The sequence below is a fragment of the Pecten maximus genome, chromosome 11 (assembly GCF_902652985.1).
Source record: "Pecten maximus chromosome 11, xPecMax1.1, whole genome shotgun sequence".
Lineage (NCBI taxonomy): Eukaryota > Metazoa > Mollusca > Bivalvia > Pectinida > Pectinidae > Pecten > Pecten maximus.
This window is the reverse complement of record NC_047025.1, coordinates 18,303,510-18,404,777: the sequence shown is the minus strand read 5'-3', so window position 1 is coordinate 18,404,777 and position 101,268 is coordinate 18,303,510. Positions and strand designations below refer to the sequence as shown.

Genomic DNA, 101,268 nt, shown 5'->3' with positions numbered 1-101,268 from the left:
AGAACAAAGTGACATCAATAATCGTGAATTACATAATTATACAGAACATAGTGACATCAATTATCGTGGATTACATAATTATACAGAACAGTGACATCAATAATCGTGGATTATATAATTATACAGAACAGTGACATCAATAATCGTGGGTTACATAATTATACAGAACATATATATGCGTGAAGAATAGAACTACGTGTATTATACAGAATATGATTTGAGGAAAGGTATTTTCGTAACCGTAAATGTCATTGTAAAGTATGCAACCAACTATCAAAATTTGATTTAGTTTGCTAAGATTCGAAAATTTTGAATTTTCCATGATGTTGAAGAAATAATCTGCCACCCACCGTGGGAAAAAAACTTACCATAATTTTATTCATTATTAAGCATATGCTGACCTAAAATATCACAAGTATATGATAGTGCAATAGTAAAAGTCAAAACTATTTTGGACATTCATTTAAAGACTTTTCGAATAAATTGAGTTACGAAATAGTCCGAAATGGTTTCATTTACAGACTTTTGGAATAAACTTATTCATGGAAGAGTCCGAAGTCGTTTCGCGTTTTGACACTCCTTTCCCTTTTTTTCACCAGTTCAAACATCGAAAAAACACTGACGCACCATTTACCAACAATGACAACTCACCCCAAACTAGTTTTTCTCTCTTACTTTATTGAAGGGAAAAGTTAATGAAAGTTATATAATTTGTTGAAATTATGAGTGTTTTGCACTTCCCAGTCCAGATATCTTAGTTTAAACAATATTTATTTATAATCAAGACAAGTGAAGAGCTTATATTAATCCATTTCCCTCTAAGGTTCGGCATATTGGTGATTAGTATGGTGGTACAAATACTGTTTCATAATAATAAACAGAAAATAATTATTTTGACAAAAAGGTAAATTATGGTGAAAAGTGATGAACAGTGGCGGAATACAAATAAATCTATGTTATAGCAATCTAATTGGAGAATAGAATACTTGGATATATAATTATGTAAATTATTTATGTTAATTAATGATGTCGATGGGGATGTGGATAAATTACGATGAAGCTAAGTAGTTCATAAATATTTAGTCGAACCTTTTGGAATGTAATATAAAATTATGTACAGCTTCAATTATTATTTCATTTTCTTCATTTGACAAGTCTGGGTTTCCTGATAATAGAATATCAGTATTCAGATCAAAATTTAAACTAAATACAAACTGATTACGCTGATTAATAAATTTTTCACACATGAATAAAAAGTGAAAATTATCTTCAATATATCCACATGAACAGAAAGGGCTATCCGTTAGATTTCTGTTAAATAAATGTTCTTTCAAGTTACTGCAATTTAAACGAAGTCTAGTATGTAGTATTTGTAAGTTACGTGTGCCAAAATTTCTATAACATGGTGGGGTTTTAATGTCTTTATTTAGGTATTTTTTTAGGATAATCAGAGAGGGGTTGTTTCTGATGTCTGCCGGTATAGAATTCCAAAGTTCGATTGTTGAAGGTAAAAAGGATGTTTTATAATAATTTGATTTAGAATGAACAGTTAATTATTGATTGCCTTGTCTGGTTCTGTAATCATGCAAATCTGAATGTTGAGAAGGAACAAGTGGGCAGAGATATTCTGGTGTTATTTTGTGAAACATTTTGTGAAACTGAATAATTTTATGTTTTTTCCTTCTATCCGATAATTTTTCCCAGCATAGATCGTTGTATAATAATTGTATATTTACAAGTTTAGTGGCCCCCGTTACTATTCTACCGGCCTCTATTTGAACATGTTCTAGTCTCTCAATTAAATATAGTGGTAAAGAATCCCAGACGACATCCGCATATTCTAAGATTGGTCGTATAAAAGATGTATATAGAGTTTGTAAAGAGTGTCTGTCGAGAGAGAATTTTAATTTCCTGAGTATTCCTAGACGCTTGGAAGTTTTACCTAGAATATAATTAATGTGCTCAGTCCAGCTAAAATCAGCAGAAAGATATACACCAAGATGTTTATGAGAGGTTACGTTTAATACAACTGTATTGTTCATTAATACTGGAGGATGGTTTGGCCTGTTTAATTTTTTACTGACTAACAAAGACTCTCTTTTAGTAGGATTAAAGGTAACCAGCCAATTGTTAGCCCAATTATCTATTTTCGCTAAATCGTTGTTTATCAACTGATTTGTTATTATGGGATTATCTATCATCATGTAAAGAGTGGTGTCGTCCGCAAAGAGTTTAATTGTGCTGTTAATGTCGTTAACAATGTCATTAATGTAAACAAGAAATAATAGTAGTCCCAGAATGGATCCCTGGGGAACTCCTGCTGTAATTGTTTTGTAAGATGATGATTTCCCGTTTATAACAACCCTTTGATGTCTGTTTGATAGATTATTTTTGAACCAATCGATTAGCTTACCAGAAATTCCCGCCCGTTGCAATTTGTAAAGTAGCCCTTTGTGCCAAGCTCTATCGAAAGCTTTACTTATATCACAAAATATAACCTGAATTTCTTTACCATTATCAAGAGCCTTACCGATATCATTAGTGATAGAAATTAATTGATTTACAGCAGAATCTCCAGGGATAAAACCGGACTGTGACTTCGTGAAAAAATTAGTTCTGTGCAGAAAGTTATATACATATTTAAAAACACATCGTTCCATCAACTTGCCCAGAATACTGATAAGTGATATCGGCCTATAGTTGGCAGTATTACTTTTGTCACCTTTTGTAAAAATAGGGGTTACATTAGCATTTTTCCATTTGTCAGGATAGTAAGACTATTGGAGAGATTTATTAAACAGCAAACATAATGGTTCAGCAAGCTGGTTTACACCTTCAGTTAGAAACTTAGCACTTATCAAATCTGGACCAGAAGACTTAGAGGAATCTAAAACACTAATTGCATCTTTGACATCTTCGATAGTTAGTATAATATTGCGTAGAGTTTCGTTAGGATGGGTCGTTTTGTGGAGGGGGAAACAAGTTATCGTCGTCTAGATGTGTTTGTTCAATGAAGTAGTTATTAAGTAGGTTTGCTTTATCAACGTCATTAGTGTAGTAGGTGCTATTTTCGATTAAGACAGGAATACAAGATTCTTTGTTAGAAAAGTTAGTAAAGTTCTTCGCAATTTTCCACCAATCCCTAGTGTTAACTGATTTTTCTTTGAGTTTGTTAGTAAGTTTGTTATAATAGTCTATTTTAGCTTGTCTTATAGAATTTACACATGCATTACGGGTTTGCCTAAATGTAGCCCAGTGGTTTGGATTATTTGTTATTTTTGCCCCTCTGTGTGCTCTTTTTCTAGATCTAATCATCTTACGTATTCCATTGTACATCCATGGTGGGTCATTATTTCGTATCCTGATATTTTTATGGGGGATTGTGTTAGTAGCTATTTCTAGAATTTTGTTAGTTAAGTAAGTGCAACTATCATTTACATTGTTATTTTCAAAACGGTCTTGCCAATCAATAGATTCTAATATTTCCCTATAATCTGAGAAGTCACATTGTTTAAAGAGCCATATATTTCTCATCGTGTTAACAGGTACTACATTGTTTTTTAATTCATGTACATATATATTGGATTATCTATTCTGATCAGTTGCCTTCTAGTCACTTCATGTCTCTATCATCACTGACGAGTCCTAGAAGGACGAAACAGCTGTATGGTGTCCCTATCATCACTGACGAGTCCTAGAAGGACGAAACAGCTGTATGGTGTCCCTAGCATCACTGACGAGTCCTAGAATGACGAAACAGCTGTATGGTGTCCCTCGCATCACTGACGAGTCCTAGAAGGACGAAACAGCTGTATGGTGTCCCTCGCATCACTGACGAGTCGTAGAAGGACAAAACAGCTGCGTAATACAGTTTAATTAATTTTAGCTCTCATGTATATAACGCTCCTGGCTTCTTTTTTGATGTGCTAATATAGTCTACGCTTCTGTTACAGTCCTAGTTAATTATTCAACTGTTAATCGCAGAAATTAACCTTTTAATATAATTACCTGTTTTGATGGACAGTCATTGGTTGGTTTATGTGGTTACGTAGATTCTGAATGTTGCTAATTGTTTAAAAAAAAACACCCGTTCCTGGTTGTTATATTAACAACCAGAAACGGGTGTTTTTTTTAAAAGCGCTTTATAATCGATTCCAATGTTGTATCGGTTCATAAATAGACAAGAAATGATGTTACAAATCAAAATTGGACAATTCCATTATAACTTTAGTTCCTGACCCCAAGTACCTGTAGATTGATATTGCCCCTTCATGACTCTGGCCATTGACAGGATTTTAAACATCATAAAGAGATATCTCTATTTAAATACAAATATCTATTTTCAATTAAGATATCTATATATATTAAGTAATTATGGAAACAATGTATCTGTCTTAAAAAAAAATATATATATATACCTCTATTTTTAATTCAGAGTCGTCTCTAATTTAGATACAATATCTGCATTAAGTGTTTAAAAACTCAATTCAACAAATTACAAAGTTGCAAAAACGTAGACTTTCACTTAGATTAATATGTTTATCAAAACTTGTCCTAACACCGACTTCAGCTCTTTACATGGAAAGTAAAATATTGCCATTTGAAGAACGAATTCATTACCACCAGGCTTAATGGTCTACAAAGCATTATATAATACCCCTCCCATCCCACCCCCTACATAACAAGAGTTGTCAGACGACAACACTGTTCGAAGACTGGGTAAACATTAGGATTTTTTTAGAAAGGTAGGTCAAAGATCACGTTCAAAGTCAGAAGGTTTACTGTCTATCCACTAATGATATACAAAATGTAGTTAGACATTGAAAAACTACATCAATGAAATAAACGTAAATAATAACATATAGACCAAATAAGTTACTTATATAGCATGGCCAATCATTTAGAAAATCACTCTTTTTTAATCTAGATCAGCTAGCTTATAACGGTGTTGATTCAGCGAATAAATTAACATAATCTAACTAGCGGTGTACGCTGCTTTACGTTACAGGTCTTTCGGACCTTTTCCGCCTGACTGATCTAAGCGTCCGAACGCTTATTTTCCAAGCGTATAGCCGACTCAGTTAGAAAAAAGAGAAAATGGAGAATGGCAACAATGTGGAGTTCAGAACAAATTGTTGCAGATTATGGCGATCTGCAGGTAATTATTTTAAAAGGGCACAGCAAAGACAGAATTAATACACTCTTTCTGATATGTATGAATCTACAGATATATCTTACGGAAATGCAAAGTCGCAATTTTACTGAAAATTGGTCGCTACTGTACAGTACTGACAGTAATAAACAAAATAGAAAGTAAATATTTGACTGCCCCAAAAGTTAAACTCTTAGATTTGTCCTGATAAAGACTAGAAACAATGTAAACCTATAACATCTGCATATAGGCTACTACACAAACTGGCCCATACTTCGAGCCCCGTTTGCTCAAAAATTATAGAATATAAGATACCCAACAGTCTAGGCCCAAATGGCTGTAAAATCTTGTCCCGTTAGGGGAAGCTTTTTATTATAAACAAAAACTTTAACGTATATTTTAGAATTAAAACATAAATTTAAACAAAGTTGAGAGAGAACTATGCGACGAGGAGGATCTTAGGGGGGTCATGTCAAGTCATTACGCCTACCAACCCTCGAGCTGTAAGCAAATAACATTGGGACAGTGAGAACAATTGTCGTACTTCAAATGATGTAAAAGACGATCCATTGTGCCACCAGGATAGCCAATCAAAGGAAAGTCTGACTTAAGACCAAAGTTAAGGCTCACAAGTTGGGTCGTCTTATGCATACATTACTAATCCATTCAATGGGTAAAAATATTACCCCATATCAGCACGTTGGGACTGCATGTTGAAACAAAATTTTGTGTCATTTTGCTTACCTTGACCTCATTTGTAAACAAGCCCACATGGTCATAACACTGGTGGTACGTATATCAATGCCACATGTGGAATGTAACACAGGGTCGACACTCTTGTATTGTCAATTATTGTTGAAATATATATATCAGTAAATTGGCAGAGGAACCAGTGTGTGGCAGAGCCAAATCCAAAAATTGGTCCTCTCTTTGTACAACTGAATCTATCATGACTATTGCAAACATCCTTATCTTGCAAGAGTAGAATTTAATAAATCTGCATGCAATTAGCTGCAGTTTTTATGTTGATAATAAAATTGAGAAGTGGTAGTTATCGAGCCTGGATATTTTATGGAAATTGTCATGCAAACACACACACTTTTGACTAGTAATTGTCTTTGATTTCATGGCAAAACATGTAAATATGTACATTAGTATATGTGGTTCATGAGTCATGATTTTGTGTCTTGTCTTATTGAGAGTTAGAAACTGTAGCTAGTTACTTGTAAGTTATCGCAAGTATTTGAGGGTATATGTATCAAAACATTTCTATATCAGTGTTAATGTACGACTGTTTTGTATTTCCAAGGCAAGGTCTATGGCTGTCGACTGTTTGGGACTAGTGACAGTAATAGCAGGGTAAGTGTTATAATACTCCATTACTATACCATAGAGATGACATCTTTTGTAGTACTTAGTAGAGCTGTCACCATATACACAAGCCTAGCATATCAAAATAGACGAGAAATATGTTATATGGTGTGTGTTGATGATAAATGAACTGATATTGTATATAAAAGTAAAAACTCTAATGAAAGTGTTGTTTTGTATCATCCTCCTATAAAATGGCATAATTTTATCAAATTAATTATGAGTCAGTAAATATGGAATCTTGCCTACTTATAGCAATGACTTCTCAATCTATATTCTTGTGCAGAACAAACCTTAATCTTATTAAATCAACTTGGTTTTTTCTAGTCGAAAGGCACTGACCTTTGTTGACTTGACGAATCCCACAGAACCACTGGCCAGGCATCCAAGACAAAGCAAGTGGGAGAAATGGGACATCAATTGTGTCCAATGGAATCCTCACCCATCACATGCCCACAACTTTGTTACAGCAGTAAGTAGAACCCCAGCCCCTCAAGTACTGTGGAGCCCGGCCCCTCATACAAGTACTGTGGAGCCCAGCCCCTCATACAAGTACTGTATGTAGAGTCCGGCCCCTAGACTACGGGTCTAGACTATTTTAGATTATAAATATAAACATTTTCCTCATCAGTATATGCAATTTTGTTGGCGTAGGATTACGTAGTTCTGTCTCAATCCTGCCTTGAAAACGAAAGTAAAAAAATTCAGTTTTATCGTCGTGGAAATTTACATGCGTCCACAGAGATATTATCTACATGTCTTAGACTCATATGTTCATCTTGAGTTCATATGCAGGAACATTTCATATAAGCTTAAAACCAACCATGTTTACGTAGTCAAATGTTTACAATTCTATAAATAGCTTTGAAGCTAAACATTCCACAGAATAACTTCAGATGTCACGTGACTAATCACATGATCATCACTTATCGGCCAAAATGGCGGTTATGTCTAATGTAACTAAACCAGCAATCGTTCAAAGTTTCATATTTATTTGTATGTCGCTAGAATACGTAAGAAATATCAACAGGAATTAAAGGCAAGTTGTAACAAACTACATTGCCATTTTTTCATGAGGATTTTATTAAATAAGATTATTATTTGTTTATTTGAAAATAATCTAACGATTATGATCCGTGACTGATGTACTGGCGTCTTGTTGGTCAAAACTGTAGGCCTATATATGTCTCGTCCGACAGCGTGACCGACAGCACGACCACAGTTTTCTATCGGAGATAAAATATTTGCATTTTCGATGTTACTAGGGGTCATAAAATAGATGTTTGCTAGGCCTAATTAACATCTTATAATATAAAGAAAAAATCTTGGGCTGTGTACATCTAGGATTTTATCTGCATGTTGTACATGTAACTGTTGATTGACCAATTTGTCCTTCAGTTGATTTTTTTCAAAGTTTACAAGCAGCTTTACTGATTCAGAAGTATATCAATAATCTTCCACAAACATGAAAGGAAAATGTCTGGGAAAGAACTATACTCCGCTCTTGGAAAGTTTTCAATAGATAAATATGTTATACATGTTTTCTTGAATATATATAGAATAGGAATAACCAGATTAATACATTTCATCTGATACAAATGTATCTGTCTGACTATAAAATCTAATTTTAAATTTTTTTAATTTATGACCTCAAACCCTGACGTTTCTCAGGGCCTTTGGCCCTTTGATTTTTGTTTCCAAATAATAAATGTATCACCTTTTTGCTGAACGTTAATCTATCATACAAGTCTACCTTTAGTTTGCAGTCAAATACATGCATGACTGAATCTCCTGTAAAAGGCCCACTTTTGCTTGTTGTAGTGTAATGAGCGGTTGGACCTGTTTGCATGGAAGGATGGTGTCTGTACCAATCAATGTATGATGAAGGGTCATACCAGAACTGTCAGGTAAGTTTTGTAAGATCTGTATGATGAACTTAGGGCTCTTCCTGATCTGGCTGGTAAGCTTGGGGTCCCTTCAGAGGGCTCTTCCTAATAAGACTGGTAAGCTTGGGGTCCCTTCAGAGGGCTCTTCCTAATAAGACTGGTAAGTTTGGATCCTTCCAAATCTGTCTTGTAAACTTGAGGGCTCCTGATCTGTTTAGTAAGCTTGGGGCCCCCCAGATCTGTCAGGTTAGTTTGGATCCCTCCACATTGGTCTGGTAAGCTTCATTCACATGTCAGTGTAAAGTAGCGTGTAGTGTATATCCTTAAATGTCAAGGAACACTTAAAATGTCCCCATATATCGTTTAGTGTCATGGAACTCTTAAAATGTTGTAGTAAATATTGTGATTTTTATTAAGTTTAAAAATTCCAATGGTTATTGTTTGTAATAACTGTCCTCAGATGGATTTTATACGGAAAAGGTAACCTTCTACATTAGACTTTTTAGCTCACCTGGTCCGAAGGACCAAGATGACCTTATGCCATACCGTTGCGTCCGTCGTCTGTCCGTCTGTCAACAATTGACTTCTTCTTCATAACCACTGATCAGAATTTGACCAAATTTTGTTAGAAGCATCCCTATGGGGTGTGGACTCAAAATTGTACAAAAGGTGGGGCTGACCCCCCAGGGGTCTGAGGGGCAGGGCCAAAAGGGGTCAATTTGGCTCTATTAATATAAACGACTTCTTCTCTGAAACCAAGCAAAGGACATCGCTCCTATTTGCCTGGTAGCATCACTATGGGGTGAGGGTTCAAAATTGTACAAATGGTGGGGCTGACACCCTGGGGGCTTGAGGGGCGGGGCCAAAATGGGTAAATATACCTATATTGATATTAACGACTTCTTCTCTGAAACCAAGCAAAGGATATCGCTCCTATTTGCCTGGTAGCATCACTATAGGGTGGGGATTCAAAATTGTACAAATGGTGGGGCTGACACCCTGGGGGCCTGAGGGGCGGGGCCAAAATGGGTAAATATACCTATATTGATATTAACGACTTCTTCTCTGAAACCAAGCAATTGATATCGCTCATATTTGCCTGGTAGCATCACTATAGGGTGGGGATTCAAAATTGTACAAATGATGGGGCTGACCCCCTGGGGGCCTGATGGGCGGGGCCAAAATGGGTAAATATACCTATATTGATATTAACGACTTCTTCTCTGAAACCAAGCAATTGATATCGCTCATAATCATATTTGCCTGGTAGCATCACTATAGGGGTTCAAAATTGTACAAATAGTGGGGCCGACCTCCCTTGGGGCTGAGAGGCGGGGCCAAAAGGGGTCATTTTGGCAGATTTGACAAACAACTTTTTCTCTGAAACTAAGCAATGGATATCTCTCTGGTAGCATTCCCTTGGGTTAAGGATTCAAAATTGAACAAATGATGGGGCCCACCCCCTTGGGGCTGAGGGGCGGGGCCAAAAGGGGTCAATTTAGTTAAATTGATATAAACAACTTCTCTGAACCTAATCAATGGATATCACTCACATATGTATGGTAGCATGGTCATGGGTTTGGGATTCAAAATTGTACAAATTTTAGGGTTGACCCCACCAAGGGGCTGAGGGGTGGGGCCAAAAGGGGTCAATTTGGCTAAATTGATATGAACAACTTCTTCTCTGAAACAGCTCATATTTGACTGGTAGCATTCTTTTGGTTAAGGATTCAAAATTTTATAGAGGAAGGAACTGACCTCCCGGGTGCAGAGGGCGGGGTCAAAAGGGGTCAATTGGTTTCAGTGTTTTTGTTTGGCCTGTTTTACTGCCGAATATCGGCTGTTTCCCCTAGGCCAAAAATGTTGTATTTTCCCAAAATTTCAATGAAGTTTCCCAATTATCAAAGTTGAAAAAATTGTTTTTAAATGTTTCTTTTACCTTTCCTGACATTTTTTTAAATGATAACATCGCGAGTTCCGAAGCCATAAAGTATTTTCCAATCCTAACTAATATGAACGTTATCACTTCAAACATGCAACATCATCCCGTAGACCTAGAGGCGTGCGATCTTTGTTGTTTTAGATCTTGATCATTAAAACGATTTGTAATAGATGTCAGTGATTTCAAGCGCTCAAATAATGCAGACATCGTAAAACTGAATACTGACTGAAAAAATCCATGAAGGTCTTGTTAGAATTAGTGATACATTATTAAGGATACTGATAGTAATTATCCAAATCATATATTGATATAATATATAAGTATTCTACTCAAAAATATGTGTACATACAGCCGCCCTGTGCGGGGCTTGCTACATTATCAACTGTAGACTGACTAGGAGGGATTTCTTATACCCTGTCAGAGTGCAGTGCATGCAGGGTATGAATACTCATTCTTACCGGGATTTGCCACCTGAATAGGGAGCTTTCGTTGACTGATTAAGAGGAACTTGTTGATCTTTTCATAGGATTAAAACAACGAATTCAGAACTTTACTAGCAAGAATTGATATCTCACCATGCTGGCATAATATGGGCACATGATGATTTTAAACCACTCATAATGTGTTCTTTTTGTAGCAAGTGATGTTTAGTTTAATAATGCTGAAAACATGATGAACTATATATTAATAAATTTATTTGACAAAATTAGTACTTTTTTTTTTTGGCAATTTGGTATTTTCCCAAATTTCTCAAAATGTTGATGAATTTTCCCAACTCAAAAGCCACGGGAGGCTGAAAAATAATGGGAACAAAAACACTGGGTTTAAACAACTTCTTTTCTGAAACTAAACAATGGATATCACTCACATTTGTGTGGTATCATCCCTAAGGGGTTGCGCCAAAAGTCAATTTCATTTCATGAATTAATGCATTGGCATACCTCACGTACCCATATAAAATGCCTATGATATATTGACATAGCAATACCTGCAGTGACAAATATACTTAATCATCATTCTTGTTTCATATACCATGAAATCCAGGTGAGCGATACAGGCCCTCTGGGCCTCTTGTTTACAATGCCATCTTGATTGATTTGGTCTTGCTTTGTTTCAGTGACATAGACTGGTCCCCATTTGATGTCAATGTAATTGCCTCCTGCTCCGTGGATACCTTCACACACCTTTGGGATGTACGGTAAGTGGAAATATAATTCTGAAATCATATACATGTAACTTACTGTTATGTAATATACCGTGGAACGTTAAGGGAATGTTTCATTGACAATGCAACATGTCATTTTGATATTAATTCTTATTATAATGCTTGGTTTTAACATATATCTAATTATACCCCTGTTATACATAGTGGGTAGTATGTTTTCGTTGTACTTGCTATACACAGTGGGTACTATGTTTTTGTTGTACTTGCTATACATAGTGGGTAGTATGTTTTTTTTTGTGTCTGTCGACCACATCTCTTGTCATCACTCTAGCGACGGTCATAACTATTTACATGGCATTATGTGTGTTAGCATTAGACGTACCTTGGATATCTTTGACTAAATCTGGGATCAGTTTATGACCATAGTCACAGTTGCTAAAACATTTGCCATAATACTCTTTTTCAGCACTCCATCCATTGTATTTACTAGCATTCCAGCCATCGTATTTACTAGCACTTCAGCCATCGTCTTTTAGCATTCCAGCCATTGTATTTACTAGCACTTCAGCCATTTTATTTACTAGAATTCCAGCCACTGTATTTACTAGCATTCCAAACATTGTATTTACTAGCATTCCAGACATTGTATTTACTAGCACTTAAGCCATTGTATTTTAGTATTCCAAACATTGTATTTACTAGCATTCCATCCACTATATTTTAGTATTCCAACCATTGTATTTACTTGCTCTCCAGCCAATTAACTAACAGACTGTGATGAAACTTCTCCTTTCTCTTTACATTTGACAAACATTAGATAAGCTCTGATTTATACTTGATTGGTCACTTACCAAAAAGATAAATTTTTGCTGTTTTGTTAATCACTCTAGATCTAGTGTGTTTATAAATTACAGATTGTAATGGTATTGTTAGCTCTGCTAAATTTCTCTAGTTATGATCTAGAATGAATTGTACTGAAGTTGGAAAAAAATATTTTCATTTATTTATATATTTATGATTTCAGGGAACCGAGAAAGCCGCAGTCATCTTTTCAGACAGTGGGTATGTATGAATGTCTAATGCATCCTCTGTTAGTGAGCATAATCTGATCAATTCAGTCTATTCAACACAATACAATTATGACAGGAAATTTAAATCTTAAACCTTTGGATCAACAACACATAGTGCATGCATATGTGATATATTATGTTATTATTAGATAAATAACATAGTAACACAAGTGACAAATATTTAAACTTTTTAAGAATGTGGATATTGCATAGTGGTTGAATCTAAGAGTATTTCTAGTTAGGCAATTAGGTGCTGCAGATCAAGAGTTTGAGGCCAAGTCAATTAGGTGCTGCAGATCAAGAGTTTGAGGCCAAGTCATGACACGAGTCATAGATACTGGATGATTGGCTTCGGTTCATTGTAATCTTCAAGAAGGAGGACAAATGTACGGCTGGAATTTATAAACCAGTCAGTCTAACTGCTGTGCCGTGTTAAGTTTTGGAAATGCTTATAAGGGAACTCATAACAAGCTTAATGAAGGACAACAATATTATTTTTTGGTCTGAAAAATATACTGCAAAATATTGGGAACAGTTAAGCTTCCAACACTGTCCTATGGGTGAGTTAGGGGAGACTATACAAGATGCTAAATGGATTATACAACAAGGAATGCTGTAATACTGTCAAACTATGGGAGGAAGTATCACAGAGACACAGCAAATTAGGAAACTAAGAAAATATATCCCAAGTGAGCAACATTGGCATCAAGGGGGAAAACAAACTTTCTCAATAAGAATATCAAAATTCTGAAACAGTCTACCTGAAACTGTCATATCTGCATCAAGTATAAACGTTTTGGATAATCATTGGATAAAGCGAGACATCTTCTGTAACTGAACAGCTGAAAGAACCATAAAAACCAATGTAGTGTACCGGACTGATATTTAATATCAATGTATTCATACAAAATTGTGTCTTGGTATAGATGTTCTGAATGAAATATCTGCTTTTGGAGTCAAGTATAAAGGACTATAAAAGTCCTGCACCAGAAATAACCTTATATTATGTTATCTTATAAAATTATATATTTTCTTCCTTCATCATTTGTGATAATCTCCGTCTATGTACAGTTGTCATGTAATACTTGGTATCTACACACACATCACTAATGACCTGTTTGAACTCTTATGGTGACCTCTCTCTACAGCTGGAGCCTCCCAAGTTATGTGGAACAAAATCCAAACCAACCAGTTCGCCACAACTCATGAGGGTGATGTTCGTCTCTGGGACCCTCGGGTATGATTATAATCTCTCTGCTAAATTTCTTGTCTACTAGTTATGGAAATTGATGTTTAATTAGGTCTTTAATCTATTTCAAATGTCATCTTAATTGAATCAGTTAATAAAGATACACAAATGGGAAATTCTGTATTTTTTTTTTTTATTTAGTGACTAAGTCGATAAACAATTAAAAGCTTGTTAGATTGTATTTATTAGCCCACCATCATCAGAAGGTGGGCTATTTAAATCACCTTGCGTCCTTCATCTGTCCGTCTGCAAATAATCTTTGTTGTCACCATTTATGCACCCGCCATATATTCCTTTGAAATATGGTCCTTTCCATCCTGATCCATGTCTATGTGATAGTGTACATGTGTATTTATTGGTGTTTGTCTATGTGATAGTGTACATGTGTATTTATTGGTGTTTGTCTATGTGATAGTGTACATGTGTGTTTTATTGTATAGTAAGTTCCTGCAATAAACCAGTCCTCATTTATGATGTTATCAAAGTGTCACAGCGATGAGAATGCAACTGTAAAATACATTACAATGAAAACCAGCCATACTACTCCCCCTCCCTCACCTTTCATACATGCATTCCAAAACACCACATCAATCTAGGTTCCTTAGCACTTACAATCATATACTTGTAGGAATCAAAGGCACCAAATCTGTAGTAGGAAAGTTTCTGTAAATAGTATTTGGGGATTGAACCAGCAATCTCCCGTTTTGTCTGCCACACTTAACTAATTTTGGACCCCGTACCAGGTGCTTGTTCTGTCTATTAACCCTGATCTTTTTCTGTCTTTCAGAAAGGGAACTCACCACTGACATATATAGCAGCTCACTTATCTAAGATCCACGGCCTGGACTGGAGTCCCCATAATGAAAACTGTCTAGCCACTGCCAGTCAGGATGGTTCAGTCAAGGTATAGCATGCATTCTTACCTCACCCTGAAGTAAGTGCCCGTCCAGCAGTTTGGTTGTCTTGTTTGCCAGTACTTTCATTTCCAGAGATTATCTTGTAATCCAGAAGGCCAAACTTCCTGAAACATAACATGATTAGGGGAAAAAATATTTTGAAATTTGCTGGCCCTCGGGAAAGTATATTTTGAAATGGACTTACCTGAAGTGAAAATGCACTTAAGATTTATCCATAAAATAAAAAATAATTGTGTGTTTGTATTAATTTTCTTCATTACATGTATTTCATTAAGTCATTTATTTCAGAATTACCTGATATCCTCTGATATAATCAGGGAAAAAATATAATGCATTATTTATTTTGTTCATGTTTATTCATATTAGATGGACCTCTGAAAATTCTTTTTTGGATTAGGCCTAGGGTGTTGTTGCTCTTGGCAAAATATTGCACTCATCAAATTCTTCTGGTTGCGCACATGCTTGAAAGCATGCACACTTCTGTCAGGAATTGTTTCAGACATGAGATTAACCCAGATGCCTTGTAATCATGCAAATTTTGGTTGATGTTTTGACGTATAAAGCTACTTTTGGAATGTCCTATGGTTGTAATCCTGGTCAATCTACTATGGTAAAGGCTGCTTTTATCAAATTTTGGTGGTCATCATTCAATGTTAAAGAGTCAAAGGTCACACTTGACCACTTGTCAAATAAAACAAGTTTTGTTTACAGCATACCTCATAAACCCGTCAAACAATTATGTCCACCATGTTTTCATGATATCAGAATAACATGTCTGTTGTAATATCAGTAGGCTTCAGTAATCTAGTTTGTGGCATATTAACTGTAATATACCAATAAATGAAATTGGGATGGCTATTAGGGACAGTGTAACATGATACTGCCGGTAAAACTCCACTTGTAACTGTATTATCAGTCCACAAGTTTCAGAAAACAGTAGGATTATCTCCAAAATAATCATGAGCACTCACATAAGATAAAGGGCTTCATGTCTGTGGTGTGTGTACATTAATCATGTTAAATTATTCATGGCACCAAAGTTTATTGAAAACTGAGAATGCGTATGTTTGTGGAGAGTGTTGTATATGTATCACAAGGCTTTGAGTCTCTATATATCTTCTAAGAGTCTGTTATGTCAAAAGCCGATAGGTGTGTTTGTATAGATAGGCATTTTTCACGTGAAATCTTATGTAAAATAATATCTACAGAAATAATTATATTGAATCAAGTAAAACATCAAGTTTCTAAACCACAGAAAATCAACATCATTGGAAACATTGGTTTCTTTATTTATATATATAAATGTAGTCTAGTATTTATCACAATAAGTTGATGTGGTGTAGACCGCAATGATATAAATCCCTGTTATGTACACATTTTATCTCGTATTGTTTTCATTACAGTTCTGGGATATTACTAATTTCCGCCAGGCTAAAGGTTCCATGTCTGCTGGTTGTCCAGTGTGGAGGGCTCGATACACGGTACATTTAATAAAGCAGTTAAATGCATGCAACAAAACTCTATTCATTGCATTTTAATTGTTGGGGAAGAAAATGATAGATAAAAAATAATGGGAATATTAAACTAGTTAAATGTCCTAATAGAAACTTTTGGAATACTTATGAAGCGTTAGTAAAAGGCAGAATCATCCAGGATAACAAATTACTGTGAATATAAGGTGCATTGTGATGTGTAAAATCCTATGAAAACTTGTAATGCGTGTTATTTTTCAGCCATTTGGACATGGGTTAGTCACTGTGGCTGTGCCACAGATAAGGAGGGGAGACAACTCTCTATATCTTTGGACCATCGAAGACAATGTCCAACTTGTACATCAGTTTATGGGCCATCAAGATGCCATTTTGGAGTTCCAGTGGCGGAAGCAGACAGAAGATGATCGTGACTTTCAGCTAGTCACATGGGCTCGAGACCAGACCCTTCGAGTGTGGAAGGTGGACCTACAGCACCAGAAGGTTAGCAACATAGTAGCTCCTATGTATTGCCCTTTCTGACCTGCCTTTGTGTTATATTAACATAGCATCAGGATCCTAAAGTCCAGGATGACCATTGCTCAAGGTCACCCTTCCTCACTATGTAAGAACATCCTTTTCCATAATTCAAGAAGGCGACCATGGTTTCTGATCGGCTAGGGCCTGTCCGACTATTTCCTTCTTCTGGTTGGCTAAATTCAATTATCCTGAGGTTGGGTTGGGTTAGGTTGGTTTGGGTTGTTGGGTTGGGGGCGGGGGGATGCACTTGTCAGATAATAAATATTGTTAAAGCCAAGAAGCCATATTATCCCTATACTGTGATTGATCTCTGGCTTCTGGTTTGTGCTAATGGTAGACATATATATACACTTCATCACAGATTCCTTGATTTAGTGTTAGTTTTACAGCCATTATGTTGATACATTATGATTTGTGTCCTCTAGTTGTGCGGACATGATGTTGGAGACCTGCCTGAATGTGAGGAATTAGGTAGCATGCCCCTGGTCAGTAGTACCAACAGCTATGAGGGAGAAGAAGATGGAGGGGAGACAAACCGCCAACCATCGGGAAGTCCTGACAGTATCACAGCACAGCAGCCACGCACTCTGAAACAAGAATTCTCATTGGTCAATGTTGAGATACCCAATATTGTTGTGGAAGAGGTCAGTGTTGTAAAAACATATAGGTAGCAGTAGAATAGGATATTCATAACCAATTTGTTAGAAACACTCAAAATAAACTCCTACTTGTGTTATGTTTCAAACAAAGTGGGGAGTAGGGGGGGGGGGGGGGGGGCAGTAGAAGTGCGTGTACTTGTTAGCAGAAACATTTACAAAGGGTACATACAATTAATCAATTTGTTTGTTATACATTTATGTGTTATTCAATTTCTTCGTTTTTAAAAATCGCACACAAGAAACTGCGTAATACATCTAGATGATAACAAGATACTGATGTCAGTTAAGTTTCATCGCAGGCTATAGATTCACCTGTGTATTGTCAATGGCTCCCTGTTGACCAGTACAGACCACGTCGATAACATGAGAATAAAGGTACTCGGCCAGCCTGTCATGTTTTGTTGAATAGCATTCTCTCTATCTACAGGTGTCACAGTTAGCAATATGTAGCTTTACAGGTATCTTGATAGGCCTATATATAGGGTAGATACTGTCCTTTCTGATCTAGTGCCTTCATAAATACAGCAAGTTATATCACAACAAAATATGTCTGTGGATATATCAACTCCCAAATAATATAGTACTGTATTTTCTGCATATATAAAACAGAATTATTTATTATAATTATTCCAAAATTACATCCTGATCAGACAATTCAATATAACACGGTGTTTTACCACTAATTACAGTAAGCGGCCAAAAAATAACTTGACATTAATTATCAGATTAAACATGGCTAATGTGCAATTAACAATGCCATGATAAATAACAACACTCAAAGCAAGCTATAAAACTCACAATAGAAAGATAATTGTCCATCAGTAGAACTATGATATATGTACACTGTAGTTATTATTATTATACGATTAATTTAATAAATAAACCCAACCTGTATAAGGTGGACTGTGTCCAACTTGCGTATCTAAAACAGTTATCTGCTGAAAGTAAAGTATACATGACATTCTATATGAATTTAAGCTACCATTGAAGTACTATTCATAACTTTAATTTTAATCATCTTCACCATAATCCAATTCCTTAAAATTGGCATTCAGTTTTCAATTTGACCCCGTACAGCTATTACTCCCTACCATTCTGACTGCTGTTGGTAGAATTTGTGACATCACAGCCAGAGAAAGAGTGATCAAACAAAAGGCATAAATCTAAATTTAAATAAATTTTCTAACTGGGTTCACTTAATTTAAAAAAAAAAATAATTAAGTTTACAAAATTGAATTTAGGTATTTTAAGACAGACTTATCTTATTTTACCTAGAATGTTTAACTGAGGAGATAAAAGAATGCATGAAAAAACCCTTCTGTTTAAACAAAATTAATCCTACCACTAAAGATGACCACTTATGAATCAATTAAAACATGAAGTTTGTTCCCGTAGACTATTCAACAGCTCTACTCCCATACTATAATTTCAGATTGCGATGTTTTTAAATGCCAGAACTCTCATTGGAAACACAAATATTAATTTTTGCATTAAAATATCAAATGGGCCAAAAATACATAAAAATGAGATTTTATTATTTTGAGGATTTTATTATGTTATCAATTTTATTATGTCAAGGATTTTATAATGTTAGGGATTTTGTTGAAAATTAAATCACGGAAAAATGTAATTCATATTGTTGAATATTTCTATGTTGCTACTTAAAAAGATTAACTATGTGGAGTATACATATTAGAATTCTTTGAAGATTTGTAAGGTATAGTAGGCTTTATCTAACACTATGCTTCTTATCTCCACAGTTAAATCCTACCACCAGAACATGTGTTGTCTTAGCAATGGCGAACAATCACAATGTACGTCTGAAGCTTGTCTTCCCCGACAACTACCCTAACAACGACATGCCCACTCTGGATATCCTGTATGCCACCATCAACAATAAAGTACAGCAACGCCTCCACCTGGTGTGTTCTCATGCTGTTCTCAGTTTATATTTGATGTGTTCTCATGCTGTTCTCAGTTTATATTTGATGTGTTCTCATGCTGTTCTCAGTTTATATTTGACGTGTTCTCATGCTATTCTCAGTTTACATTTGACGTGTTCTCATGCTGTTCTCAGTTTATATTTGATGTGTTCTCATGCTGTTCTCAGTTTATATTTGACGTGTTCTCATGCTATTCTCAGTTTACATTTGACGTGTTCTCATGCTGTTCTCAGTTTACATTTGATGTGTTTTCATGCTGTTCTCAGTTTACTTTTGATGTGTTCTCATGCTGTTCTCAGTTTACATTTGACGTGTTCTCATGCTGTTCTCAGTTTACATTTGATGTGTTTTCATGCTGTTCTCCGTTTACTTTTGATGTGTTCTCATGCTGTTCTCAGTTTACATTTGACGTGTTCTCATTTTACGCTTGATATGTTTACAGTCTGTAAGCTATACATTCATTGTTAGAATTCTGCCATGTCTTTCTTTCGTATAAGTTAATTGAGGTCGTATTTTTACCAGCTCAGGTAGTTATGAAGTTTACTCTTGTGTTGTTACAGGGCCTGACGGATATCTGCCTGAAACACGTGACTAGGAACACCAATTGTCTGGAGCCGGTACTCCGACAGCTAGCCACATACCTAGAAAAGCTCACGGTCAGTTATACACTATTAACTATACCACAGTTGCTCATGTTTATCACCTCACAGGCTAAAGAAACACTTAGGACATTCATTTATTAATGAGATGCCAAATTGTAAATTAAAAAGTAGAAAAAAAAATGTGTCATGGTAGAGATGTTAGTTCTTGACAATTGCTAGTTTTGCTGGCTGATAAAGTAAAAATTCTTGGCTCTGAGTGCTAAAAAGAAAAAGAAAAGAAAAACAATTTAGAAAATTAGAAAGAAAGAAAGAAAGAGATGTATGTGAAGACAAATATATTTTGTCTACATCAGATACCCTTTGTAATGAGGCAATCTGCCTGGTTTGTAGAAAGTTCTAGAATTAAGAGAGTCTACATGCTCAGCATTGGCTTCGTCAAGACTAAATTCTAAATAAACATTAATGATTGACAGCATCATGTTTTAACACAACATCACGTGAGCTTTCCATAACATGAGAGGTGGATTTCTGTAAGTTTGTCTTCTGAGTCCAGTCTTTTTATCATGTAACAGGTAGATGACCGGAGAACTCCAGAATCAGAAACACCCATGCATCTACCGTTCTCTCACAAACCAACGAAACAGCTCCATGGCCACAACAAGTTTCCTCCCCACTACAGTCCGTACCATTACATGCTGGATAACAACATTCCATTCCCCCGCACCAGTGGAGCACGCTTCTGTGCTGGAGGTGACTGCTTCCTTCAATATATATCATGGGATAGATTGTAACACTGCCTTCAAATCAAAATGATTTTCTGTGTCATTCTTGAAGTTGTGTTGGTTCTACTTTACTGAAAAGTGTATAATGCTACAATGTTAAGATATTTTATAAATCCAATTGATTTTTGGTGTGATTCTTTTTCAGGGTTTCTTGTTGTATTTGGGAGGGCCAGAGAAGCCAAGAAAGCAAGGACAGGAGCAGATCACACTCCAAAGTAAGTTGGAAAAAGTGTCCCCGGTACGTCAGGCAATGTCCCCAGTAAGTCAGACAATGTCTCCAGTAAGTCAGACAATGTCTCCAGTAAGTCAGACAATGTCCCCAGTAAGTCAGACAATGTCCCCAGTAAGTCGGACAATACCCTCAGTAAGTCGTACAATGTCCCCAGTAAATCGGACAATGTCCCCAGTAAGTCAGACAATGTCCCCAGTAAGTCAGACAATGTCCCCAGTAAGTCAGACAATGTCTCCAGTAAGTCAGACAATGTCCCCAGTAAGTCGTACAATGTCCCCAGTAAATCAGACAATGTCCCCAGTAAGTCAGACAATGTCCCCAGTAAGTCAGACAATGTCCCCAGTACGTCAGACAATGTCCCCAGTAAGTCAAACAATGTCCCCAGTAAGTCAGACAATGTCTCGAGTAAGTCGGACAATGTCCCCAGTAAGTCAGACAATGTCTCCAGTAAGTCAGACAATGTCTCCAGTAAGTCAGACAATGTCCCCAGTAAGTCAGACAATGTCTCGAGTAAGTCGGACAATGTCTCCAGTAAGTCAGACAATGTCCCCAGTAAGTCAGACAATGCCCTCAGTAAGTCAGACAATGTCCCCAGTAAGTCAAACAATGTCCCCAGTAAGTCGGACAATATCCCCTGTAAGTCAGACAATGTCCCCAGTAAGTCAGACAATGTCTCCAGTAAGTCAGACAATGTCTCCAGTAAGTCAGACAATGTCCCCTGTAAGTCGGACAATGTCCCCAGTAAGTCAGACAATGTCCCCAGTAAGTCAGACAATGTCCCCAGTAAGTCAGACAATGTCCCCAGTAAGTCAGACAATGTCCCCAGTAAGTCGGACAATGTCCCCAGTAAGTCGGACAATGTCCCCAGTAAGTCAGACAATGCCCTCAGTAAGTCAGACAATGTCTTCAGTAAGACAGACAATGTCCAAAGTAAGTCCATGTCCCCAGTAAGTCAGAAAATATCCCCAGTAAATCAAGCAATGCCTCATGTAAGTCACACAATGCCTTAAGTATATCTGATCACACTTCTAACTTGTCTGACCACACCTCTAACTTGTGTGACAACACCTCTAGTATATCTGACCACACCTCTAACTTATCTGACCACACCTCTAGTATATCTGACCACACCTCTAGTATATCTGACCACACCTCTAACTTATCTGACCACACCTCTAGTATATCTTACCACACCTCTAGTATATCTGACCACACCTAGTATATCTGACCACACTCTAACTTGTCTGACCACACCTCTAGTATATCTGACCACACACCTAGTATATCTGACCACACCTCTAACTTGTCTGACCACACCTCTAACTTAATCTGACCACACCTCTAGTATATCTGACTACACTTCTAGCTTGTCTGACCACACCTCTAGTATATCTTACCACACCTCTAGTATATCTGACCACACCTCTAGTATATCTGACCACACCTCTAGTATATCTGACCACACCTCTAGTATATCTGACCACACCTCTAGCTTGTCTGACCACACCTCTAGTATATCTGACCACACTTCTAGCTTGTCTGACCACACCTCTAGTACAATGTATGTCTGACCATTCCCCTAGTGAGCGGACCATTCCCCTTCCCACATGCATTAGTTTGGATTGTGTTAAAGTACCAGGTAAATATATCACACCTTTAATAATGTATGATATACTTTGACTTTCAGAGCGTTGTCAGAGCTCACCCAGTATGGATCCCGGGCAAGAATACGAAGCAGTCACGCGACTCCTACTCCATACCAACAATATCCATTCGCTAGAAGTCCTCCCACCACCACGGATCCTTTTACTATCAAGTCCTACTACTACAAAGAACAGAAGGTATCGCTAAGAATTCTACATTGATACACATATCACAAAGATTATGGGAGTAGTGTATGTCTGTCTGTCTGTCTTTTCTCTGTTTCTTTCTTCTCATTTGTAAGTAAACTCTTTTTTATGTAGACTTTCCAACAGGATAAATTTTTCCGCCATTCTGACACATGACTGACAGTTATCTTTATTGATAGTGTGGAAGAAAATTAAGTGTGCAATTTGTGTGGCTGATCAATGCCTTAACTTCCATATACAGTTACTGACTTATAATGTGTATAGTAAATTTGAGGTTCAACTTGGGGAAAATAATTCATTACATTTTGAATTTCAAGTGGAAAAACAACTTAAGAAAAAGATCAAAGGTGATAAAGGACAAAAGTGAGGATATTGACAAACAGAAGGGTCCCAATCTAGCCCCGGTAAAAATCTACGATAGCAGTTACCTGTTACCCATCAACAAAAACCTCGGCACACATTACAGGTACAGTATGATGCTACTAAACCTCGGCACACATTACAGGTACAGTATGATGCTACTAAACCTCGGCACACATTACAGGTACAGTATGATGCTACTAAACCTCGACACACATTACAGGTACTGTATGATACTGCTAAACCTCGTCACACATTACAGGTACAGTATGATGCTACTAAACCTCGGCACACATTACAGGTACAGTATGATGCTACTAAACCTCGGCACACATTACAGGTACAGTATGATGCTACTAAACCTCGGCACACATTACAGGTACAGTATGATGCTACTAAACCTCGGCACACATTACAGGTACTGTATGATACTGCTAAACCTCGGCACATATTACAGGTACAGTATGATGCTGCTAAACCTCGCCACACATTACAGGTACAGTATGATGCTGCTAAACCTCCGCACACATTACAGGTACTGTATGATGCTACTAAACCTCGGCACACATTACAGGTACAGTATGATGCTACTAAACCTCGGCACACATTACAGGTACAGTATGATGCTGCTAAACCTTGGCACACATTACAGGTACAGTATGATGCTGCTAAACCTCGGCACACATTACAGGTACTGTATGATGCTACTAAACCTCGGCACACATTACAGGTACAGTATGATGCTGCTAAACCTCCGCACACATTACAGGTACTGTATGATACTGCTAAACCTCGGCACACATTACAGGTACAGTATGATGCTGCTAAACCTCGGCTCACATTACAGGTACAGTATGATACTGCTAAACCTCGGCACACATTACAGGTACTGTATGATACTGCTAAACCTCGGCACACATTACAGGTACAGTATGATGCTGCTCAAAACAAGTCAGTGAAAATTGTCAAAATATTGTTTGGCATCTGGTGACTTTTAGTCCTAGTTCTTTGTAGCTTATGTATTGTACATAACTTGTTTTTCACTTTGTTTAGAAAATTATACATCTAAATGCTTATGGTCAGTAAAAGAAAGAATGTGAGATAATTGGTCAAAATTTACAGCTAATTGAGATTTCAGATGTTTACTTTCACATAAATAGTTTCTATGATTATAAGATATTTGCTCAAGGTGAACACTGAATTACAGGATAGACTTGGAGGATATACCTGGAATGTGTCAACACAATGCTTCCCAGGCAGCCAGTGTGGGCAGGAAGGACCTAGTACAGGTATATCAGAGTATCACATACCCTGTTATCAGTGTTATAACACCAGTCATATAAATACCCTGTTATCAGTGTTATAACACCAGTCACATAACTACCCTGTTATCAGTGTCATAACACCCATCACAAAACTACACTGTTATCAGTGTCATAACACCAGTCACATAACTACCCTGTTATCAGTGTCATAACACCAGTCACATAACTACCCTGTTATCAGTGTCACAACACCAGTCACATAACTACCCTGTTATCAGTGTCATAACACCAGTCACATAACTACCCTGTTATCAGTGTCATAACACCCATCACATAACTACACTGTTATCAGTATCATAACACCCATCACATAACTACACTGTTATCAGTGTCATAACACCCGTCACATAACTACACTGTTATCAGTGTCATAACACCCATCACATAACTACCCTGTTATCAGTGTCATTACACCCATCACATAACTACCCTGTTATCAGTGTCATTACACCCATCACATAACTACCCTTTTATCAGTGTCATAACACCAAATGTATTCATTATGAACTTTTTTTTAAAGCTTGATTAGACTGCTGTCATTTAAAAAACACCTAGCAGAGCTATGATTGAGTATAGGTTCCCACTGTTTAACATTTGCCTAGCTGAACTTTGATAGAGTTAAAGTTTCCCCTTTAGCAGCTTGACAAGTGTATAGAATATGTATTGATGACTGGTATATACCTTAGGATATAGAATATGTATTGATGACTGGTATATACCTAAGGATATAGAATATGTATTGATGACTGGTATATACCTAAGGATATAGAATATGTATTGATGACTGGTATATACCTAAGGATATAGAATATGTATTGATGACTGGTATATACCTTAGGATATAGAATATGTATTGATGACTGGTATATACCTAAGGATATAGAATATGTATTGAGGACTGGTATATACCTAAGGATATAGAATATGTATTGATGACTGGTATATACCTAAGGATATAGAATATGTATTGAGGACTGGTATATACCTAAGGATATAGAATATGTATTGATGACTGGTATATACCTAAGGATATAGAATATGTATTGATGACTGGTATATACCTGAGGAGTATACTAAGGAGTCTATCCATTAGTACCTGTGATTCTATCTACAATACACCATACTTATGATGAATTACATGTCGGTGAATAAAAAGAAAAGGAAAATTATTGTTTTGTCACAATTATGTGATGGATAGCATGGCACAAGGGAATGATGAAAATGTGAAATATTCAAGGTAATTTTTTATGGCCCCCTCATGAAATGGGGGGAGGGGGGGGGGGGCATATAGTGTTACCCATGCCCATCCTGTCCTGACACGTCCCTTCCCATAGCATCCCATTGCGTCCCATCCTGTCCTGACACATCCCTTCCGGTAGCATCCCATTGCGTCCCATCCTGTCCTGACGCAATGTAACTAGCTAATCTCAGGAACTGCTGATGCAACCCTCACCAAACTGTGTTCAGGGTGTCAAGTGGCATTGGGGGTATTTATGTCTTACATATATTTTTTAGCTTTTTAATTTTTTTTTTGTAAATTACGCTGTAATACCCAGTCATTGAATCTTGTCTAATATAATTACAGGTACTGTAACCAATGTAACTATTCTTTTTTTTAATATCTTAACAAAATGTAAATTTCAATTGACCACCAGCTACATATATTTAATACAGATCAACATTGTACAGATACAAGATTTACATAATGTGTGATATTATATAGGCTCATTTTTTACCTGTAACCAGTAACCACATTATGTTCCCCTGAAAAAGAGTTGTATTTTTTAGCTCGTCTCTTCGAAGAAGAGTGAGAGCTTATGTTGTCACTCCGGCGTCGGTGTCGGCGTTGGTTTTTCAAATGTTTTTGGTGGAAGTGTTGAAAGGCATAGTAATTTATGGTAATATGGTCCCAGTGTGGGTTAAACGTTCTCCTGCCGGAGTTCAACTAAAAGATTTTTTGGGAAAAAAGACAGATTTTTGAATTTTTTTGCGTTAAGTTTTTGGTGCAAGTGTTGAAAGGTATTAATACATCACTTTATAATTATACTAGGGTGCTGATATTTGGCAATGGAGTCCCTATGGAGTAAGACAATCCTTTCCTGGAGTAAAACTTTAAAAAAAAAAAAGGATTTTTTCTTTTAAAATCTGTGGGTTTTTTTTTTTTTTTTTTTTTTAAATCTTTGGACTTTATGTTAAGTTTATGTGTTGAAAGCTTTTAACCCATCACTTTATGATTGTACTAGGGTGCTGATATGTGGTAAAAGAGTCCCTGTGGAGTTACACTATCCCTTCTTGGGGTGAAACTGAAAAAAAAAAACAATGTGAAAATGCTCACATTAGACAATTTATACCGGTCCACATTTTTCAAGGGAGACAACTCTCATAAGGATAATATTTTATCAAAAATTTGAAGAAATAGGTCCAAAAGCAATTACATTTGTATTTAATATATTCATGCAATCTACAACAGCATAGCTTGTCTCCCCAATGTTTGTCAATAAATAATTTATTGATATATAAATTGGTATGGTTTTGAAAATTGCATGAATTCACAAAACACAATCTGATCAAGTAAACAATATAAATATTATTGCAAAACCATAACAATTGATATATTTTAATTATTTATTGACAAACATATGCAAGACGAGCTATGCTGTTCCCCAACAGCTCTTGTTATACTTGAATGTCAATCTTTATTAGGGATATGTAAATATTTGTAATGAGTATATTAATGATAAACTAAAAGTGCTCCAGTATATCCAACATAATTCATGTATGCTATTCATGTAGACATTTTTTATACTATTTCAGTATGCAAGATAACTAACTCTTTAGGTTCCAAGAGGATTGATATAAGTGTTTTGAAAAAAAAAAAAAAATAATGAAATTTATATCACTTTCAGTGACTTATCTTGGTATCTGAATTATTTGCAGTTATGGAATCTGGTGACACTGATGTCGGACAAGAGACTAACTCCATCCTCCAACCCAGATGATGGCAGTCCCTGGGGACGACACCCATTTGCAAAACAGCTGCTGAAGCACTTGTAAATATACATTACATACAGCTGATGTAACCTGTAAATATACATCATTACGTACAGCTGATGAAACCTGTAGATATACATGATTACGTACAGCTGATGAAACCTGTAGATATACATCATTACGTACAGCTGATGAAACCTGTAGATATACATCATTACGTACAGCTGATGAAACCTGTAGATATACATGATTACGTACAGCTGATGAAACCTGTAGATATACATCATTACGTACAGCTGATGTAACCTGTAGATATACATGATTACGTACAGCTGATGAAACCTGTAGATATACATCATTACGTACAGCTGATGAAACCTGTAGATATACATCATTACGTACAGCTGATGAAACCTGTAGATATACATCATTACGTACAGCTGATGAAACCTGTAGATATACATGATTACGTACAGCTGATGAAACCTGTAAATATACATGATTACGTACAGCTGATGGCACAGGTAAATATACATCATTACATACAGCTGATGTAACCTGTAAATATACATCATTACGAACAGCTAATGGCACATGTAAATATACATGATTACGTACAGCTGATGGCACATGTAAATATACATGATTACGTACAGCTGATGAAACCTGTAGATATACATCATTACGTACAGCTGATGTAACCTGTAGATATACATCATTACGTACAGCTAATGACACATGTAAATATACATCATTACGTACAGCTGATGGCACATGTAAATATACATCATTACGTACAGCTAATGGCACATATAAATATACATCATCTGATGAAACACTTGTAATTATATGCACAGCTGATTAAATACTTGTAAATAATGCAAATGATATACATATATAAAAATAAAATATATTAATGTACATTGTTACTTTAAATGTTTACTGGACTAATAACAACCGTAACCTGTTGTTTTCACAGTATGGACTTCTACAGTGGGCTTCATGATGTACAAACATTGGCTATGTTGTGTTGTGTATTCTGGAACAAACAGGAAATACAACGGCCGCTACATCAGTCTTCGTCAGTCGAATACATCCCTCCAACCGTAAGTGTTCACTGGGGTGTATCTGCAAAAAGTTATCCCAAGCTTTCCACTCTGGGCTGAGGGCGGGGGAGTTGTCCCAAACCTATCACTGGGCTGAGAGTGGGGAAGTTATCCCCAAACTAACACTGGACTGAGGGGGGGGGGGGGGGGTCGGAGCAGTCCCGGAACTCTCACTGGGCTCAGGGTGGGGAAGTTATCCCCAGCTTACCACTGGGCTCAGGGTGGGGAAGTTATCCCCAGCTTACCACTGGGCTCAGGGTGGGAGAGTTGTCCCAAAACTAACACTGGGCTCAGGGTGGGAGAGTTGTTCCCAGACTACAGCAAATATATATATCAGGTTGTAATTAATTAATCTCTTGCAATAACTTTTCTCTATGTTTATGGTCTTACATAAATATCTTCTCTTTTCTTTCACCAGATATTATTAGATCTCATGGAAATGAACTATTTTGTCTTTTGTAGTCAGTTATATTTCATCTGTAGATTCTGGATATAGTTTTAAGTTTCAGAGAATTTGATTTAGACTGATGTCAACGCCATCATCAGGCTGTCAACAGGCTGCTCTGGCAGAAGATCATTGTTAGGAAAGTTTTTGGCTGTGATTGCAATGTGTTCACTGTTATATCCTATTGAATTATAAAAGTGTTTCTGATTTAAGGTTATAAGCGAAACTGTTGGTAGTATTGTGTTTGAGAGAGATTGTCTTTCGTATTGATGGCAGTCTGTCACCTGGTGTATGCTAATGTTTTATGTAGGATTTCTGTGTGTCCCTAGTTTGTTGCTTTGAGAATTTAAGCCACATTTTATAGACCCTTCTCAGGGTAATATCAACATAGAACAACTTTATATCTTGTTACATTTTCTGATTGAACTGAATAAACTCATAAAGGTAAAGTGTTCTGGCAGTCAAAAACATTGTAGTAAAGGGTTTATCATTGTTGATTTTTAATTGATAACCTTTGATGCTTTATCATTTGTTGTTTTATTTAATCAAAAAGTGTACAAGGTTGTGCTATGACGTTATTTGTAGTTTGGTTGAACTTGCTCGTCAAAAGTTTTCATTTCGTGTTTGACAGAACCATCTTGTGTTTGTTAGAACTGAGAACCATCTTGTGTTTTTTTTAACTATTTTGTGTTTTTTTAACTATTTTGTGTTTTGTAGAACCATCTTGTGTTTTGTAGAACCACATTCTGTTTCGTAGAGCTGTCTGTGAGACCTAATTTCTGTTTCGTAAAGCTGTCTGTGATACAGACCTTATTTCTGTTTCGTAGAGCTGTCTGTGATATAGACCTTATTCCTGTTTATTTAGAGCTGTCTGTGATGAAGACCTTATTTCTGTTTCGTAGAGCTGTCTGTAATAAAGACCTTATTTCTGTTTCGTAGAGTTGTCTGTGATAAAGACCTTATTTCTGTTTCGTAGAGCTGTCTGTGATATAGACCTTATTTCCTAGAGTAGACCTTATTTCTGTTTCGTAGAGCTGTCTGTGATATAGACCTTATTTCCGTTTCGTAGAGCTGTCTGTGATGTAGACCTTATTTCTGTTTCGTAGAGCTGTCTGTGAGACCTTATTCCTGTTTCGTAGAGCTGTCTGTGATATATATAGACCTTATTTCTGTTTCGTACAGCTGTCTGTGATATAGACCTTATTTCTGTTTCGTAGAGCTGTCTGTAATAAAGACCTTATTTCTGTTTCGTAGAGCTGTCTGTGATAAAGACCTTATTTCTGTTTCGTAAAGCTGTCTGTGATACAGACCTTATTTCTGTTTCGTAGAGCTGTCTTTGATACAGACCTTATTTCTGTTTCGTAGAGCTGTCTGTGAGACCTTATTCCTGTTTCGTAGAGCTGTCTGTGATATATATAGACCTTATTTCTGTCTCGTACAGCTGTCTGTGATATAGACCTTATTTCTGTTTCGTAGAGCTGTCTGTGATAAAGACCTTATTTCTGTTTCGTAGAGCTGTCTGTGATAAAGACCTTATTTCTGTTTCGTAAAGCTGTCTGTGATACAGACCTTATTTCTGTTTCGTAGAGCTGTCTTTGATACAGACCTTATTTCTGTTTTGTAGAGCTGTCTGTGATGAAGACCTTATTTCTGTTTCGTAGAGCTGTCCCTGATGTAGACCTTATTTCTGTTTCGTAGAGCTGTCTCTCTGATATAGACCTTATCTCTGTTGACATTTAATAGTCCTTGGCATTTACTACAATTTGGTCCACAAGGGGCTACCATTAATATTATCAGGCTTTTCAGAGTTTCTCTTCAGGAAATGCAGAAAATGTTCAATGAAGCAAACATTTGATGTATATGTATAAACTGTATGAATATACTCAGGTGCGCTACAGTCTACCCCAAATATTTGACAAGGGCGGGGCACCGGTAAGTATATAGACAGTGTGAATGAGATTTTCATTTCGTCCAAATTCCCTTTTTGCAAATCCATCAGTTGTAGCTTCCCTAGTGTTCTGATTTGCTAGCAGGGGAAAGCTTGTAAACTGCTTCAGGTCAGCAGATGTTTCAAGAATGTCAAGAATTATATTGGTAATGCTTCAGAAAAACTCAATCTAAAAAGCTTTCTAGGACTGGCTGTCAGATAGCTTTAGATTAAAATATTATGTCTGTACATTTTATACAAAGAAAAAACTTATTTGATTTGGATTGGGAATAAGTTCAGTCGGATTAGGCTTGTATGTAAATTAAAAAGTCGTAGAACTCAATAATCAAAGTATACTCCATCAGTATATACTATATCATAAGTCATAAAGGTCGCTCTCCCTGTTTCCACATTTTTACTTCAAGATTGTAAGGAGTAGTGATCATCTTGTTTAATTCCGGAGAATATAAGACTTGGATGAGGGCTATTTTCTTCCTTACAAGTCTGCATACTTTATAACTGAAAAGTCACAATTTAACTAAAACCTTTTTCACTCTTTTTGATGGATTTATCATGAAAGCGAATATAAATCCACAACCCATAAATAGAAGTCAAAATTACATTATACTAAGCAGATAAGGATTTTATCAGTTTGTTTGTTTGCTGGTGTTTTGGCCAAGTCAACAGCCAGGGTCCTTTTGACCAATTTTTCTTGTAGCTGGTGACTTTCTCACTGAACATCATATGGGAGGCCTTTCATATGCTATTCAGAGCAATTGAGCTTAAGTGCTTTACCCAATGACAGATACACGACTACTCCGGATGGTCAGTTATCACAACTTCTTGAGAAAAACAAACTACCCCTGTTAAGAGATTGAGCCGCATCTTTGTTCTTCACATGATGTTGCTTTAGTCTGAGTCTTTATCCAAAGACCTGCCGTGGCCCCTTAGAGCTTCAAGAGAAAAGTTTAACTCGGTGAAAGTTTCATAGTATACAGTAACTATTCATTGGATTAAATGGGGTTTAGTTGGTTCTCTGAATACACTGTACTAATTGTCTGACTTGTATGAGAATCATTTACTTTATACTCGACGTACAAACTTGTAGGTTTCTGTCTAATAAGTATGTCATTCAACCTTTGATAAATGACCTATAATATAAGCAGTCAGGAAACTGATTATTCTAAAAAGAACAGGTAGCATTTCCTTTTATTCCTGTTAAGCTTGAGAAATTTTATCAGTTCCTGCGGGGATACCTGTTGATGGCCTGTTGATGCATGTATCTGACCCAATGATTTTTAGACAACTTGATTATATTAAAATGTCGCCCTCCTTAATGGCTAATACTTGTGGTTTTGTGTGTAAATTTTTTATTCCCTGTTTTATTTGTATGTAAATAATCACAGATTTTTTTCAGTCCTATTTATTAATTTCATCATTTTTATTTATTTTTTTTGTCATACTATAACATAATCCCGCGGTTTTGTTTGTAATTAAACATTGGGAGGTGGAGTGTTATATATTGAAATCTGGTTTATTCTTTTCTTTAAAAATGATAAAGATATATTTTGATAAAGATATCTAATTTGGTGGTTTTTATTTTATATTTTTGCTTTCCTGTATGGTACATGTACTAGAAAATGCATTCAGGTTTGCATGTTGAAATTGAGTTTTGCTATAAGCAAATATGTAGTGCAAAATTAGGAGCATTTTGCATGCAAACAACAATAAAAGTATTTTAGATATTCAACAGTCTTATACTTCATACAATGTCATTGATTATGATAACCTCTCGGATAAAAGCAAAAGACTACACAAATCTACATTTGGAGACTGTTTTGGAGAGACCTTATACTGACATGGTATGCTACCCTATTTTGTCCAATTTATGAAAGGAAACAAAGTCATGGTCAAGAATAACAGATAGTTTTTTTCATGTTCTGAAGGAATTTGAAAGTAACTTCTATATTCATCAGAAACCATTATTTTGGTAGACTGTGTTTTGTAAATCTAACTTGTGTTTTGTATTTGAAAATGAAAATGTTAGATACAGATAATGCATTTATTACAGGTTAAGTAATCATATTTCATTGATGTTGGCTTACGTATTAACCTACAAAATTACAAGTCTTTCGTGTATTTAAAGATATTGTAAGTTAGTTGAAATTTGGTTTTAACTTTTCCAACTGGAAACAAAGCTATAACTGTGCTGGAATTAAATCTTGTACCTTTCTTGGTTGTACATTTGTAACCAGACTCAGTAACACTGATGTGTATACATTCTAATATCAGTAATGGTAAACCTTTATTTCGCCACCCTTTTGTTAGTCCCCCGCTACACTTGAGGAGATTAGATTAATACTCCATCTGTCATTCATCAGATTACATTTATCTTGTTTCCATATGCTAATTTTATGTGACACTCTCTTTGGATGACAGTGTCTTTTACTGAAATTGTATCTCTGGACCTTTTTCATACAGAGTTATGGCCCTTGTTAAACATTCCCAAAATTTCATTTAATTCCTATTGTAATCTACGATGTATTGCTAAAAACAATGTGTTTCGCAATGTTAAATTTAACTATTTCCAAAATTTCTGTGAGTCTCATCAAAATTCTATAAGTAATAAGTAAAAGTAATAATTCTAACTCGGAACTCGCTTGCAGATTTGGCATGTCAATATTGGCGAAGTAATCCTTCTTGGAAAAAAATGATTTTGATTAAAAGAATTAAGCAAAATCGAAATCGTCAGTTGATACACATATAACTGTATATTGTTTTCTCATATCATGTAAAGAGCCCACTATATCCAAATCATACTTAGGAAAGTGGTATAGATTATAAGCTATTTTGATGAAAAAGTGAAAATCAAATTTATAATTGGGAAAAAAAAGACAGAAAAAGGTCAAATTACTATTTCTCCAATTAAATTCATTTAAAATTCCCTAGGATATCCAAGTAAAGCACACATTCCCATAATGATAAGGATCCTGTGTTATATTCACAGTTATTTGTTGTGACACACTGTTTTTTACCAACTATAGGGTGATAGTGCCTACTACCTTGGCAGTAGTACCGATAGTGGATGGAATAATGTACTGCGTAAGTGACCAATACTGCCAATCTATTGTCTCCCATTACACGGACAAACGCCACCCCAAATCATACTGACGCTCCATGGGGTAGGGGTCACTCACGGGTTCATGAGGATGGGAGTTCGTTAAATGTTGTTAAAACGATGGTTAATACTGTCTCTTATTTGGAATGATTGTGAAAATGACATCATTTGAAAGTGTAGGCCTCTCTTTTGAATTAATTTTTAATAGATTTTAAATTTAGAAATATGAAACTAAAAATAAATGAAATGCATTACTGAAAGTCAACATGGCCTAATGATTATATTTGTAAAAATGTCAATTTAGAATTCCGTATCAGTATACATTACATTGTATGTTGTTAATGGTAAAAGTTGTCCAACTGGACATTTTACAGCAAAATGAAACTGATCAGAAGGTAATACAATGTATACTAAACAAGAAATGTCATTGCCACAACTCTACAAGTTCTGCAAATGTTTGTACACATTTCTCCCAAATATCAGATTGGTGCTGTACAAAAAGTTAATGGAAAACTCCTTTACATATTTCTTTTACAACTTCTTGAAATAAATAAATTTCAACATGAAGACCATTTCTTGACACCTTTGAGTGTTAATTTGATTTAGGGTGGTGTGTTTCCTGCTTAATGATCAACTCATTATAGACATTTTCTTTGTGAAATTGTGAAAAGGGTTTGTACAAACACTGATGCCTTTTGTTTCCAGGATGTGTTTGAAGGTTTGTATGATGATGTATGTATTGGTTGTGACGGTACCTGTACAGGTGTATTGGGTAATGGCAAATTGAACCTATAGTATGGGTCCAGGTACAAACTAATCTAAAATTGCAAGAATGACCAACTGTAATTAGAGCAGTGTATATGATTATTGATAAAAAAAGTGTAGAAATTCTTTTTCACTTTTCTGTTAGTATAATGCCAATGCACCTGCTTATAGTCAAAGCTTTCTGTGATTCCTTTCAACAACAAAAAAACACATACAAAAAAAAAAACAGAAAAAAACCCCCCAAAAAACCAACATTACAAAAACTCACAAGAAAACAAAAGAAAAATCCTTCAGAATTGCATTGTAAATATATAGATGGCCTAGAAATGAGTGAATATTTCACCCCCAAACACCATTACCTGGTATAGTAATACTGCACTTAGAGATTGTAAGCTTGTTTAGGTTAGACCATTAATGCTGTATCTATATATTGTAGTCCACAGTCAAGCATCGTGTCTGAAAGCACTGCTATGGTTACCTACTAACAGCATGCTGGCAGTTTTACTAACAATGGTAGTGATGTTTGGCAGATATTTACCATACACAGTTATATATACATGTATATATATAATTATGGAATATTAAAGCCAGACACATTTTTGATAGGTCTTCAACTCTGCTGTTGACCAGTGTGGTCATGTCTTGCATCTTGTGCCCAGTTCTATTTCAGACCACCGGTGAGGATTGGACATTTTGAGTTGTGTATTAGGTCAGGTTACTTACCTAATAATAATAATAAGTAATCTGCTTTACAGAAATTCAGGGTAAGATTTTGTTCTAGAGCTACCAGCAATTGACAGGTGGATTCAACCAATACATGACAGACTCAGAGAGTGTCATGTCACCAGCCATATCCCAATTGTATTTCTAGATACAAGTCACATGACTTCAACCAACCAATGGTAAACTGTGTTGTATAAATTGTTTGACCCTTCTCTTTGACAGTATAGTCCCTATCACACGGTGTCTTCCTCCTCCAGCCTCTTCAAGGGGTGGTCAAGTAAGTGGTTGGTCTTGTCCAGCTTGTGAGTGACCGGTAGATCTGGCTGCGGCCTGCCTTTCTGTGCCTTCAGTTCTAATCATTATTTCCCAAGTGTAATTCATACCATTATGTATAGAGCACATTATCTGATTTTGCAAGTATGTGTTTGGGTTTTGTTAATTTTTCATCACCTATGATTTTCACTTTACTAGAAATTGTGAAGCATACAGGAAATACTGGTGCCTTCTTACAAATCTCATTCTACTATTGTATTAATAACTCCAGTTTCTATAACATGTAATTATTCTCATAAAAATACAGGCTTTCTAACTGATGAGTGATTAACCATATTCTCAGGGTTAGAACACGTCCTTTACTGCCGTGATATCTTGGGGTACTCAGGGTTAGAACACGTCCTTTACTGCCGTGGTATCTTGGGGTACTTAGGGTTAGAACACATCCTTTACTGTCGTGGTATCTTGGGATACTCAGGGTTAGAACACGTCCTTTACTGCCGTGGTATCTCAGGGTACTTAGGGTTAGAACACGTCCTTTACTGACGTGGTATCTTAGGGTACTTAGGGTTAGAACACGTCCTTTACTGTCGTGGTATCTTGGGGTACTCAGGGTTAGAACACGTCCTTTACTGCCGTGGTATCTTAGGGTACTCAGGGTTAGAACACGTCCTTTACAGCCGTGGTATCTTGGGGTACTTGGGGTTAGAACACTTCCTTTACTGCCGTGGTATCTTAGGGTACTCAGGGTTAGAACACGTCCTTTACTGCCGTGGTATCTTAGGGTACTCAGGGTTAGAACACGTCCTTTGCTGCCGTGGTATCTCAGGGTACTTAGGGTAAGAACACGTCCTTTACTGTCGTGGTATCTTGGGGTACTTAGGGTTAGAACACGTCCTTTACTGTCGTGGTATCTGATCAGGGTACTTAGGGTTAGAACACGTCCTTTACTGCCGTGGTATCTTGGGGTACTCAGGGTTAGAACACGTCCTTTACAGCCGTGGTATCTGGGGTACTCAGGGTTAGAACACGTCCTTTACTGCCGTGGTATCTCGGGGTACTTAGGGTTAGAACACGTCCTTTACAGCCGTGGTATCTCGGGGTACTCAGGGTTAGAACACGTCCTTTACAGCCGTGGTATCTTGGGGTACTTGGGGTTAGAACACTTCCTTTACTGCCGTGGTATCTTAGGGTACTCAGGGTTAGAACACGTCCTTTACTGCCGTGGTATCTTAGGGTACTCAGGGTTAGAACACGTCCTTTGCTGCCGTGGTATCTCAGGGTACTTAGGGTAAGAACACGTCCTTAACTGTCGTGGTATCTTGGGGTACTTAGGGTTAGAACACGTCCTTTACTGCCGTGGTATCTTGGGGTACTCAGGGTTAGAACACGTCCTTTGCTGCCGTGGTATCTCAGGGTACTTAGGGTTAGAACACATCCTTTACTGTCGTGGTATCTTGGGGTACTTAGGGTTAGAACACGTCCTTTACTGCCGTGGTATCTTGGGGTACTCAGGGTTAGAACACATCCTTTACTGCCGTGGTATCTTGGGGTACTCAGGGTTAGAACACGTCCTTTACTGCCATGGTATCTCGGGGTACTCAGGGTTAGAACACGTCCTTTACTGCCATGGTATCTTGGGATACTTAGGGTTAGAACACGTCCTTTACTTCCATGGTATCTTGGGGTACTTAGGGTTAGAACACGTCCTTTACTGCCGTGGTATCTTGGGGTACTTAGGGTTAGAACACGTCCTTTACTGCCATGGTATCTTGGGGTACTCAGGGTTAGAACACGTCCTTTACTGCCGTGGTATCTTGGGGTACTCAGGGTTAGAACACGTCCATTACTGCCGTGGTATCTTGGGGTACTCAGGGTTAGAACACTTCCTTTACTGCCGTGGTATCTCAGGGGTACCTAGGGTTAGAACACGTCCTTTACTGCCGTGTTATCTTGGGATACTCAGGGTTAGAACACGTCCTTTACTGCTGTGGTATCTTGGGGTACTTAGGGTTAGAACACGTCCTTTACTGTCGTGGTATCTTAGGGTGCTCAGGGTTAGAACACGTCCTTTACTGCCTGTGGTATCTTAGGGGTACTCAGGGTTAGAACACGTCCTTTACTGCCGTGGTATCTTGGGGTACTCAGGGTTAGAACACGTCCATTACTGCCGTGGTATCTTGGGGTACTCAGGGTTAGAACACGTCCTTTACTGCCGTGGTATCTTGGGTACTCAGGGTTAGAACACGTCCTTTACTGCCATGGTATCTCAGGGTATTTAGGGTTAGAACATGTCCTTTACTGCCGTGGTATCTTAGGGGTACTCAGGGTTAGAACACGTCCTTTACTGCCGTGGTATCTTAGGGTACTCAGGGTTAGAACACGTCCTTTACTGCCGTGGTATCTTGGGATACTCAGGGTTAGAACACGTCCTTTACTGCCGTGGTATCTTGGGATACTCAGGGTTAAAACACGTCCTTTACTGCCGTGGTATCTCAGGGTATTTAGGGTTAGAACACGTCCTTTACTGTCGTGGTGTCTTGGGGTACTTAGGGTTAGAACACGTCCTTTACTGCCGTGGTATCTTGGGATACTCAGGGTTAGAACACGTCCTTTACTGCCGTGATATCTCAGGGTACTCAGGGTTAGAACACGTCCTTTACTGCTGTGGTATCTTGGGGTACTTAGGGTTAGAACACGTCCTTTACTGCCGTGGTACAAGATACCACGGCAGTAAAGGACGGGTACTCAGGGTTAGAACACGTCCTTTACTGCCGTAGTATCTTGGGGTACTCGGGGTTAGAACACTTCCTTAAGGGATGTGGTATCTTAGGGTATTTGGGGTTGGAACAGAGTACTCATGCAGGGTTACAACATATCCTTTTCTGCTTTGAAAGTATTAAGTTTATTCAAGAAAAATTCCCCAATAGAAAATCTCTAACCTCCTGCATCTTGTTGATATCTGTAGCTCTAGTGATGTGTGTAACTAGAACTCATTTCTGACTGGGCGATATATTTGTGATCATGTGATATACATTCCTCCACTAATTAGATATGACTTAAACATGCTTATAATTAAACCTTCAATATCATTTCTTCATCTACCTCAAAAATACGTCATCAGTCTAAGAAAGGCACATCATATGATTCAATAATCAGAAAATCAGTTGTGAATTGGAAGTATTATAATCAGAATTGCACTTTTTGTCAGACAGCTTTTGGTGGAGGATTTTTCTAAGAGGCATATATGGCTTGAAAGTTTTTCGTGAATTTGTCAACAGGTCTCCATATAACCTGCACAATGGATTGTGTCAATTTAGTCACCATGTTTATAGGGCTTATTATTTCATGAGAAAATTGCCCTATACTCGCATTATACTTTATCCCTAGACAAGTACACTACAACTTTGTTATACAATGTACTGGTAATTCATTTTCAAAAGTAGCCCTGGTTTATCTGTATAGACTGAATATATAATTAATTCTATGTCGCTCGGTATGTAGTAAATATCATCACTCATGTACCATCATCAGACTTTTGGTAAAGGGTTTAAATACAGTTCTGAGTTCCAACCCTGGTTCCTTGTCCCTCTCGGTTCTCCCCGTCCTAAATCCAACCAAACACTTAATTACTACAATACATGTCATACATGAACCACAGTTCATAATATATTAATCAGCTTTGCATTTTTTAACAACATCAATAAAATTAACACATGGTAATTTGAATGTTTAAGTTGTGTAGCTTTGTCATGGGCCTAGAGGATTTTGGTTTTTGGAGAGAAAAAAGTGAATGAAGGAGTATCAATTTCCAGGGAGTCACAAAACTTCACTTGAAAAATGTTCTTATTTCTCTAATAAAACTTAAGAATCTTCTTTATGTTCAAAATCAGTCATATGGGCTAAATTTTATCAAACGTTAATTTAACAAAAAATAAACCAAATTGATGGAAAATCTTAAATATTGGCTGCAGTACATAAGACCAGGTTTTGATTGATGTAGGTAATGCACTGTATACAGTGCCAGAATTTAAAATGAAGTTTTATTTTCTTCAGAATGATAATACAAAAAGAAACCAGGACCTTCATAACCAAGCTGTGGTTGTAATTGTTTATTTTGGTGCTTGTTTTGTGCTTTGTAAGAGTTGTATCCCTTTGTCAAGAGAGTATGCATGTGTTGTTGGTAGGGTGTAAGCCCACATTGAACAAATTACTATGTTTTATGTGTGTATCCTCAGCAAAATAATATTGACAGAACATGTCCACAGCATGTCAGAATGTAGTCGTTTGAATTTGAGTAATTATGAGTTCAAAACTGTGTTACACTATCATAGACTTTGTGTCATATGTGACAGCTGTTAGCGGATGTGGTACTAAAGACAGTGTGGACATGTCCAGTTATTATCAATCATGTAGAGATATATGACAAATTATCTCCATTGAGTTTTATCTACAGACTTCAGCAGGTAGACAATAGTTTGACAATAACCTGAAAAGATTATGTATCAGGATAAATTTTCACTTTAATATAATCAAATATTCTATTAATAGTTAATTTTGAACTTGTTAATTACACTATTTATCAATTACAAGAAATCTGAAAGTTATATTTCAACATAGGACATTAAACCTAGACAATGAAAAGTAACAAATTAAATCTCAAATAATGTCGTTCCAATACTCTAGTCTGGCTAAAATAGCCGAAGTAAGGTGATAAAATAGGTCTGTTTGTATCCTTCTTATGGGTACCTGGCACCTACCAGATGACTGGCTATGGCAGAGACTTTACCTGGTTAGATAAAACATACGTCAGGTGTAACATCCATTTTGAGAACAGTATACCCATATGCATTAAGCCAGTCACCAGGTGATGCCATGTCAATGCTCAATAAGAATGAATCACACAGGTCCGATGTGCCTTTTGATTTAGATTTTCCTTTAGTATTTCCATTGAAAATTCCTAAAGTTTGTTTAATGTTTTGTAAAGTCAATGATATCTTTCTGTGAAGGTACAAGTTGTACATGAGAAACATTTTAATTAATTTATCAATTATAAAATACATGAATAAATATCACTGCAAGAATGTCTACATGTTAATGTAATGTTTCGATGGTAATTTTCATATTTCACAAACCATGTGTTAGTGTGTTAACTCTCACGAGTGAATCTGATTAAGATTGTGTTGTTCCTACAAATTAATGATCAATCCTCACAATGTGTTTAATGAATATAATCCACTTATCTTGTTAAGGAATTGACCTGAAAATGAGCCATTTTCTATGTAGAGTTTGTATATCAATATCTTGTTGAGTAGTGTACAGACAGGGACCAGGTGTGGCTATAACCAATATCAACAACAATGTCCATTATAATTGTTACAGACAGTTGGAATACTTTGTAATTTTTGAGTGTGTAGCAAGATAATTATCACTACCACAATGTAAATATTTCAATAATTTGCAAGGAAATGTCATCATGATCGAGTTTAAATATTTCCCAAGTGATGATGCATCAGTTTTTGTCTCGAGTCCTCACAGATTCAGAATATCAATTATGACTATTCATATTTGTGAAAACAAGAATTATTACTATTCATATTTGTGAAAACAAAGTGATATTTTGTGTATCCGGTAAATGTAAATATACAGTGTATGTTTCTATTGTGACAGTGTAAGTTCAAGAAATGTGTTGAAGCCACCTATATTAGAAATATCATATTTATTGAATCCTTTTCTTGATGGTTAGAATTTGTGTGTTTGTCTAGAGATGAGCTCTTGACTCTATGTCATAAATGTATTATACTGATCCTTTGTGAGTTTGTCTTAGAGATGAGCTCTCGGCCCTATGTGTATTATACTGATTCTTTGTGAGTTTATCTTAGAGATGAGCTCTTGGCCCTATATGTATTATACTAATTCTTTCCAATGGTCAATATTTCCCATTTATACATTAGCTTTCCTATGTGGAGTATTTGGAGGGAACCTGTTCTGTTCAACAGGTCGCAGTCTGACAGGTGTCTCTTGGTTCAACTTTTTCAAAATTTTTATGGATGAAATTTTGCATGAGTTTTAATCATGCATGCTTTCTGTATATATAGATATTTCCAAAATCTGAAATTACAGCTTTAGCATTTTTTTAAATTTTTTTTTTTTTTTTTTTACTTGAAATTGATAGCCATTCCGTTGCCTCTTTACATGCATTCTCTGGTTTTAGAAGATTTTACTTTCATTTAGATATTGATATGGCAATCTGTACATACAAAATGGCTACATTTCTCATTAACTTTTCATAAACTGTATATGTAGACTACCAAAACAGGAGATTAGCTCAAGAGTCCAACTTTCACTTAGTCACGAGGTGTGTCCGGATTACCTCCCCTTAACATACTTCATATATGCTGGCAATGCCAACTTAGTATAATGTGTTTTGATTTGACAGATTTATTTATTTATTATGACCTTAAAGTGTATTAGTGAATATTGAATGATATCTGTGTTAAAAAATTCCAAATTCAGGCAGCTGATACAGTGACCTTGAGCTAGTCTGTGTTTGAATCTTCTGCCGTACAGTTACTGCCCAGTGTTGTATATATGTTGTACTTTTACCTAGACTCCATCTTTTTGTTTTGACTTTGCTATGTACTAAATATCACTATTCAAACTGTCACTGAGCAGACCAGCCATATTTATTACTTTAACCCAGTATGATATGAGCTGTGGGTTGCCTCATTACTGGGATGTAGACCGGCTGGCTGGTACAACATGTACATTAATGTACTAAGTAGGGGCACACTGCTTTATGATAACCCCCAGTTTTTATGGAGATTGTCTTTTCTGGCTAATGTCTTTTCTGGCTAAAACTGTAATAATTTGTCAATTTTATTTTTTTTAAAGTGGGTAATGACAATAAGTGGAGAAAGATATTGAAGATGTACCATTTATAATATGAAGAGGTTAAGGAAGTTTTGAAAGGTGTAAAGTAACAAACTCCACTGTAAAGTTACAGGACGTCAACCTGTCAGCACTATTGTTGATTCTCCATTAGGTATCATCAGCAGTGTACTCCGACTTCTGTCAGTCCAGTTTAGGTCTAGTCTGGGGTTGTGGTGATATCAAAGGCAATACTAAGCTAAGTCATACTAATGTTCACATGCTGTGTACTAAATAAGACTTGCTACATATACTATGGAAGACTAATCACTCCCATTCTTCACCACCATCAGCATATCAGCTCGCTGAGCGATCCTCACACACTGGTCCCCTTCCCACCTCCTCCTCCACAGCGTCCCTGGCCGAGGTCGCCTCTCATCCGAACCTCCCCGCCTTCCAGCAGTCAGGTAAGTCACTGTCCCTAGATGGGAAGGGGGAAGGAACAATTTTATATTAGTCTCTAACTCGTCTCCATATCCAACCCTATCAGTGGTCAGGTAAGTCACTGTCCCTAGATGGGAAGGGGGAAGGGACAAATGTATATTAGTCTCTAACTCGTCTCCATATCCAACCCTATCAGTGGTCAGGTAAGTCACTGTCCCCAGATGGGAAGGGGGAAGGAACAATTTTATATTAGTCTCTAACTCGTCTCCATATTCATCCCTATCAGTGGTCAGGTAAGTTACCACACTCTCACCTGTTAGGGGGAAGGCACCTGAATTATGCTACATCAAGCCCGCGACGTGTTGCAAGCAGTGTGGTACTATTGGTCAGCCCCATCCAAAAAGGGTACAGGACATGACATAGGTCCTATACCAACCTTCCAGTCTACTGCTCAGGTAAGTCGGACACCACAAGAGAAAGCATGTTGAATCATCCCTGGTCTTGGACATCTCCAAGAGGCCTACAGAATTACCTACATTGACTGGGGCAATCGAAACAAGGCATACATACCAGGTCACCTTTAACTTAATACAACTACCTTGCCTTCAGGTTTACAACATGTGACATGGGGAGAGGGGCCTACATCATCAGTCACTTGAAGCAATCTCTAGCCTTTAGTTATAGAGGTACAATACTTTTCCTTGACAGGGGGAGAGGGGCCTACATCATCAGTCACTTGAAGCAATCTCTAGCCTTTAGTTATAGAGGTACAATACTTTTCCTTGACAGGGGGAGAGGGGCCTACATCATCAGTCACTTGAAGCAATCTCTAGCCTTCAGTTATAGAGGTACAATACTTTTCCTTGACCAGGGGGAGAGGGGCCTACATCATCAGTCACTTGAAGCAATCTCTAGCCTTTAGTTATAGAGGTACAATACTTTTCCTTGACAGGGGGAGAGGGGCCTACATCATCAGTCACTTGAAGCAATCTCTAGCCTTTAGTTAGAGAGGTACAATACTTCTCCTTAACCAGGGGGAGAGGGGCCTACATCATCTGTCACTTGAAGCAATCTCTAGCCTTCAGTTATAGAGGTACAATACTTTTCCTTGACCAGGGGGAGAGGGGCCTTCATCATCAGTCACTTGAAGCAATCTGTAGCCTTCAGTTATATAGAGGTACAATACTTCTCCTTGACCAGGGAGAGAGGGGCCTACATCATCTGTCACTTGAAGCGATCTGTAGCCTTCAGTTACAGAAATACAATACTTCCCCATCCAGAAATTAGGCTTCATATAGGTAGGGCATGTACTGCAATACACTAGAAGAGCAGGACTGGAAGAATCAGAAATATTTGTATTATATACATCTATTGCAATGATCACTTCTGTGTTTATACTGAAAGCATCATTGTTGTCTGATAAGTATAGGTAAATTGTTAAGGTGAACGTTCGACCAAAAAATTAGTGTCAATTTCATCACAGTAGGCTTACATAGCTTTAGAGACCAGCAATCATCAAGATCGAAGTTAGACATTTAATGATCGTTGTAAAATATTATTGGCATGTCATCATCACCATCATCCAAGTGTATGCATGCTGTACTTACTGGTTGTTGTCATACTCCAGAAATCCTAGACCTCACAGGTAGCATGTCCACACATATAGTTATGGCCGTTGCCTCTCCATGGTACTACATGTACACAGTATATATTCGCTGGGTAAAATGGCTGCTGCCTGTCAATTGAACTACATGTCCACAGTATATATCGCTGGGTAAAATGGCTGCTGCGGAACTACATGTACACAGAATATATTGCCACTTGTCCATTGATGTACACTATATATGTATGCCCTTTACCAACTCTACATATTTGCATTTTCTCCATTGAGTAAATTATCTTTTTTATACAACAGAAGGTCATATCTATTGGTAAAGAAAATATAGAGTGAAAATGTTATAGCCTAAGGAACAGTCCTAACAGATAGTCGTTTCTGTGATAATTCTTTCTTGTTTTGCTCAAATCTCTCTGTTACCAATACTTTCATATAATATTAAATACAACTCTGTTATTTCTTGATAGATCGCTATACAACTTAGAGTAGGAGGTAATGTGTGGGGAATAAACGGCAAAACTTACTCTTATATTTTGATTTTTGTCTTCTACAACCTGAAAATAGACTTCAATGTTTATAATGTATTTCTATTCTGAATGTTTTTGGTTGGAGGATTTTTGAGTCATGAAAAAGTCAGAAAAAACATCTGTGTTTTATATTATTTTGGACTACAGTCCAGGAAAATTCTAAAATAATTTATTTATTTTTTTTTTTTTTTTCTGTATCAATTTCTCTGTTCTCCCACAGATTGCCCTATAGTGGGTTTGTTCTACATAGCATTATGTTAATGTTGTAAACAAAATTTTGAGTATTAATGTCTGGTATAATGGAGGAAATATTTGCCAGATGTAGGTAACTTGTCTTTTACAATCTCTGATTAGTGGGGGTAATAATGACCTGTCCTGAAGAATCACAGCAGTTTATTTAAGCTAACAATGTTTGGTCGTTCTACTTCACATTTAACATACTCAATAATTAAAACTCTCCTACCTCTTTTATACTAATGTTAATGTTACAATGATCGATCTGTTCCAGTTATTATTTCCAGGAAACAGACAATTTGTTCACAAAACCAGTATATTACATAATGTGTGTTAGTGTTACAATGAGAATGTATTTTAAATCACTTGATTTTACATAGATATATTTTTATTTGCTATGAGAATCATACTCTTCTTTAACTATTGATGTGAGCTTTATCCATAGCAAAATTACTGCAAGGATTGAAAATAACAACTGAGAATTCGTTTTTTTTTTTATTAAAACGTCCATGGCATCCATGTTAAGAAATGAGAGCTAAAGTAAATTTTCCTGTTAGGCCATTTCACAACACCAACTCTTCAATGAACACCCACTCACAAAAAAAAAAAAAATTAATTAGGGTAGATCTCATTTGACAAGCGTTGACAAGAATTTTGTCTATGTTTAGTTTTACCAGTTAAAAGTCATTATTTTCAGAACATAGGCATTGTGATGTGCTGTATGATTAAATCCAGAATAAACTCCTTATGAGTCAGTACTAGATTACAAATGGGTACACTTCTTTCACATCCATATTTAGTACAATATATTTTTTTTTATTTCAGACAAAAGCTCACCAGGTAGCATACAGATACATTTTGTTTTGTTTTCCAGCTATTTTTGTTTTTGAAATATGTTTTACTAAACAAAAATGTGTTTTAAACAATGATTAAGGCCTTTGTTTAATTCTCTAATAATTTTTTTATGCAGATTGATTTAAGAGAATTTTTTACAACAATGCTGAAGTAATTTAATTATTTGTTTGCTTCCATTTTTTGCACAGTTATGTTTATTGCTTTAACACGAAGTAATGCTTTGTAACTGATTCAGACAGACGATGTTTATACTTACCCATCACATTGAGCACTAGTTATATTTTACCACCGCTGTGCACAAATTAGGCTCCACACTGGCATACGTTTATTTAAAGTATTACTTACTGATAATTGCAATATAAAACCCCACATTTTGCAATATAGAGAGTTAAGGAATTACAGAAAAAGTAACTATAACTATATATTGAAAAACATTCACATCAAATGTACATTATGTTTATTTTCTGTAAAATTCTGTATGAGCATTTGTTGATAATGTTGTGAAATGATGAAAATGATACATATTATTAAGGTTTCTTTAATTTCTATTTAACACCATCTTTTTCAGCTAAAACAGAGATATTTACCATATTCATACACAATGTAATAGTTATGTACAAAGTACTGATATTGAATCATAAAACATAGGGCTGTTATGATCTGGGGCAATATGTAGTAAGTGTACACATCCATTTTGATGTAGAAAGCCATGATCAATCTATGAGATATGTCTTTAAGATGACAAACATAATTTTAGCCAATAAAATGTTACTTATTTGTTGATTTTTCAGAATTTGTACATATATATTCTTTAATGTTTAAACTCTTGCAAAATGAAACTTTCTTCATAAGGAGATACTTTATAGGAATATTTGTACTTTACTTTTAGATATGTACATTCAACATGCAAACGTTTCGTTGAAGTGTATTTTACATTCGGTAGAAAAAAAATCTCATCCACCACTTGAATTCTAAGGTTAAGATGTCTTACCTTTTCAAATTAGCTGTCCAGAAGATGCGGCGATCCAATAGCTGGTCATTTGATATCGATTCCATGGAGGACTACAAATTTGAGGACAGCAAAGACGTGAAACAAAAGGAGGCGGAGAAAGAACAGTTCCAACATGAGAGTAACAGCAGGTAATTAATCCAGGAAAGTTACAGTACTGAGGGTAGGTAGTAAACACTCGGAGAAATACAGCACTGAGGGTAGGTAATAAACACTCGGAGAAATACAGCACTGAGGGTAGGTAATAAACACTCCGATAAATACAGTACTGAGGGCAGGTAATAAACACTCAGAGAAATACAGCACTGGGGGCAGGTAACAAACACTCGGAGAAATACAGCACTGAGGGCAGGTAATAAACACTCGGAGAAATACAGCACTGAGGGTAGGTAATAAACACTCGGAGAAATACAGCACTGAGGGTAGGTAATAAACACTCCGAGAAATACAGTACTGAGGGCAGGTAACAATCACTCAGAGAAATACAGCACTGAGGGCAGGTAACAAACACTCAGAGAAATACAGCACTGAGGGCAGGTAACAAACACTCAGAGAAATACAGTACTGAGGGCAGGTAACAAACACTCAGAGAAATACAGCACTGGGGGCAGGTAACAAACACTCAGAGAAATACAGCACTGAGGGCAGGTAACAATCACTCAGAGAAATACAGTACTGAGGGCAGGTAACAATCACTCAGAGAAATACAGCACTGGGGGCAGGTAACAAACACTCAGAGAAATACAGCACTGAGGGCAGGTAACAATCACTCAGAGAAATACAGCACTGAGGGCAGGTAACAATCACTCGGAGAAATACAGCACTGAGGGCAGGTAACAATCACTCCGAGGGCAGGTAACAATCACTCGGAGAAATACAGCACTGAGGGCAGGTAACAATCACTCAGAGAAATACAGCACTGAGGGCAGGTAACAAACACTCGGAGAAATACAGCAATGAGGGCAGGTAACAAACACTCGGAGAAATAAAGCACTGAGGACAGGTAACAAACACTCAGAGAAATACAGCACTGAGGGCAGGTAATAAACACTCAGAGAAATACAGCACTGAGGGCAGGTAACAAACACTCGGAGAAATACAGCACTGAGGGCAGGTAATAAACACTCGGAGAAATACAGCACTGAGGGCAGGCAATAAATATTAGAGAAATAATTTCCCTTGAATACCATCACTGACTACAGAAAATATACTGTGGTTTTGAAAAATAGTTCCCTAGTTACAAAATGGAAGCTTCCTTGTAATCGGTGGTGTAGTGAGAAGCACATTTATGGGGTAGTACTATAGTATGCAAGTGGGAATTGGTGATTTGTACCTAATATACATCCCTGAGAGAAAATAAACACTCAAAGAAGCAGGGACACACTATTATAGACAGGAGAAGTGGGGGAATTATGAATCAATGGATGCTGCAACTTCGGAAATTTATTTTTAAGACAAACTTAAAATGTTCTGGATGTATCTATTGTCTGTTGTAAATTAACTATAGTTGTACATTTATGTTGTTGACCAGGATGATGGACCCAGGAGCCCAACAGCAGTATGACCAGTACCTGCGAGCATATGCCGATATCCTGTATCAGTGGGGGCGTGCCAACCAGGCAACACATATACTCAAGTTTGTCTCCACTCCTCAGGAGCAACACAAGGGGATAGGTAGGTGATAGGGACACCAGACAACACATATAATCATGTAAATTATGGGGCCACCAGGTAACACATATACTCAGGTAAGTTATGGGGCAACCAGGCAACACATATACTCAGGTAAGTTATGGGACAACCAGGCAACACATATACTCAGGTAGGTTATGGGGCAACCAGGCAACACATATACTCAGGTAAGTTATGGGACAACCAGGCAACACATATACTCAGGTAGGTTATGGGGCAACCAGGCAACACATATACTCAGGTAAGTTATGGGGCAACAGGCCACACATATACTCAAGTAGGTTATAGGCCAACCAGGCAACACATGTACTCAGGTAAGTTATGGGGCAACCAGGCAACACATATACTCAGGTAAGTTATGGGGCAACAGGCCACACATATACTCAAGTAGGTTATGGGACAACCAGGCAACACATATACTCAGGTAAGTTATGGGGCAACAGGCAACACATATACTCAGGTAAGTTATAGGCCAACCAGGCAACACATATACTCAGGTAAGTTATGGGGCAACCAGGCAACACATGTACTCAAGTTTGTCCGTTATGATGTGCCATTCACTGTCAGTTGTGGATAAACTTCCACTTGCCATGAATGACTCTTTAGATGGTCCTGACCAGGTGTTATTTTATGGGGCAATCTGAAATGAAATATGGTTGCCATCATGAAAAACACATTTAAAACTTCTTCTCAATGCAAAATCCACTTGTAATGTTGAGCTTAAAATTGGTGGAGATGTTAAGGAAAGGAAGCTGTCAGAAAGTTCAAAGTGTTCTTACATACATTTTTTAGCTTCTTTAAAAGTTTCACATGGCAGCCACAGTGGCCATATTGTAACATGATTGTACAATCATTGTTTTCTTGAACAACACCTATTTTAGAATTCATTTCAAGTTCTATCTGTGGAATAATGCTGTACATGGTGTTTTATAAAGATAGTTGGATAACTTTCCAGGCCCATAGGCCTCTTGTTAAATGCAGAAAAAATTCATGAGTAACTTGTTTAAATTGTAGAATTTGGACTGAATTGCCACCGCTGTAGGAAGGAAGTGCGAGGGCCTCAATGTGGATCCTGTAAAGTGCTTGCCTTTAACTGTGTCATATGTCACATTGGAGTCAAAGGTAAGACGTCATTTAGATTTAGAGAGTAAGGAAGTCAATATAGAACTGATTGGTTGGGGTAAAAGGTCAGACAGTAAGGGCAGAGTTCATCCAGTACTGATTGGTTGGGGTAAGAGGTCAGACAGTAAGGGCAGAGTTCATCCAGTACTGATTGGTTGGGGTAAAAGGTCAGACAGTAAGGGCAGAGTTCATCCAGTACTGATTGGTTGGGGTAAGAGGTCAGACAGTAAGGGCAGAGTTCATCCAGTACTGATTGGTTGGGGTAAAAGGTCAGACAGTAAGGGCAGAGTTCATCCAGTACTGATTGGTTGGGGTAAAAGGTCAGACAGTAAGGGCAGAGTTCATCCAGTACTGATTGGTTGGGGTAAGAGGTCGGACAGTAAGGGCAGAGTTCATCCAGTACTGATTGGTTGGGGTAAAAGGTCAGACAGTAAGGGCAGAGTTCATCCAGTACTGATTGGTTGGGGTAAAAGGTCGGACAGTAAGGGCAGAGTTCATCCAGTACTGATTGGTTGGGGTAAGAGGTCGGACAGTAAGGGCAGAGTTCATCCAGTACTGATTGGTTGGTGTAAGAGGTCAGACAGTAAGGGCAGAGTTCATCCAGTACTGATTGGTTGGGGTAAGAGGTCGGACAGTAAGGGCAGAGTTCATCCAGTACTGATTGGTTGGTGTAAGAGGTCAGAGTGTAAGGGCAGAGTTAAACCAGTACTGATTGGTTGGGGTAAGAGGTCAGAGTGTAATGGCAGAGTTTATCCAGTACTGATTGGTTGGGAAAGGAGATCAGTAAAATCTTGTTATCTGTAATGATCATTAGGGTAACAAGTCATAGGTTGTCTAAGTATTGGATAGCTGGGGTCAAATGTGAGTGTTCATGCATGTAGTATTATTTACATCATAAGTAAATTTTTGCAGTTGCCTTGCTGTAAAAGTGGAAATGTTCGCGGCGTGGACATTTCGCTTATTTCGCGATTTTAAAATTTCCGTGAACATAATAACACGTGAAAATATTGACACGCGAATAATTCCACCGAATCAAAAATCAAAAATGCAAGTTCCTAGTGGTATACCATATGTCGGCATTCAAGCGTCCTATCGTCTGTGATGTATACCGTTGTCATGGTCGGTCAAGAGACATGCATGGCTATACTAATTTTGGTAATATGTAAAATGATAGTATTTGATCTAATTCAATGTTTATTTATCTTTATTTTGTCTTCATTTCATGATAATTATGATCGTTACTACATTAACATTACTGTACAGATTAATCCCGGAGCTGCTCGGCCATTTTGTAGCTATAGGCCCCAAAACAGCACACGTTTCATTTGTTACACAAAAGATAAAATTCATTGTAATAGAAACACAAAGTCTTTACGTGGTAATATGTTTTATTTGAATCAGAAACTATCGATACATTATTTCAATAAATGACCGGTTTGATATATTGAAAATATGGTATTCACAAGCCGTTGTGTTTACGAAAGGGCTACTGTAGAAAAGGGTATTTGTTGGAGATTTACGTCAGAACATCAAAATGTTTGCTTTTAAATTGCCCAGTCGTATTTAAATATCTACCAAAATTATTTCATACCTGCAAAATTAACCATCACTAATTGAGACACCTGTGTTTGGTTTGACTGGACATGAATGCTTATGACGTCACTCAGCATGACCGGCCTCCGATCCTTTTAACTTTACATAACTTTGCCATACATCACGAGTACTGATATCGTATACATATATATCGCTATACATTGTCGGGGCTTATAAAGTTGCAACCAGCTGTCTCGTGCGTGGTGTATTTTTTCTACACAAATGCCAAATGACATCGCAGCGCAAAAAGATATTTTCATTATGACTGACAGCGTGAAAATATCCACTTTTACAGTAGTAGTATTTAAATAATTTGAATGTATCCTATTTTGTGGATGAAGTAGCATGATCTTTCCAGAATTATGTACATTTTCAGCTTAATGCTTTATTTCTTAAAATAACCATAAAACTAAAATATGAGTAATTCTTGACCATTGCAGGCTCCTCCAATTTCTGTTTGACTTGTGGACATGGTGGCCATGCAAACCATATCCTTCACTGGTTCCAGACCCATGATGAGTGTCCCTCAGGCTGTGGATGTAAATGTATCCGAGGAAAAACATACATCACCATGTCCTCCTACAACTCCTGATGGACAGACCTACACTGTCACCAAGAAAGTACCCACATCAGCAATTCCAAAGGAAAGGTCCCGACCTTTATCAAAGAAAGAAGAAACCCAAAATCCACAGTTACCTAGGAAATTACCTGTTATGTATCCCATAGGGGAGGAGAAAATCCACATCTACAATTTCTAGGAAAAGGGCCTGGCCTGTATCCAAGGGAGGAGAAAATCCAAACCTTCGATTTCTAGGTGATGGTGCCGATTGTGTATCCAAAGGTGCAATGAACCTAGTGAAGCCATCCAACTAGTCCCTATACAGGGCCGGAGGGGAACCACCTAGTCCCTAGACAGGACTGGAGGGGAACCACCTAGTCCCTATACAGGGCTGGAGAGGAACCACCTAGTCCCTAGACAGGGCTGGAGGGGAACCACCTAGTCCCTATACAGGACTGGAGGGGAACCACCTAGTCCCTATACAGGGCTGGAGGGGAACCACCTAGTCCCTATACAGGACTGGAGGGGAACCACCTAGTCCCTAGACAGGGCTGGAGGGGAACCACCTAGTCCCTATACAGGGCTGGAGGGGAACCACCTAGTCCCTAGACAGGGCTGGAGGGGAACCACCTAGTCCCTAGACAGGGCTGGAGGGGAACCACCTAGTCCCTAGACAGGGCTGGAGGGGAACCACCTAGTCCCTATACAGGACTGGAGGGGAACCACCTAGTCCCTATACATGGCTGGAGGGGGACCACCTAGTCCCTAGACAGGGCTGGAGGGGAACCACCTAGTCCCTATACAGGACTGGAGGGGAACCACCTTGTCCCTATACAGGGCTGGAGGGGAACCACCTAGTCCCTAGACAGGGCTGGAGGGGAACCACCTAGTCCCTAGACAGGACTGGAGGGGAACCACCTAGTCCCTATACAGGACTGGAGGGGAACCAACTAGTCCCTATACAGGACTGGAGGGGAACCACCTAGTCCCTAGACAGGACTGGAGGGGAACCACCTTGTCCCTATACATGGCTGGAGGGGAACCACCTAGTCCCTAGACAGGACTGGAGGGGAACCACCTAGTCCCTATACAGGGCTGGAGGGGAACCACCTAGTCCCTATACAGGGCTGGAGGGGAACCACCTAGTCCCTATACAGGGCTGGAGGGGAACCACCTAGTCCCTATACAGGACTGGAGGGGAACCACCTAGTCCCTATACAGGGTTGGAGGGGAACCACCTAGTCCCTAAACAGGGCTGGAGGGGAACCACCTAGTCCCTATACATGGCTGGAGGGGAACCAACTAGTCCCTATACAGGGCTGGAGGGGAACCACCTAGTCCCTATACAGGGCTGGAGGGGAACCACCTAGTCCCTATACATGGCTGGAGGGGAACCAACTAGTCCCTATACATGGCTGGAGGGGAACCAACTAGTTCCTATACATGGCTGGAGGTGGACCACCTTGTCCCTATACAGGGTTGGAGGGGAACCACCTAGTCCCTATACAGGGCTGGAGGGGGACCACCTTGTCCCTATACAGGGTTGGAGGGGAACCACCTAGTCCCTATACAGGGCTGGAGGGGAACCACCTAGTCCCTATACATGGCTGGAGGGGAAGCCTATGCTAATACATTGTAATTACCTTTTCAAGTAGGTTGGACTGAGGTTAGTCTGTACAACTACTGCTATAACAAGAAGGAGCACAGACTTGCCCTTCAATGTTGTAGACTATGATTCACAGGTAACAAGTAGTAAAGTCATGGAAACATAGAATCGGATATCATTGGTTACCTATAACAGAAGTTTTACTATACGACAGATCAATTAATCCTGGACCAGGCTGAGCCTGATAGCCAGCGACACATAGACAAGCAGCCTTCTTATGGAGAAGTGAGAGGGCTTGAGTCTCTGGTGGTTAAAGAGACTGGAGATTTTTTTATATAGGCAGAGCCTATCCTAGCATAACTGAGATGTGTTCCTGTGACCCAAATCTTAGGTTCCAAATCTTAGGTTCAAGTGATTCTTTCGTTTTGTCCTACTTTCCACAGATAATGGATATGTTTTAAAGAGATTTTTAAGAGAATGTTAAGAATTTTGTTGGGTACATTTGTATTTTTGTGTGTATATTTATTTATGTATTTTGTTTATAGCGAGACATACATGCATGATGGAAATTTATCAATGTAGAACCCCACGTCATGTTTAACACAAGATGATGATTCTGAAGTGTTTTCATCGAGAGTTGAAGTAATAATAATGATGTCCATTATTGAATTTACTAATAGTGGATGTGTGACTATGGTTGTCTTGATGTATAGATATCTTCAGCTAGGCCTGAACGTGTAAATGTATGTGTAAGTTATGTGTGAGTTATGTGTGGGTTATGTGTGGGAGTTATGTGTGAGTTATGTGTGGGTTATGTGTAAGTTATGTGTGAGTTATGTGTAAGTTATGTGTGAGTTTGTGTAAGTTATGTGTGAGTTTGTGTATGTCTGAGAATATCAGTGCTAAAGGTAAATACAAGATCATGAGATTTTAATATCACACAAAACAAAAGTGAAATAGCTGTTTTGTTGTATTGATGTGTTGTTACTGAGATACGGGAATGGTTACAGTAACTGAACAATCTTAGATATCAAAGAAATGGATTTGTTATTGTTTCATTGTTTAATTTTCAAAAGCCTTCATTTGATGGAGATGTACAAAATGTAAAAGATTAATAATATTTGTCAGGAAGTTGTTATCTGGCCTTGTTTTTGTCATTTGAAATGTCAACCAAATGTATATAGTTATCAGTGAAATGACTAGTCGTCTGTAACATTGAATACTAGTATACTAATACAAAAAATTGTATAGTTACCAGTGAAATGATCAGTCATCAATCTCACTGAATATATTTGTCAGTCACACTGAATATACTAATATAAAGTTGTTGTTGAAATGACTAGTCTTCAGTCGCACTGAATATACTAATGTATATATTGTCAGTGAAATGACTAGTCTTCAATTACACTGACTATAATAATTGTATATTTGTCAACTGACAGTTTGGTATATTTATGTTTTGAACAACGACTGTGATATTTACACATGTTTAATGTGTTTTAAATGCTGTATCTGAAATGTATGTATTCACGATTACAAATTCATTGAACTTCATATTCTATAGTCACCGAAATCATCTGACAGTGATTTTAATTCAAAAAATATATGAAGATTTTGTCTTTTTGATGCCCAGTACATTGAAGAAAGATCCTGGTTCGGTATGAAAACAGTTGTAATTAATGCAGCAGTTTTTGTTGATCAAGATGTCTTTGTAAGACCCAGCCATTGAATGGTAAAATTAAAGGGAGATAACTCTATTGTAAAACATCTGTACACAAGACAAAATGATGCAAGTTATGCAGTTCTACAGTTAGACGTTTTTGAAATACAAGCAATTATAAATTTAACCAGGAATTACTGAGGTATTTACTGTTTATGTTAATACTCTGTTGGTTGATGACTTGGTATAAAATATTTCTTTGTTACCCGAGTTACATCATTACATCGTCATGTATTGCAGGTTTATTGCAAAATGAGGTCAAAGTAATGAAAAGGCATAAATATGGTAATAACCTTTAATGTCATTTAATTGAAAATGTTTAAAGGTACTTGAATGTAATAAAAATTTGAAATGTTTTTAATGTTGCATTTTGTAATTGATTTCCTCCATAAACAAGAAACAAGAAAAATGATTTTTTTTTTTTTTTTTAAATGGATGTGTCAGAGCAACACAAATGATCCTGCCAGTAAACAAGGTGAACTTTGGAACTTTTTAGTATTATAAATTGCTTTGTTAAGATGATTTTCAGAACAAATCAGGTATTGGTTGACAAAGGATGGTAAGTAAACTGACATTGCCTATATGTATCATTGAGGTATCAACCAAAGGGCTTCTGTACACTTGCCTAACTGGTATCCCCTGTAAATGTTGGCACTTCATTCACTAATATAAACCCTCACACTTTCGCAATCATGATGGTGCATATAAATTAGCATAATACAATATTCTTAATTACTTAAGTACTTGCATATCATTACACTCCCAAACTAAGCAAATACTCTCGCACTACATGCACCTTACATAATGTGTTTTTAGCTCGTCTCTTCGGAGAAGAGGAAGAGCTTATGTTGTCACCCCAGCGTGGCGTCGGCATTGGTTTTTCAAATGTTAGGTTTTTGGTGCAAGTGTGTTTCCCTTGATCACAAGTTGTGCATATTGCATTGTGGGATTGGTCAGAAAACGACATGGCCGACAGGCAGCCATCTTGGATTTTGACCATTGAAGTTTGTTATCACTATTTCTCAGAAAGTACTGAAGGGATCTTTCTAAAAGTTAATATGTAGGTTCCCCTTGGTCCTTAGTCATGCATATTGCATTTCGGAACCAATCTGAAAACAACATGGCCGACAAGCAGCCATCTTGTATTTTGACAATTGAAGTTTGTTATCGCTGTTTTACAAAAGGTAATGAAGGGATCTTTCTAAAATTTCATATGTAGGTTTCCCTTGATCCCAAGTTGTGCATATTGCATTTTTGGATTGATCAGAAAACAACATGGCCGACAGGCAGCCATCTTGGATTTTGACCATTGAAGTTTGTTATCTCTGTTTTCTTAGAAAGAACTGAAGGGATCTTTCTCAAATTTCATATGTAGGTTCCCCTTGGTCCTTAGTATGCATATTGCATTTCGGAACCAATCTGAAAATAACATGGCCGACAGGCAGCCATCTTGGATTTTGACCTTTGAAGTTTGTTATTGCTATTTCTCAGAAGGTGTTGAAGGGATCTTTCTAAAATTCAATATGTAGGTTCCCCTGGTCCCTAGTTGTGTATTGTATTTTGGAACCAATCAGGAAACAACATGGCCGACAGGCGGCCATCATGGATTTTGACAATTAAAGTTTGTTATCGCTATTTCTTTTTGAGGGCAATCAGAGATGAACATGGGCAACAGTTATGCACAATTCCTGTATAGCACGATCCTAACAACAATATGGGCAACAGGCAGCCATCTTGGATTTTGGCTATTGAAACTTCATTAACAATTTCTTAAAGTACTAAATGTCTATTATGGTTCTTTTTCAAATTTGAATGTAAGAGGTTCCCCTTGGTATCCAGTTGTGCAGACAAGTCTGATTGAAAGAACAACTAAATGGATGCCAAAGACTGGCCATCTTGGATTTTGACAATTGCAGGTTACTCCTGCTATGTAGTATTATATAAAGTTATAAAATGTTTGGAGGAAGAGTGAAAGAAGGGAAAAGAAGAGAAAATATCAGTCTTTCATTTGACCGATATGGATAATTCAACGATGTTAAGACAGTCATCCACTGCATGTTAGGGTTAGGGTTAGGGTGCCTGGAATATCTGTTTTCAGTTTTGGAAATAGATGAAAGTCTGATGGAACGATATCAGGTGAATAAGGCGGATGCTCAATCAATTTAAAGCCACAATCGTGAATGGCAGCCATGGAAATGACAGACTCTTTCACCCTAACCGACTTTGTCCATTTAGCAAAAGCTGCTAGTCTTGTTTACTTTAGAGTGCTACCTCGTCGATATAAACTAACCAAATGAGACCAGTCCTTGGGTACACGGCTCTATATAGTCAGAGAATAGTAGGACTTAAAAGGAACACCATTGAGTACCTCCTTCAATACAAAGCTCACAACTAATCAATCCGCCATTGTAGACATCCCAAGAGCGTCTGTTATGACGTCATAAGTTTAGCCACTGAGACGGCGATAGTTTTTCATAAAAGCTGTTGTTCAATTTAAAGGATTACTAATGTACAGAAGACATCAAATGCCTAGGAAACACAAGCATTGTGTTGTTTTCTATGATAAGTATTGGAACGTTTGCTGGTCATCACCTATTTTCAAGAGACAGTGATGGTGTGTTAAAGATCAAGATAACCATTCTGTTGTCTCAAAAGAAATTAATTATTACATTCCAACAATTAAGCACATAGCTCTTTACAGGTTAGACATTCTTCGCCAAAGGCCATGGTATGAACTATATATCAGTAGAGTACGCTTATTACTGCCTCCTGGTAGCTACCAAGCACCAGGTAACCCCCCTAACAGAGCTGCTGGGTACACGTGTTCATGTTGACTTTTGTACTGATACGCACGGAACCAGCATAATCTATAATTAAGAGTTTTATGTGGGGGCCTGACTACAACAAATTATCACTGGTTACTTCAAACAGTCATGGACATGCCACTACAGACTAGATAGGCTGCTCGCTTCTGTTGTCCTTTCCGCATCTATAGAACCACTAAAGCGTGGCATAGGTCGAGCTCAGTGGTGCCTTTTACAGTTCCGTACACGTGCACAGGTAACACTGGGTACTCCGTGTGACTATGGTATAGGACAAACAAGGTTCACTATAATACATGATTACAAATTAGCAGATAGAAATACATACACATATAATATATTATTAATACATCTTTGTCACATTGCCTTTTTCATCACAGAAGATACTAAATAATGCTGTGCAACAAAATACCGTGTATGTATGATTAGGATAATGATTAACAAAATGAGGGAATTTATAACTGGATGAATTAACAACACCCCCACCCCCCTTAATGAATTGATATCATTATCATGTGATTGAATATTTCCTATACAATGACAAATCAATTTAATCGAAAAAATATGTCTCGAGTAACGGTGAAATAATAATATTTTCCACATCGAATGATCATAAGCAGTCACTCAGTCCATTAGAAATATCCGGCGGGCTATTAATTCATCACAAACACATTTTCCTTTGGAATTTAATACACGCTAATGCCGTGTCCCTCCAGTGATTAAAAAAATCCATTTTAAATCGTAGCGTGGCGAATACATGAAGAACTTCTATTCTGGCCTGTATCGCGTCAATTAGTCCACTTAGACGGTATTACTTTGCCTCCCTGGGCGAGTAATTGCCTCTCCTTCAACAGAGCCTACCTCATACTTATTCCTCTAGTACACGTAATTGAGGACTGGGAGATATGACTGGAGTTAATAAACATTTACTGACTTTCGGCAAGAAGCGTTTACGTGAGCGTCTGAAAGCGGGCTCCTCCAACATCAACTGTAAACTTGCTTTACTTGTATCTTTCCTTTATCTTTCAAACTGAATCAGCATGAGTCACATGCTCCTGACAGGATACTTTTTACAAGATTCAGAGGCTGGCAGAGGAGGTGTATAAGCGTAATCTCGCTTCCTGGTGTCAGCCATCTTCGCTAGCCAAGGCTTCTGATTACGTTACACTCCACGAACCCTTGGCAGATATAGGCGTCAGTTCTGGCCCTCTAGCGGTGATTCGAAATTACCACCCTTCACGCATGAAATCAAAACAAGCGTTACCGATTTACTTCATCGGTGATGTTTACAAACACACATCGAGGTTTGGTGTCATTTCGATGAGATATGTGATCAATGACTTATATGAATTGATCAAACACTGCGAATGTTCCCCCAAAGATTGTGATTTTTGTATTTAGGTAAAATGCCATGACATAGTCGGCAATGTAGCTCTGTACTGGGTGCCGTATTTTTTGTTTATTGCGAAACCAAGCCAGAATGTAAAACGCGATTTGATTGGATGCCCTGGGATTCCAGGGCGCGACGGTTTGAACACGACTATATCCGCCAAGGGTTCGTGGAGTGTAACGTAATCAGAAGCCTTGGCTAGCGAAGATGGGTGTCAGCCGACTTGCTCGTCATTTCTCATCACCCCCCAAGGACAAAACAACCCCCACTACACCCCCGCCCCATCCCACCCCAACCACTACACAGTTCATGTACGTACATGAAGTGGAAACTGTAGAAGATAGCCTTGATTATACGTTTGCTTACCTTCTCGTCTTTGGATGCTTTCCTTCTCCGTGTTGACCTTGAACTTGACTTTTGCCTTCTTACATGACAGTTTAAACATTTATACTCCTGAAGAGACACGTACCTCTGTCTGCACTCTTGTGATCATGTCATATCAAGGTGGCCTATCTCCCCTTGTACATCTATGAATTCCGTCTTGTGCACACGTACCAGGCCATCCAAATGACGTGTTGTTCCAGAACATGATATTCAGCTGTTGTCTTGGAGGTGAACACAAGGGTCATTCTCACAAACATGTGCGTACGCCTACAACAGATGAAAGAATCACGAACAGAGGACCTTCTGCTTCCAATTGAAGATAGTACATTTACTTTATATTGGATCCTCATTCTGCATTGTAGAAATTTGGTCGAGAGTCACATCACCTTCGCTTTCAGAGTGATTATAGAATCTTCCCATACTTTGCTTCAACTCTCACGCATAGTGGACCCAACTCCTGAGCACATGGTCGTCTGCAAAGTGCATCAGCATTCTACTGAATTTTGTCCTTACGGTTTCAATTCTAATCAGCGAGCAAGTTGATTTTCTGGTTCCTAAAGTCCTTCTGCCGACACAAAGAACCCGGATTAGACCTTACAGTGAAGTGTTTGCCATAGAGGTAGTGGTGATAATGTCGCACTCCTTTCACAAAGGCTAATACCTCGTTGTGTGCTATGCAGTAGTAACGGTCAGACTCACTGTCTTACTGAAGTACGCAACGGGCTTTACCTTTTCATCTGGCACCCGAGACAGAACATACCCAATGCCAGTATACATGCATCTGTGACTAAGACGGAATTGACAACTCCTTTATGGGGACAATAGGGGCTGTAACTAGTAACAGGTCATCAAAAGCAGCTTGATCACATAGATGTACATTTCTTTTTTTGTAAGCTGGTGAAGAGGGCGTGCAAGTTTTGAGAATTTGTGAACAAATATCCTGTAGTCATACCAACGAAGCTACGGAGTTTATAAAGATTATTTAGAACGTGCCAGTTTCTAAAGGCTGCGACCTTTTCTGTGTCTTTGGAAACCCCTTTTTTATGATATCAGGTAGGAATTTTCCTTCCTTTTGAAACAATTCAAACTTCGTAGGACTCAACTTAAACAAAGCTAATATCTTCTATCAAAAACTAACTTCAGGTATTTTAATTCATCCTCGAATGTCCGCGCAATACTGATGATGTCGTCCAGTCATAGCTTTCGTATCAACCTTCCATTCGGCGTTTAAAAGTATCAGGGACATTGTACCAAATGACATTGTTTTGAATTAAAAAAAAAACAAAAAACAAAAAACAAAACAAAAACATGAACGAGTACAAATGTTGTTTACTCTCGCTTCTTTTCTGCAAGATCCACCTGACAATTGCCGCTTTTTAGATCGAACTTTGAGAATTAAATAGCTCCAGACATGGTATCAAGGGTATTTTCGATGCTTGGCGGAGGATAATTATATTTTATGGTGGCATCATGTAATTTCCTGTAGTAAGCATGGAAACGTGTTGACCTGTTCCTTTTTTCACAAGTGCTATAGGAGACGTCCATGTTCCAGATGCTGGTTCAGTAACATTTATCTTCTGCATCTCATCAGCCTTCTTTTGTTTAGCCGGGATAATTCATCTCGGTGCCTGTAGTATAGGTCTAGATGAACCCGTGTCTATCTCATGCTGGACAATTTGGTGTTGCCTATATTACCCGATCCTTCAGAGAAAATATCATTGTATCTTATGATAACTCCCATACTTGACCACGTTGAGACTCAGGTTCCTTTAAAACAGTCGAAGAAATCTTGGAGATAGTGTGGTATACGAGGAACTATCTACTCCTACAACTTTCACATTCTCAGAATGACTCTAACAACTGTACATTTGATCTCTACGTGACATTGAAAACTCCAAGTGGAAAGATATTCTCACAAGAGTCGACAACAAATTTAGCTTTGAGCAGAGGATTTCTCTCAGCAAACCTCAGAGAAGGATCTACCATCATTTGACTATCAGATATTAGTTTATTAGCCTATTTTCCTCAATCAACCATCGTTGTTTCTGCCAACGTTAATATTCTACAGTACAATTCTTCGGTTTCTCTCGTCATGTCCAGCGGTGTCTTATCATCTCTAATCTCTAAGAAATCCTCATTCAGCAATAAATCACAGGCCTTGGAAGGAAGTCGGACCCAAGCATTCCATCAGTTTTTGTATGAGCAAACCAGACATGGTGTTCAACGATTGCGCAACCAAGATCCAAAATGTATAACTGACACCAGACTCCCATGTAATGCTGCAAGCTCATTGTGACTGTCCTTGGGTACATGCTAACATCATGTATGGGTAGCTGATCTCTTAATTCTATATTCAAAATAGTTATTGAAGCACCCATATCAACAAGGAATACAACAGGGAAGCCCCCAACATATGCATCGACAAGCAAGTCGTCCCCACTTGTCCATGTCTACCACTATAGTGTCGGACTTAGGGATCGAGTCTACTGCTGGTCTGTGGTCCCCGACGCTGGCTTGTACCTGTTCTCGGAGTGGTTTCCATTACTGAATTTTCCTGCTTTGTTACTATTTTAACAAGACGAGTCCCCTTCTGTTTTTGTTTTCCAGAATTGTTTTGGAGGGTCTGCAATGCCTAAAATTTTCTTCGATTTATCAGCATTCTTAACCGAGATGTTTCTAAAGGATAATGGCCAACTTAAAGAACTTGAAGATAATTGACATAGGAGGAAAACTTTCACAAACAGTATTTTTATTGTTTTTATAGAGGAGTACATAGAGGAATTAAAATAAAGTTATTATGTTTCGTGGAAGATTGTTCCGGTCAGTCATTGTACGAGGGTAGACCGAGTGTTTCGAGGACACCTTGTTATGCATTTGGATACGTCTTGAGATTCATATTCATGTAACGTAGACTTTGCTGAGCCAGCATCCAGTTAAGCAGAGACCTTTCTCTCGGTCATCCCAGCTGTTATATCTGGAAGGATCTCTGAGAGAGGTATTCCTTCCAGTCTACTTCCTCGTCATTATAATCCCCTTAGTTTATTTTGAGCCGTCACCTGTTGTAATCTTTGTATGCTTTAAATACACATGGCACTTCTGGCGTCTCTTGGAGAACATTGATTTGATTGGTCAATAAATTAAGGAATGATACAATTGATATGAAAGAGGATATTATAGTCCTTTGGTGTTTAGCCTTGTGCGAGATATTTATTTGATATCTCTCCTCACCAGAAACGAAAAAACATTAAAAAACAAAATGAATAGCTTCACTTTGGTGTTATTGAATAATCCCCCTCTCATCCGAGTATCATGGATATGATGGATGAGAAGGATTCTCTGTAATGAAGCCCGAAGGCTGGAGGGTTAAAATTGCACTTTGTCTAACCAATAGGTGCGTGACACTGACCTTAAAAGGCAAAAATATACCCAACCAATCAGGGTAGCTGACCTATAGTCCGTGCTTGACCTCGGTCATATAAAACACTTGCCCGCAACATCCCACACGCTTCTTAAAAGAAAATTTGTTGACAATCAAATTGTCACAGTGGTGGGAGGGAGGGTATTTTAACCCTCCAGCCTTCGGGCTTCATTACAGAGAATCCTTCTCATCCATCATATACATGATACTCGGATGAGAGGGGGATTCTCTTCCATTCTCGCCCTTCGGCAGTTCGGGTTAAAATTGCATCTTCAAAGAGATTGATCAACAAATGAAAAATAAAACCCAACTCCGAAAATTGGTTATCACTTTTTAATTGACACAATTTACAGCGAAAATTTCAACACTGCTTCTCCAAACGACTGTTCTTCTGGCCCTGCACCTCTCTTTGGTAGAACCTCTCGAAGGTACCTGCAGAAGACCAATTTGCAGTTTTACGAATAGTTCGCAAAGAAACCCCTGAGGCTGCAGCTGCAGAGGTCGAAGCACCTCGAACAGAATGTGGCTTAAACTCATCGCTAACTCCTGCCCTACCCATCATGTCTTTAATCCATCTAGCAAAAGTATCTGTAGAAACAGGAGTGCCAAGTTTAAAAGACACCAACAACTTGTTCGATTTCCTAATAGATTCTGTTCTCCTTAAATATTCTCTTAAATTGTTAACCACACACAACTTCCCTGAGGCAAAACGGTCTAACTTAACCGTGTAGAATGGTGATGATGGTTTGGATGTTTTCATTAAATTTGGAACAGTAAACACAATAGACTTCCCTAGATCCTGCATGTAAGAAATTTCTAGGTTCACTAATGTCTGTGCCCTCTGAGCAGTTGTAAGAGCTAATAAACATGCCAAACGCTTAGTCAATGTAGGAATGTCCAACACTGAGAAAGGATAAAGAGGCTCCAGATATCTTAATAGAATTGAGACGTCCCACGTGAAGCTGTAGCGAGGCTTTGGTGGACATATGTTGAACACCCCCTTCATAAATCTAGAAATCACTGGGTCTCCTACCAAATGTGAATTCCCCAACAAAGCAACAGTCTGAATGATCATACTTTTGGGAGTATTTAAAACACTGTAGGACTTCCCCATGTTATGGAGATGTGCAAGGTAATCTATTACCTCCGACACAGTGGGACGATTGGGATTACTTTTCCGTTTAATACACCAAGACACCCAGTTGTCCCAGGCAAGATCATATTGCTTATTTGTTGAGGGTCTCCAGGATGAGGAGACAATAATGGCAGACTGTCGAGATAAGCCCTGCCTTTGCAAGGATCGCCTGATACGCAGCATGCGATCAGTCTCAGGCTGTTTAATGGATGAGTGTCGCCCTCGGGTGAGTGCAGTAAATTTTTCCACCTTGGCAACCTTGCTGGTGCATCCACAACAATGCTTAACAGCATAGGTAGCCATACCTGATTTCTCCACAAAGGTAGGACTAAAATTGCTGAACTCACCTCGTCTTGCTTGATTTGCTGAATCACTCTGGCCACCAAACTGAAAGGAGGAAAAATATATGGTAAGTAATTTGCCCATGAAACTGAGAAGGCATCAGAAGCCCAAGCATATGGGTCTGGGTACCAAGACACAAATTTCGAAACCTTATAGTTCAGCCTACTTGCAAACAAATCAATGTCTGGAAGAAAAAAGTGACTACAAATCCTATGAAAAATTGATTCATTCAGAGACCACTCTCCTGAAGTCTGCAAGGACCTTGATAAATAATCAGCATCCACATTTAGAACCCCAGGGACATGACAAGCAGAGATAAAGACTTTCCTTTCCTCACACCAATTCCAAATCTGAATAGCGATTTCATTTAGAGCCAAAACACTACCTCCAGGCTTATTTAAGTATGACAAGGCAGACACATTATCTATCTTCACCCTTATATGTACATTACAGACTTCTCTACAGAGTGATAACAGGGCCAGCCATACTGCCTTAAGCTCAAGTACATTGATGTGACAGCTTCTTTCCACAACTGACCAACAACCCTTTGTTTGTCTATTTCAACGCTTTGCTCCCCAGCCTAATAGTGATGCATCAGTTTCTAAAATCACTGAAGGCTCACGTGGCCTAATAATCTGGCCATTCATAGTCCTAACATTGTCTATCCACCATTGAATATCAACTCGAGCTTCCTCTGATAAATTGATTGTATCATCATATGCCAAACCTGCTGCTAAACTCTGAGACTTCACTCTATCCGTTTGCCTGTAATACAACCCAGACAAACGTACAGCTCTCAAAGAAGAGGTAAAATGACCAACCAGACTAGCCAAGTCTCTAAGAGAAGGGTTGTCATTACACAAAATTTGTGAACAAATGTCCCACACTTTTTGTACCTTATCCTCTGTGAGAGATACTGTGAAACTGACAGAATTTATTACATAACCTAAGTGAACCACCTCAGTACTGGCCTCAAAATTGGACTTTTCCTTATTAATCTGAAAACCAGCTAACTCAAAATTCTCTGCCAAAACCATACAATGCCTCTCACACTGAGCTTTCTCTGCTGCCTTGATCAAAGAATCATCGATATAATAAAACGCACAAATATCCATACTCCTGATATGTGCGAATATAGGCTTTAGGACCTAGGTGAAGATTCTTGGAGCGCTAGTAAGCCCAAACGGCAAAGCTACAAACTCATATAAGGACCCATTCCATAAAAATTTAAGGAATTTCCGAAAATCCTTGGCAACTGGAACACTAAAGTAAGCATCCTTGAGATCAATGGAGCTAAAGAAATCACCTTCCGCAACAGAGTCTAACACCACACTCAGGGTTTCTTGTTTAAAATGATGATATACAACAAATTCATTTAATTTCTTTAAATTTATCACTGGTCTAAACTTTCCATTCTTTTTCCTGACCAAAAAGAGGTTAGATACAAATTCATCAGCCTCATGAACAGAGCGGCAAATAGCGCCTTTCTGTAAAAGCTCTGCCACCTCTTCTTCTATGACTTTAAATTAATTTTCACTAAACAAAATAGTTCCAGGTAAAGTATTTTGATAAGGTTGACCTTCAAACTCCATATGTAGACCATTAACAGTTTCTAACACCCATTTATCATCGGTGATAGACTGCCAATATGGGAGGTGATACTTAAGTCTACCTGAGGGAAATACATCACTCACCCCTACTCCTGCTTCACATTCTGGCTTTTGTTGGTCTGAGGGGCATTTGGTCGGTTGTTGTGGTACTGTTGGCCCCGACCTGGTCGCCTGGCGTACCCTCTGCCCCTTGGCCGTAAAAAATGGGCATTCTGATTGCCTCTGCTAAAATTCTGGCCTCCTCTACCTCGTCCTCTCCAGGACTTGTATGACCTGTTCTCATAAGAAAAAGCATTGAAAACTTTATTAGCTTCAGAAATATCCTTTACTTTCTTAGTTAATTCGTCCCCGAACAACCATTCTGTTACCGGAACATCCTTTGAGCATAAGGAGTGGTAAGCCTTTGGGAGAGCCTGTCTCAAGAGGAACCGTCTCTCTGTGGAGATTTTGTGAAAGGCATTGCCACACAAGACCATGGAATCCACACATAGTGGTCGTAATGTCTCCGCAAACTGAGGGAACTTCATTAAAGCCTGAGTTAATTTCATAAGAGGCACCAAACCCAAACCTAACATACGCTGTGCCTCCTTAAACTCATAGTCTCGGGCCTGCATGGGTCTCCCCAACTTGGACCAAATTTCCTTGTTGACTTTGGGGGCCATTATACTAATACAATTCTCGGGAACCTTGTATTTATCAAGAGTTTTGTTTAAGCTCATTGCCGGTTTGGAACAAGCAGAGTTGACCAGTGCTGCAATCTGAACATTCAAACCCTCGCCGAGGGAGTCGTTCTCAAAATAATCCGACATAACACATAAATCCCCCTGTACCATGTCTGGCAAAACGGGGAGCATTGCTGAGTACCCGTCATCTTTCTCTGAATCATCGATAGGCGTTTGGAGACCCAACGGATCCTCCCAAACTACAATTTGTATATCGTTGTTATTAGCATCATAACCAGTATCGTCGTCAGCGACATTACAAGGGCCGAACGGCCGCCTATTCATGTCCTCTAACCTATTCTCGAGGAACCTAATCCTTTCCTCCACCTGTCGATACTTACGTTTTCGTTCCCTTTCCTGCCCTTCACTGCACGCGGCAGAGGACGGCCTTTTTTCCCCGGGCAACGCCCTGGGATAGGCCCACATAATTCTCACTTTCACGGGAAACCGAAAGTCTCGCGGAAGTCTCGTCCACAGTCTCGCTGCCGAGAGCCTCACCTATCGCGGTCAAACCGCCAGAAACAACACTGTCGTTGGGAACACATTCCAGGAAAAATTCGTTGTCCGTCTCCGGATGTAACGACAGGCTGTCATCACTATTGTCGACCAGCAACGACAGACTGGTTTGTTTGGTAGCCGACGGCCTACCCCTACCAGGTCTAGACTGAGACCGCATCCTATAATTTAGTACGAACGAAACAAGTCGAGCCGACCTGTGAAACGCAATGTATGCAACACGCAGTCACGCACCTGACTGACAAAAAAGCGTGTGGGATGTTGCGGGCAAGTGTTTTATATGACCGAGGTCAAGCACGGACTATAGGTCAGCTACCCTGATTGGTTGGGTATATTTTTGCCTTTTAAGGTCAGTGTCACGCACCTATTGGTTAGACAAAGTGCAATTTTAACTGCCGAAGGGCGAGAATGGAAGAGAATATGAATGACAAAATTTTGAGGAAAATACTTTAATTTCGATAGTTAACGTATAAGCTACTTTTGTTCTTTATGTGTTTGCCCCCGTAGGAGCTTACATAAATTGCACTTGCGGCCATATTTCAGGCCACTGTGCGGGGTATTGGGTATAGTTTTCAACTAGCAATAACCACGTCTCGGAAAAACCTCATCGACTATGGTACCGCCACTGCGCAAGGTTAACGACAAATGCTGAAATAAATGCGATGAACAGGATTTTAAACAACTTCGCTCTTTTAAAAAATATCTTCCTGTTAGGCTGTTTAAGATATCAAATGTTTCAATAAATAATTACACGATTTCAAATCGTCATTTATTGACTTTCATTTCGTTCCTAATTAAGAGAATTGTTTAATGTTTGTATTCCAAGCTACTGTTGTACGTTCATAATACGTTAATATGAGAAAAGGGGAGATACTCACTTATTCCGTTTTAGTTCTGTTTCAGGTTTCTGTTCGAACACAATTGACACTAAGTCTTATATTTGGTACCAGTGTTTTCCATCATGTAAAGAAATTTCGCAAAATACCTTCATATTGCTTAGTGCTATATATTTATACGTAAATACTAATAATCATCTCTTTTCGTTCCAGCCTATATTTTCAAATATTAACCTTCATATCGCTAAGTACTACGTATTTATACGTACAATTAATATGCTGAGCCAGACAAAAATCCAGTTAAGTTCTTTCGGTCATCCCAGCTGTTATATCCGGAAGGATCTCTAAATGAGAGAGGTATTCCTTCCAGTCTACTTCCCCGTCATTATAACCCGTTCTGAGACGTCACCGTTTTAATCTTTGTTGGTTGAAAATACACATGGCTCTTCTGACGTCTCTTTGCGAACATTGATTGGATTGGTTAATAAATCTAGTAAAATTGATATAAAAGAGGATATTATGTTCCTTTGATGTTTTCCTGGTGTCAGATATTTACATTGAAAATATCATATACATTTTCATCTTTCCCTCGAACCCTAGCTTGTATTTTTGTCCTAACCATTTCAGACTTGCTTTCTTTGCTCTAGCGTCTCAAAAGATTCTCGAGATTCTTGACAAGTTCAGAGAAATCTCGCCGTTTTGAATTGTCAAGTTCATGTAACGTTGACTTTGCTGAGCCAGACAAACATCCAGTTAAGTAGAGACCCTTCTCTAGGACATCCCAGCTGTTGTATCTGGAAGGATCTCTATCTGAGAGAGGTATTCCTTCCAGTCTTCTTCCCCGTCATTATAACCCCCTTAGTTTGTTCTAAACCGCCATCTGTTTTAATCGTTGTTGGTTTAAAATACACATAGCACTTTTGACGTCTCTTTGAGAACATTGATTGGATTGGTCAATAAGGAATGGTCAAATTGATATGAAAGAGGATATTATGGTCCTTTGGTGTTTGGCTTGGTGGGAGATTTTTATTTGTGTAACCAAAATATCAGAGTGAGCTATATCTCTCCTCACTAGAAACCCATACAAAAAACACAATTCAAAGCTTTGAATAGCTTTACTTTGGTGTTATTGATTTAAACAAACAAATCCTGAATAGTATGAATGACATAATTTCTGGAGAAAAACAATTACTTTGAAAACTTTGATAATTCACGTGGAAGCTACTTTTGTTCTTTATATGTTTGCCCCCGTAGGAGCTAACAAAAATTGCACTTGCGGCCATATTTCAGGCCACAGTGCGGGGTATTGGGTATAGTTTTCAACTAGCAATAACCACGTCTCGGAAAATCCTCATCGACTATGGTACCGCCACTGCGCAAAGCTGGCGACAAATGCTGGTGAAGACGTATATATACAACGTTTCATATATTATTATGGGTGTGATATAAAATGCGATGAACAGGATTTTAAACAACTTCACTCTTTTGAAAATTATCTTCCTGTTTAAGACTTCCTTAAAATGTTTCATTAAATTGTTACACAATTTCAAATCGTCATTTATTGACTTTCATTTGATTCCTAATTAAGAGAATAATTTAATGTTAGTATTCCAAACTATTGTTGTACGTTCATGATACGTTTAACTGAGTAAGGGGAGGTAATCACTTTCCCCGTTCGAACACAATTTACACCAAGTCTTATACTTGATACCTGTATTTTCCATCATGTAAAAAATATCGCAAAATACCTTCATATGGCTTGGTGCTACATAATTATACGTAAACACCAATGATTATCTCTTTTCGTTCCAGCCTATATTTTTAAATATGAACCTTCATATCGCTAAGTACTACGTATTTATACGTACATACCAATACTATATAGCTGATGAGATTAAGCACGGTTCTACAGAGAGAATCCTACATTTGCTCTGGTAAGAGGCCATTTTCCGTGTTTTTCTGGGGGCGTTAGTTTGTCCAAATCACGCCGAGAGTTTCAGCATCACTGTCGGACTTGATGACTAGATACGCAATTATTATTTAGGCTGATAGGAATGTCATTAATACAGTATAAGAATACACTCGGTCCAAGGACAGATCCCCGGGAGACTCCAGGGTGAACGCTGACAAAGTCATATTTATCCCCGTCGACAACGACGGACCAAGTTCTACCAAACATAAATCCCCTTTTATCCAGTTGGCGGTTTTAATATCCCAATTTATATATAAATTATATGTTTCTCACCTTGTTGGTGAGTTTGTGTGATTCCAATCTTTCTGCTACTGTTTGGGCTTGGGTAAGACTATCTAAACTGGTCTCTCTCAAACGCAGCCGTATGCCAGATTCCGTTATTGTGTCAATAAAAATAATCCACGGACAGTGTTTCGAGGACATCTTGTTTATGCATTTGGACACAGGTGCCTGACTCGTTTTATAAAATAATAACATATAAGAGTACATATAAAATTTATATGTACTCTTATATGTTATTATTTTATAAAACAAGTCAGGCACCTGTGCTTTGGATAAGCCTGTCGAGACAATTTGCGAATAACTCTTGAAATATCTTATATATTTTCATCTTTCCCTCGAACCCTAGCTTGTATTTGTGTCCTAACCATTTCAGACTTGCTTTCTTTGCTCTAGCGTCTCAAAAGATTCTTGAGATTCTTGACAAGTTCAGAGAAATCTCGCCGTTTTTAATTGTCAAGTCCATGTAACGTTGACTTTGCTGAGCCAGACAAACATCCAGTTAAGCAGAAACCCTTCTCTCGGTCATCCCAGCTGTTATATCTGGAAGGATCTCTAACTGAGAGAGGTATTTCCTTCCAGTCTACTTCCCCGTCATTATAACCTCCTTAGTTTATTCTGAACCGTCACCTGTTTTAATCTTTGTTGGTTGAAAATACACGTGGCACTTCTGACGTCTCTTTGAGAACATTGATTGGATTGGTCAATACATAGGAAAAGTCAAATTGATATGAAAGAGGATATTATGGTCCTTTGGTGTTTAGCTTGGTGTGAGATATTTATTTGTGAAACCAAAATATCAGAGTGAGCAATATCTCTCCTCACTAGAAACCCATAAAAAACACAATTCAAAGCTTTACTTTGGTGTTATTAATTTAAATAAACAAATCCTGAATAGTATGAATGACATAATTTCTGGAGAAAAACAATTACTTTGAAAACTTTAATCGATTCACGTGGAAGCTACTTTTGTTCTTTATATGTTTGCCCCCGTAGGAGCTAACAAAAATTGCACTTGCGGCCATATTTCAGGCCACAGTGCGGGGTATTGGGTATAGTTTTCAACTAGCAATAACCACGTCTCGGAAAATCCTCATCGACTATGGTACCGCCACTGCGCAAAGCTGGCGACAAATGCTGGTGAAGACGTATATATACAACGTTTCATATATTATTATGGGTGTGATATAAAATGCGATGAACAGGATTTTAAACAACTTCACTCTTTAGAAAATTATCTTCCTATTTAAGACTTCCATGAAATGTTTCATTAAATTGTTACACAATTTCAAATCGTCATTTATTGACTTTCATTTGCTTCCTAATTAAGAGAATGATTTAATGTTAGTATTCCAAACTATTGTTGTACGTTCATAATACGTTTAACTGAGTAAGGGGAGGTAATCACTTTCCCCGCTCGAACACAATTTATACCAAGTCTTATACCTGATACCTATATTTTCCATCATTTAAAAAAATCGCAAAATACCTTCATATTGCTTGGTGCTACATAATTATACGTTAAAACCAATAATTATCTCTTTTCGTTCAAGCCTATATTTTTGAATATGAACCGTCATATCGCTATAAGTACTATACGTATTTATACGTACATACCAATAATATATAGTTGATGAAATTTAAATATTCCCGCGTTTCGTCAGTATAGCGGGAATAATTTGTCTTTAACAACATCGTATTACTCGTGCTAAGCGCACGCTCCGCGGGAGCGGGTATACGTGTACATACCCGGGTACACGTGGTCGTGAGGTCCCTTTCTAGCTGCCATCTCAGCAGGGCGGACACAGCTAAATTTTTCATTTGATTTTTCCTGTTTTTGACAAATATGTAGTGTACATGTAATACAAATACCAATTGTATATATTTCCTCGATAACGCAGGTCCAGCGTTACCCCTAGGTACACCTGTAAGGGTATAATCGTTTTCCCGCCACCGCGGATACAGGTTTCCGGGGGGCTATCTCCGGTTTTTCCTGGGCGCCAGGTGCATACTGATGACGGGGATATTGTATTTTACCATTCAAATAGTTTTCCAAAGTTTCATGTACATCTGTATCATGCTGTTTCAGTGGAGCGATATCGTTTGAGTACGGAATATTTGTACAAAATATCGGTGTATATACCTTAAACATGCATAATTTTGATTAAACGCCGACTGCTATTACACGGGCACGCTAGTACGGCAAATTTATATTTGCTTTTGAGTTGTATTTTTGGAAGTAGTGGAGTGAAGACAAAGCAGGGTTCCACAAAGAGGATATTACATTTGCTCAGATAGGAGGCCATTTTCCATGTTTTTCTCGGGGCACTACTTTGTCCAAATCACGCCGAGAGTTTCATCATTACTGTCGGACTTGATGACTAGATACGCAATTATTATTTAGGCTGATAGGAATGTCATTAATACAGTATAAGAATATACTCGGTCCAAGGACAGATCCCCGGGAGACTCCGGGGTGAACGCTGACAAAGTCATATTTATCCCCGTCGACAACGACGGACCAAGTTCTACCAAACATAAATCCCCTTTTATCCAGTTGGCGGTTTATCCCAATTTATATATAAATTATATGTTTCTAACCTTGTTGGTGAGTTTGTGTGATTCCAATCTTTCTGTCACTGTTTGAGCTTGGGTAAGACTTTCTAAACTGATCTCTCTCAAACGCAGCCGTAACCAGATTCCGTTATTGTGTCAATAAAAATAATCCACGGACAGTGTTTCGAGGACATCTTGTTAAGCATTTGGATAAGCCTGTCGCGACAATTTGCGAATAACTCTTGAAAGATATTGTATATTTTCATCTTTCCCTCGAACCCTAGCTTGTATTTGTGTCCTAACCATTTCAGACTTTCTTTCTTTGCTCTAGCGTCTCAAAAGATTCTCGAGATTCTTGACAAGTTCAGAGAAATCTCGCCGTTTTGAATTGTCAAGTTCACGTATCGTTGACTTTGCTGAGCCAGACAGACATCTAGTTAAGCAGAGATCCTTTTCTCGGTCATCCCAGCTGTTATATCTGGAAGGATCTCTGAGAGAGGTATTCCTTCCAGTCTACTTCCCCGTCATTAAAACCCGTTCTGAGACGGCATCTGTTTTAATCTTTGTTGGTTGAAAATACACATGGCACTTCTGACGTCTCTTTGAGAACATTGATTGGATTGGTTAATAAATCTAGAAATGGTAAAATTGATATAAAAGATGATTTTATGCTCCTTTGATGTTTACCTGGTGTTATATATTTATTTGTGAAGCCAAAATATCAGAGTGAGCAATATCTCTCCTAACTAGAAACCCATACAAAAAACACAATTCAAAGCTTTGAATAGCTTTACTTTGGTGTTATTGATTTAAATAAGCAAACCCTGAATAGTATGAATGACAAACTTCTGGAGAAAAAAAAATACTGTGAGAACTTTGATAATTCACGTGGAAGCTACTTTTGTTCTTTATATGTTTGCCCCCGTAGGAGCTAACAAAAATTGCACTTGCGGCCATATTTCAGGCCACAGTGCGGGGTATTGGGTATAGTTTTCAACTAGCAATAACCACGTCTCGGAAAATCCTCATCGACTATGGTACCGCCACTGCGCAAAGCTGGCGACAAATGCTGGTGAAGACAGTATATATACAACGTTTCATATATCATTATGGGTGTGATATAAAATGCGATGAACAGGATTTTAAACAACTTCACTCTTTTGAAAATTATCTTCCTATTTAAGACTTCTATAGAATATTTCATTAAATTGTTACACAATTTCAAATCGTCATTTATTGACTTTCATTTGCTTCCTAATTAAGAGAATAATTTAATGTTTGTATTCCAAACTATTGTTGTACGTTCATACTACGTTTAACTGAGTAAGGGGAGGTAATCACTTTCTCCGTTCGAACACAATTTACACCAAGTCTTATACTTGATACCTGTATTTTCCATCATGTAAAAAATATCGTAAAATACCTTCATATGGCTTGGTGCTACATAATTATACGTAAATACCAATAATTATCTCTTTTCGTTCCAGCCTATATTTTTAAATATGAACCTTCATATCGCTAAGCACTACGTATTTATACGTACATACCAATAATATATAGTTGATGAGATTAAGCAGGGCTCCACATAGAGGATATTACATTTGCTCAGATAGGAGGCCATTTTCCATGTTTTTCTCGGGGCACTACTTTGTCCAAATCACGCCGAGAGTTTCATCATCACTGTCGGACTTGATGACTAGATACGCAATTATTATTTAGGCTGATAGGAATGCCATCAATACAGTATAAGAATATACTCGGTCCAAGGACAGATCCCTGGGAGATTCCAGGGTGAACGCTGACAAAGTCATACTTATCCCCGTCGACAACGACGGACCAAGTTCTACCAAACATAAATCCCCTTTTATCCAGTTGGCGGTTTATCCCAATTTATATATAAATTATATGTTTCTCACCTTGTTGGTGAGTTTGTGTGATTCCAATCTTTCTTCCACTGTTTGGGCTTGGGTAAGACTTTCTAAACTGGTCTCTCTCAAACGCAGCCGTACGCCAGATTCCGTTATTGTGTCAATAAAAATAATCCACGGACAGTTTTTCGAGGACATCTTGTTGATGCATTTCGATAAGCCTGTCGCGACAATTTGCGAATAACTCTTGAAATATCTTATATATTTTCATCTTTCCCTCGAACCCTAGCTTGTAGTTTTGTCCTAACCATTTCAGACTTGCTTTCTTTATTCTAGCGTCTCAATTGAGATTCTCGAGATTCTTGACAAGTTCAGAGAAATCTTGCCGTTTTGAATGGTCAAGTTCATGTAACGTTGACTTTGCTGAGCCAGACATCCAGTTAAGCAGAAACCCTTCTCTCGGTCATCCCAGCTGTTATATCTGGAAGGATCTTGAACTGAGAGATGTATTCCTTCCAGTCTACTTCCCCATCATTATAACCTCCTTAGTTTATTCTGAACCGTCACCTGTTTTAATCTTTGTTGGTTGAAAATACACATAGCACTTCTGACGTCTCTTTGAGAACATTGATTGGATTGGTAAATACATAGGAATAGTCAAATTGATATGAAAGAGGATATTATGGTCCTTTGGTGTTTAGCTTGGTGCGTTTAGCTCAGAGTGAGTTATATCTCTCCTCACTAGAAACCCATACAAAAAAACACAATTCAAAGCTTTGAATAGCTTTACTTTGGTGTTATTGATTTAAATAAACAAACCCTGAATAGTATGAATGACATAATTTCTGGAGAAAAAACAATTACTTTGAAAACTTAATCGATTCACGTGGAAGCTACTTTTGTTCTGTATATGTTTGCCCCCGTGGGAGCTAACAAAAATTGCACTTGCGGCCATATTTCAGGCTACAGTGCGGGGTATTGGGTATAGTTTTCAACTAGCAATAACCACGTCTCGGAAAATCCTCATCGACTATGGTACCGCCACTGCGCAAAGCTGGCGACAAATGCTGGTGAAGACATATATATACAACGTTTCATATATTATAATGGGTGTGATATAAAATGCGATGAACAGGATTTTAAACAACTTCACTCTTTTGAAAATTATCTTCCTATTTAAGACTTCCATGAAATGTTTCATTAAATTGTTACACAATTTCAAATCGTCATTTATTGACTTTCATTTGTTTCCTAATTAAGAGAATAATTTAATGTTAGTATTCCAAATTATTGTTGTACGTTCATAATACGTTTAACTGAGCAAGGGCAGGTAATCACTTTCCCCGTTCGATTACAATTTACACCAAGTCTTATACCTAATACCTGTATTTTCCATCATTTAAAAAAAATCTCAAAAATACCTTCATATTACTTGGTGCTACATAATTATACTTTAAAACCAATAATTATCTCTTTATGTTCCAGCCTATATTTTTAAATATGAACCTTCATATTGCTAAGTACTACGTATTTATACGTACATACCAATACTATATAGTTGATGAGATTAAGCAGGGTTCCACAAAGAGGATATTACATTTTCTCGGATAGGAGGCCATTTTCCATGTTTTTCTCGAGGCACTAGTTTGTCCAAATCACGCCGAGAGTTTCATCATCACTGTCGGACTTGATGACTAGATACGCAATTATTATTTAGGCTGATAGGAATGTCATTAATACAGTATAAGAATATACTCGGTCCAAGGACAGATCCCTGGGAGACTCCGGGGTGAACGCTGACAAAGTCATATTTATCCCGTCGACAACGACGGACCAAGTTCTACCAAACATAAATCCCCTTTTATTCAGTTGGCGGTTTATCCCAATTTATATATAAATTATATGTTTCTCACCTTGTTGGTGAGTTTGTGTGATTCCAATCTTTCTTCCACTGTTTGGGCTTGGGTAAGACTTTCTAAACTGGTCTCTCTCAAACGCAGCCGTACGCCAGATTCCGTTATTGTGTCAATAAAAATAATCCACGGACAGTTATTCGAGGACATCTTGTTTATGCATTTGGATAAGCCTGTCGCGACAATTTGCGAATAACTCTTGAAATATCTTATATATTTTCATCTTTCCCTCGAACCCTAGCTTGTATTTGTGTCCTAACCATTTCAGACTTGCTTCCTTTGCTCTAGCGTCTCAAAAGATTCTCGAGATTCTTGACAAGTTCAGAGAAATCTCGCCGTTTTGAATTGTCAAGTTCATGTAACGTTGACTTGGCTGAGCCAGACAAACATCCAGTTAAGCAGAGACCCTTCTCTAGGACATCCCAGCTGTTATATCCGGAAGGATCTCTAACTGAGAGAGGTATTCCTTCCAGTCTTCTTCCCCGTCATTATAACCCCCTTAGTTCGTTCTAAACCGCCATCTGTTTTAATCTTTGTTGGTTGAAAATACACATAGCACTTCTGACGTCTCTTTGAGAACATTGATTGGATTGGTCAATACATAGGAATGGTCAAATTGATATGAAAGAGGATATTATGGTCCTTTGGTGTTTAGCTTGGTGTGAGATATTTATTTGTGAAACCAAAATATCAGAGTGAGCTATATCTCTCCTCACTAGAAACCCATACAAAAAGCACAATTCAAAGCTTTGAATAGCTTTACTTTGGTGTTATTGATTTAAATAAACAAACCCTGAATAGCATGAATGATATAATTTCTGGAGAAAAACAATTACTTTGAAAACATTAATCGATTCACGTGGAAGCTACTTTTGTTCTTTATATGTTTGCCCCCGTAGGAGCTAACAAAAATTGCACTTGCGGCCATATTTCAGGCCACAGTGCGGGGTATTGGGTATAGTTTTCAACTAGCAATAACCACGTCTCGGAAAATCCTCATCGACTATGGTACCGCCACTGCGCAAAGCTGGCGACAAATGCTGGTGAAGACATATATATACAACGTTTCATATATTATAATGGGTGTGATATAAAATGCGATGAACAGGATTTTAAACAACTTCACTCTTTTGAAAATTATCTTCCTGTTTAAGACTTCCATAGAATATTTCATTAAATTGTTACACAATTTCAAATCGTCATTTATTGACTTTCATTTGATTCCTAATTAAGAGAATAATTTAATGTTAGTATTCCAAATTATTGTTGTACGTTCATAATACGTTTAACTGAGTAAGGGGAGGTAATCACTTTCCCCGTTCGAACACAATTTACACCAAGTCTTATACTTGATACCTGTATTTTCCATCATGTAAAAAAAAATTCTCAAAATACCTTCATATGGCTTGGTGCTACATAATTATACGTAAATACCAATAATTATCTTTTTTCGTTCCAGCCTATATTTTTAAATATGAACCTTCATATCGCTAAGTACTACGTATTTATACGTACATACCAATGATATATAGTTGATGAGATTAAGCAGGGTTCCACAAAGAGGACATTACATTTTCTCGGATAGGAGGCCATTTTCCATGTTTTTCTCGGGGCACTAGTTTGTCCAAATCACGCCGAGAGTTTCAGCATCACTGTCGGACTTGATGACTAGATACGCAATTATTATTTAGGCTGATAGGAATGTCATTAATACGGTATAAGAATATACTCGGCCCAAGGACAGATCCCAGGGAGACTCCAGGGTGAACGCTGACAAAGTCATATTTATCCCCGTCGACAAATGCTTTTGAAGACGTATATAAACAACGTTTCATATACTAGTATCATTATGGGTGTGATATAAAATGTGATGAACAAGGTTTTAAACAACTTCACTCTTTTAAAAATTATTTTCCTGTTAGGCTGTTTAAGACTTCCATCAAATGTTTCAATGAATAATTACACGATTTCAAATCGTCATTAATTGACTTTCTTTTGATTCCTAATTAAGAGAATAGTTTAATGTTTGTATTCCAACCTATTGGTGTAGGGTCATAATACGTACTGAGTAAGGGGAGATAATCAATTTCCCCGTTTTTGAATCTATTTCAGGTTTCTGTTTGAACACAATTCACACCAAGTCTTATACTTGGTACCTGTATTTTCCATCATGTAAAAAAAATCGCAAAAAAAACCCTTCATATCGCTTAGTACTACCTATGTATACATACGTACATAACAATAATTGATAGTTGATGAGGGTACTAATTTAGTTTACTTACCATGATTGCTGATTAAAGCGATTTAATAAGATGCATTTAAAAAAAAAAATTCTTCTTTTTCATCCGAAGTACATGTATGCATATGGCGGACACTAAGGGATCATTTTGTTCGCCGTCACACGTCGTCGGCGTCAGTCACACTCCAGTTTTCTTGACTTGTTTTTCGCTAAGGATTGCCACATCAGTTTCTAACTTGGTTTGAGGTTTTGTCATTATGAATTACAGTTCGATTTTAAACCCTGTGTAAAAAAAATCCGAGAGTTATGAACCTTTGCACATAGAAAACTATAAGAATTTACAGTTATTAATTAAACCTTTTATATTGATATCAATCTATATGTGACTTTTAATTATCATTACATATCAGGTTTGAACCTTGTATCACTATTAATATACGGAACGTTGACCTACCAACACTAAAGCACCGACGGATTAGAGGAGACACACCAAGAAAACATGTGAAAAAGATGTCGTCTGGGTATAAGAAAAAAAAATTCAGTCATAAAATTATTGTTAGTCTACATGGAACAGTTTACCACTATCTGTTGTAGAGACGGACAGCGCATTACAACTGGAAATAGTTCTAGTTGAATATTTAAAAAATAATTGTTGCAACAACCAATAGCAATATTGTCAATTCTTAAACTGTATATTTAAAAAATAATTGTTGCAACAACCAATTATAATATTGTCAGTTCTTAAACTGTATACCGAAGTACCATATTTATATAAAATTGATTTGTAATTTATGATATGGATATAGAGGTTTCCAGCCTGCATACATTACTTTGCCATTAAATCAATATTCCATTATTATTATTATTTTTTTTTTCGCTGGAGCTATGACCCTTTGCTTACATAGAAATCATCATATTCAATTACATGTATTCCTTATCTTTAACAATTGCTAATTGTAAATTTCGGTCACATATCTGAAATTCAAAAGTGCCTAATAGGTACTTCTAGTTACCTCCCGTCGTACTGTATTATAGAACTCCGTTAACGAGGAAAAAAAATATCCATTGTAATTGAGGATAATAATACCAGCATGTGTGTTTCATAAAGTGTTTGACATTTCATTATAAAGTATTTTAAAAAGCTAAATCATTGATCGCTAAACATCTTTTTAGGTCTCCCTTTCGTCAACGCGGAAAATATAAGTCTAGTTTTGAAGGAAACAATCGACATTTTATTTATTTATTTATTTATTTCGATATAAAATATAAATCACGGTAGTTGAAAAATAACCATTTTATCAACAAAAATCAGATATATTTAACTTTTGTTGCTCATTTAATTTCTGAATATTGCCATCAATCGTGATTCCCGTCCATCATAAGCACTTTTTAGTTTCGTATTTGTGGCGGGTAATAGCATTCCACTTCCCGTATTTGAACTCGAAAACGAGGTTACCAAGACACCATTTTTCGTCTGCTTGACATGTGAAACATGGCTAAGAAAAACCCGCCAACAGATGCCGAGACGCCACATAAAGGTGAACGCGGAGCTGTTTTAACACAAAAGCAATATGACTTAATTGTTGCATTTCACAAGAACGGCATGGTACCTTCTCAAATTGAGTTGGAGGGAGCCGAAATTGGTGACCCGCATCAATCAACATACAAAAAGACAGGGAGATTCAAGTCGTGGGCGAGGAGGATGTACTTACGGTTATCCGACGAAGTATTAATTCACAAAATCACGGGAAAGAAAATATTGTCACAGGAAAAATTTGAGTCGGCTATTTTGGCAGCACATTGTGGGAATCAAGCCCAAGGTTCAACCTGCCACACTCATCACAGTACTTCAGCAACGATCAGAAAGGTGAACCCATTAAAATTTCCGTACAGGCTTCTGCACATATCTTTACCGTTATACTGTCCCATTAGGTGTGTCACTTTTTTCTGGATTTTGGTGGAAGTTGGAAGAAATCAATTTGTTAAAATAGGCCCGAGTTCCAGCTAACACTCGGTTCACATAATCATCTAAGTAGTGAAGTCTTATGTGAAATATACCTAGATTATATATGAAGTATTTATATGTAACATATACAGTACATGTATAGGTACATTGTACATGTATTCCCCGCAAATTTATCATAAATGTTATAGACATATGTCCCTATGGTCAGGTCAGCACAATATATATATACATCATCACATTTTGGTCATAATCAAAATTTTGTAACTGTTTTTGGCATTTCTGGTGTTCGTTTAGTTTATGCTCAAATTGTTTGGTGACAACCAGTGTTAGGGTACCAGTGTACAGTAAAAATGCCCAATAAAGGCAATTCTGAATTTAGATATGTAATCACATAGCCAGTTAACCCTACAATATAATATAATATAATAAATTATATATGTATTTGTAATCTATACAACATTTGCAATTCTAATACAGCTCTGAAGGATAAGTAAACTTATTTTTTCGATGTTTTTTCAGACCTGTGAATACTATGGTGACAACTTAAAAATTGCAAAGTATCATGATATTTGACCCAAAATAACACTGTTCTCTACACAATTTTTTTTTCTGAAACCTATTTGAAATTAAATTTCTCTATCCCAAAGACAGAATTAATCTTGTTTTGACATATGTTGTACATTAAGTTTTTCTGCAATATTACCATGATTGTGAGCCACCATTTTTCGCTGTAGGCAAAACTAAATTTCCTGTGTAAACACACTTTCGGAAAATCCGGAAATTTAAAATCAGTTTCAGAAACATAGGTTGGAAAGACAGCTTTTTTTCTGTTATATAAGTCGGCATCTTTTCATACACCCTGGCTTTCAGTTTGATGGCGTTGGTACATGGTATTAATCTTTGATAATCTGGCTAACTTTTGTTTGCTCAAAGATTTCCTTTGTCGCTCCTTGAAACGGTAGACTGTTATGATGATGATGCAAGACAGTGTGTCATGTGCCAAAAGTAGGTCCCTTTAACCTACATTTTGGATTTTTTTTTATTATTTACCTACACCAAAGAAGTTTGTCCTTGCTCTATACACTACTTGTCACTGGAACTTCGTACTAGTCATGTACCAAAAGTGGATCATTCTGACCTACATTTTGACATTTGACCTACATCAAAGGAAAACTATTTTCAAGTCTAATCTTCTGCATTACTTGTCACTAGAACTTCTTACTTGAGCAAGTTGAGGGCATGGTTCACGTGTTTTGAACTTATGATATCGCCTTCTAAAATAACAATATTCCTGAAATCATTCACATTAATACCACAAATGCAATTTGAATGAGGCAAGTCTGTCAAGCAATCAGTTTGCAGAATTAACTCAAACACAAATTTATTATCTGTGCATTCTCGGCATTTAATTTCAAATCCATGGGAGAACTGTCATTTGCCAGGTTTTTTTTTGTTTTTTTCTTCATTTTTATCTTGTCCAAAGATCTCTTTGAGGTTATACTTAAGTTGACAAATAATCTATCTAAATGATGTGTTCATCTTATCTAGATGATGAAGAAGTACACCTTTGGAAAGAGGAGCTTTGGAATGAGTGAAGAAACTGTCAGAGATGTAGTGATATCTTGTACAACTGGGTCATGTGCATTGAAGAAGTCTCAGAAAAGACGTGCAAGGAAGAAGTTAGGTACATGTATATATACAAAATAGATACACAATGAACATTCGCATTAGGTGCTTATTAATAGGTCAATGCTATACTCATTCTATTGTCTGCTATAGAAGAAGAAAAAAACACTCAAACTCAGCTCCTACTCCTAGACCAGCTAGAGATACGTTCAAAAGGGAGTCGAAGCATATTTTAAAGTTCTTTCTTTTGAAGATGATTCACATTGATAACACTACAGTGAAGATCAAAATAATTTGATTGAATATAATGTCAAAAGAAACAATGTTCTGAATCCGAATACAAAAGCACTACCATGCCAGTGATCGTATGCCTTGGTAGAGCATCAGTCATCCCTGTGTCTGTTGTTAGTTGTCAGTCAACATTTCTTTTAAATCACTACTTGTTCTGAACGCCTGGATGGAATTTGATGAAATTAGATCTGGAGCATTATTGGGCAAAGAAAATCTAATGTTGTATAGATTATAGTCAGAGGGTGTGGCTCCTCTGTGGCCAAATGGGTGGGGCCCAAAAGAGGAAACCAAAGGTAATCCTTTAAATCCCTTCTTGTTCTGAAAGCCTAAATAGATTTTGATGAAATTAGGTCTGAAGTATTATAATGCAATGGAAATCTAACGTTGTATATATGAAGGATTTCGCTCCCTTGGGGCAAGAGGGCTGAGCCCAATAGGGGAATACGTAGAGATAAATCCTTTAAAACCCTACTAGCTAGTACTTAATGGATTTTTTTTTTATGAAATTTGATCTGGAGCATTATTCGGCAAATGAGATCTAACATTGTATAGACAGGGTATGACTCCCCTGGGGCTGGAGGGATGGGGTCCAATAAAGGATATTGATATATATCAATGAAATTTGGTCTGGATCATTATTAGGTAAAGAAAATCTAATATTGTATAAATGGAGGATTTCGTTTCCTTGGGGCAAGAGGGGCTGGGCCAAATAAGGAAAATAGCTGTAAATCTTGGTCGCTACTGGTCCTGAACAACTGAATGGATTTCATTGAAATTTGGTCTGGAGAATTATTGTGCATATGAGATCCAATGTTGTGAAAACAAAGGATGTGGCTTTCTTGGAGTGGAAGACATGGGGGCCCAATAGGGGAAATGAAGCAAAACAAAAAGGGTCCACCTGCAGTTTGAAAATATTTGAAAAAGAATTTAATAGAGTATTTTGCCATAACTAATGAAATATCCATGTCATTGATGCAGGCCCTCTGGGCCTCTTGTTTAATAACAAAACAGTGGAGGATATAGATAATCACCAGTATTCATAATTTTAGATTGCTGCACAGTTAAATGATAAAGAATGGTACCTTTTAATTGTCTACCTAACAATGAAATATGCATTTCAAAAAATAAATAATTCAATGATGTAAAATTAGCAAAAATATCATTGCACATTTGGTAATGTATTAAATAAAAACAATTTCATAATTGCAGTTAAAGACACACAGCATGTATCAGCGAAAGCAAAAGCAAAGATTCTAGAGTTGCAAAGTTCCCTTCCTGTAGTGAGGCCCAGGATGATTGTCCCTAAAGAAACTGTTCACACTCCAAAGACCGCCACCATTACCAAGCCAGTTCCTCAAATCACAGCGTCAGGAAGCAGCCTAAAGCCCTCCTACCCTATGGTTTACACCAATAATATTTTCAACCAATGTCGGCCATCAGTAACTTCTGCAGGGATAAAGCAGGCCACCACAGCATTTCTTCCCCATCCCGGTGTCCCCCCAAACTTTATCGGTGTGCCACAGTTGCTGCCTGGATTAACTTCTAAAATGTATCTAGTGCCCCATACTCCAGGGTCCAACTTCATGTCAATGTTACAGGCTACTGCACCACAGACTAGGCAACTCAATCCAGGATCAAATCTACCAGGCCATGTTGTATCTACAACTACACAGCCCTTGAAACAGGTTAATCAACCTTCTACCTTTGCATCTGGTCAACAGGGACAACACATTCATATTCCTGTTCAAGCATTTGGAACCAGCCCAACCAAAAAAGGAGAACTTGGCAAGGTATCTCTTTCAAAAACAGACAACAGTGGATCAAGACTACTAAAATCTTTAGCCAGTCAGTCAAAGACAAAGTTTGGTGCCCTGAAAAATACCAAGACACCTGAACTTGCCAAAATGTTAGCTTTGCCTACACTTGTGAAAGCCTCTGCAAGAAACAACAATGAAAGTCATACTGTTAATAATCCTGAACCTTCTCCTCTACATGGACCTCTGAACATGATGAAAAAAGTTGTAGAAAATATAGAATCTATTGTCCATGATGCCAACATAGTGTCGCATGAAACAGCAGATAAAAAAACAATAACAGTTTGTGTCTTTCCATTTCCCACTAACTCTGCATCATGTAACATTGGTTCCAAATCAGATACTTCTGCTGAAATTCCGGTCCACCTTTCAATCAAGTATAGCTACTGAACCAAACTCAGTTGGTGATATTTTCCATGGTCAAGTGAGCTATTCCTCACTAGCTTCTGTTGAACCTACACAGTCCATTACAGCTCCTGTCAGTAGTCTGAAAACGGGCCTGAAAACAGACAAAGTCAAGGTGTCCCCACGTAAAGTTCTGTCAGAATCATCTGCCAATACAAAGAAGAAGCTAAAGGCTAAACTTTCTGCTCAGAGAAAGTTGAAAGGCTCTAAATCTCCTTCAATAAAGGATAGACTTAAAATTGTTTCATCCAACAAAAGTGAACATGATGATGCTTCATTACTGCTTCAGGACCCTGACTCACAAAAGTCAATCAAGTTGGACAAACCAAGATTACTACACCTGCTGAAAAAGGAAAAATCATCCAAAGTCAAAGCTTTGTTGCTAAGAACTCTACGTAGACTGAAGAAATCTAAAGTCAACCCCATCCGTTCTTGTCTTGACATGACCAACAAGGAAAAAGATATCCCAGAAGAGAATTTGAAGTATCTACCACCAGAGTCAAGTCCTGACCAAAATGTTTCGGTACATGCAAATCTACTATCTGATCTTGTTCCAGAAGATGAATTCAGTCAGCAGGCAGAATGGAATCGGAAGTGCATGAGTGTATTGGGTGAGACAATTAGTATGTATGATCCACTGCTCAGCTCAACCTTTCCCCAGCCTTGTGAGGAGATGGAAGAATGTGAGAAGTTCCCTTTCCCTGAATCAGGACCTTTGCCACAACCCCACATCTGGCATAACTATGAAGGTAATTTCAAAATTTTGTATCATTTCAACTTCAGGTTGATAACACTGTAAAAGAGACTTCCAGGAGGTATACCTTCATTTTACTATAATCTGTCCAGTGTCCAAACCAAATGTCACTGGGATCAAAAATATTAAGATGGCTTATAAAAAATGGTTGACTTCATGTACAGTGGTCCCCCGTTATACCGCCACCTTTTGTCCAGCGGTATACTGGGGGACTACTGTACTTATATACCCCTGTTTTCAGGCTATAATGGTGAGAGATTAACCTTGGTAAGATATCTTTATTTTGAGGGAGCATACCAGGAAGTATTTAAAATTCCTTGATTACACTATGTTGCCACAAGGCCTGAAAAAGATATCCGTGTTTCTGCTAACCCTATACCTTCCGTACATTTTTGTGGCTACTCTGATGTTTTTTGGCCATTTTCAAGGGAGGACTATTAAAGTCAAGATTCCTGGTCTATATAACCTTAGTAAAAACTCAAAATGAAAAACAGATCTCCCCACCTACCTACCCTATTTTTTTCTAGAATGTTAGCAGAAACACATGTATTAGTTTTAGGCATTCAAAGGCCTTGAATTGTTGCCTGTGGTTGTGTAAAGTCATTGAATATCGTGTTTCATATATATATATAAGTACACAAACATGAATATGGGGAAATGTATTTTCAATCCAAATTGGAAACTTGGCTTTTTGTTTATATCCTGAGTCAGTGAATTCAAGCTTGACGGTTCAAAAACAAATAGCATTTTGTTTTTCAAACCTACAGACCTTAAGAGAATGGATGAATCAAGAATTGCAAAAATTGTTAACAGAAAATGTCTTTCATTCTATGAAAAATGCACTAAAAAAATTAATTATGGCCTTTGATTTTCATGACCAGAATTGTATGCACCCTGATGCTGCTTCACTGTGAATGACTGTGCTCCCATCCTCTTTGAAGTTTCCATGCTTTTGAAAAAACAGTTGGTTTAAAACTTGTTTCTATAGGTCATTAATATGTCGATGTAGGAAATCATGTTTACATTTTGTTGGACCAGAGGTCTCAAGCCAACGGCATTGCTTTAGACGCCTGCTGCCTGTTTTTCAAGACATGAAGCTGGACATCATGAAGAGTGTAATGAGAGACTTATCTGCTGCAGAGCGCCTGAAGAAAAGTGGGTCTTTGGTTTTATTTGAAAACAAATAGAAATCTTTCAAATAGGAAAGGACTTTATTATAAAACTCCAAGGGATTTGAAGTGTTTGTGACCCTCGTAAATGTAATAAATTTAGTGGTAGACCAATAGGGGACCCCCGGGTGAGCTTGCATGTGCTGTTTCGTGTCCATTATCTTTTCATTTAAAATGCCTCTTATCCAGAACAGCTGTGGTAATTTGACCAAATTTGAACATGAGCATCTTTTGGTTCAACACAGCCAGATAATATTTGAATAATCCTGTTTTAAAAACGAAAGTATCTCATCTAAAGATTGCATCCACAGCACTATCTCATAGATTTGGGATAGATGGTAGATGAGGAAAAGGGCCTAATATTTGAATTTAGTGCATCACTGCTTTGAATTTCTACTTTTCTTAATGGTTGCATTGGGTGATCATCTTGGGTAAAAAAAAAAGGGGGAAGTTTGTGTGGCCTAGGGCTAGTGTGGAAGTGTAGGTGTACGTCCCAAAAGATAAATTCTTAATTCATGTACATGTAAAACTATATTACTTTAAGAAGATGCAGATGCCCACTATTTAAATGCATGCATACTATGGTCAATAGAAATACATCCAGGCTACCAGGATTGCCCTTCCAATATCCTAGAAATGGTTCAGTGCTATAAATAAGATAAACTAAAAGTTCTTGTAGCTCATGTAATACCAGTATTGGCCCAAAAACATGTACAGAAGACCCCCTACATGTAACAAAAGAATCATGAATGCACAATTCTAATTCAATTGAAATTTTATGTATTTATGATATACAGGGTGTACACTCATTGAAATAATAAAAGAAATGCATGAATGAAACTTGTGCTGAAAAATAATGAAATTCTCCGGGAATGTGTGTATATATTAAAAATCAGGTGATCTGTTTTCTTTAATGATCCATAGATAAAATGGAAATTGTTTGTGCTATTTTCATCAAGAATGTGTACATCTATCTTTCAGAAATTGCCTATGGAGAAAGCCTGGTTGATCAGTTCAGGGAATACCTTGATGGATGTGAGAGCTGAAGTATGAAATCAAGGACTAAGATGAGCAACATTCTCATTGGATGTGCAACATGCCTATGATAACTGTTCTCTAGTCTCTACATGGTTAAAAAAACTGGAATGAACAGTTCTTCCCATCAGGTGTTAAACATATTTACATCCTTTGTGTGAGGAATAAACAACTTTCTTGATGTTGGGTCTTAAACCATTTACTTCATTGGGTGCAAGGACTGGAACATGGTCATTTGGAGCAGAAAGAACTTCCTCAATATGGTAGTCAGTTGAACATTTCTAGATTGACAGTGGCAGCATTGAAGATTGTCAAATGAAAGGAATAATAGAATCTTTCACCCCCTTAGGGGTGAGATGAGGGGGAAGATTCTCAAGTTAACGTTGCCAAACATGAGGCTTGCCAACACTTGTGTAGGTTCCCCTTGGTGCCTAGTTGTGCCAATTCAATTTACATTTTGATCAGAAAAACAAAATGGTCGTCGGATCGCTATCTTTGATTTTTATATTAAATTGAAGTTTGTTATTGCTATTTCTTGGGAAGTACTGGAGAAATATTCCTGAAACTTGATGTGTCGGTTCCTATTGGTCCCTAATTGTGCAAATTTCATTTAGAATTTTGACTAGGAAAACAAATTGGCTAATAGGTGGCCATCTTGGATTTTGAGAATTGAAATTTGTTATAAATGGAGTCATGTTTCTGAAACTTCACATGTAAGTTCCGCCTGTTCTTGTTATCAGGTTATGTAGAGGAAAAGAAGAAAAAAGGGGAAATAGAGAGAGGATTAGTCTGACATTTAACCAATAAAGATCATTCAATGGTGGATGCCAACTCCAAAGATCCCTCTGGGGTCTGTTTAGAATCCATCTTCATCTAACATGTGTATATTTTTCAGCCTGCTGTATGTACTTCGTTTCCAAATTGTACAGGGTTTCAGAAGTCATCGTTTGACAAAAAACAAAAAACTCATTTGTTGGGAATACTATTGGTTTCAACTCTATTTATGTTTCAATTGATTGAGTATAAACTTAACAAACACATTACCATCAAATGGTGTGTCACATAGCACTTCGCATTCACTGGGCTGAGGTCAAGTTTCAAAGTCAAATGCCAAATCTGGCAAAATATGCAGTTTGACAAACTTGTCATATCCATCATTTTACGTAAATCATATAATGCATTACTCCCATGGCAGATGCTGTTTTGCATGAAACTTTTGCATCTTTTTGGCAAGACAAAGAAATGAAATAAAAAAAAACCCAGGATACTTTGCTATACAATATAGTGTATGGCTGTATGCTAGATGTTACAGGTATTTGGAAGCTTTTAATCTTTATTTTATATTTTTATTGAATGCAAAATATGGTAACCCATACAGTGAAGATATCTAATTAGTAATAAAATGTACAAATAAGTCTTGTTTAATATACAAACTCAAAATTTCCTCCAAAACAACTGAGGTTTATGTGAAAGTAAAAACCTTTCTTGAATGTGATTATGTGAGCTCAAAAGTTCCTAAAAAAAAACCCACCTAAGTTTAGATGTAGCATTTTACTTGTTCTGACCTTTTCGAGACAATTAATTGACTTAACACTTAATACTTTGACAGTTAATTTTCTATCATCCCATCGCCTGTTACATGGTGATGTGGCATGGCATGGGCATATATTTTTTGCCCCTATTGTGTTCTTGTTGACTGATTTGTTACCATTAAAATGAAAGTTATTGAAGTTTATCTTGAAGAAATAAGTACTGTAGTAATTTTTTCATTTTTCTTTTTGTTATTTTTGATCAAGAGATCTTGTTACCATTTAAATGGTGGTACTTGAATATTAAAGTTTGTTAATTTTGAACTTGAATTATGTTCATGTGTGTACAAAATATACTGGGTATGTTACATATCAACCATGCAGGTTTCAAACGCAAGTTGCTTTAACTTGCGTTTGAAACCTGCATTATGTCAGCAGGTTTCTTTTAAACAGTCAGAATATATATATTGCCAGAATCAAAGTTTACATGCCAATACAATACATGGTAGTTGGTAATGAAATATGTTGCCTAAGTCTACTGGCACTGTGTGAAAGTACAATTTTATAAGTGATAACATGTATTAAATTTACAATTTCCAATAAGCCCATTTTCTCGTTTCTGTGAATAAAAAAAAAAAAATCAAATAAGTCTTTAGATAGGTTGAAAATTATTATCAAACCCATGGATTTGTTGTTTGAAAATACATACAGTAAAACTCGGATAAGTCGAAGTCGACGGGACCAAGCAAAACGTTCGACTCATCCGATGTATTCGATTCAACCGTGTTCGACACAAGTGAGTTTTACTGTAGTTTCAGTTTATATTTAGATACTATCACATCAATTTCTACACCTAAGGATTTTGAGGTCATCACTCAAGGTTCTAGTCATTTGTTTAAACAAACTTAATTTATTTATCCCAACATACTGGCCTGACATCAGTTTGGATACTTTAGATAGCTGTGATCGCTAATGTATTGAACAAGATAGGAATAACTGAAGGCGAGCTGAGGACCACTCGCTCCATACAGTAAATGGTTCGGCCCCGAAGTCGTGATGAAGTCGACATCTGTTGAGTTTGTTGTCCCTTCCAAGACACGATAGTTAATACAGTAACATGTGTATATGTAGTTAATGTGTTAATCTAGTGAAGGGATAACGTTTCAATGGCAGACACCAGCAGGTGCCATGAAAATCAGCAGAGATATTTACATACATGTACACATGACCCTAGGCCTTTTGTTTTTTTGAGAAGTTGTTATTTAAAAGGATGTTGGATACTGCTCACTTGCACTCCAGACAGATGAGTTAATACAATAGAAACTTCTGGACACATCCATTTATATATTCATGTTTATTGCTTAAATTACATACAAAAAACAGGAGGCACCATTCTGAGCTTTTTCACAGTAAATATTACTGACATTGGGCAAATATTCATTATGGCTTAAATTAGATCAATATAGTTAAATTATAATAAATATAATTAAATAGCTTCATATTTGTAATATAATTTGTCATATGATTACTAAAACTGCAAGTGTTTGTATTCACATAATGTAAAATGGAAAAAATAATTGTTCTTTCAAGATAACAAATAACAATCATGACTGAATATCATGCACTCTTTCAGACGGCTAGATTTGTCAACATTAATCAGTGATACCAAACAATGTCTTTTATTCACAAACTTTAATGTTTGCAATACAGCATGTGCACTTAGTTGACCATTCATTCATGAACTTCCACAACTTGACCTTTCAATCATAACATTCCATGACACTATACAACAACGTGCTCCAACTTGACCTTTCATTCACAAACTTCTTTAACTCTGCACTACACATGCTAAAACTTGACCTTTCATTCATAGACTTCTTTGAGTAGCGGCTGGTGGCTACCTCACTAAACAACATAGATGAGTGTCTTGCCTAAGGACACAACAGCACAGACCAACCTGTACCCGTTTGCCAGCTTCCCAAGTAACACGAACAGATATGGGTAGGGAATGTACACACCTTGGATCTTCACCTGAGGTTATGAGGGTCTATACTCTTAACAGACTGAGGTATCATTGTCCCTTTTCTAACACGAACTTCAAATATGAGAATTTAAAGTCAAATCATTTAAGTTTTTTTTAAGTCAAAGAATGTTTTTACCGCAGTTCCCATGAGTCTGGTTATTGTTATAAATAATATTATAATATAATCATACAATTTTATGAGTTACTGCTAATACAAGTACATATACAGATATTTTGGTAATTACAAATCCTAACCGTAATTTGAAAAGATGGTGCATTGGCAAAGCAATAATACTTGCCACAGGAAACAAGAAAGAGAAACTGAAATTAGAAGAATGATAATTCAGCTGAAAGCTTTCAGTGTGAATAGCAGTAACAAATATCTTACTGGTGCTAAGCACCAGTAAGATATTTGTTATAATATGTACATTCTTTGTAATACATGTACATCTTAACCATTACAGTATACGGTCAATCAATCCAGGGTCACACTTCTCCGAACAAATCAACGTACTTTGTAATGTACCTGCATTTTTAGCAATTTGTTAAGTTGTTTGTCTTTTTATTTCAAAGTTATTGATTAAAATAATGACTCAAAGTGGCTTGTAGTATTATTTTCCTAAAATCAGTCCTTTGAAATTTGGTACCCTCCAGATAAATATGACACACACACCCAGACTGAATTCAAATACAACTTGATTCAGATATATGATATCACATTTGTAATAACTTTTCAATTCAAACCTGTCTTCAATCTTAAATATACATTTCTGGTCCCTATATGAAAAACATCCATGGTATAACATTATTACATGTTTTTAAAATTAAGGATCAACCATCCTTTTTGACTTTGAGAACAAACACAGCATCTTGTAGCATGTAAAAGGACTGGTGCATATCTCCTTCACATAAGTATGGAAGTCTGGAGAACTTCTCAACCTCAAAGCCAGCTGGCTCGAACACACTCTCTATGAAACTTTTACACTGATCTTCAAATGTGTTTCCATGTATCATTATGTTTTCTGTAGGTTTGTGATCAGTAGAACCTGATGGGAGGAGAAAAATAATACATTAGACATGTCATCTCCCTATAGAAAATTTACACCTAAAATACAGTAAAATGTATAACGATCCGGGGCCTGGTATTTAGTAGGCAGTAGGATTGCTTGAAAGTAAAATCTAATCACCAGATCCTTTATATATCGGATAAATTTTGTCTATGAACTCTGCACAGATGGTTAATTGTTTATACACAAAAGGTATTTCTGAAGCTTAATTGACAGAAGAAACTCCTGAATAACAACGTACATGCATTATTGTTCTTGTTATCAGATTATTAACAGGAAAAGAAGAAAGTAAGGAGAAGATCAATCTGACGGAACCTATAAAGATCATTCATTGGTGGGCACCAAGATCCCTCTGGAATCTCTTGTTTTATACTGTGGTGTAATTGAAGCACCTTGTGATAGTGTATTTACATGTACCTTGTTCTACATAGGGATGGAAGGGAAGCACCACTGCTACAATGGCTCGCCCAGACGGGGTAAGGGATTTTCTGATCGTATGAAGAATTGTGACTGGCTTGTCACATCGGTCCAACAAGTTGAGACAGCCAATCAAATCATACTTCGTACTGCCATCTCCCCACTGGTCAATCTCGAGTACTCTTAAAAGCACAAGTGATCATTAATTAGTTGTAATAATGTGTAATCCACTACATTACTTTCATGCTGTATAAATATAGTTTAAAAAAGTGATTCCAGTTACCATACACTTGTCAGATTACTATAACTATGATCTTAAGATGTTTGACCACCTTTATATTACAATGTTGACCTGCAATTTCAAATATTAAACCAGTTTATACAATTCTCAAACTCTTTAAACTCAAAACTGTGATTAATTGTTAAATTTTATATATCTAGATCTTGATATGGTCCTTAATATGACTTAACTGAGGATGCAACATTTACCCTTGGACTTTGCTCCCTATTGTTGTCCCAGTAAAGAGTTGGTGTTACTAGTATTCTTATCGCTTCCAGTTTGTAGTGTGATTGGAAGGTGAAATGGAGTTCGACTGGGCTCTCTCTGTGTTGTCTAATTGGTGTGGATGTTCAAAGGAACAGAATCTAAGTTCACGTTTAATTCCCCCACTGCATTATGTATTAGGAGCAGTTGATCATGTAAACAAGGTTTTGGAGAATGTAGTAACCTCGAATCAGCAAATGCACAGATTTACAACAGTTTTTCAGATGGAGTGTTTACAATGAAGACTGCAATTGCATTATTGCAACTGACCTGCTTATGGATAGAGACCTTGCAGCTATATATTCCGCTGTAGGCTCTCTTTCAAATACTCCAATATTTGTATCGTGATCATTATATTGTGTCTTTTCCCAGTCTGTCTTTATTCTTGATATGGTCCTCGGTCAAAACTCCCAATCCCTGATACATCATTGTAATAAAATCTCAAAACTCTGAACATTTTATATAAAATGAAATTTCTGTGCCAATGGCATAAATCCTATATAAAATGACCTCTTATATCAAGTTGTAGATTTTCAAACCTGATATTAAGACAGTTCACCGTTACTTTTCAGCAATCTCTGCAGAAAGCTGCCCGGTCATAAGTATTTTGGACTAATCTTATGACAGTTTACATGTAAAATACATCTGTGGTTGTCATTATGTGCATAATGGCCAATCAACTCCTCAAATTTCCTTCTTGTTCTTTTCACAAATTGCACCAATCATCATTATTATGCCAAACAGAGGAACATGTTGAATTTGATCACTTGGACAACTGGGATTTTCGATTGGGGATAATTGAGTTTTTTAACTGGAGAAAAAAAAAGTTTGATTTTGATTGACTTAAATCTCTACACAAGACCTGGGGCCATTAACATTGCTTACAGTTTAATTCCCCAACTTAAAATGTTAAATTGGAAAAGCACTGCAGTATTTAAGGAAGATTCCTTATCTAAGATTTTTCCTTAAATACTGTAATGTACGTGTTCTTATGGAAAATTTAAACCTCTTGGGGGCTCTCATTCGTTTATTCTTTATATGTAACCTCTTTCGATTTGGACTTGTCAATTCGGGGAATTCTTGCCCCCAATTCATTATATCATATTTTGTTATATCAAGCTCGGGGTCGCCCCATCTGAAACAGTCTTAGCAGAGACGTCTGCTTTAGCTACCAGCTGCTTACTCTGTGGCTTGAGATCGCTCAAGCTATATATATATATAAGTATGTCTCCTTCCTATTTTCAGTCATAGCTAGCTAAGCTTATGATCGCTGAAGCTTGGGGGTTGCATGCCCCAATAGTATCATTAGTATTTTAATTGTTTAGGTGTATCTTTTTTTTAGTAGTGAGTCAAATTTTATTATGTAATAGTGTTAGTTGTGTTGATGTAACTTAGTTGTAAGAATGAGCAGCCACTAAGAATGCCAAAACATTTTAATAATTATTATGAGCCTGAACAAGTTATTGGTTCCATTCAATTAATTTTTGTCTTTCATACTGTTTTGTTGTGTTGTGTATAAACCAGGACCAGAATACTTACATATAACCCTTGCTTTGAAGGCGCCACCTCATAGTAGATGAAACTTCAGTCGTATATACAGTGTCAAAATACTTGGCCATTTTTTCTGTCACCATACCATCCCCTGCCCCTACAAATCAATAAACATGCTGGTACTAGAACAGCTTATTTGTATAATGGTGTAGAAAAAAGAATATGACTCTGGCTGATTCGAATCAAAAATCTTTCCAGTATCAAAATCATATGATAAATGTTAATAATGTTAAATGATGTAGGTATTATAGAATCTGTGAAATAAGGGTAGGTCCTGTTAATAATGTTAAATGATGTAGGTATTATGATAGAATCTGTGAAATAAGGGTAGGTCCTGTTTTATTCATTACTGTTTCATTTAAAATCTTTATTATTCTGCTACAAAAATCATGCTTGATCATAACCCGTCTGAGTTGGTTATAGCCTAAAGGTTTATCATATTCCCATGTAGGGGCTGACTTACCTAGGTCTACCAAACACTTGCACCTTGTAGGGGCTAACTTATCTAGGTCTAATATACTATCATACACAGACTTCTGTAGGGGCTGACTTAATTAGGTCTATCATACACTTGTCCCTGTAGGGGCTGACTTAACTAGGTCTATCATACACTAGTCCTTGTAGGGTCTGACTTAACTAGGTCTATCATACACTAGTCCCTGTAGGGGCTGACTTAACTAGGTCTATCATACACTTGTCCCTGTAGGGGCTGACTTAACTAGGTCTATCATACACTAGTCCCTGTAGGGGCTGACTTAACTAGGTCTATCATACACTTGTCCCTGTAGGGACTGACTTAACTAGGTCTATCATACACTTGTCCCTGTAGGGGCTGACTTAACTAGGTCTATCATACACTTGTCCCTGTAGGGGCTGACTTAACCAGGTCTATAATACACTAGTCAATGTAGGGGCTGACTTAACTAGGTCTATAATACACTTGTCCCTGTAGGGGCTGGCTTAACTAGGTCTATCATACACTAGTCCCTGTAGGGGCTGACTTAACTAGGTCTATCATACACTTGTCCCTGTAGGGGCTGACTTAACTAGGTCTATCATACACTAGTCCCTGTAGGGTCTGACTTAACTAGGTCTATCATACACAGACCTCTGTAGGGGCTGACTTAACTAGGTCTATCATACACTTGTCCCTGTAGGGTCTGACTTTACTAGGTCTATCATACACTTGTCCCTGTAGGGTCTGATTTAATTAGGTCTATCATACACTTGTCCCTGTAGGGTCCGACTTAACTAGGTCTATCATACACTTGTCCCTGTAGGGGCTGACTTAACTAGGTCTATCATACACTTGTCCCTGTAGGGGCTGACTTAACTAGGTCTATCATACACTTGTCCCTGTAGGGGCTGACTTAACTAGGTCTATCATACACTTGTCCCTGTAGGGGCCGACTTAACTAGGTCTATCATACACTTGTCCATGTAGGGGCTGACTTACCGAGGTCTATCATACAATTGTCCCTGTAGGGTCTGACTTAACTAGGTCTATCATACACTTGTCCTTGTATGGTCTGACTTAACTAGGTCTATCATACACTAGTCCTTGTAGGGTCTGACTTAACTAGGTCTATCATACACTTGTCCCTGTAGGGACTGACTTAACTAGGTCTATCATACACTTGTCCCTGTAGGGACTGACTTAACTAGGTCTATCATACACTTGTCCCTGTAGGGTCTGACTTTACTAGGTCTATCATACACTTGTCCCTGTAGGGGCTGACTTAACTAGGTCTATCATACACTTGTCCATGTAGGGGCTGACTTACCGAGGTCTATCATACAATTGTCCCTGTAGGGGCTGACTTAACTAGGTCTATCATACACTTGTCCCTGTAGGGTCTGACTTAACTAGGTCTATCATACACTAGTCCATGTAGGGACTGACTTAACTAGGTCTATCATACACTTGTCCCTGTAGGGACTGACTTACCTAGGTCTATCATACACTTGTCCCTGTAGGGGCTGACTTAACTAGGTCTATCATACACTTGTCCCTGTAGGGGCTGACTTAACCAGGTCTATAATACACTAGTCCCTGTAGGGACTGACTTAACTAGGTCTATCATACACTAGTCCTTGTAGGGACTGACTTAACTAGGTCTATCATACACTAGTCCTTGTAGGGACTGACTTAACTAGGTCTATCATACACTTGTCCCTGTAGGGTCTGACTTAACTAGGTCTATCATACACTAGTCCCTGTAGGGGCTGACTTAACTAGGTCTATCATACACTAGTCCCTGTAGGGACTGACTTAACTAGGTCTATCATACACTAGTCCCTGTAGGGGCTGACTTAACTATAGGTCTATCATACACTAGTCCCTGTAGGGGCTGACTTACCTAGGTCTATCATACACTAGTCCCTGTAGGGGCTGACTTAACTAGGTCTATCATACACTTGTCCTTGTATGGACTGACTGAACTAGGTCTATCATACACTAGTCCTCATACACTTCCTGTAGGGACTGACTTAACTAGGTCTATCATACACTTGTCCCTGTAGGGACTGACTTAACTAGGTCTATCATACACTTGTCCCTGTAGGGGCTGACCTAACTAGGTCTATCATACACTTGTCCCTGTAGGGGCTGACTTAACTAGGTCTATCATACACTTGTCCATGTAGGGGCTGACTTACCGAGGTCTATCATATTCTGTCCTCTGTAGGAATCATCAATCTGTAAGAGCTGTTGAAGTTGAGAATCAGAGAAGACAAACATGGAGCCTCGCTGTAACAACCTATTGATAAAAACATGAAATTGATTCATTTAACAGTTTCAACTCTGACCTTATTCATTTTTTTTTTATAAAATGATCACTCTGATATGAATATGATGAATTACAATACCCACTACTAACATTCCCTGTCTGTATGTAAATAGATAGAATTCCTTAACCATAATACCTGTTAATACTGTACAGTATGTACATGTACTTAAAAATTATTGTATGGAAATTAAATATGACCTCACCCCAAAGGTTAACTGTTCATGGTGACATTCAACAAAACTACAATTCTTTTTTTTAACACATGCTGCTGTCATAAATTCAAAACAATGCTTCTAAAATGAACTGTTCCAGTATACATTGGGACCTTGAAAGAATTGGGTGTCTTAAGTAGGCTGTTTCAGTGTTACATATATGTGTATCATCCTATTTAAATTACAGATATACTGTAAGCATACTTAATTTGACACACTCAAATTTCAGCACAAAACCCAATTAAAACAGAATAGGGGAATGATGAATTAACGCACCAAAAATGATTACCACAGAAACCAATGTATATAAACTACAATTAGCACAATTATAGTTTAGTGGAATGCTTCCAGAGCGAAAAACGTTAAAATAAGATTAACACTAAAATAAGATTATACCGCTAAAATATATGTACACTTATAGAGTATATTAGCCTGAGTATTGGATTAACTTTGATAATAAAGTTGACAGTTATAGGAGCAGAATTCTTTATAGTATAGTAATCACACTCCCCAAAGACTTTACAATAATGCTGTTATTTGGGTTGAACCAAATTTTTTCATAAAAAATCTGCTTTCATTAATCAGTAAGCATGAAGAGTTAGACACAACAAAGATTTCTCGGGCATGAAGCAGTCATTAGCTACATGCAACTAAAAGCTGTACTAAAATGGATTGGAACTTTATTTTACCATTAGGTACCTACCCATTGACAGAAGTTGGTGTCATGAACCAGCTTAGCAGGGACTTGGAGAGGGAGTGACCTATCTGGGTAAATATCCAATCAGCTTTCTCGTAACAGGTGTCAAGAAAACTGTTAGTCTGTTCATCCTGGTGAAACTCTATGACTTTTTCGCACAAGCTTTCAGGCAACAATGTACTGTTGATAGAGTACCACTGGAAAAAAATTTACATTGTGTAAACCAGTTTGTAGTCGCTGAGTGATATAAAGTCAATGTGATTTAAAAAATATTTATGTTGTTTCAAATCTGAGCGACATGAATTACACTAAAATCTTTTCAGCAAAATAAAATATCTCAGATGCTTATAAATTTGATCAATTCGGCAAAATAAAATATCTCAGATGCTTATAACTTTGATCAATCTAGGATGATTCCAGAACCTTAAAAAATTAATTCTTGAAAAACAGTTGTATCAACTGTAAAAATGTCATTGACATGCTATACAAAAGATATAATACAATCATTAGTCTCCATTGTTTTACTATACCACATGTCTAAGGAGACCACACATTGGTTTGTATACAGTTCTATGGAAACCATCTGTTGGTTTATTGTGTTACCTGTCTAAAGTGAATCATCCTTTGTTTTATTGATTTTATTGTGTTACCTGTCCAAACATACTATGCATTCAAATCATGTATATACCTGTGTAACAAGTTGTGAACTGCATCCATTTCGTTTCTGATTTAAATGTCATTTGAGAATTCAATATTTTCGTTCAAAAACTTCGAGAGTTGCCTCCCTTACACCATTGGAATCCGAAACGACAAGCATTGAAACGTAAACAATAACTAGGTTTGGGGATTCCTGCGATGTTGGTAAAATTAATCTGATCATGGATTAGTTAACAAGTTTTGAGTCATCGATTGGTGTTAATTAATGACATAGACAGTATACATAAAACACACACGATGACGCCACTAACATATTTATGCCGGTCATTTTGGTGCTTCTGGTCCTCCTGGAGTCGGTTGTACACCGCTCTCAGCATGGGGCTCCGAAACTGCCTCATCTGGAGGTATCCCTCGCCAGCTGCCATTCCAGGGACTACATGGAAACACGCATGTAGGAAAATGAGGAAGCAGATCACTCGCACCATCCACGTGTATCTGTGATGGTTTGTGTACGTTTCTGCACAGAATAGTACTTCCGTTTACCAAGTGTGTACGAGTTACTGCCCTTCGTACGATGTCTGAATTCAATGCGTCACGCAGATGAAGGTTTTGGGTCGCATCTGGTTAAATGTTCAGATGCATGGAATATGTTTAATTATATATTCAATCAATCAAATCAATGTAATTTTCTCCTCTTTTCTGTCTTTGTTATGATGTTTTTAGTTAATAACATAATATACCGGAAATGCTTATCCTACAGGATATCTGTTTCACTTCCGGGAATCTGCCTCATTGGAATTTCTATATTTTTAGGTACAACGGGTCTTACAACAATATATATAACAATGTTTGATTTTCATTTTTTATAGCATGTAATCATAATATGTCATATCAAAGACTCTAGATCTAACAAATTATCTAACTGTTATGAAACTTCTATCCATCTGGAAATATATAGCAATCACAATATGCTCAACTTGATTTAACAACTTGGTCATTTATTTGTCCGCTT

General features: G+C 37.4%; 2 protein-coding genes, 1 long non-coding RNA gene and 6 other non-coding genes across 19 annotated transcripts; 1 reads left to right on the top strand and 8 right to left on the bottom strand.

Moving 5' to 3' along the window:
• Positions 1 to 5,091: 5,091 nt before the first annotated feature.
• On the top strand, positions 5,092 to 52,490 carry LOC117338656 (GATOR complex protein WDR59-like). Of its 11 annotated transcripts, XM_033900017.1 has the most exons (27): positions 5,092 to 5,158; positions 6,462 to 6,511; positions 6,851 to 6,995; positions 8,345 to 8,430; positions 11,469 to 11,549; positions 12,541 to 12,578; positions 13,735 to 13,823; positions 14,623 to 14,739; positions 16,156 to 16,233; positions 16,486 to 16,725; positions 17,187 to 17,405; positions 19,181 to 19,342; positions 19,924 to 20,019; positions 20,538 to 20,715; positions 20,893 to 20,962; positions 22,667 to 22,820; positions 23,147 to 23,295; positions 24,397 to 24,478; positions 27,452 to 27,564; positions 28,485 to 28,611; positions 30,944 to 30,988; positions 35,812 to 35,866; positions 43,086 to 43,199; positions 47,412 to 47,547; positions 48,948 to 49,090; positions 50,123 to 50,230; positions 52,264 to 52,490. In XM_033900017.1, exons 1-27 carry the CDS (start codon positions 5,105 to 5,107, stop codon positions 52,413 to 52,415), a joined length of 3,081 nt encoding a protein of 1,026 aa, XP_033755908.1. In that variant the 5' UTR covers positions 5,092 to 5,104; the 3' UTR covers positions 52,416 to 52,490. The 11 variants fall into 11 exon arrangements, 10 of the variants coding, with proteins under 10 accessions (XP_033755908.1, XP_033755910.1, XP_033755911.1 ...); XM_033900019.1 differs by lacking the exon at positions 30,944 to 30,988; XM_033900020.1 differs by lacking the exons at positions 30,944 to 30,988; positions 35,812 to 35,866 and adding an exon at positions 34,807 to 34,819.
• Positions 52,440 to 53,776, bottom strand: LOC117338657. Its single transcript, XR_004535009.1, has 2 exons — positions 52,789 to 53,776; positions 52,440 to 52,724 (listed from the first exon to the last, which is right to left on the bottom strand). It is a non-coding gene; the product is annotated as an uncharacterized LOC117338657 (long non-coding RNA).
• A 14,769-nt stretch (positions 53,777 to 68,545) lies between these two features.
• On the bottom strand, positions 68,546 to 68,684 carry LOC117338685. The gene has a single exon (XR_004535023.1). It is a non-coding gene; the product is annotated as a U4 spliceosomal RNA (small nuclear RNA).
• Positions 68,685 to 70,128: 1,444 nt separating this feature from the next.
• LOC117338684 lies at positions 70,129 to 70,267 on the bottom strand. The gene has a single exon (XR_004535022.1). It is a non-coding gene; the product is annotated as a U4 spliceosomal RNA (small nuclear RNA).
• A 1,854-nt stretch (positions 70,268 to 72,121) lies between these two features.
• LOC117338683 lies at positions 72,122 to 72,260 on the bottom strand. The gene has a single exon (XR_004535021.1). It is a non-coding gene; the product is annotated as a U4 spliceosomal RNA (small nuclear RNA).
• Positions 72,261 to 74,609: 2,349 nt separating this feature from the next.
• LOC117338682 lies at positions 74,610 to 74,748 on the bottom strand. The gene has a single exon (XR_004535020.1). It is a non-coding gene; the product is annotated as a U4 spliceosomal RNA (small nuclear RNA).
• Positions 74,749 to 76,475: 1,727 nt separating this feature from the next.
• Positions 76,476 to 76,614, bottom strand: LOC117338674. The gene has a single exon (XR_004535012.1). It is a non-coding gene; the product is annotated as a U4 spliceosomal RNA (small nuclear RNA).
• Positions 76,615 to 78,361: 1,747 nt separating this feature from the next.
• On the bottom strand, positions 78,362 to 78,500 carry LOC117338673. Its single transcript, XR_004535011.1, has one exon. It is a non-coding gene; the product is annotated as a U4 spliceosomal RNA (small nuclear RNA).
• Positions 78,501 to 92,724: 14,224 nt separating this feature from the next.
• On the bottom strand, positions 92,725 to 100,807 carry LOC117337831 (methyltransferase-like protein 9). Its single transcript, XM_033898959.1, has 6 exons — positions 100,568 to 100,807; positions 99,606 to 99,796; positions 98,560 to 98,660; positions 95,890 to 95,998; positions 93,807 to 93,988; positions 92,725 to 93,368 (listed from the first exon to the last, which is right to left on the bottom strand). The coding sequence occupies exons 1-6, from the start codon at positions 100,739 to 100,741 to the stop codon at positions 93,154 to 93,156; spliced, it is 972 nt and encodes a 323-aa protein (XP_033754850.1). The 5' UTR covers positions 100,742 to 100,807; the 3' UTR covers positions 92,725 to 93,153.
• Between the last annotated feature and the right edge of the window lie 461 nt (positions 100,808 to 101,268).

What these genes read in the sequence shown, in the direction of transcription:
- LOC117338656 (XM_033900017.1), top strand. Translation starts at nt 5,105, where the DNA reads ATGGCAACAATGTGGAGTTCAGAACAAATTGTTGCAGATTATGGCGAT. An exon ending in CATACCTAGAAAAGCTCACG is followed by an intron (nt 20,020 to 20,537) that starts GTCAGTTATACA and finishes ATCATGTAACAG; the next exon opens with GTAGATGACCGGAGAACTCC. An exon ending in AGCACGCTTCTGTGCTGGAG is followed by an intron (nt 20,716 to 20,892) that starts GTGACTGCTTCC and finishes ATTCTTTTTCAG; the next exon opens with GGTTTCTTGTTGTATTTGGG.
- LOC117337831 (XM_033898959.1), bottom strand. Translation starts at nt 100,741, where the DNA reads ATGGTGCGAGTGATCTGCTTCCTCATTTTCCTACATGCGTGTTTCCAT. An exon ending in ACAGAATATGATAGACCTCG is followed by an intron (nt 95,999 to 98,559) that starts GTAAGTCAGCCC and finishes ATTGATTTGTAG; the next exon opens with GGGCAGGGGATGGTATGGTG. An exon ending in CTTCAAAGCAAGGGTTATAT is followed by an intron (nt 93,989 to 95,889) that starts GTAAGTATTCTG and finishes TGTGCTTTTAAG; the next exon opens with AGTACTCGAGATTGACCAGT.